This window comes from Castanea sativa, chromosome 8 (genome assembly GCF_040712315.1).
Source record: "Castanea sativa cultivar Marrone di Chiusa Pesio chromosome 8, ASM4071231v1".
Taxonomy (NCBI): Eukaryota; Viridiplantae; Streptophyta; class Magnoliopsida; order Fagales; family Fagaceae; genus Castanea; species Castanea sativa.
Window position 1 is genome coordinate 31,448,188 of NC_134020.1, and position 144,179 is coordinate 31,592,366.

A 144,179-nucleotide genomic window follows, 5' to 3' on the forward strand; every position below is an offset into this window, starting at 1 on the left:
GCTTAGCTGTCGAGAGGTATCGAGAAGCTGTCAAGATAAGCAAAAACAGTTTTTCAATGAAGAGAAAAACACATAAATGAATGCAATCAAGCATGCTACTCAACCAAAGATCCAATCAACATATTAATCTCTCAAAAACATCTTTCAACAAGAAAGAATGACAAGCATTTAGATCCAAAACACACACACACACACACACACACACTAAACAAGTCTAACCAATTTTATATTTAAAAAACAAGTCAAGACAGTTTAGTAAGCATACATTAACACATGTATTCCTTGTGATGGCCAAATCACATTGTACCTGCACATTTATCAAAGTAGCAAAGAATATTGCGTGTTGTGTCTGAAAAATATTGCAAGATTGCATAAATGTCTACATGTTATGACAATTTCAGATATGAGAGTATCAATTTAACTCACACACAATCATAATTGCTTGATGGGGACTATCACATTCGAGGTACATCCTATAACTTCCACATCTCCTAGAAGACACGCTTGCAATCATATATAAAGAATTTTGATTCTTTTTGCTTTTATTTTTCCTTGCATATTTTCTTTTAAGCATACCATGCATGGGCATATAAGAGAGGGAGAGAGAAGAAATGGCCAATGATGTTAAGCTCTTGACATTGCACTTTTGTTATGTCGAAGCATACAGATGTCATTTCATGATTGGCGGGCAACAGTGTTGAAATGGTTATTTATGCTTTTTTCTTAGAATTTTCTAGTCCTTTCCATTAAAAAGAGTGATATGAATGTTAAAGTACAAGAGATTACTTAATTGTACTCATCACAAACACGAGCCACAAAGCTTACTTGCTTAGTTATGTATAGAGATGTTCATCTAAGTTACAAAAGATACAAAGTTTAGAAATTTTAATGGCCATCTAAGATACACAAGTACAAATGTACACAAAACACCCATTGTTTTTGTATTTTTTTATTTTTCAATTTTTTTTTAATTTTTGTGAAAAAAAAAACTAAATAAAGCAAAAATGAAAAAATAAATGTTAAACAAAGTATAACATAAAACTAGACTGACTCAAAACAAAAAAGCAAAACACACAAGTAATGCATAATCAAAAAGAGAGGGAGAGAGAAAAGTGACTAAATCACTTAGAGCCTTTTTCCTTTTACACCTTGGAAGAACCTTTCCATTTAGTAATCCCTTGATCCGGCGGTGAGGGGGAAGGATTAAAACCGTTCAAGTTCGAAAGGAACATGAGAGTTTTGAGAAGATCTCTAAGAGAAGCAAAAGAGGATGGAAACTGATTCTGGTTTCCCGATGAGATCATATTTTTTCTCTGTTGAGTGGCTAACCACTTATAGCAATTAGGTCGAGTATGTCCAGTTGCTCTACAGTGATGACAGAGATGTTGCTTCTTCTGTCTAGACTTTTGATAATTGCTCTTCTTAACCCTTAGGTTTTTAGTTTCTTTCTTATCAAGCTTAGGGGATGCTCCTAAGATAGATTTACCCTTGTCTATGTTCTCACTAGCTAAAATAGTTTTCACATCTTTATTCTCAGATTCAACATTATTAGTAGGTGATACAAAAATAGTAGTACTAGAATAAGCAATACTAGGAGAAGAGAAATCATACCCTAAATCGGTTCGATCAGAAGCAGATTTCTAGAAGCTAAGCATTTAGTCAAGTTTTGCACTTGGAGTCCTCTCCAACTAAGCTTTGACTTGTAACAGCTCTGCCTCAAGCTTCTTGGTCTTCTCAGCCAAGAAATTGTTCTCAAACCGCAATGCTCCAATAGTCTTATTAGCTTCATCAAACTTTGTGGAAATTTCTTCTTATTCAAGCTCCACATCACTAAGCTTCTTGGTGGCCAACCAATACAATTTATCATGCTTTTCGGAGACCTTGTAAAATTTAGCATAGGTTGTATGGATATCATCTCATTCATCCATCTTATCAAATTTAGACTCCACCAAGTCCTCTTCTTCATCCACTTCTTCAATAATCCCTTCAATAGAATTTACAGTGGCAGTGAAGGCATTCAAGATTCCATCATCCTCATTATCCGAAGCATCCTTAGGCTGTGTCACTCAAGGTAGCAGCAAGGGCCTTGCTTTTCCCAATGGTCTTAAGATACGTTGGGCACTCTTGTTTCATGTGTCCAAAGTCTTGACACCCAAAGCACTTTGGTCTTGAGGGAACAGTGTACTGACTGTCATCCCTAGCATCCTTCTTTCCCTTATCTTGGCTTTTGAATTGTGAGGAATTAGATTGTCTACGGTCCTTGTCGAAGCCCTTGACATTGGCATTCTTCATGAACTTCTTAAACTGTCTTGTGATGTAGGACTTCATGGAATCTTCATCATCGGAAGAACCATTGGTGTCACTGCTTTTGGTCTTCAGTGCTATGCTCTTTCCCTTGCTTGATTTCCCTATCCTAGACAAACCCAATTCATAGGTTTGCAAGTTGCCAACCAGCTTTGTCAAAGGAATTTTGTCAATATCCTTTGATTCCTCAATAGCAGTGATCTTGGCATGGAATCTCTCCAGAACAGATATGTGCACCTTTCTCATAATCTTGGGTTCGAGAATGGTTTTCCCAAGATTAAAGGCTGAGTTTACTATGTCTTTAAGCTTGGCATAGAACTCATCGAACAACTCATCTTGAACTCCTCATTTGTGACAGCATTGAATAACGCATTCAATGCCCTACTGTTGAAGTTAGCCGCTTTGAACTTTGCATCATCCCAATCAGCCGGGACTTCCTTAGGCTTGGTCCAGCCTATCTCCACAACTTGCCACACTTTTTCATCTAATGACTGCAAGAAAGCTCTTATGTGTACTTTCCAGTATGCATAGTTAGTGCCATCAAATAAAGGAGGTATAATTAACGATTGTCCTCTATCCATGACAACAAGGGTCAATAGATCACACAGCAAAGATTAACCCTAATCATAGTGTACCTACTCTGATACCACTTGATAGGCCAAGAATGTATTGACCCCTTGTGATGAATTAACTAATTAATTAGCCAAGTTAATTAATTAATTCAATTTACATGCAATACGTGTGGTAGAATAAAAAAATATCCAACTAGGTTAAATGCAGTAGAAAATAAAGTTGACACGGTGATTTGTTTACGAATGGGAAAAAGCTCCAATGCAAAAACTCCATCGGGTGATTTTAAGGTCACCACTCTTAAGAATCCACTATTATCATAACAAGTGGTTACAAGTAAAGGAATCCCAGTACCTTATACCAACCTAGAGTTGAACCCTTACCCCAATACATAATTGGACTTGTTCTGTAGTGATAATCTCTCATTTTTAATGCACGGCTCCCAGTATGTGACTAACCGATTGATGCACGGATCCAAGTACGTGACTAACACCCCAACTTGAGAAGGATGTTGGTTGCAAAGTTCTTCAGTTCATCAACACGATGAAGATCACGAAGGTCCTTGGTTACAAAACCCTATGATGTACAAACGCAGCAGCTTCTTCAAGAGAAAGATGAACTAGGGAAAATTTTGTCTCCGGTCACAATTTTCTTGAACAAAACCTTTGCATCAAGTTTCATCAACTGAGATTGCCCTTAAAATAATCCTTATATATATTTAGGGTTGTGAGAAAAGAAAGCCTAAACACATACACATGGATATGTGTGAAATTAGATCTGAAAAACTGATTTTTGTAAATCTCGATAAATAGGCTATCTATCGAGCAGCTGTCGAGCATCAAGCTAGAACTACCTATCAAACCTCGATAGATGCCATTTGTCGAGCTAATTGTTGAGCTTTAAAATACAACACTTCTTCACTTGTTTCTTGAACATATTTGCATGGGTTTAACTCTTGACTTGAACAACATGTTTCTTGAAGACTTAAACCATCCTAAACAACAAAGTCAACAAAACAAATAGTTAAAGGGACGGCTCCTCTCCCGTTTGTTATTTTCCAATTCTCTCCCGTTTTAATATGGATGAATGCCACATGGAAACAAAACAATCCAAAGGCCAAAAAATAAGCCATGAAATTCTCTCTCTTCTTTCTCCGCTCTCCTGTTACTTTCACTTGTTTTCTCTCTCTCTCTTTCTGCTCTTTTTCCCCTTTCTCTAAACAGACCAAACCTGAGAATCATAAGCATCAAAATAAAAGGGACAAAGGATGTGATTTCTGTGCAAACCAAAGGAAAATAATAATAATAATAATAAAGCCATGAAACAAATCCAATTTTTTATTTGATAATATTTCATATAGAGCTGAGTCGGCACAAAGATCAAAGCTTGCTGGCTGGAGAAAATCGGTGCTTTAGGAGACCAAAAAGGAGTTAAAGATCTCTATTCTCATAGGGGAAGCCAAGAAAATAATGTTGTGTAAGGTGGGTGTGAGATTACCATCCTTACCCTTATACCCAACCTTCTATTGGGAGGAACCCAATCTGACCACTCTTACCAAGAATGATAAAATCCCAAGCACGACACTCACATCCTTTGTTCTTTTTGTTTTGATGCCTCTGATAGTCTGATGCTCATGTTTGATCTGTTTGAAAAGAGAGAAAAGAGGTGAAGTGATGGAGAGAGGCCCAACAAGAGAGAGAATTCCATGGATTATTTTTTGGCCTTTGGATTGTTTTGTTTCCACTTGGCATTCATCCATATTAAAATGGTAGAGAACTAGAGAATAACAAACGAGAGGAGCCCGTCCCATAGATAATTTACTAAACCTATAAAAGAAAATGTAGAAGGCTAAAACAGTAAAACCAATAAAAGAAAACGTGTAACGCTAAATTGCAAAAATGATAAAACCCAACTGAAAGAGAGAGAGAGAGAGAGAGAGAGAGAGAGAAAAGAATTGAGAAAGAAAGACCAAAAGAGAGAGGGAAGTTGAAACCTGAAGGAGAGAGAAACTTTGTGTGAAGTCACAACCCTTTAAAAAAAAAAAAAAGAAGGAAAAAAGAAGAAGAAGGTGGTTAGATTTTTTAGACCCACGTGACCCCCAACCTACCCCAACTATTCCCCACCACACAATCTCATAATATCTCCCTCCCTCTTGGCCGGTTCATCCCTCCATCTCATTTGGTTCTCTTTTCTTTTCATTTCACATTCCTCCCTCTTTCTCCCTCTCACTCTACCATCGGTACCCCACTCCACATCATCATCTCCACCATCATTTTTCCAGCAAGATCACCGGAAAAGCTTCTTAGGAACCTTTACATCTTCACATCTTTTATTTGAGGTAAAAATTTGTAATTTTTTTGGGTGGGTTTATATGCTTTTGCTAGAGGCTTTCTTTATTTAAGCTTTGATAATGATATCCATGTGATTTATGAACTTTGGAAGTGATATTCATGTGTTTATATGTATGGATTTTGTGTTGGTGGAATTATTTGATGAGTGGGTTTATAGTTTTACAATGGTGGTTATCTAAGTGGTGAAGATTTGGGAGTTTTGGGTTTTTAATGTGAAATAGATGGTGAATATAATTTTTACTGATTATTTGGAGCTAGTTAAAGATTCTAATTGTAATCTTGGAAAATATGATGATTTTTGTGTCATGGGTCCCTTGATGATATTATATAAATCTTGTGGGGACAACTCATAAAGTGTTGAGGTTTTGATGTTAGAGATAATACCTTGAATGATTTATAAGTATAATGATAGTCTATGCCTTAAGGGACCCATGACACAAAAATCATCATATTAACTTACAAAGTTTCTCAACAAATTAATTTACAACAAATTAACTAAGCAATTAATTAGGCAAGCCTATGCCTTGTAAATTAATTTGTTGAGAAACTTTGGAAGTGAAATACATTTTTGTGAGGTTAACTACTAGGCTTGCCTAATTAATTGCTTAGTTAGCAATCTCTAATTCATAGCTAGATGCAATGTCAAGCTTTATGCTTATTGTGATTGGTTTGCTTGGTATTGTTTAGTTTCTAGCTAATCTCATTTGGAGCTTGGAAAATTAGGCTTTTGCGGGTTGCGAGGTAAGTAGCTTTTTAATGGAAATTTTGGAAAATAACCATGTTGCATAAACATTGTTTTTGGGTCAAACACATTTTGAAAAATTAATTGTGGAACTACGTTTTTTCTAAAAAGTGTTGTATTGTGATCCTACTATATATGATTATATATGAAAGTGCATCATATCTCTTATTGCATATGGGGAAATGCATGATTTGTTAGCATGGAAAAGACTAGCATCTTTGATTAAATTCTTGAGAATGGATTTTATGGATTTATTGCATTATTTGCAAAATATAAAGATGCTTCATCTTTACCTATGTTATTTGTGAAGTTAATACAAAATATTTTTGACAAGAAATGAGTTGAAGGCTTAAGAACCTTGTGAATATCTTTTTTTTTTTTTTGTTGATACCAACTAAGGAAGATATAGAGTCCGTTTGGATAGAACTTATTGCTGAAAACTGAAAACTGAAAACACTGTAGCAAAATAATTTTTTAATGTGTAAAAAAACACTGTTCACTCTTTTTTTTACTGTTTATATGCCTTGGTGCACTGTTCATGTCCCATGAACAGTGCACCAAGCGCTGGTCTTTAAAAAAAAAAAAAAACGCAAACGTAGCAGAAAACGGGGATCCAAACGGGCAAATAGAGTTTATCAATATTACAAAAGAATTGGATCAACCCAACTATGGTGTATTGGTATTCGGATTGCCAAATTTGCAGCAACATAAACAAAATGAAGGACACATTTGGGGACAACTAACAGATTACAAACAAGTCCACTTTGATACAAAAATTCCATATCAGCAATCAAGGATCTCTCATACCAAGCTGGATTCTTAGACTTGCTTAAAAGTTGGACTAGATTCTTGTTGTTGGTCAAAAGCAGAATCTTATGAAATTTGTAGTTTTTGGCTGTGATGACTGCATCCATCAAGGCCTCCTGTACAGCCCCATTTTTTGAACTTGCATTGCTGCTACCTACACCATACATTTTGAACTCCATGTAGATCCTTAGCTTCATAAGCCCAAGAACTTCTTTTACACCTTGAGTTTCTAACCCCTGCGACCTTGATTAGCAGCTGCCAGTGTCCTGTTAGCTGTGTTGTGTTCAACTCCTAATCTAATGCATCTGTTGTTTGAGCCATGATTGATGGAGTAAGCTTCCTCGTACCTGTAATATAAGTTCTGAGCTGTTAGGACAACTTCCATGGGATTTGGTTGTTTTGCTCATGAACCACCTTATTCCTATGATTCCAAATGGTCCACAAAGTGATGAATATGTTCTGCATATACTCCATAAAAACCTCATCATCTAAGTTAAGAGACACAATCAACTCCCTTAATCATTGTTGCACAAAGATACCAATAAGATCCGATGTGTGAACAGCTAATGGTAATCCATGCCAACAAGCTCTAGCAAAAGGGCAAAGAAGGAACAGATGGGTAGTGGATTCTTCTTCACAGTTGCAAAAGGGGCAAAGACCAATTTCAATGATTCCCTTGTTTCTTAGAAGCTGCCTGGTGGGGAGACCATCCTACAAGAGCTTCCAAACAAAATGAAAAAAATTTTGTGGAATATTTACCTTCCATATCAGCTTCCAAACTTTGTTTTCAGCATAGGATTGTTTGTTTTGCTCATTGGAAAGTGTCAGATAGTCCTCAAGTAAAATTCTATATGTTGTTTTCACTTCAAACTCTCCACTATTTGAGTGCTTCCATAACAATTTATCATCAATAAAATTGGTCCTAGGCAGGGGAATTTGTAATATCTCATTACAAAGAGGAAAAGGATAAACATCCCTTACTAAATTAGCTCTCCAATTATGAGATTGATGGTTTATGAGGTCTGCAACTGTACCAGATGTCAGACTGGGGTTATTTAGATTATGAGGTTGACCCCTAAGCCAATCTTGATGTCTAAGAGGGATATTGTTTCCTTTGCCAACCCACCCTCTCCCTTCCCTAAGCTTGGGGTTATCAAACTTGATTATATTCCTCCAAACCCATGACTGATGTGGTTTAGGAGAACAATCCTAGATAGACCCCCTAGGAAAATACTTTGCCTTGAAATTCCTTGCAACTAAGGAGTTTGGATTTTGACTTATTCTCCAATACTGTTTGGCCAACATAGCTTGGTTCATTAGATTGAATTTTTTGAGTCCTAACCCTCCCTAAGACTTAGATAGCAGATCTTGTTCCAGTTAAGCAAGTTCAATTTCCTAACCCCATGCTCATGACCTCACCAAAAAGCATTGACTATGGAGTCCATATTTTTACAAATTGTTTCAGGACCTTTGAAACTAGAAAAAGTATATAAAGGGAGAGTTTGTAGAACAGAAGCTATAAGTGTGGTCCTTCTAGCTTCAGAGAGGAGATTTGTTTTCCACCCTTGTAACTTTGATTGAAGTTTATCCATTAGAAACTGAAAATTAGCCACCCTATTGCCCCTTAGTTTAAAGTTCTGTCCTAGGTATTTGCTGGGCCTTTTCACCAAGTTCACATTAATCATTCTAGCCAGGCATTCTTGCTCATTCTTAGACATGTTTGGAGAGCAAAACAGATCATACTTCTCATAGTTAATGCACTAATTAGATAGATTACAATACCAATCCAGAATACCTTTCAGGTTTGCTGAAGATTTATTGTCATTTTTGAAGAAAAACAAGGAATCATTAGCAAACAACAAATGAGTGAAAGCACAACCATTCCTACCAACCTTTACTCCATTGATCAATTTATCATGTTTTGCCTTTTGTAATGACAATGATAAGACATTAGCACACATGATAAAAAGATAAGGAGAAAGGGGGTCACCCTGACCCTTACCTGGTTTGAAGGAACTAGAAATGCTACCATTTACAAGAAGAGTATATTGTACAATAGTAGCACACCCCTTAATCCATTTAATCTGTTTTTGATCAAAATTCATGGTCATCAATACAACTTTCAGAAAACTCCAACTCACCCTATCATAGGCTTTTTTCATGTCAATCTTTAAAGCTCCAAAACTATATTTCCTACCCTTTTTCTTTCTAAGGATATCCATGACCTCATGAGCAATAAGTATATTGTTAGAGATATTCCTACCTTTTATAAAGGCATTTTGAAAGGGGGAAATAAGACTATCCAAATAGGCTTTAGTCTATTAACCGGGATTTTAGAAATAACTTTATAAATCACATTACATAAACTAATAGGCCTAAAATGGGACATTTCCTCAAGAAAAGAGGTTTTGGGGATTAGAGTGATAAAGGTATGATTAAGATGCTTGAATAGGGACATTGAATGAAAGAAGGCTTGGATAGTGTTGAAAACATTAGTTTTAACAATATCCCAATACTATTGATAAAAAAGGCAGGGAGTCCATCAGGACCAGGAGCTTTTTGAGGACCCAATGGAAAAATAGTGTCCTCAATCTCAAGATTTGTTATTGGTCTGTTCAGGTCTAGGCACTGATTATGAGAAAGTTTTGTTATATAAATATTTTGGTGTTCATTTAGGATAGAAACAACATCAATCTGATTTGTATCCTCAAAGGAAGCCTTAAAACGATTTACCAATCTGTTTTCCACTTCCATTGGATCCTCCAAAAGAATTCCTTCTTCATTTCTTATATGTACAATCTTGCTCCTAGCTCTTCTTTGTCTAACCACAATTTGAAAGTATTTAGTGTTTCTATCACCAAACAAGACCCAATTGTTTCTAGGCTTTTATGCCCACACAATTTCTTCCCTATTCAAAAGCCCTTCTAGCTCCTCTCTTAAGGATTTCTCTTTCCTAACATCTTCTACAGATGCAATTGAATCTTGGATCTCTTGGAGTTTAGCCAATTTCTTTTTGATCTCCAAATCTACCCTTCCAAGAATTGATTTGTTCCAACCAATAGCCTCCCTTTTGACATTTGCTAATTTATTGTTTAATTGGGCACCCCTTGAACCTTTTGTATGTAAATTCCATGCCTGAAGGATCATATCCTTACATAAAGGGTGGTTGATCCATATTAATTCAAATCTAAATGGTCTTTTCCTAAAGGGTAGTTACTGCTCAAAATTCAGAAGGATAGGTCCATGATCAGAGTCCACAATAGGTAAATTTTGAAGAGAGTACTGTGGATAAGAGTAACCCAATCTACACTAGCAAAAGCCCTATCTAGTCTCTCCATCACAAAACCCTCCTCCTCTCTGTTATTCATCCACGTAAACTTTTGACCAGTTGCTGCTAAATTACAAAGATGCAATTTAGAAATAACTTGTTGAAATATATCAGCCCCTACAATTGAGCCCAAGTTAAAGAAAACTTTTTACTCTTTAGAGAGGATTTGGTTGAAGTCCCCAATACATAACTAGTTTTGATGGGCAAAGTTTTTTAAGTTTCTAAGTTGTTGTCACACCTCTCCTCTCTTAGACTCAAGGTATCCATAAATGAAAGTAATAGAGAGAGGATTACCCTTAGTTTCTAACAAGTCTACATGTATAACATGATTAGAATGAAAGACTATATGTACATTATGACCTGGCACCTATGCTAATAGCAACCCTCCACCCAAAACATCCCTTGGGACTTCCTAACCATCATCAAACCCACATTTGATCCACACTTATTTACCCTTCTCCTTAGCTAACCATGTTTCCATAAGGAATAGTATATTTGGTTTAAGCTCTAGGGACTTTTTTTTCACACTTAAGAACTGTAGTAGGTTTGCCCAGACCTCTGCAGTTCCAACTTAAAATCTTCATAGCCCTTGGGGAAGCTGCATAGGGCTAGCTTCCCAATGCCCAATTCTATTCCCATTAACACAATTAACATATACAACACCATATTGAGAGAAAGGAAAAATAGATGAGTCTATTGAGTCTACTATGAGTTCAAGTGTACCTTCTTTGGAGCAAAAACCACAGAGAAGCCTTTTGCCTAATGTTTCTTCCCAATCTTCCAAATTCCACTCTAATTCTTTTCCTTAAGACAGCTGATGTAGAGGATTGTTGAAAACCTATCTAGGGTTTTCCTCTCTGAATGGCCTCCTTACATATTTATGGGTAATGAGGGTATACATAGTATGGGTGAAGGGTAAGAAAGTCACACTTAAAAATCCTCCAGTCAGAGAGTTTCGCGGGTATCTCGTGGGAAGGCCTTACTCACGAGACATTCGTGAAATCGACAGCCTGGCACGACTATTCAGCTTCCAGTCATGTGCTTCTCACATGCCCTTTTCGCGGGAACCCTTCTCACAAGCTAGTCGAGAAATGCACTGATCTTCAATTAAGCTTGAGTCTTCACCAACTTAATACTAAACCCAATACAATAAAATCCCACAAGAATACAAGGAAAATATATATATATATATGCAATTACAACACTTTTTGTCATGGAATAAAGCCAATATAAAACATAGTTGTAAATCACAACTTTACAATCTCCCCTTTTGGCTATTCTGTGACAAAACACCCTATAACAGACTCTAGACTTAAACGTGAGTTAGGGAACAATGACAAAACTCACTCACACCAAAATCTAGAAACTGTGATGAACTTGGAACATATATACTTGTAACCTGAAACACTTGCACAAAACGCATTAGACCCTCAAGGTAAAGCAAGTAATAAAAGGACAAGTATAATGTAACAAGTAAAATGTGATCAAGTAAACATGATGTGAAACATATTAGCAACTTGATTATACACCAAAAAAATCATATGGAAATGACTACAATGATCATATAGCAAAGAAAATGATCATCCGAACATGCAATTATTAAAGCACAAAGACATAAGGATATGTGCATGTCCAACACTCAACCAATGCAAAACACCAAAGTATTTGCATTAAGGATACAAGATCCAACAAGGGCATAAGAATACACAACCAATGCAAAACACAAAAGGTATTTGCATTAAGAATACAAGATCAAACAAGGGCACAAGTGTGTTCCAACACAAAAACACGACGCAATGAGAGCAACAAAGCATAGATATAAAAAGTAACTTAAAGCACCATAAAGCAACGAGAAAACAAGCATAAAGTAAAACAAAGACAAAACAAGGTTTTCTCATAAAGGTTGTCTTCTCCCCCTTAGTATATGCATCTCCCCTATGGCTTTCTCCCCCTACGAATGTGCACGAGGTAGAATTTCTCCCTCTAAGAATGCGCACATGAGTCATATAGAAATGACGAAACACACTGGTATACTCTCCGGTATACACTCCCCCTTTTTGTCATGAATAGACAAATGAATCAAGAGGAAGGAATGAAAGAAAAGAAGATATGAACAAGGGTAAAAAATGATTCATGAGGGGTGCAATATGAATGAGAAAATGAAGCTCAAACGAAAGACAAAATATCTTTAAAAAAATGCTACAAAGTATAAAGTAAACATGACATGCTAAGGATGATGGAACATGATATAGACCTAGGCATGACATAGACACAAGAGCATATTATTTGTGCTAAAATATCTAAAAAGACTTAACTAGCATGAGTGAATGTAGAATATGTCAAGTGTTAGAGTGTGTACAACAAATGTGCATCTAGTGTGCATGTGAGATGCATGACCAATGCATGAATAAGCACTCACAGGGCAAAGTGTATAAAACACACCACCAATTATCAAAACATGATAAACATGAATAATTATGGTGATCCCCAAAATTTGGTACTCATCAGAGTCCAAAACAGTAAGAAAATGTTATTTGGGCATTTTATCAAACACATAGAGTGCACACACTACACATGTATGTTAAACAATGCAAGAACATATGAAAATCTTGCCTAAATACATGTTATTTTTGCCACAAGGGACCAACATCCAAAGCAAATCAACATTTAAAACAAAGCCCAATAAAAAAGATTGACAAAAATTAAGTTTTCCAACTCCCATTTGAAAAAATCTCAACTATGAACATAAAACCCCCAAAGACATAATCTAAGGATCAAAATCAATGAAAAGAGTTAAAGATTACCTTAGAGATGTTAATGGAATGAAAATTTAGTTGGGTTTTGATGTAAAAAAACATTAAAATAGGGGTTTGGGAGATGATGGGAGACGTTTAAAACAAATGACCCATGGAAAGCCCTTTAAAAGCTGATCTGGAAATTTTTGTGGGAAGTTTCGTTGGTTACATACCCGCGAAATTTCGCTGGTTACATACCTGCAAAATTTCACTGGTATCTTGCTGGTATTTCGCTAGTAAGCTTTACTCGCGAAACAGTCGTGAAACAATCACAAAACTCTCTGTCCAAAGCTGAAAAACTGGAGAATTGGACCCTTTAACTCATGACTGAACTTACACAAGAAATAAGTCATGAAAACATCCTAAAAAAATGTTTTTCACACAAAAGCAACTTGAAAAATTTTGATAAACATGAGTTATACAAATTACTTCCAAAGCAAACAAAAAGAATAAAAATCTTTTTGGTTTGATCCACATAAGGTTGAGCACACACACATACATTTGATCATGTACAATCACACAAATGAAATAAGCATTCATTGAACAAAGTCTTGTGTGTTGTGTGTGAGTATCAAATGTGGAATAGTCCTTAGTCTAGAGTGAAGCTTCAATGATCAATTCAATCAAGTCATACACAACTAGTATTAAGTCAAGTGGACTATCTCAATTATAGAAATGAACATATATGATCTCCCACACGAAAATGATTACATTTCTTTGAAGCTTTTCATTTGGCTTCTTTACAAATCATAACATTTGATCATTTTGAACAAAGTACATCTCATTTTGAGAGAAATGCTTGAACTTTTTGATATTTCAACTTTGTGAGTGAGCCTTTGGCTTTTCGAGGCACCATACATTTTGATACAAGTCGCTTTCCCTTTTTCCTAGTCAAATACTAGTATGTGCAACAGCTTTTGCAACTCAATATCTCTTTTAGAGATTTGACATTTGATGAGCCATATAACAAAAACATAAAAACGTCAGAAAAGATATAGACACAAGTCTATGTAAGTATCAAGACCAACAATACTATTAACTAATCATTCATGACAAGCTTGAAGATCGATTTACAACAATCACACATAGATTTCAAGATTTTTCCACTAAAATAGATGTGCATAGAAAACAAGCTAAGCTCGTAAATGTATTACGCCATTAGTACGAAAGTACTAGGCCAAACTCACATGTGATATGTGCTCAAACATATACGATCAAACTTTTTGAATTTTCCACTTTTTATGTGTTTTTGGATTTTTACACACAAAAACAAAACAAGAAAAGTAAGATCAATGCAAAAACAACAAAAACAATGCATATAAAGAGATGTATGATGCACAAATGCATGACAATGAAGCATCTAATGCATGACAATAAAGCATCTAATGTATGAAGAGTCCTACAAAGATCGAAAGAATTAGATCAAGGACCAAAAGAGCAAAAGCTCAACCATAGGAACCCTTCCTCATCCAAATGGAATGATTGTTTGGAATGAGTATCCCATGAGAAGTGAGATGAGGGTTGGAAGAATGAGAACCGGAGATACACATAGACAAGAAAGTAAGAACATCAAAAACTTTCTTCAACAACATACCATTTTCCCCCAAAACCAGTTTAGCTTGCAAAGCACAACTTCCAAGAAGCTCAAGTTTCTCTTTTCTTTTGATTCTTTTAAGAGCTTGAAACTTAGAGAAATGAGGTCTTAGATGACCAAAAGCACCGCAATGGTGACAAACAATGGGTTTAGGTCCATTAGGCTTTTTGGGGAGGGATCTAGCAACATGGTTTTGTTCTCTCTTCAACTTGGAACATTAAGGTCTTATATGACCTATCACACCACAATGGTGGCAAGTTGAAACAAACTTAGATCCATCCAAAACTTTAGATTGAGACATAAACGAAGGCTTTTGGCTTAAGAGCCTTTCTCTTCACTTTTTGGTTTCTTTTGTGTGGAGGAATGTACATCGATTTGTCTTTTGAGGTAGAACACACGATAGGCACAAAATCGGGTACCACAACATGATTGCAACAAATATTTTCATCATTTTTAACACTCAATTCAGCAATCAAACACTTGGCATGCATCTTAAGAGATTCATTTGCACATTTTAGCTCATCAACAAGTTTGTTAGACAAAACAAGTTTAGCATCTAAGTCCATATTCAAACATTCAAACTCCTTTAGTTTTTCAAGAGAGTGTTCAGCAAGTTTCTTGTACTTTTCAACCAATTTATTGGATTCATTGAGCTTAGCAATCAAATCGTCCTTTTCATAATGAAACTTGCTCAAATTCTTATGAAACTTCTTAGCTTCTTTCTTCAAGAGTTTGATGTTTGGAATATCAACAACACCCAAAGATTCATTTAACATGGCATCACAAACATGTGGATAAACATTCATAGAGGCATTTTCACAAACACATGGCATGTTACAATCAACAACATTCATAGAAGCATACAAAACACTATCCATGGCAAAACACACAAATGGGTCAAGGATCATACTTAGGTAATGAAACCAAAACAAGTGTACCCGCTCTGATACCAATTGAAAGCTTGGATTTATGTTAAAAACACAAGAGCTGTTTAGACCCCCAATTAACAAATTACGGCTAGATTGCTTTTACTCTTACTTAATCAAAGTGCGAAAACAAGAGTAAATGTGCGCAATGAACCGATACTACTCTAGTGCATAAATATGAACATGAAACAATAAAAGTAAAGCACAAGAATAAGGGAAGAAGGATGCAAACACAAAATAACACGCTGATGTGTTATCGAAGAAGAAACTGAAGAACTCGGCAAAAAACCTCTCCGCTGCCCTCCAAGCGGTAATTGATCCACTAGAGAATAAAGTTAGAGTACACGAATAACAAAAGACCCTCCAAACCTAGTCTACCCAATGTACTTGAGCCCTCCAAACCCCTGCTACCAACGGACTTCACGGAGTCATGTCTTCTCTAGCTTTCTAGATCCCGCAATACATCCGATTGCATCCGTCAAACCTCACTGGCTTTTTTTGGCAAATCCCTAAAGTTTCTCAAGCTCCAAAAGACTCTCTACACTCTGAATAGGTGTGGGTTGTTTTTGGGTACAAATCTCCTCTCAAGGTATGGCAATGGGAGAGAGAATGAGAATGAGTATTCACCAACTTAATACTAAACACAATACAATAAAATCCCACAAGAATACAAAGAAACAAATATATGCAATTACAACACTTTTTGTCATAAAATAAAGCCAACATAAAACATAGTTGTAAATCACAACTTTACAATATATATAATCATATATTCAATATTCAAATACATTTGTGATATTTCTATATTCTTTACTTTAAGTCAATATTCAATGCTCATATATATTTGAAGAAATTCTTTATTCTATAGCTAAAAAAAATTAAATAAAAAATACATCATTTATTCGGTAATCAGATATATTTGTGATAATTCTTTACTTGAAATCAGTAATACAATAGAAATAAAATTGTAACGTAAACAATTTTCAGTAGTTAAAATACACAAAATAAAACCAATTAGGATAAGGTTACTTACCTCAACTAGCTCACCGCAAGAACTTCTCCCTAACACTTTCTCTAAAATCCTTAGATCTCACCTAAAAATTTACAAGCACCATTTACTCAATAATCATCTAAATCAAGAAAGACTTATAACGGTACTTGACTAGAAGAAATACTATTAAAAATATCTCATAATTGTCTGCTTATCTCACACCAAAATTCCACCTAATCATAATATTTTTCTTTATATATATATATATGGTTTTGTTCCTACAACAACCATCTTTGCATGGTGTGGGTTCATCCGGGCCACTAGAGGTACTGGTACTAGAGGAGTCAGAGGATGACCTGTATATCTGCCTAAGCTCACTGTCACTAGCACTGCTGAATTATGGAATGACTGTTGTCGAGGCGGTCAGGAGTTCTAGTAACTTGAAGATCTCATTTTTGCTGGGTTGGTCACTGAGGGTGTTGATAAGGGATTTGGCTTTAGCTCTACACTCACTCTTGAAATGACCTTTCTTTCCACGGTTGTAGCATTTGCCGGTGCTTGTGGAATGAATTCCTTGGATTTTCCTTTCTTATAGAAATCATCGATCTTGTACTTGTTTTCTATAATACTTGGGTGCTTTCTTCCTATAGGGTTTCTCAAAGGATTCCTTTCCTTTGTGCTTGGACTTCCTCTTGGAAGGTTTGTTGAGTAAGCCATGCGTAATGTACGAAATGTCCTATTTCGTACTTGGCTTTGTTCTTGTTGATATGGCTTTGGATTTTGAGATCCCCGCACATCTTCATTCCTTCACTTCGAATGGTGCTAGAGATGTCTCCATAGGTTAGGTTATCATAATCTATGACACCTAAGGGGCACCAAAGGGTTTCTTTAACCTTCGAAGAGAGTTGGTAATCCATTAATAAATTTCTCCTTCCAAAATGGAGAATTACAATCTCTTCGTGCATGACCCTAGTGGTAAAAGACGTCTTCATACCACTTGTAATCTCCTAGGGTTTTACACCTAAGGTTACTCACCGCTGCTCATAAATCCTAGGCTGATATTCTTGGGTTTTCCTATGAAGTGTTTCATGATTGTATAAATCGTGAGGTATTGACACCGTCGAGAATTCCTTGTTCTATTTCATTGATGATGGGGTTTCCTTCCTCATCCTTCTGGATGGCGTACTTGATGTCTTCTTTAGACACTTCAGTAAGGCAATTGTTCCACCATTGCTGGAGTTTGCCTGTAAATCCTAATGCCATCATTTCAATGACTTCTTTATGGGGACGGCCTTCGTCCAGGTAGTTGTTGGCTACCATAGTCATATGCTGGATTTTGTTTAGGATTTCCTGTTTGAATCTGGATTTATCAGACTCATCAAGCTCACAAATCATGGCCAAATCAGCAAGTTACCCCAGATCATCCAAAATGCTGTTAGGCAAACCACCAGCCCTACAGTTACCATCAGGTGTTGGAGTACTTTGCCAGAATGGGACAAAAACAATTGGATGGATGTCCATCCTTCGAAGCATCTTGTCCTCATTAATGGTTTCACTTATCAAGGCCCTTGGTACAGCTGAAAGCCGACTGAGGCTATTTGATTACAATGACTGAGTCACTGGCTAACTGAAAATTAAACTCTTGGCTAGAAGAGGAGGGAATTTTGGAGTTGCTGAAGTTTCTCCTAAAATTGGACCTCTGAGGTTGCTAATCAATTGTTGCTGATACAATTGGACCTGCCTCAGAATGGAGGAATGGCTTCCTTAAATAGGCTGGAGGAGGCCTTGGATGCTGCTGGATGATTGCTGAAAATCCGGAGGGTAAATTGCTTTTACTGAGGTGAAAGTTAATTCCACCGAAAGCAACAGTATCCCTTGATGATTGTGTCTGTGAACAGTAAAACTTTCCTTTGTTCATGCTACGGCTGATTTGTCCCTTGCTTTTCGCATTCGGTCACCGTTGAAATAGTAACTGTCTAGAATCTCTTTGCTGCGGGTCTTGTTCATGATGCGAAGTCTTGTTCATATCAGTGGCTGGTGCTGATTTTGAATAGTAACCGGACTGGGATTTTTATCCTGAGTCGCTTTGTCAGGATGTTTTAGTCAGTATCAGGAGCATCTGATGGATCCCACGGGGAATCGTTATCACAATCGTGCTCATGGCATCTGGCATAATTATTGCAAAGTCCGCAGTAGAGGAGAGGATCTTTTTCCCTGTATAGGAATTCTCTGGGGTTACTAGGACCAAGTCTCTTTAGATTTCTGATGGCTGAGTCGTATGGACGTTTTCCAAAAACATAGATTCTGTCTGTGGAAGCTATAAAAGAATGTTACTAACATTTGGAAATGTTTGAACCAACGATTCAGAGACTTGTTCATTGCTGTGCTATTCAGAATACGGTTTTGTAAATCTGATGGCAAGTCGGCTGTGGCACTTCTTAGGGACATTCTAGTCTTAAGACTGAACTTAGCATAATCAGTACCCATGATAGTCGTTTTAACCATTGAATGGTCATCCTCTTTGCCAAAGAGTTGACTGGGTAAAAATGGCTTTCCTGCTTCCAGGTTTACCAATTCATGGACAGGCTTTTTCCCTGTAAGAAATTCTCTGGGACTATCAGGACCAAGTTTCTTCAAATTTCTAATGGCGGAGTCATATGGTCGTCTCCCAAAAACATAGATCCTGTCTGTGGAGCTTATAAAATGGTAGTCCTTCCAAAGCTCTTGGCTGACATCGATGATTTGGTTGTTGAAGTAATTCCTCCAGCGCTCTGCTAGAGCATTAGGGTATTTGTATGAGATATATGTGTCTCCTTCATACCATGGGCCCGGATAAGAGAAACCATTAATGAGGACAAGGTGCTTTGAGGGATGAACTTCCATCCAACTGTTTTGTCCCATTACGGTAGAGTACTCCAACATCCGATAGAAACAAAGTGGTTGACTTGCCTAACGGCATTTTGGATGATCTCGGGAAGTGGCTAATTTGGTCATGACTTGTGAGTTTGATAAGTCTAATAAAACCGGATTCAAACATCCGGGAGAGCCAATGGATCTCTTTCTTCTTAAATCGACCCGTCTTCATAATTGACCAAAAGTCCACGGGAAGGGATGCTTATTTTCATATACCCCGGATTTGCTTCCAAAGTATTCTTCCCATGCAGCTTGTACTAGAATGTTATCCATATCATCCGAATCATCCTGGATTAGGAATAGTAGTTGTAACTAGTATTTTGAAATGCTATACCGAGATTCTCGTTTTCGTTCATGGCCTTGCTTCTCGAATACGAGTTTGTAAATCGATGGCAAGTTGGCAACGGCACTTCTTAGAGTTGCTCTAGTCTTAAGGCCGAGTTTAGCATAATCGGTGCTCATGATAGTCATTTTGTCCATTGAATGGACATCCTCTTTGCCAGAGTTGACTAGTTAAGATTTCATTTCTTGCTTCAAGGTTTACTAGATGGATTTCTAGTGCTGCGAGGGTTTTTAGGAATAGGTCTTGATTATTCTGGTGTGGGCAAAGTGAAGGTTATCAAGGAGACATTTAATGGAGTAGGGTAGGTCTGTGTATGTTCCATTATTGAACTGTAAAGCCCTGGATAAAACTTCCTGTAAAACAATAGCCATATCACCATTGGAATATGTCACCGTTGGAGGGACAAATTCCTGAAGGGATGTTGCTCCTCTATGGCTGGTAGAGGAAGCGCCTTCATGCTTTACAAAAGACTGTCCCGCTGGTAGTCTTTTGTCTTGAGGATAGTCCCTTGCGGGTTCTTTCCCCTTGCCCTTCTTCTTAGCTGAAGAAGTCATCTCCCACTTACTAGTGGTATTAAATATTGCTTTCTCTTTATCCTGCAAAGAAAGGTTTGGATCATTTGAGATTTTCAAATAATTGCTAAAAACCTTTTTGCTTTTAAAACTGATGGATGCAGGGATGCAAATATTTTTATGATGAATGCATGATGACAATTGATTGGAGTCAAAGGGATGATCAATTGTTTTGGCTGAATCAAGATGCTGGGCTTGATTATGAGCTGGAAGATTTTGGATGGTAATGGTGCTGAGAGTTTTTGATATGGAAGCTTTCTGGAGGGAGCAAACCTCCCAAGGTTCTGGGCTTCTCATAAATTTGAATTTGACAGACTGACCAAAAGGATGGGCTGTGATACCTTCAGTATCTGTGATGAAAGGATATAACAAACACAAGAAAGGGTTTCCTAGGATCACTCTATCTGTCATGTTCTTGACAAGGACAAATTTTGTCATAAAGGATATGCCGCCTTGGCAAACCTCAGCTTGTGGGATATTGAAATCAATTTGCATTCTCCCGCCACTTGCGGATGTTAATCTCTCCTTAGACCTTTTAAAGTATTTGGAGGGAATGATGCCTTCTTGAATGCAATTAAGATCAGCACCTGAATCGATTAAGGCTATGACCTCAAATTCGAAATTATTGCTAATGACAATCCTGACTTTGGAATGCCATTTATGGAAGTTAATCCTACTGATGGTTTCTAAGAACAAACCTTTGCTGGGTTCCTGGATAAGGTCGAGTCGGGTTAACTGTTTGATCAACTTCTTCATCTGAGGGATTTTCCTCATTGCTTTGATGAGAAGTGCTTTCCAACAGTTGGATCCTTCGATTAAGGAGATCATAATCGACCCTAAGAATGGTTAATTCTTGCTTAAGGATTTTGACTTCTGATTTGGTTTCCTTAATTTCTTTCTGAAGGTCGTTGACTGTAACTTCCTTCTTGGACTGTGTAAACCTATTGTAAATTTGCTCTAAGTCTACCTTAGGTTGCTGGATTTTAAGGGCAGGCTTGCTGGTTTCCTTAACTAAGGTCTGATGGTTGGGTGCTCTCCTCCAATAATGGGGACCACCCTAACACGCCTTCTCTCGGCTTCAACGGGCTGACCAAACCAAACCTAGGAAGATTTTCGGCCTCTTTAGAAAACGGAGCACACCACAGACTTTGGTAACAAATCTCACAGGTATATAAATCTGCAACAAACTTTTAGGGCTAAACACAAAAATAGGAAGAATCGGGATAACAGGGAAGCAAAGGTTAATTTGAACAAATAATCACAGAAGAACGAATAGAATGGTTAGAAGGAGGCTCAGCCTACCATTTGCAGATGTAATAGAAAATAATGAAGTAATAGCAGACGAAGAAATAAATAAAAGGGAATGGAAGAGTTATCATGAAATAGATGTAAAACAAAATATGGGGTATGGGAGATATATCCATGAAAATAATTCAAAATAATTATAATGCCAAAAATAATCTGGATAACTATGGCGGCAGTGCCGACCAACTTGATTAAACAATAAACAGTGAGAAACCCTATAGGAAGAAAGCACCCAAGTATTATAGAAAACAGAAGTACAAGACTGATGATTTCTATAAGAAAGGAAAATCCAAGGAATTCATTCCACAAGCATCTGGCAAATGCTACAACTGTGGAAAGAAAGGTCATTTCAAGAGTGAGTGTAGAGCTAAAGCCAAATCCCTTATCAACACCCTCATTAGTGACCAACCCAGCAAAAATGAGATCTTCAAGTTACTAGAACTTGACCGCTCTGACAGCGAGTCATTCAGCAGTGCTAGTGACAGTGAGCTTAGGCAGATATACAGGTCATCCTCTGACTCCTCTAGTACCAGTACCTCTAGTGGCCCGGATGAACCCACACCATGCAAAGATGGTTGTTGTAGGAACAAAACCATCAATATATATATATATATATATATATATATATATATATATATATATTCTGCCACCATTTATGCCTTAAAAGATAAGGCTAGCACCTAGTAGTAGTACTATGTCACTCTAGGAATGACAAGGACGTGTGCTACACTTACTTTTTACAACTTTCTTCTTCTTCATTTCTTTTTTTTTTTTTAAATAAATTGTCAGACCTCAAACCTAAACCCGTGCTTATTAGATTTTTTTTTGTTTTTCCCCAATTCCATCAATTCGGACACAGTTTCTTAAACAACCAAGCTGTGCAGAAAGTTGACCCTTAGACCCATCACGCCTAAAATCTACAACTTCCAACTACCCTTATCGCAACGAAGCGTGTATATATATATATATATATATATATATATAAATTTAAATGCTGAGCACAGAAAAATCTATAGGTAGTAGCGTCCAATTGACCGAAATATAATTCTAAATTTTTTTTCGTTTGCATAATTAAAACTTTTGAATAATTAAATAGTTTCACTACTAGTCAAAATATCCACATAAAAAAAAAAAAAAAACTCTAATTCCAAATAAGCTTAGATTTGACAATAGAGAGATTCTTAGGCACTTACCTCAATTGTGCAATCAAACCTTCTCTACTTGAGTATTTTGGATAGTCTCCTCTTTCAAAACATCTGTCAGTATACGCTGACTTAAATTAGACTATATATAATTAGGGTTTCAACCTTAAATTCTAAAACCCCCTTAGTAATATTAATTATAAAAATTGATCCCATAAACAAATTTACTTAAATACCTCTCCTTTTAATTTTTATTTATTTTTTTTTTTTTTAGCTATTACAATTTTTAAACCATCCTAAGCCCATATGACGTGTAGGGTTAAATGTTTCACTCTAAGTACAAAAGGAAAAACCCTAGCCACATTTTTAGTCTTTTTTGTTAAGTTGTGTGTTGAATCTTTTGTGAGATCTGAGAGGTGTTTACCTTCACTATCAAGATCAAGATTTGCATCAAAAACTTGATGGTGAATTCAGTTGCTGCATAAAGAACTTTCAAGAAGATCCAAAACCTTTGAGAGGTATCTCAAAATCACAAATAGGAGAACTTGTGGTTGCTGTAGATCAAGGAAAGAAGTAGTCCGTGGACTCAAAAGCTGTCACGTGGTCGTGATGGTAAGTTTTCTACACAAGGTAGCAATAGGATGTTAGTGGTCTAAGTCTTATTGTACAAACTTCAATTCTTTCATAGTGGATCTGTTTTTACCTTGAGAATAACTAGCTTAAATCCTCTCCAGATTTTTTACCGGATAGGTTTTTCTAGGTCATCAGATCTTTGTGTTCTTTATTTTCCGCTACTTTACTGTTTCTGTTTATTTGTGTTTAACCTAATCTTGAATAACGATCTTGTTAATCAACTTAGTATAATATTAGGTTAAACATATTTGGTAAAGGGTCTAAACTTAACAGCTCCATTTATTTCAATGGGAAATTTTATGTGAAAATAGTTTCTTGTATTTTACTATGTTTAATAGTATCAGAAAAAATGGGTCAAAAGAAAACTATTTATTAACTTCCATTATTTAGCTAGACATGAGATAGAGTTGTTTTGCACTAAAATTTTCTATATAAAATTTTTTGGAAAAATTTTTTATCTCACATGAAGCTAAATAAGAGAAGTCAAGAAAGTTTTTTCCAACTCATATTAAAGTTGCACTTAAACATAGGAAAATGAGATATTTTTCTAAAAATACTTTTTAGAAAATGTTAAAGTCAAAACAAACCGAACGTAAAAGAAAAATAAAATGTGATATAGTGGAAGTGGGGCATAGGACAATGCGAGAGTGAAGACATTTTTTATTTATTTATTTAATGCTTGTACTATTTACCTCCAGGTACTGAGCAGACAAAATTGGTCTTAATGATGAAAATCAGTGCTTCAATTTGTATTGTTGTGTTGAATTCATAATAGAGTAGTGCAAAAAAGTGAAAAGACAACAAAAGTTTTTCTTAATGAATTATAAAGACCAATAAGTTGTCAAAGTTGAGTAAAATTGTTAAATAAAATAATTGAAAAGAGCAAACACAAAAGACTAATCTATATATATCTAAAAGTTGAAGTGTAACATTTATTATGTTACGTTTCTATTGAGTCACATCAACAGCCATGTCGTTATTTTTTTCATTAATAAAAAATAATAATTAATTTTCACTCTTTTTCTATCAATTTTTTAATGGTTCCACAACTTTCACTTCAGCTCCCATAACACCCTTGACTTTCTTTTTCCATTGTTTTCAACTTCTCATGTATGCTCTTTAATGCCTCAAACTCTCCCTCTCCTCCTTTCTTGCCTCTTCCTCTCCTCATTGAACCCAACTAGTTTATACATGTTCAGTTGCCACCACCACCACCACTATAAAATCAAAGAGACGAAATCAAGGAGATAATATATAAACCGTTAGACGCCCTGTTTGTCTAAACTACAAGATGAATGGTTTTGGATTTAGCTCTTGCAAAAAAAAAAAAAAGAGCTTATTTCAAAGCAATAATCTTGATTGGAGATATCGATATGTTCCTTGAAACCATATGGTATGTCAAGCGTGTTTTATATATTGGAGTATTATGAGTTTTTATTTTTATGTATCTTTTACAAATAATTGTTGCTAGGCAAAATGGTTTGCTCTCTGTTTCAATACTAAAGGTAATCTCAATATTTGCAATTTTATGTTTCCATGTGTTTAACAAAATGACTATAAGAAGAATTAAAAAAAAAAAAAAAATCAAAGATGGTCATGTTCATGTAGAAGAAAAAATAAAAAGAACATACTATTATGTTAGTAAACTTCATTCTTAAATAGGTTTTCAACACTAGGTTTCCATATGTTTGATAAAATGACTATAAGAAGAATTTTTTTTTAAAAAAAAATCAAAGATGGTCATGTTCATGTAGAAGAACAAATAATAAGAATGAATGTTGAAGATACTATTATGTTAGTAAACTTCATTAATAAATAGGTTTTCAACCCTATGAAAAATTCCAAAGGTGTATTTCATTGGATTTATAATAGCAATGAAGTTTATAAAAATAATATCAATAATTTTGATACATTATCCTCTTCTCCATTAACATGTTCTAGTAGTTGTAGGTTTTTTTTTTTTTTTTCCCTTTTATCTCTTGGATTTTAGAAGTTCAAATAAAGAACCATGATTTGAATGTATACTTCATATTGGAATGCATCACACCAAAAAATGACAGGACATATAATATACTTATATTACAAATAATCTTTATTTTCATTATCCAAATCATCTTTGCCAAAATAGAATAAACTATCTAAAAATTTTGTAACTCTAATAATAGTAATAATAACAATCAAAGTCTTATTTGAAATGGTTCGTTGAATATAAAAGTTATCAAACACTATAAGAATGACTTTTTTTTAGGGAATTAAGAATGATCTTTTGTTTGCCTAGGTAATACAAATGTATGACTACATGAGTAGGTTCTATATTGTTTTAATTATTTTAAATTACAATCAATTGTCTCCTCCTCTATTATATTAGGGGAAGAAAGTTTAGGTTTTAATTATTTTTTCTATTACTTAATATCAATAAGTCACAATAATGATAAAATAATAGTTACATTCACACACACACACACACACACACACACACACACACACACACACACACACACACACACACACACACACACACACACACACACACACACACACGAACAGATCAATAGACCATAACATGGAGTCTACAAGAATGAGAGTAATAAAATTTATACAAAGATTTGTCTTCTTTTCATTTTTCTACTTCTTTTTTAATTTTTATTCTTATTATGTTAATTAAAATTCATTGTTTTTGGAAAACCATTATAGGGGTGAAGGGCCAGATAAGGATATTGGGTTGTGGGCTGCAGGGCACACCCGAGGACGTCAAAGAGCTCGAAGACAAGCACATATTAGTGAAGACAAGTAGATTACTGGGTCGAGGAAGAGGTCTAATCATAATGAACAGGTGATGTTGTCCGAGGAGCAATCCCTCCTCGGCCAACAGAATAGAAGCCTAAAGTCCGATCACCCATCAAGCACTGGGCAGTGGGCAATCGTGCTTGGGAGGGTAAGCTTTAAAGGGAGTTGAGTGAACAGAGTATTGAGAAATATCTGGGAAGAAAGCTACTACCACCGTATTGAATACTTTGTATCTAACCCCCTAGCCTCATTAATGTGGAAGTGATACCTGAACAGTGACTTTCAGCCTTACAGCTACCCACAAAGACTTTAGGAAGGTGCTGATGAGACAAGTATCAAGGCGATTAGCAATCTGATCTACACGTGGAAGGTTGAGATGAAAGAAGGGAAGGAAATATAAAAGGAAAGGATTCCATTACAAGGAGGATCATCAAAAATCTAGGAAAGAAATCACTGTGTAACAAAGAACTTAAATATTTGTATTAGTTTAGGAGAAATATATAAGAACATACCATCCTCGAACCTGACCGAGGAGTACCTTTTCTTTTCAAACTGTTTGTCTTACTCATTCTAACGCCAACTAGCTTATTGTGATCTACATTCTAACTCATTGAATGTTCAGTAATAGGCTCACTCTCTATCAAATTTATTGTTTTGGGCTCATTGGGCCATTGTCCAAATCTGTTGGGCTGTGGATCAAATCGTGTCCTTACAACCATGTTTACTCTTCACTATTTAAGTATGAAGTTTCTTGGGTATGTCATATATTTGATGGCTGATTTAAATGATTTTTTTACTTTTTTTTTTTTTGAATAATTTAGTAAGTTATGTTATATATATTTGGTTAGTTTATTAACTTATATGGTAAGAATTTTTTTTTTTTTGGTGATTCAAAAAATGATTCTTAATGAATTATTATTATAAAATTTTACTTTAAAAAATACCATAAAATGATCATTAATAATATTACCACACATCATGTGGGTCTACAGTTAGTAAATAATAAATTAAATTATTATAAGAAATAATAATTAAAGTTCAATTAACAATAATAATTAAGACTTCTACTATTTCCAATTGAGACATCTATGGTTTAAATTATTTCACCCCAACAATAGAATTATTCAAAAAAAGAAAAAGATTAAAATAAAAATTCAACAACAATAACAACAACAAACACTCAGGGTCTATTTGATAAGGGATACCAAACAACAGTTTTTAGTGTTTAAGCACTGAAAACTGTGGATTAAAAATAAAATTAACGCATTTGGTAGGGGATTTCATTTAGGAGTGTTTGAGTAACATTCTAGGGTGTTTGAACACTGAATTTAGAAATCTCTTCTTACTAGTTTTCAGTTTTCAAATAATATTATTTAATGAAAAATTTGTAAATATTTTAAAAATGTTAGGTCCCACTTATTAGACTACATGTCATTACTAAAAAAAAAAAATAATAAAAAAAACACACACACATATACAAAATATATAATTATAGTATTTTTTTTCACATTTTAAATTATGTTGTTTGAAACATGGTACTAAACACATTTTTTGCATTACGAGTTTTTACAACACTTTTTAAACTATAATTTTCACATTATTTTAAACAACAATACTTGAAAACTGTTAAACCGTTACCAAACAGGCCTAATTGACCCAATAGAAAATAACAGAAAGGTAAAAACTTGTAATTGACCCAATAGAAAATAACAGAAAGGTAAAAACATGTTCAATACCGTTGCCCAGGATTTCGATTGCATGGTTGTCACTACAAAGAAGTTTCAACTTCCTAAACAACTTTTGAATTCGTTAGTCGTTACAACACAACCTCTTTGCACTATACGAAAGTGAAACCCATTATTAGATGGTGAATATTAATCATCATCATCGTCATATTATAACCATAAGTTGACGGATTATGGATCTTGATCATTTCAAGAACATGAACTGCTTAAACTGACAATGCTAGGAGGTTAGTGTCATTATGGAAACTTGTCCCAAAACAGGCAATAAAGTCTGGTGTATTCTGAGTACAGGCATAAATAGACAGAATTCTACTGAACAAAACAAAAGACACAACTTTGCTTGAATTACAGAGGAGTTTTTAAGTTTAAACTTCCTAAACACCCTTTTTAGCTTTTTCTCTTTGGGTGAAAAAACCGAGAGAAGCAGACACCACCATGGAAAGAGGGGACAACAATGTAACATTATTTTCTCAAAATCACAGCATCACCATTAAAGATTGTACTGAGTTCCCCTCCATGGTACATTCAACAGGCCTGTGGAACTACTTTCGTTATGGGACTGTGTCGTATTCATTGCCACTGCTTCAGCTGCAGATGATTCTGATTTTTACCATGGCCCAACTCGCCCATTACATTCTTAAGCGTTATGGAGTACCGAAGTTCACCTCACAATTTATTGTATGCGTTCTCTTCTACATCCAGATCTATGCCTGTTTCTCTTATTTGTCTCTGCATTTGTAAAATGGGATTGTTGAATCAGAGACTCTTTTAACTTTTGTTTTCTGCTATTTAACTGAAGAATAACCATGATTTATGTGAACCAGGTTGGCTTAATCCTCAGCCCTTCACTCTTGGGGCGCCTCAAAATATTAAAAAATGTTCTGTTTGAGGTGAACAGTCAGGAAACAATTGGTATGTTGGCTTTCTTGGGTTACACACTCTTTTTATTTGTGATTGGGGTGAAAATGGATATGGGAATGATAAATAGAACTGGAAGAAAAGCCTTGGTTACTGGTATTTTATGCATAGTATCGCCTTTGATAGTTGGCATGGCATTCCAAGTGTTCTTTAGAAGAATTTGGATAACCGAAGAAGAAGCGTCTGAACTTCCATTTGTAACAGCAGTACATTGTGTAACTCCATTTCCGGTTGTTGCTAGCCTTCTTGAGGACCTCAAAATCCTAAATTCTGAATTGGGTCGATTAAGCCTATCTGCAGCTTTGGTCAGCGACATGTTTAGCACGTTCCTTACCTCTCTTGCCACATTGACTAAACTTGCCAAGGAGAAATCAATGGTCAGTGGTATCATAGGTTCAATAGCAACCATTGTTTATGTTATTTCAATGGTGTTTGCAATTCGACCGGCAATGTTTTGGGTGATCAGGCAGACACCAGAAGGCAGGCCCGTTAAAGACGCATACATCCATTTCATAATGTTAATGGTGCTTGTGTCCGGTTTGCTTTCTGATTATTATGGTCAGACTTTTTTCTTTGGACCTTTTATATTGGGTTTGGCAGTACCAGATGGACCCCCATTAGGATCTGCTATTGTCAACAAGTTCAACTGCTTCATTTCCGAAGTGTTTCTTCCACTCTTTGTAACTACATGTGCAATGAGGACAGACCTGACTTTACTCTTCAAATTCGACAGCTTAATGACATTTTACACATGTCTCATTATTGTGACTTTTGTGACCAAACTCGCTGCGTGCATGGTTCCTCCTTGTTGTTCCAAAATGCCCTTAAGTGATGCGCTCACAGTCTCTCTTATTTTGACCAGCAAAGGTGTCGTCCAGCTTGCTAGCTACACCGTCTTCAGAGACAACGAGGTGACCACATATCTCCTGTTTTTTCTTAGAAAAAGACATTACTATATACCAGTTTCTTGTTGGGTCAATTTCTGGTGGTTCTTATTTATTACCCTATGACTAATTTTTAAAAAATTTTATAGAGTGAATCAGTGAACAAAAAGCAATGGCTGTTGGATTTTATTTTCTTTTTCTTTTTTCCTTCCTCACTTTGCAGCATATGAAGAAAATGAACAGAACATTACAGTAAATCTTCTATTTTCCCAATTGGATGAGTTTATCTTTGTCTTGGTTAGGAAAATTTCGAATGTAAGCCACAAAATTAACTGTTACTAAAGAAATATTGCTCCTTCGGGAACATCATAATATATCGTGTACATTACATTTTCTAGCATAAAATCTTCATTAGGAAACAAACATAATTTGTTTTCTCTGACAAGGACACTGATGGATATCCCAAAATCAATTATTTATGTGCAGACCATGTCAGACCAGACGTTCGCTTTGGCAAGTGTTAGCATCCTATTGATAGCAGTAATTGTGCCCATCCTTGTCAAGTCCCTCTATGATCCTTCAAGGAAATATGCAGGTTACCAGGTAAGGGATATTCTGCATTGCAAACGCAATTCAGAGCTCCGAATCCTAGTGTGTATTCAAAGGCCAGATAATGTTGCTGCGGTAATCAAGCTACTTGAAGCGTCATGTCCAACTAGACAAAGCCCTCTTGGTGTTTATGCACTTCACCTTATCGAATTAATTGGCCGAGCCTCTCCTATTTTTATTTCCCACCAAATGCAGAAAAAGACTGTGTCCAACATTTCCTATTCGGAGAATGTCACTGTTGCCTTCAATCACTTTCAACGAGACAATGAGAATGCCGTATCAGTAAGTGTCTTCACAGCAATCTCTCCACCCAAGTTCATGCATGAAGACATATGCACCCTTGCATTGGACAAACTCACATCACTCATAGTACTCCCATTCCACCGAAAATGGTCCATTGATGGGTCCATTGAATCGGAGGACAGTACAGTAAGGACTCTAAATTGCAGTGTTCTTGAACTAGCCCCCTGCTCAGTTGGGATCTTAGTTGATCGTGGCAGTTTAAGCCACTCAACCGTTTCATCAGAGGCATCCTACTCTATTGCTATGATCTTCATAGGAGGAAATGATGATAGAGAGGCATTGATGTTTGCCAAGCGCATGGCCAATGACCCGAACATCAGCCTGACTGTAATTCGCTTTGTTGACTCTGGCGGCAATGAAGATGTTAGTAGCTGGGACAAAGTGATAGACTCTGAGATATTGAAGGATGTGAAGCTTAACAATGTGGGTGATGAATATGTGATATACATTGAGGAGTTGGTGAAAGATGGGCCTCAGACAGCATTGATAGTTCGGTCTATGGTGGATGAGTATGATCTTATTATAGTTGGTAGAAGGCATAACATAGTGTCACCTCAGACATCAGGGCTTGCAGAATGGAATGAATTCCCAGAGTTGGGGATCATTGGAGACTTGCTAGCCTCATCAGACATCAATAGCAGAACTTCTGTTTTTGTGTTACAACAACAAAAACAAAGGATTGCCACTGGACGAAGAAATTAACTAGGGGTTCTTTATTCTCATCCTTTATTTCCTTCACAAATATAAAATATAGATCCACTCATCTTCCCTTCTTCTCATGGCGCAAGTGTACGATTATAGGCGAGGGTGATAGGTAGTTGTTGTTAGGATTTTATGGTAGTTGTTTCTGGGATCTGAGATAAATTAATGATGTTAGGACTTGTAATTGTATTGGGGTATATATGAATAGGGCTCCTCTGTTGTGAAGCCTATTATTATTGTTTAAATAACAAATTATTGGGCATAATGCTTTGTGAATTATTCGAAGTTTTTTTATATTATTTTTTCTAGAACTTATTTAAATTTCAATCATTTATAATCCCTCACACAGTTAGAATTTTCAAAATTCTTTTTAGCAAATAGTAAAAAGAAAAAATGTGAACATAAACACCAGATTCGCAAAGTCAAACTGCCTAGTCCTTAGGATAGCGAAATTTGTGGAGCACCAAATAAATGATAGATTGGTAGCTGTAGTTTGAATCTTTGATAAATTGGTAGCAATAATTTGTGGAACAGCAAATAAATGATCAATTGGTAGCTGGAATTTGAAGAATATAAAGTGAAACACTGAAGTTAAATTAGGGGGAGAGGGTTTGACTATCCCACACCGTTCACGTGTCGATAAATTTTCTCATCCAATTGTTTATGCTTATGTCAACCGTGGATGACATATTGATTTCTCCCTCCCTCCCTCTCTCTCTCTCTCTCTCTCTCACAATTTTGTTCTTCCAGTGAGGCCTTAGCTTCTACATGTTTTGAACATGGTGCAGTACGATTTGCGAAATGCGACCTGGGTCTGTGAGCCACGACTAAATGCATCAAGTAGAGGGATCTTTTTTGGTGATAATCCGTTTGATTTCGCATTTCCAGTCCTTTTCGCACAACTATCCATATCCGCCTTGATAAATGCCTTCTTACAATTTCTTCTTTCCCCAATAGGTGAAAGTGCTTTTATTTCACAGATGTGGGTAAGCTTTACATTCTTACTTATGTAATTCAACACACTACATGATTTCCCTTCTCCCTCATTTAAAAAAAAAAAAATATATATATATATATATATATATGTGTGTGTGTGTGTGTGTATCAAGAAATTGATGTCCATGGAAAAGTGTTGGGGATTCACCGTTAAGTATCATTATTTATATGTTTTTATATATATATATATATATATATATATATATATATATATATATATATATATATATATATTAGAGTAATGCTAATTATGCAACGCAATGATCATATTGTCCTTTCCATGTTATTCAATCATAACGAGATATATGGCCTTTGAGAGAGATGAAACTATAAACAGGAAAAATAAACTAATTAATTTCTGCTTTTTATTTTATCTCATTCTTTATGGTTTTGAATGTGATCAGACAGGTATTGCAATGGGACCTTCAATTCTTGGAAAATTCAGTGCATTAGCTGCGACGATCTACCCCAGACAAAGTCTGTATTTAAGTAAAACATTAGGGAACTTCGCATGCCTTCTCTTCATGTTCCTCGTTGGAGTTAAAATGGATTTGAGTATGGTAACAAAATCAGGAAAAAAGGCACTCGTCATTGGGTTATGTGCTTTCTTATTGCCACTAACGCTAAGCACAACCTTTGCTTCCATTTTAAAGCATAACGTTACCATGGAACAGAATTTATACAAGTCCCTAATTCCAATTGCTGTATTTCAATCTACAAGTTCCTTCCATGTCATTACATGCCTTTTAGCCGATTTAAATCTTCTCAATTCAGAGCTTGGCCGATTGGCTACTTCCTCTTCTATGGTCAGTGGGATATGCTCTTGGATTTGGTTAATGATATCATTAATGGTGAGGCAAAGCTCAATAAGCAAGAAAAATACTATATCACTTCAGTTATTAAGTGTAGCCAGCATGCTGCTTATCATAATATGCATCATGAGGCCCATCTTATTATGGATGACTGAACAAACAGCTAAAAGGAAAGTACTCAAAGAGAGTTATATCAATTTCATCTTTCTCATGATATTGATATGTGCCCTCCTTAGTGAGGTCAATGGGATACATTTCATGTTGGGGCCTATGATTTTAGGCTTGGCTGTACCAGATGGTTGGCCATTAGGATCAGCAATAGTTGGTAAGCTTGATTCCTATGTTTCGTCAATTCTCTTGCCAAGCTATTTTGTATACAGCTGCGCGGCCATAGATCTTGGTTTGATAAATTTGAAGACTACTGGAATTGTAGCGATTTTGGCTTTATGTAGCTTGCTGGGGAAGTTCATGGGAACCATATTGCCTTCGTTCTACTACAAAATGCCCATCATTGACTCGTTCTGCTTAGGCCTCATCATGAGCTCCCAAGGCATCACTGATATGTTAATTTTACAAAACGGGATTCTCCTCTTTGTAAGAACAACAACTCATTTATTCATGCTTCTCATGGTGCTACATATATATTAAATGCATTCTGCAAAAAGAACTGGGAATTGGTTTCAATTCCAAAAAACCATCTATTTTGCATTCCAGAAAGGAGAGAGCTGAAAAAAATTACAATGAAATACTTGAGCGAGGTATTGATGAGTGTACGTTTGAATGCACGATTTTGCTGACAGCTTATTTGCTTATTTATAGAAAATTGTTTGAAGTATAGTTGAGTCTAGAAAAGCGAGGTTTAAAAACAAAAGTTTGTATTCAAATGCACTCTGATATCAACTAACTGAAACGTTTTTCTTTTCTTTCCAAAATCTCAAATGCATCTTTCATATTAATTTGCTCACCTACTCGTGTTGACATGAAGGCATTCCTGCTTTTTCCTTGCAGATTATTGACATCGAATCATTTAATTCACTGATTATAACCATCGTTTTGATGACGCAAACCCTCACTCCCATAGTGAAATTACTCTACAAACCATCCAAGAGATACATGGGCGTCAACAGGAGGAGTATCCAGCACACAATGGCTAATGAAGAGCTCCGTTTGTTGGCCTGCATTTTCCATCAAAACAGCACTCCTTCCATCATCAATCTTCTCGAAGTCTCCCATCCAATGCTTAGAAGCCCTATCTGCTTCTATGTTGTCCATCTCATGGAACTACTAGGCAGATCATCTCCAATTCTCGTGGCGCATCAAAAAGGCAAAAGGAGTTCTATTCATTCCCACCATTCTGACCACATAATAAACGCTTTCCGGCTATATGAGCAACATAGGCGTGGTAAGGTAATGGTGCATCCATTTACGGCCATTGCACCGTATGCCACAATGCATGATGAGATATGCAACCTTGCTTTTGAAAAGAGAGTATCTATGGTGATTATCCCTTTTCATAAGCGTTGGACATTGGATGGTTCAGAGGAGTGTGACAACCCCATAAAAGCTGTCAACTTCAAAATTCTTAAGAATGCCCCATGCTCAGTCGGAATCTTGGTGGATAAAGGGACATTAAGTGGGAAGAATTCAGGGAGTAGCAAACCTTTGTACAGAATTGGAATGATCTTTGTGGGAGGGCCGGATGATCGTGAAGCATTAACATATGCCATGCACATGGCGGAACACCCCAAAGTTAGCCTTACAGTTATTCGGTTGGTTCAGCCTCATAAAAAGAGTAAGGAGCTTGATTTTGATATGATCAAACGGTTTAAGATGCCTAACATCCATCAAAAGCACTATTTATATAGAGAGGAAGTTGTAAAAAACAGTGTGGAAATAATAAATGTGATTAAATCAATAGAAAATCTTTATGAACTAATTTTGGTAGGAAGACAGCATGAAAGTAATTCGCCATTGTTCATGGGACTTACTTTATGTAATGAGTATCCTGAGCTAGGGTACTTGGGGGACATGCTAGTGTCATCAGAGTCTGATTGGAAGGTATCAGTGTTGGTGGTGCAACAATAAACATTTGAAGGTGCCTGAAGGATTCAAGCTCCTTATGGAAGACTCATTCTTAATAAACGAAGTATATCAAGCGATACGGGGAAATTGTGGCCCGGTTCCCCACAAGACCATCTGAAAACTGATGCAGTCAAACATAAAATGGACAATTTTAGCAAAAGATGGTTCATGCATTGATGATTTTATTTCTTAGAAGAAGATTTTCGCCAAGATGTAATCGTTGCTTTTTAGTCTATAGTCTGGATAAAATTCACAGCATTCCATAAAGTAAATAATGTGTATGTTCTTTTAGACCCCATAAACAGATTGTTTAACATAATTTATTAACCAAGTGATTACTTAGATTAATTATTTAGATCTAAGTTAGACAATAAGAAATCATATCATGCAAAGATGCGGAAAATAAATAACACTACGATATAATGACCCAGGAAAACCGATGAAATGAATCGTTTCAAGGTAAAAAACTTGGAGAGAATTTGACCTAACTATTCTCAGGGTAGCTATCCTCAAGGTAAATCAAATCCATTATAATAGAATTGAAGTTCTTACAAAAGAATTAATCCTAAATTAAATGCTACCTCCAATAGTAACTTACTAACACGACCAAGTGTAAACTCCGAATCCACAAACTTCTTCTCTTCTTGGATTTACAGCAACACAAGCCACCATACTTGTGACTTTGAGATCCCACTCAAAGGTTTCAGATCACCTTCACTTGTTGATCTTAATGCAGCAACTGTGTTCTATTAATGCTTGATTGTAGTCTTGGCTCTGATAGATTCTTGTGTAGTTAAAAGGTGCAAAACCTCTCAAATCTCACAAAGAGTAACACACAAGTCTTCTTCAGCAGTCTCAAAACGTGGATAGGGTTTTTCTTTTATATTTAAAGAAGTTTAAATGAAACTAAAAGTTCACTTGGTGTGTAAAACACTAGTAAATGTTTAGATCCCATTTTTCAAATTAACCAACACAAGCCTATACTCAAATAATAGATATGCCGAATGATAAGTACAAGCAATACCCAAATAAATAAACAACTCTAAACCATAATTAATCACAATACAACAGCAATTAAAAGGCAAGAGTAAGGGTTAGAGAGATGCAAACACAAAGATTATACCGGCATGTGTTATCGAAAAGGAAATTGAAGAATTCAGCGAAAAACCTCTCTGCCGCCCTCCAAGTGGTGAAATGATCCACTAAAGAATAAAGTTGAGATACACAAATAGCAATAGACCCTCCAAGCTTAATCTACCCAATGCACATAAGCTCTCCAAGTTTCTTGCTCCAACAAGGTTAAGCCTAACCGTGTCTTCTTTAGCTTTTCAGATCTCACAATAAGCCCATTGCATCAACCAAATAAATTGGTCATCTCTGAACTGCTTCCCAAGCACCAAATAACCTCCTCACAGATATGGGTATGGTAACATAAGGATTTGGCTAATGAACCTCTCAAAGGTATGTCAATGGAAAGGTTAAGAGTAGAGAAATTTGAGAATCAAAGGTGTAAGATTGTGGATGAGTCAATCTTGTTTTTCTCTAGGGTTTCTCTCTCAAAATTCTCTCTGGAAGCTTTCTACATTTCATGGGTATAAGGGTATTTATAGTAGGGTATGAGAAGGAATGTGAAAAGTCATTTTTCTACATAACAGAAGGTTCTGGCGACTGACTCGCGACTGGGACAAGTGGCGAGTTTTAGTCACGAAATAACTGTCTGGCCAGACTGTACTTTTTATCCTATAGTGCTTCAGCTGTCATGACCCTTCAACTTCTTACATGCTTCACACGTGTGGCATCTTGGCGAGTCACCATTCACAAGCCACTCGTGAGATCTAGTCGTGATAATGCTTCTGAATGCACACATACTTGAATTCTTCACACTCTCTCACACACAACCCTTATATGATTCCCACCTATATACAGGGTATCTAATTATTGAAATACAAGAAAATTTGGCACAGAATAAAGCTAACAAATGGTTGAATAAATTTAACCTTACAATCTCCCTTTTTGGCTATTCCGTGACAAAACCCTAAAACAGACTCTAGACTTAATATGTGAATTGGGAATAGTTGCCAAAACTCACTCACGCCTAACTCTATATTCTGAGAAGCTCTTGAACCATAAAAACAAGTTTTCCTGAAAACAATTTGACAAAAGTTCATTGTAAGCAGAAATTTTGGAATGCATATGAAGCAAGCACAATGCAATCAAGCAAATATGAATATAACAATAAAGCATAGCTTGATCATACAAGAACAATCACTATAAATAATGACCACAATGAACATTCTGTTAAGACATATGTGAATCATGTTAGGAACATATGTCATTTAGAATTGGCTAATTCTTTGACAAAACGCATTTTACTTGTAATTTGGTAGATCTAGGATATGTTTAATACTTCAAGGAACAAGAGTTCAAGTTTAAGTATTGAAGCCATGCAAATCTGTCCAAGAAACAAGTGAAAAAGTGCTGAATTTTAAAACTCGACAACTAGCTCAACAGATACCTTATCTATCGAGATTTATGAAAATCAGTTCTTCAGATCTGATTTCACTCCAATCCGTATGTAGATGTTTAGGCTTTCTTTTCTCACAACCCTAAACATATATAAGGATTATTTTAAGGGCCGTCAAAGATAGCGCAAATATAGAGCAAAGTTTTGTTCATGCAAATTGTGACCGGAGACAGAATTTGCCCTAGTTCATCTTTCTCTTGAAGAAGCTACTGCGTTTGTACGCCATTGGGTTTTGTGACCAAGGAGTTTCGTGATCTTCATCGTGTTGATGAACTAAAGAACTTTGCAGCCAACATCTTTCTTAAGTTGGTGATTAAGTCGCGTATTGGGATCCGCGCATTGATTGGTTAGTCATGTATTAGGAGTTGTGCATTGAAAATGAGAGATTGTCACTACAGAACAAGTCCAATTGTGTATTAGGGTAAGGGTTCAACTATAAGTTGGTATAAGATACTGGGATTCCTTTACTTGTAACCGCTTGTTGTGATAATAGTGGATTCTCGAGAGTGATGACCTTAAATTCACCCAGTGGAGTTTTGCCTCACTAGTTTTTTCCATTCGTAAACAAATCACCCGTGTCAACTTTATTTTTCGCTACATATTAACTTAGTTGGTGATTTTTTTGTGCTACCACGCTCTTTGCATGTTAATTGGATTAATTAATTCACTTGGCTAATTAATGGATTAATTTATCACAAATGGTCAATACGTTCTTAGCCTATCAGCAACTCTTCACATAGTCCATAAAATTAGTCTCTATTATATTCTAGTAGTACCTTACCCTTAGGATTTTCTTGGCCAACATTCTTCCATTCATATGAGGGCCACAATTTCCTTGATGAACTTCTTCCATTACCCTCTTGGCTTCTTCCCTCTATAAACAACGAAGGTGTACACCATCATAGGACCTTTTATAAAGTTGTCCTTCACATAGGATGTATTGGATTTCCATCATCCTAATGGAACGACGTTCCCTTTTATCTGTACCATCCAGATATGCCCCTAGTTCCAAGAGCTTCACAATGTCATAGTACCATGGATCTTCCTCTTCCTCTATGGCCATTACTGAAGCTTCGGTCTTCCTTTTGTGCACTTCCTTATAATTTTGTTCGATTTCTAAGGGTCATGTCCATACTCCCTCGGATATTTCAATTATGGAGGCTAAAATAGCAAAGGCATCCACAAACTGATTCTAAGCTCTAGGGATGATTGTGTACTCAATCTTGTCATAGGTCTTGGTTAAATCCTCTAGGTATTGTTGATAGAGCTTCAAGTGTTCTTCCTTCACTTTCCACAACCTTTGTACTTGGGCTATAACCAAAGTTGAATCCCCAAAGAATTCGGCTTCTTTTACCCCCAATTATTGAAAAGCTTCCATTCCGGTGATACAAGCTTCATATTCAGTCATGTTGTTAGTTGCTTCAAAGTTCAATTTGATTGCCAAAGATATGTGAGATCCCTCAAGAGTGATCAAGAGTATCCCTATGCCATTTTCATATTGGTTTGTGGCTCCATCAAAGTACATTGTCCATGTCCCTAACTCAACATCCAAAAATTCCTCATCTGGAAAGTCATCTTTGCCATCTTCCCCCTCTATAGGATTCTCGACACAAAAATCAAACATGACGCCTCCTTTGATAGCTTTCCTAGCCACATACTTCAAGTTGAATTCTGCCAGCAAAATCAACCATCTTAACAATCTTCCACTCATAGCAAGCTTCTCAAAGAGGTACTTCAATGGGTCCATTCTTGCCACCACCCATATTTAGAAGGGTAAAACAATGTGTCTCAATTTCTGTACAGCCCAAACAAGTGTGAAGCATGACTTTTCTATGGGAGTGTACCTAATCTCGTAATCATGGTACCTCTTACTTAAGTAATATATGGCTCTTTTGTTATATTTATCATCTTTTTGTGCAAGCATACTTCCAACTGCCTCCCCTATGATGGAGAGGTATAGGAGTAATGGTTTTCCATGTTGCAGAGGCACTAGGATAGGTGGGTGGAGGAGATATTCCTTGATAAGTTCAAAGGCTTTTTGGCACTCTTCGTTCCATGTGTATGGTTCATTCTTCCTTAAGAGTTTAAATATAGGCTCACAAGTGGAAGTGAGCTTGGCAATAAATCGACTAATGTATTGTAGTCAACCTAAGAAACCCCTAATCTCTTTCTCACTTTTGGGTGGAGACATCTCCAATATGGCTTTGATCTTGGATGGGTCAACCTCTATCCCTCTATCTCTTACTAGGAATCCTAACAACTTTCCAATGGTTACTCCAAAGGTGCACCTTTGTGGGTTCAATCTCAATCTATATTCTTTAATCCTCTCGAAGAACTTCCTCAAGTTTGTGGTGTGGCTTCCTCTATCCTTGGATTTTACTATCATATCATCAACATACACATCTGCCTTATTATGCATCATATCATGTAACAAGGTTGTAACCATTCTTTGGTAAGTTGCCACAGCATTCTTGAGGCTAAACGGCATTACTGTGTAACAATAGATTCCCCATTTGGTAGTGAAAGTGGTTTTGGCATTGTCTTTAGGAACCATCTTGATTTGGTTGTATACTAAAAAACCTTCCCTGAAGCACATCAAGGCACTTCCTGCCGTATTATCCACTAAGACATTGATGTGAGGGAGAGGAAAGTCATCCTTAGGGCATGCCTGATTCAAGTCTCTAAAATCCACACACATCCTTACCTTTCCATCCTTCTTAGGTACAGGCACGACATTGGCTATCCATTCAGCTTGGTTTAAGGATTTGATGAACCCTACCTTTAGTTGCTTAGTGACTTCCTCTTTGATCTTTAAAAGCCATTCGGTTCTCATTCTTCTTAATTTTTGCTTGACGGGCACCATATAGTCATGGGTCTCAACATGATGTTGAGCTATCTCGGGGTCAATTCCAGGCATATCTTCATTGAACCATGCAAACACCTCTTGAAATTCCATGAGGAGCTCTTGAATATCATTCTTTTTTTTCTATTTAAAGTTGAGCCAATTTTAATTAAGCGTGGATTTTCATCATTACCCAAATTAATAATTTCAAAAGTTGGTTCCATAGGTTCAGTTTTCTTTTCCAATTTTTTATTAATTTTCATTTTCAAATTCATCTGAATCATTTAAGTGCAGAATTTCAATGTTATGGGACACATCAAAGTAAGCCAAATCATAATTTATCTTATTGAAAATATTGAAAAGTACATTGGAACTTGCATTACAAAACTTTTTCCCCATGTTCTTAGAAAACTTAACCCAAGTCCAATTATTAATGGGCCCTATAATAGATATGATGAGCTTGGAAGGATCACTTGGCTCTTCATTGGTGATGGCGAAACACATCCCCACTCATCTTCATCATGGGCTTCATTGCTTCAACATCCATGTAGTTCACTCAATCGACCTCTTCTTGCACTTCTTTGATCACCACGGTGGGCTTCTCCTTAAAAGTGAGTTTTATATTAAAGAAAATTTCTCAACCTGGATACACCCTTCCATCTTTACCTACCCAAGGTTCAGGGAAGCCACAATAAGGGAAGTCCCCTCCTTCTTTCACGAAATTCTCATTGAGAGTGCCATAGTTTTTCTTGATTCTGTTGCAGCCTTCAAGGAATCCTAGACCCTACTTGGTCACTTGAGTCTTGATATTGGGGAACTCAACTACCCCATTTCCTTCCTTTCCAAGGCCCATACCAAGCATGTATCCCATGTTCTTCATCATTGCAATCACCTCATGGCTACAATATGGAAACAAATCGGTAGCATACTTTTCATCCCTCGATCCATAGTCGGCCATGTTCACAAACTCAAAACCACTCATTTGAAGCTCACTCCCTCCTTCCTCGAGTCCACAAACCAGTGCTAGGATCTCACCATCTCCAAGCACTATGGCAATCCCTCCTTTCCATAGGATCTTCATCTTCAAGTGTAGTGAGGAAGGGATTTCCCCATTAGGGTGAAACTAAGCCCTTCCCAAGAGAAGATTGTAATTTGGGGTGATGTCCATGACATGAAATTCCACAATGATTTCCATTGGCCCAATCTTACAAAGAGCCTTGAAAGTACCCATGACCTTTCTTGAAGTGTTGTCATGTGCCCTTACAGTCAAGGAAGAAGGAATGATGGTCTCCATGTCTAGGCCAATAGTGAGTGCAGTCCTAAAAGGACAAACATTCAAGGCGGATCCATTGTCAATAAGAACCATTGGGCCTTTGGCACCTATGCATTCAATGGTGATTTACAAGGACCTAGTGTGAGTAGCTCCTTCGGGTGGGAGATCTTCATCAGAAAAAGCAAGAAGATGGCTTGAGGACCTTCAACCCCCATGAGAGACAAAACTTCTTGTGGAGTAGTTTCTATAGGTACTTCTTTTCCATTCAAGGCATCCAAGAGAGCCTTACGGTGCTTTTGAGAGGCCATGAGCAAGCTCCATACAGACACATAAGCTTAGGTCTTCTTTAGTTGCATCAAGACCCTATCATTTTCTTCTTTATCTTCTTTTCCCTTAGGTTCTATTAGCTTGGACCCTTCCCCTAGATCCCTACCAGGATTATCCCTTTCTAAAAAGGATGGCTTGTAGTGCTTCTCGCTCCTAGTGATATTTGCTACATTGTCCTCAAAAACCTTCTTCTTCAATTTCGACACTTCTTTGGGAAATATTCCCCATATTGCTACCGCCTCCTTTAAGGCCTCATCTTCTTCATCTCATATCCCTTGAACTCCTACGGCATTGACATTTGAGGTCTCTATCAATTTTGAGCAATCCCATTCAACTTCACATATTTGCACCCAATTTTGATATGGAAGGGGAGCCTTATGGTAATCGGGTAAAGGGTTTTTTCTAATGTTAGGTTTGGTGATGATGTTGGGATTTGGGAGGGTTCCATTGTCTATAAGGTCTATTATCTTGTATTTGAGGTGAAAGCAATTGTCGGTTTTGTGGCCGGATTTTTGGTGATAGTGGAAATATTCATTAAGGTTTCAAGAGGGAGGTATAGGATTAGGCATGGATGTGAGGTCTTAAGGCTTGATGAATCCTTTGGAGGATAGGTTTTCATATGCTTGGATGAGGATCATTCCTAGGTCGTAGAATTCTTGGTGAGCTTTCTTTAGGTAGGCCAGTGTTGGTTGAGGTGTGATGGTGCTTACATTTATGGGATTGGGTGCTTTAGTGGTGGTCCCCTCCTCCATATGTCTTCTTGGTTGGATGCTTGCTTTCCAATTTCTCCAATTGCCCATTATTGAGAGCATCTTCAATTCTTATCCCACAATCACATAATTCTCCAAATAAACTAATAGATGATGACAAAGGCCTGCTATTATAAACTGGAAGCAAGTTCTTGATGATCATGTTGATTTGGCCTTTCTCATTTGGCCTGTTGACCATTCTAGATGCCTTGTTCTTCCATCTAGTCATGCATTCGGAAAACTTCTCCCCTATGCCTTGTTTGGTAGTCTTTAAATCCCTTAAAGTCACATCAATCATAGTGTTGAAGATGAATTAGTCCACAAACAACTGCACTAGCTCATTCCACACCTTGATTTTGCTTGGATCAAGGCTATAGTACCACCTCGATGCACCTCCCATGAGTGAGAGGGGAAACACATGCAAAGTTTGCTTCTCATCTAGCCCTTTTATTTCCGCAGTGCTTAGGTATCTTCTTATGTGTTGCTTTGGATCCCCAATGCCATCAAATTTTTTCGTAATCTTGAACTTAAGTGGCAATGCAATAGGAGCCTTTGAGCTTACTCCCCCTATATTATAAATGTAGTCATCCATTCTTTGTGCCTTATGAAAGGCAAGTTGCATTTTCTCCATCTTTTCTCTCATAGCTATGGTTTCCGCAGTGGGCCTCTCAAATTGCTTGTTTCTTTCACACTCCACTTTGTCTTTTTCATCACATTCTTCATCTTCCTCCTCATCATCATGGATTTCCACATGTGTGGATTTCTTGAGCCAAGATTCTTCCAACCTAATGAGGCGTCCTCCCATTTTCTTAAGAGCTTCTCCATGTTCGTCCAAAGCCTTAAGGAACCTTTGTGCCATTGGGTCTTCCATGGAGGTAGCCATTGTCTCTTGGGTGTTTTCTTCTTCTTGGTATGTATCATCCATCTTGATCAAATGCCTTCCTTTCTCTCAAATCCAAATGGGAGTGAGGACGTGTTTTCTTGACTTGGGCAGTGCAATGATGCTTGAAAAGAAGCCCCATTTTCATTAAGTTCATGTCCCAATTAAAAGGTTCCTTTTACTCTTTAGATGTTCTTGCAAAATTCTTAAGTTCATTTTAATGGAGGCCCAATTACAATATCACTCCATTTCCTCTTATGGATCCTTGCACCTTGTTTCATTGGACTTTGGTCCATTTACAAGAAAGCTCTCATCTTACTCTCGTGGGCTTTCATTAGAATGTACTTAGAAATTTTCAACATTTTGTCTCAAACTTGGGCCTACAATGTACTTATCACATTGGGCTTTTCATTTTTATTCATTATTTCATCACTTTTTTTTCTATGAAATAGCCCTCTAACTAGAATATTTTGTGGCCTTCCTTTCAAAGTCTATAAAATTCTCATTATTTTGGGCCTAAGCATATAACAAATAGACCCAAGATTAGGGAGTTTCAATTTGGCTTTGAAGGAAATTGGATGCTAAGTCCATAGCATACTTATTACCTTAGTCCCAAAGTCCTCTTTTCCAAAAGGTCTTTTGATTCGGGCCCATGATAGCAATTAGGTTGTGGTCTTATGAACCTTTCAAGTTAAGATATACCTTTGGATTTAGGGACAAGCCTCTTATATGTGAGAACTTCTTTTCTTTTGTCCCACGACATCTTAAGTTATACCATAACTTTAGGACCATCCCCTCCATTTTTATACCTTTTATTTGGCCTTTAAAATTAGGTGAACACATGAAATATGGTTGAACAAACAAGACATATATAAAAGGTACCTTTCATGGTAGGATCTAGGATCTCTCTAGTGTGGGTAGGCTCCCTAAGGATAAAAGGATAGATAAGTAGGTCACTCACAACTAGGTGGGAAAACGAGGGCCTAAGTGGACCATATAGTAGATTGGTATAAAACCATTAATGTACTCTACGCCTATTATAGGCTATGGCACCGGTTGTGAGTTGATGGGATGAACTTCAGAAAATTTGGGCCCGAATGGAGCCTTACATCTTCCCACTCATCACTAAACAAGGGTAAGGGACAAAAAGAACAAGTGAAATGTGGTCTACTGTCGCAGGCAACCAAAAATAAAAACCTATACTCCTAAAAATATATGTAGTAGTATGAGTATGGATCGTTTCCACGGAGAGTATCTAGCATAGTTTTATGCTACGTGAACAAGGAGGGGGGGATTTGAGTATAATGAAAACAATTTTAAGAAAAACAACTAAGGAACAATTCAAAATAAAGTATCAAATTCAATCAAAAGAACAAACCTTGGTCTAAGTGAACATCCACCATCGAAATTTTACAACTAATCATCAATGTGAGTATATATCAATTCACACTTTGAATATTCATCATTGGAACTATTTTCCTATCTCTCCTTAGTTGTAGCTAATTAGAAAACAAGCAATCTAATTAACCATAACTACTAAACAACCCAAGACAAGCGCTAAAGGTTTAATTTAGTAGCAGCCTTAAGAACTAGAGAGATTGATGAAGCTAAACATAAGCACAAGCGGTTGCATTGAATTTAGTTGAGTGTTCTTCCTAAGATCTAATAATTTTTTATTCATCAAATCATTAAATCTTGGTTGCTTCACAAATTATAGAGATCAAACAATTACAGATTTGATATCTAACCTAGCAGTAGATTGCAACAAATAATAAACTAGCAAGCCTCCTAGTAATTAAATGAGACAATCATGAAGATAGGCATAGAAGAACATCTAATACTCAAAGCATAAATTGAACAATAAAAAACAAATTAGATCTCACAGTTTTATTGATTCCAAAGCTTTTGTTTCCTTTCGACCAAGTATAAAAGTTTTAGCCACGCAGGGCAATGACAAAAACTCAAAGGAGAAAATTAGAGAAGAGGGGAGAGAGAAGCGTGTGTGTCCAATCTGACTTCTCCTCCCCTCTTTTACACGTTAATTCCCCCTTTCCCAAGCCTACAAAATCTCCTAAAAATATTCCAAATAATAATATCCAAATCTGACTAATCAATGAAAATATTAAAAATAAAATAAAGTCCTAATATAACTAGGAAAGTGGTGTTTTTCAACTGGAATTTTTGTGCACCAGATCTGGAAGCTTCTAAAAATAAACTGCATCAGGTATTAGAATTTCAGGCAAAGGAACATTCCAGAACATCAGCAGTGCAGGTGCAGCAACTTCAAGCCCGATTTCAACCTTGATGTGTCCCGTATCTCTCAAAAATCAAAACATGAAAGTTGTAGACCTTTTTCTTGGAATTTCATATCATCTTGAATCATCTCAATCGGAGCTTGGATGAGATAGTTATGCCCAGATTACGAAGCGATGTTGAAACTGTCCAAAATCTCCCAATTAGCTATGTTTTGCACTTAATGCCTCCATTTGCATCCTAAATCAAAATATAAGAATAATGAGTACATTTAGGCACCAAATAAGTATAAAAGACTAAACATTAAGGGAGAAAATATGACAATTTGCATTCTCATCAAAATGTGTGTGCAAATAAGTATTGAAACTGTTTTTATTAATGTTAAGAAATAAGACACATAAGAATTAAACTCACTATCCCCAACAGCGTCGCCACTATGGGCACAACGAAAGTGGAGTCGCCACTATAGGCACAACAAAAGTGGAGTCGCCATTGTGGACTCAATGGAAGTGGAGTCACCACCTAGTTATATGATCTAGGCACCATGAATATAGCATCCTTTCGAGGAAGGACTTTTGATCTTACTTCCAGAGTTTAGGTTCAGAGTTTAGGTACACTCTTAGGAAGGTGTTAGGCACCAAAGATCACCAACTCTAATGTTGGCCTCCCATCATTGTGCCTTATACCTTAACCTCACTAAAAGCACTCTCAACACTTGCATCTATACTCACACTAACATACATCTATGCATACAATCATGGTATCTTTCATCCCAAAACACATACTTATCAATCTAAAACAAAAGAGAGCCAAGGCACAAAAAAAACCCCTAGCATTCATCTAACATGTGAAAACCTTTATCATACATCTACGACAAGGCAACAAGCAAACATATTACAAAACCTTAATCATATATGTAAGCATGTCCAATCATATCATCAAGGCGAAACCCTAATACAAAGCATGGACATTGTTAATGCATGGCTTGTTCTTTACTTACCTATCAGCAGCATAGCACCTATGGCATCAATGCATGAACATGTGAATAAATGGCATTAATACTAAAAAAAAACCTAATCTAAACCCTAATCTACACATGTGATAACAAACAAACAATTTAATAGGTAAGCAAACAATTATGGAGCTTGAAACCTATGGAAAGGAGGCTATACAGAATACACATGTGAATGCAGAAACAAAACAAACAAAAATTAGATTTTTTGGGTAACGGCATCACGCACGCTAGAACAAGTCTGTGTATACATGATTTCAGCCTGTGTCCGCAAGCAAGATCATGCGTACACAAATCCTTACCCAGAAGACCTAATTTACACAAAAACTGAATAGAAGCCAAACAAAACATAAAACGTGAACACTAGTAACCTCACATACTTAAAGACATTAAAAAAAAAATCTAAAACTAACCTAAACAAACATGTGTAAACATAAATTAAACAAAAGAAATAGATTAAAACAAAGATTAAAGGCAAAAAAAAAAGAAAAAAGAAAAGTTTAAAAAAATACCTTAAAGCAAAAGATCCTAGGCTTAATTTTTGACCGTTCCCCTCAGTCAAATCTATCACAATTCAATAAAATAGTGATTAGCAATCTTAAACTTGAAGGAAAAGGTCACAATCAAATAAAAAATTACTTGAGGGTGTTTTATGAAAAACTCTCTTTTGATTCACTATTTTCTAGTGAATTTTAGGTTTTTCCTGTGGGATTTATGTGTGTTTTGAAAATGTATCATGTAAGGCTTCATATAGTGGAAAAAATGGGGCTTGGAATGGCTCCCAGACGATGTGGGATTCAATTCCAAACCTCAGCCATTATTGCAGAAAACTTGTCTTCCTTGTGTTTCTAAAACCCTAGCTACATACGCAGGAATGTGCCTACGTACACATGCTTTGGCTTGTGTACGCAGGCCACGACCCACGTGCGCAGGCAAAGGGCTACTTTAATCATTTTATTTCTAAAACTAGATTTTTTGCTCATTTAAAATGTTATATTTTCCATTTTAATACTTCTCAAGTCAATTTAATATCTAATTGAGCACTAAACTAGCCTTGGGCCTAAAGTTCAAGCATCATTGGGAAACAGGGGCCTGAGTTGTAAGGGGTACAAAATGCAGTGTCTACAGGTACCTTTCACATATTGGGTGCATAGAGATTCTAAGAGCGGTGTTCGAAATTTGAACTACTTGGTCAACAACAAATTAAGAAGAAATACCATGAGTGGCAACTTGCTAATTATCAACTAATAAAACAAAAGAATGGAAGCAACTCTGTCACTACCATTTCTTCTCACACATTAATTTTTCTTCTTGATTGCTAGAAGATTTTTGGGTGTATGCTTTCATCTATAAAACTAAAAAATAATCTGTAATCAAATACAGAAGTCTATGAGGGTCCTAAACCAACACCAGACTCTAGCAAATTAGACAGATTGACAGAAGTCCATGAGCGGTGAGTTTTTACTTTTTAAGCCTCTACAAATTTTAGATAAATTTTCAGTCTTTTAGAGTAAAGGAATTAGATCCAAAAATATATGACACATGCAACATGTGATGTCATCATAAATATATAAATTGTAAGTGATTTAACACAACAAAACACAATCAAACCAAAGAGAAATAAGAGTAAAACAGAAGAGAGAAAAGGAGGAGAGCCACTGCATCTACTAGTAGCCTCTTCCCTGTGGATGTCGTGAACCCAAAAAAGATAGGATTTTGGAATCTGGGTTGCTATCAAAATCAATCAATTTGTCAGTCCACGAAAGAATACCAAGAATCTCTTTGATGTTCAGCCACCTTTTTCCTCTTGCCACAAAGGAAACGTGAGAACTATAAACAAAACCCAAAAACTGAAAACCTAATAACAACTCAGTGGTAGTATTGGAACTTTATTATTGATAACCAATCCGTATGACAAATTATGCAGAAGACAATCATTAAGGAATTATTGCCATCACTTTCTTTAACATAGAATGAACAAACTTCTCCTGGCTCTTCTCTAATAAGCCACAACACATTAAAAGAATGAGACATGAGTTACATTGATTAGTTGGCTACCTTCTAGAAACATAACAGCATACACGTTGTGAGCAATTTAGCATCGAGTCTTAACGCTAAACAAAAAATACTAACCATTCAAAAAGTCATCAGAAGTTGCGATACAAATATAGTGATAATTCAGCATTGTGAAACACACCTAAACAAAAATCAAGAGTGATATGTAAAAGAAATTGACTACTGAAATTTCAATAAAGAATCAAAAAATTCCCCCAGGATTGTAAGCAATAATCAACGATGGAATTGAACTCTTGATAGTTTGCACACCTTTGTCTTGCATATTCGCTGGGCATTGGCTAAGTATGAAAATTTGATGGGGAAATTTGATGGAAATTGGATAGAAGACTCTAACTTTGCATTTACATTACAAAGAAATTGTTTTGCTTCCAAATTCAACTTTGGATGGAAGGATGCGAATAGTCATAACTGAAGATAATAACTAATGTTGTATGGATAACAATTGAGAAGATTTAGTACTTAGTAGTAGATGAATAGTCATCTTTTTTTCTTTTTTCTTTTTTTTTTTGAGAAGGAGATGAATAGTCATCTTAATAGAGTGCATCAACATGTTTGTCCATGATCTATATTTAATTTTTTGATGAACATGATTGGTATTTAATTATTTTATAAAAAATAGAGAGAAATTATAAAGGAAAAAAGTATTTAAGAAAAAGTATGAGATGGCTCAACATGGAGCGTAGCAGCATTAAATGTTACACTTCAACTTTTAGTATTATATATAGATAGATTAATTATATTAGAACAATAAATAAATAAAAAATTAGAAGCCATGTGTTAATCATATAGAGGTATACAGTATAACACCACCTACTTAATTAAGGTTAATGTTAAATTACCAATTGACTCAAAAACTTAAATTATTGGAATATGGTAAATTTAATTATTTAATCACGTACTTCTAACACTCCTCCTTACATGTGGGCCAAAACTACTTTTAATAAATGAGACCCGTACATGAGAATTTTTAATAGAAGGTAGAGTGGAAGAGACAAAGATTGAACTCAGAACCTCCTGCTTTGATATCATGTTAAGTTACCAATTATCTCAAAAGTTTAAACTATTAGAATATGGTAAATTTAATCATTTAACTACATATTTCTAATAGCATAATAGCTAGAATCAGACATTTATAGAGAGAGATTCTACAACTGTAGATACAAATAGGCAATTAGACAGTATAAAGCGTTTTACCAAGAAAGGAGAGGGTAGGCTTTGAATCAGGGGCGCATCATTATTAAAGGAGCCAGCTGATTTGAGTGTTTTAGTAGCAGTAGTAATACTAGAAGGCTATCTGAAATCAACTTCTCATTGCTCCTACTGTTCTAAATACACATTTATCTCTTACCCACAAGGAAATGGAAGAGAGAAAAAGATCAAGAAAATGATTGGATACACAACTTGGAATGATGGTGGCTGTGAATTAGATCCTGCACTAGGTCTATATGATTATATCTACAACTGAACATGTTCAAAATCCTAAAACCTCCTATATATTTACTCTTCTCAATCGCGTGGAATCCTCTGGGTCATTCAAACCCCACAATTTGGTCTGTTGCTGCACAACCAAAACTGAAGCTGCACCCCTAAAATCTTTGGCAGCAAGTGTATCTCCTATTGCACCCAACTCACCATGCTCAATGCATTTCCCAAGGTCTGACATCAATTGCGAATCCTGATGACGTCTCCCAACCATAACAAGGTCATAAGCATTCTCCATTGACCTGAGTACAGCAAGCACACCATTTCCATCCATCACCATCTCCTCTTGGTAAGAAACTCGCTGATTACGAAAGGCATTGAGCCTAAATTGACTCAAGATTTCGGTATCAAGTATCTTGCTCCTAGCTGTACCACCAACAATCTCACTTGAAGAATAGAAACGTAGAAGTGTAATTAGAACATTATGATCATCATACATGCGTCCAGCATATGCTAGTACTTCTCGGTCATCTGCACCCCCAAAGAAGAGCACAGCCACCCGATACATTGAGGGTTGTCCAAGAATGGACCAAGGTTTCCTCTGATTCCCACGGTCAATGAGGACTCCAACGGAGCAAGGAGCCTTATCAAGCACATTATTGTTGAGGTGCCTAAGAGTATTAGAGGATTCTACTCTTCCCCCTATAACCCACTGCTTGTGGAAAGGGATGACTATGAAGGTTGTTCTCTTTTCAAGAGCTAGGGAGCATACATCATTGTGCATTGTAGCATAAGGGGAAATGCCTTTATAACAATGCACTATAACATGGCCAGAGTAATGTTGTTCAAATTTTCTGAATGCGTTGAAAATTTGTTCTGATTGAGTTGAATATTGAGATTTATTTTCCCTTGACACACAAGCAATGAGTAGGGGGGAGGCACGGCCAACAAGCTTGATTAGGTGCAGAACAGCTAAATTGATGGGGCTCTCTTTGCTGGGGTTGGAAGCAGAAAGAAGGTTCAAAACTGCTCGGACATTATCGGTTGTATGGATGCAAGCAAGTATGCGCAGCTCTTCATCGTTCCTGTGGTGTAAAATAGTCCTCCTTTTGTAGGCAAGGAACCTCTTCGAAGTATCATATAGGGCATTGGTGAGGGGAGTGATAGCTCCAGTTACAATCAGCAAAGAGATTACCAAAATGGTGAAGCATTCTTCGTTAATGACCTGCCCATTATTGTAATTACCTTTATTTGTTAAGAACATCAAAGAAATAGTCTTCTAGGTTAATGTACTACTCTAGATTCTTTGTCATAAATTCTTTTTCATGAATATATCACTAATATATGGCTTTATGTACTTAATTCTATGAAAGTAGAAGGGAAAAATATCATACTTTTAAGAGTAACAAAACACAGAAGGATAAACAGAAGAATGCCATTAGACAATGCATCTGAGATACATCAAGGGGTAGGAAAATCGATGGCTTACATTGTGTTCCTTCCAGCGAACCAATATAGCAAGTTCAGTAATGCCTTTGGAGTTCATAATAATACCAAGAGAGAAGGCATCTCGGAGTGGCATCCTACACAAGATAGGAGGCAACATTGTACCTATGATCTTCCCAAAAAATGCAACAACAACAATCAACTGAATCATACCCACATTCTTTAAATTTTTTATGGCAAAAATATCCACCTTTAATCCACATGAGGTGAAAAATATAGGCATGAGCAATACTGAAACAAAGCAATCAAACCTCTCTACTAATGCAGCACCTAAAGGAGGGCCATCTGGTATGAACAAGCCCAATACGAAAGAAGTGATAAAAGCATTTATGCCAATAACTTCACCCATAAATCCACAAAACAATAGTGCTATAAGGACTACAGAAATATAGATCTCTTTTACAGGTTTTCCTTCAGGGGTATTTCGAATTGCCCACAGAGCTGCTGGACGGATTCCAACCACAAAGAATATAACAAGAAGGACAGTTGAGAAAGTAGCCCCAATTGCTGTTCTCAATGACCTTGCAATAGTTAATCTTGTAGCAATCCTCACTGCCACAATAAACCAGTGGCACATATCAGACACAATTGAAGAACATGATGCCAGCCGTCCAAGCTCTGAATTGAGCAGCTTGAGTTCAGCCAGAAAGGAAGCAATAACTGGAAAGGAAGTCAGAGACTGTAATACTGCCACAAGGTGAAGCACATTGGAAATATCATGATCCAATGACAGAAAATGATTGAGGACAAAGGCAACTAGTCCAGCCAGTGCATAAGGAACAAAGAAGCCTAAAATTCCTATAGCCAATGGCCTCTTGCCTGATTTAAAAAAGATAGTTGGGTCTGTCTTCACCCCAAGTAGGAACACAAATAGCATGAGACCAAAAACTGCCAAGGTGTCCAGTAAAATTTTCCCTTTAGGTGGGAAAACTTTGACTGCATATGCTGCACTGCGCCCTAGAACTGAAGGACCTAAAATTACACCAGCCTAGTGAACATCAAAGATGGGATCAGTATATGCAAGTAAAATCATATAAAGTCACATACATGCAACCAATTAAGAACTTCATAGTCATGGATTCCCAGCTACTGGATTTGACAACAAATTAGTGGAATGCTTAAGCAACTTGGAGTACATGATGAATGTCAAGAAGGAACTTAAGGGAGTACTGCATAATTTTTTATTGAACCATTTGTATATATTTTCAGGAGCAACTCCTTTAGGTTGGTTCATTCCTCTCAACAAATAACAATATTTTTCTGAAAAATTCTTTACCTGATTAAATGGAAATTAAATTTCATTACATGTAATTCTTTTTACACTTGGAAATTGTTATTGAAAATTCCTCCCCTTTTCCTTATGCCCATTTTTTTTTTCTTTGGGGGAATTTAAAATTTCAATTATAGAACTTATCAAGTTTAAATTGTCAGCTTGTGATTTAAAAAGTTACATGTTACCTTTAAGAGATTTAATTGTATTTACTTTTTATTCATAAGATTTATGTATTAAAATTATAATGAGCTTGCTATTATGTTTTCAAAACTTTCTTTTCAATTTACCTGATTTAAAAATGTGAATTTTAATAATTTGAAGCTAAGAAAATATTAAAAGATGTAACCTCATGCCAATAAAGTGTAACTTCTTAACCAATACACCAAAAACAATATTATCTTTTTCAGGAATAATTAAATTCAATCATGTGATTTATTGGTCCCTATAACCACAATTCAACCTAATATATAACATCTAACTTAACTATACCTAAATTTTACCCGCGGGCAACCCGCTTATATATAATACATAAATGTGGTATATCAACACAATAAATGATAAATGCCATAATTCATATATTGATCTTAGCAAGAAGAGGGAGAGAAGGCTTACAACAATCTGAGAAACAACGGAGGGTTGGTCAATATTCTTGAAAAGGGCGTGAAGGGAACGAGAGAAGATGCAAATGAGGGAGAGCTGCAACAGCAAGAGAGGGAGAGAGAAGTCGAGAGGGTCATCTCCAAACCATATACCCCTTGAGTTTAAGCGACCAAAAATGCTGCATGTGGAGGAGCCAACTTTCATTACTTCTTGAGTCAGCTTACTGTCTGTGCTCATTTTTATGTGACTGAACCTGCATGAGGGTAAGAGAGATGATCGAAAGTTTTTTTTTTTTTTGTTGAGAGAGGCTTTGGGTTACGGGGGGAAAGGGAGAAACAAAGAGGAACACAAAGGAATAGGAGGGAAATCCATGTGGGAAGAGAGTTTAGAGATGGATGGACGGGACAGAGAGAGAGAGAGAGAGGGAGAGAACAGCAACAACAATGTCAACAATAACAAATTAACAATAGCAAATGGGGAAAAGTGTCAATGGTTCCACTTTGTTCGTTCAGACCTTTGACCAAAGGTAAAGGGGCATTCATCTCTCCACGGTCCAAGGCTTCATGCATGCGATGTCTACATAAGAATAAGATATAAGAGGACTGCCCTAAAACAAAAACAAAAAAATTATATATATATAAAAGAGAATTCGATGGTTTTGATTGTGCCACATTAATTATTATAAGTCCATTTTTTTTTTAATTACATGGTTACAACATTGGAGAATTATAGAATTAAACCTAAACATCTTCATTAAAATTATTAAGGTGTGTCAATTTGCAAGTCCAAATTTTATTATAAAAGGTCTATAAACTATTATATCAATTAATACAATTAATATCACATCAATAACAAGATAATTTTGACATCTCATAGGTATTTTTACAATTTTCATAATGTTAGTTTTTTTTTTTTTTAATGTCAATATATATAGTTATTTCCTTTCCAACAAACGCTACGTCTATAATATTTTCTAAAATTTAATCAAAGAAAGCAAAATGGTTCATTTCTGCTCTAAAACAAAGCCCAATTCAAGGTGTGAAAGTCAAAATACTCAGGAAGGCGTTAGTTTCAGCACAAAAGTGGGCAACATGCCAGAAATTAAATTTGTTACTACATCATTGGTTGGTGCTGGAGACTTTTTGTTAAATTCGCACACAAATAACATGTAATTGGCAAAATAGCTGCATTCATCAATTAATTTGCAGCTGTTCAAATAAGAGAATTTGGTGGAAAGGCTACGAGGTTTTCCAGGAAATGTTTTAAGTGTTTGGAAAATACAATGATGTTAATGAGAGTTACATGTCTAATCTAACCTGTATATCCAATAAGATTATACTGTAATTTGTATTCTGTAATGACACTCAAGAAACATCTCATCAATCAAAGAAATCACCCCGTCTCAATCAACCTCGGAATCAAATGAAACTTAGTCCCTTCCACATCCAGCTAGCAAAATCAAACCCTTGAATCTTATCCACATCACCCATATAACTCAACGAGGTCTGCACTAGTCGAATCCACCCCATTCCTTTACCTTTCTCCACTTTCTTACTTGGATCCCTAGTGATCTCAAAGAAAATTGTCTCGTTCCTCACCGATCCCACATAAGGCAATAAATTGACCCAATTCTTCAATCTATGCTCTTCATGAAACAGGCAAAATTTGCCAAATAGTATAATACTGGGAAAATTTTAAACCAATAGCATGTGTTGAAAGTTTATTTGTTAGTTGGACTCTTTTTTAAAAATCAAGTATAGCAAAATCGACTTCCAGCCAAAATCGAGTTTACTATACTCGACTTCCTTTTTTATCCACCTCAAAGCTAATTTTCAGTAGGAAGTCGAGTATATTAAAGTCAACTTTGGCAATCTTGGCTGGAAGTCCAAAGGCGATTTTGCTGTACTCGATTTTCAAAAGAGAGTCCAACTAACTAATAAAGTTTGAATGCATGCCATCCGCCTAAAAATTTTCTAGAATTATACTGTTTAGCAAATTTTGCCTCATGAAACGCCTTATCAGCCTCAATGGCAAAAATCTCAAAAGTCTTATTCTGTTTAGGATACTTTTCTTAAACCAACTAACTATACTAGAGCCATAACTCCGAGCTCCAACATTGACGTAAACATACCTATTCTTAAAGTTAATATCTGCCAAAGATGTCACGTCCCTGTCAGCCCATAAAAAAAAAAAAAATAAAAATAAAAAGGGGAAAGGTCAGATTTTTGGGGTTCCCACGTGCCCCACCTAACCCCACTACCCACCATTCTCCACCACTCCTTTTTCTCACTTATCTCTTCACTCTTTTGGCCGGCTCTCTCTTTTCTGTCTTTCACTTTCTTTCTTATCTCTTCACTTAAACACACACTCACCCGCCGGCCTCCTCTCCAAACCACACCATTTCACCATCATTTTTCCGGCAAGATCACTGGAAAAATACTTAGGAACCCCTAAGCATCTTCATCATTTTTTTTAAGTAAAAAATTCCTAATCTTTTTTGTGGGTTTTACACTTTTGCTTGAGGTTATTTGTATTTAAGCTTTAATAATGATACTCATGTGATTTATGAGTATTGGAAGTGATATATATGTGTTTTTATGTATGAGTTTTGTATTGGTGGAATTATTTGATGAATGGGTATATAATTTGTGCTATAAATGGCTATTTAAGGTATATGTGTGGTGGAAAATTTAGGGGTTTTAAATTATAACATGTGATGGTTGGCAAATTTAATTTTTCTATTGCCATTGGGTTTATTTGGAGTTAGTTGAAGTTCTAAATTTCTTGTCTTGGACGATATTTTGATTTTTGCTTTCATGGGTCTCTTAATGATGTAGTGTAAATTTATGGAAGCTAGTCATAATGTTGGAGATGATCTTGAATGGGTTAACTCTATAAATTGGAGTATATGCCTTGTGAATTAATTTTTTGAGAAACTTTGGAAGTGAAATATGTTAATATTGATGAGGTTAAATACTAGGCTTGCCTAATTAAGTCTCTATTTGGTAATTCCTAAATTGTGGCTAGATACAATTTCAAGCTCTATGCTTATTGTGATGGGTTTACTTGATATTGTTTAGATTCTAGCTAATCTCCTTGGAGCTTGGAGAATTAGGCTTTTGTGGTTGCGAGGTAAGTAGCTTCTTAATGGGATATTTTTGGAAAAATAACCATATTTCATAAATGATGTTTTTGAGTCAAACACATTTTGGAAAATTATATATGGATATATGTTTTCTTAAAATTGTTGTGTTGTGGTGTGCCTTTGTGTTAGAACCCATTTCCCTCTCCCTTGTGTGTGTGTGTGTGTGTGTGTGTGTGTTTGTTTCTCAAAAAAAAAAAAAATTAGGTAATTGTCCCACATTGCTTAAAAGAGTGTGCTGTGTATAGTATAACTTGCCCCACCTTCCCTTAAAAGTTACTATGGCTTTTGAGTGGAGTTGTGGTGTGCCTTTGTGTTAGAACTCATTTCCCTCTCCCTTGTGTGCGTGTGTGTGTGTTTGTTTCTCAAAAAAAAAAAATTGTTGTGTTGTGATCCTATTGCATATTATTATATATAAAAATGCATCATATTTAGTATTGCATTTGGGGAAAGGCATGAATTGTTGATATGGAAAAATAAGCATCTTTTATTTAATCTTTGGTAAGGAAATCATGGATTTTATGGTATATTAGAAAATTTAAAGATGTTTATCTTGTCTTGTTATGTGGGAAATTGATAGAAAATCTTTTGACAAGAATGAAGTTGAAAACCTTACAAACTTTGTAGAAGTTAGATTATTTAAGGTTTTTCTAAAACTACCTGGTTATAAACTATGTATTTGAAAGGAAATATATACCTGTGAGCTTTATGTGGTTTTAACACCATGCCATGTAGGTCAGTGTGATTTCCCAGTGATCACCCGATTTGGTTTTTGTAGTCTTTGTGACAACGGAATCAAATCTAGGTCAGTGCCCTTTCACTTTGGATGACGCGTTCTTCCCTGCTGTCCATGGGGGGAAGAGGTTCCTTGATTGTGTGTGGGTGAGGCTGCTGTCCATGGGGCCAAAAGACCACATGCAAAAGAGGTCCTATTTGACGCGCTCTCTCTGCTGCCCATGGAGGGAAAGAAAAACCTTGAGAGTATGGGTGAGGCTACTGTCCATGGAGCTAAGAGTCTGCATACCAGAGAGGGCAATATCATGCCAGTTGTGAATAGGTGGATCCCCTGACCGGTCTATGTGATATTATAGTATATTTGTGATAAACTACCGTATGTTAGATTTTATTGTTTTGGAAATTATATTGTTAGTACTCACAGATTATAGTATATAGTTTCAAGGTATTTACTTTGAGAAAATTTATATTTTATTATTTAATCATTCTTGTCATATTATTATTATTGAAGATGAAACTTGCATTTCCCCCACCCCCATTAATTATACTACTTACTGGGCTTCGTCTCATCCCGTTATATTTTTTATAAACTTTTCAGAGTAGGCAACAATACTTTGAGACAGCTTTTTCGTGGCTAATAGTAGTTAAACTAACTACTGATGGAGGCTGAACTTTTGTAATGGAGTTATTTGATGTTGTACATCTTAGAATAGGCTTGTCTCATTTTTGTTGTATATTATAGTGGTTGTGATTGTATTCCCACTAATGGGACAAGCTGTTGATATGTAATTGTTATTCAGACCTCTATTCTTTTGTGGCCAATGGTCCTTCTAATTAATACTTAGAGCTCTGACTTACTTTGAAAATATATTCAATGGAATTATTATAATAATTCTTGATGTTGATACTTGATAGGATTTATGTGGATTGAATTGTCAAAATGTAAAAATTTACAGGTACTTGAGATGTCTTTCTCACGCTTTGGACCCTTTGGGGTTTGGGGCATGACAGAAGAAGTTAGGTATTTTATGTTGTTTATGTTTCTCTTCATATTAACTAAGGTTTCAATGGCTTTTCTTGAATCACCGGCTCAGCATTGCAAATTATTTTGCATTTGAACACCGGAACCGAGCATTTATCACCAGAATTTGAATTCCTCTCTCCATGGAAAACAATTTCTATTTATTTCTGCATCATAACCTCTCAAATCTTCAAAGAATCTACGCTATCAATTTTGCAAGAACTGATCAATCTAAAGGAGGAATTGAACAATTCAAGGAAAGAGTGCAAGTTGTACAAATCTTTGGTATTGGTGAGGACAACAAGGAAGCCTCCCGGACCAAGCGTCCGAGTGATCTCCTAAGCGAAACCGACCAACCGATTCGACCGGTATAGGCGACCGATGCCAGAAAACTCGAAATCGAAAGTGTTATCATCAAACGGCTAGAAATGTGCCTCACCGGAGACAGTCATCGATGGAGACAATCTCTTAGAGATTCCGAAGGAGTCCATTACACCGATCTCTCTCAACACATGTATATCCTCACCGACTAGGGTTTCAAGGCAGAAAGCCTTGGAATTGGGAGAGAAAGGCTTTGGATACCAAATCTTGGAAGACGAAAGAGTAAAAGTCAACAAATTTACACAAGTTCTTGGTAGACCGGGGTCCTATACAGACACGGGGACACGGGCATTAAGTCTTAAGGATTCAAAGAAGAAGGTGTTGTTTGGATTGCGTCCACGTTTGGATGTTTTGCGTTTCAGGCCTTTTCTTTTCTTTTTTTGGGACTAGGGTCTGGTGCACTATTCATGGGATATAAATAGTGCATCAAGGCATATGAACAATGTTTTTAGTGTGAACAGTAACCGAAATTTATTTTTTTTATTATTTTCAGTTTTCAGCAAAATAAGCGGTATCCTAAAGTTAGAACTTCCAAGAAGAAGATTCAGATGTAAACATTCTTCAACAGACTGGGCCTTAATCTTGGTGGGTCCATGAATCGTTCACTAAGTTTGATGCCAAGTATTAAGTCTCAAAGAGAGTGAAGATGGGGGAGGAGGGTGGGATTTGTCAATAAATGGGAGTTTTGAGGGTAAATTGGGGAAATGGAATTTATTTCAACTGTCTAGGAAGGAAAGATGTGGTGGGGTTAAGGATGGCAATTTTGCCCCGCCCCTCCCCGCTTCGCCCTGCGCGGGATTTTTCCGCCCCGCAAAGGTGGTGGGGTGGGGATGGGAGGAGATTTTAGCCCCGCACCACAGGGTGAGGTGGGAATGGGTTTAGACTTTTTAGACCTACCCCACCTTGCCCTGCCCCGCCCCACCCCACCCTACCCCACCCCACGTTGATAAGGGTTAAATTGTAACTTTTTCATACTCTAAAACCCTACAATTTAAACAAACATATTATCAACTTATTTTATTATACCTTACGTGGTTCTCTACCTCTTTTTTCTCTCTAGCAATATTGGAAATAAGGTACCAATTTTAATGAATTATTTTGTCTTTATTAGAAACAAATTTATATACCATTGAATCATTGATTTTGTACTATGAGATTTTTATGTTTATTGCGATAGTGTCTTGTTAAACAATTGAATACTATTATTCAGTATTTGCTAAAAATTAGTTTGATTTGATGGGATAAATTTATTTGTAATTTCAAGTATATTTTTATTAATGAGATAGGTTTTATTAAAAAAAAATTAATATCTGTGGGCAAATCAACAAATAGTAGAGTTTTGCTGAGTGGGGCGAGGCTTCACGAGGCCCTAAGGAGTGGGATGAGGTAAGAAAATTTTCCCCGTCATGCGGGCCAGGGTAGGGATGGAAGAAGACAAAACCATGCGAAGCAGAGGCGAAGATACCATCCTTCAGCCCCGCCCCCCCCCGCCCCATTGCCATCCCTAGGTAGGGTCCATAATATGGTTACCTAGTTTTTGCTAGATTTGAGAAATCAGAGTTGGAAAGTGATTAGTCGCCATTAAGAGAATTGTTGTCTATGGAGATTTTCCTTTCAAGTGGGAGCCCTGGTGGAGCATGAATTACTTCTTTTTTTATCCTAATTACAAATTTCACCCATAAACTTGGTTATTTTTCAATGTTTTCATTTTTCAACTTTATAATTTTAATTTTGTTTCCTAATTTAATGTGATCCTTTTATCTACTTTCAAGTTTATCCGCATAACAAAATTCCCAGATGTGGTTATCTAACAAGGGTTGTTTGGAGACTCTTTGTGTCCACTTGAGAACAACTTATTTAACTTCTTGTTAAAAACTTTTTACTGAAAGTGTGTTACAGTATACTAATACTTTGAAAAAGTGAAGTTTTAAAATTTTGTACACAAAAGCTAAAATAAACTAAAAGCTGAGCTTATAAGCTCTAGCCAAACAGACGCAATTTTGTGCAAATATGGTCCAAGACTAACCCATCTTCTTTTTGCAGACAGTAGTCTTCTTTTTTGCAGATCATCCTCAAGTGAATGTCAAAATGTCTTGGAGATCCTGGAAGCTTATGAAAATTGTTCTAGCCAATAGATCAATAAATCCATGACAACTACTTTCCTTAGAAAGTCTACTTTTGAAGAAAAGAGTCGGTCAATAAAAGAAGCTCTGGGTGTTCTTAAAATCAGAAAAAATGAGAGGTATTTGGGTTTGCCCTTACTAGTGGGTAAAAAGAAAAAGGTTAGTTTTTATTACATTAGGAGAGAGTATGGAGGAAATTACAAAGTTGGGAAGAAGAGCTATTGTCTAAGTTTATAGAGAAAACTTGATCAAGGCTATGGTTCAAGTTATCCCAACGTTTTAAATTACATGTGGATAAATATCATGAGATCAAAAGCTTTATCATAAAGTTTTGTTGTGTTGTGTGGATATTCTTTGTGTAAATATGACATCAAATATCTGTTCATTTTAGATCTCTCAAAACACAACAAAATCACCCTTATGTTTTCTCAAATCCTAAAAATTAAAAAAAATTGAGAATCAAAGAAAAATATTAAATTAAATGACCAAAAACGCTCAACACACTAGATTTTTTTAACCAATAATTTTCTGATTACCCCTATCATTATTCTTCACCACTAATGTACCAATTTCTTACTCAAATTAATGCACAAATTCTTGATATATAAAGAACGAGAGTGAAAGGGAGCCCTAAGAAATAATAATAATAATAATAAAATTAAGAAATTTTTTTTTCTATAAATAATTTCTTATTTGTCAATATTAGTTGAAAACATATATATTTTTTAATATTTAGAAATGAAAAAAAAAATTCAAAACTAAGTTGTTTTAGGTGATTTAACAGCAACTATGGTTCAAGTGAACCAAACTATTAATAAATAGCTTAGGCTCAGCTCAAGAAATACTTATTTATTTAACAAATGATCTAAACTCAAAACTAAGATTAGACTTCAATATTAAACAAGCAAAGCTTAAGCATAATAATGTGCTGGTAAATAAGATAATCTATATATATAAAAATGGGTTCAAGTTACACTTTTTCTAAACCATTGGATTTAAGTAGATCCAACTGTTAAAAAAAACACTCATTAATGATAATATTCTGATTAGAATCTCATTTACTATCCCTAATTTATTACCTTCCATACCTATCTCTAAACCAAAAAATATGTCTACATTTTTCTCTCTCTCTCTCTCCTCCATATAATAGGTGAAACTAAGAGAAACTCAAATTAGAATTCCAAATTAGAGTTCCAATTTTGCACCATGTGTCCTAAATTATTTATTCTTAAAGAGTTTTGTGGGGAGTAAAAAGATCCTGATGGGAACGTGGGTCTTTTGGGCCGTGTTAAGAAAGGCCGACCTGACCCTGGGTTTAGAAGTTGTTAGTACTATGGGTCGGCCCATACGCCGAGGATCCGAGGATCCAGCCGAGGGTGAACTTACCCTCGGATGAGCACCGAAGAACTCGGGATTTCATAGTAAAGGTTAGGGGATGACATAGTTAAGGCCAATGGTTAAAAGGGGTGAACCTTAGAACGCCCCAGAAGCACCGGTGTTGAAGAAATGTCAAAGATAAAGGCTGCTACCTCCACATTAAAAACCCTGCACCTACCACCCTGGCCGCATTTATGGGGAAGTGACACTCCGAACAAAGGAAGAGAAACTTCTGGTTACTATTCAAAGGCACTGAGAAAAGAAATATCTAGTCTAAGGGGGAGGTGAGGCAACACGTGTACAAAGCATTCAAAAGAGTAATATATAAAGAGCAATTTAAGACAGAAAGGGGGGACGGACTTTTTGTAACCTAAAAAGAAAAGAAACAAAGAGAGAGAGATAATATAAGAACAACTCGTGGCTTATGTCCGAGGAGGCTGATTGACTATACTCCTTGTTGTTTCCAAGCATTTGCAATCTTTAGTTTGTCATTTAATCCTCATACGCTTCTAACCTGGGTTTCAAGCCCACACTCTACAAATTCATATTGTTTAAGGCTCATTGGGCCTGAGCCCATAACTGTTCTTGGGATCAGGTACAGTGTGCGCTTACAAGTTTTATTTCTTAATTTTAGAATCAAATGTGAGACGACATCATAAATATTTATCCAAGTGAGTTATTAAGTACAAAAACCAAAGAGTCTAGAATAAATTAATTGTAAAAAAAAGTTTTTTACAATAATTTTTTAAAAATGGGCAATTTACATTTTATACCTAATTATATTCTTACAAATTTTTTTAAAGAGTTAACAAAATATGAAAATGATTATTAATATTATTTAAATTATATATAAAAATTATATTATGCACCCATGCATATGCATGGGTTTACAAGCTAGGGAGTATAATGCTAAATTAATGTAATATAATATTATATGTATATATGTATAAACGTTCAAAATATACTTTTATAGACTTAAACTTGGATTATGTAAGTTTGTAAATAAGTTCATAAGATATCAATTTGTAATTTGTAGTTTATTATAGATAAAACATTCAACAAGTTCACAAAATTTCCAAATTAACCTATCACCTCACACATGGACCATTGAAAAAATTAAATTAAAAATTATGATTGGCCCATATATGAAGTGGTAGGATTATTTAGAAATGTTGTAAAATTGTTATTAACTTTTATCGTGTCCCTAGCTTTATTGAATAAGTTAATCCAATAGTTCATAAACAAGCTCAAGCTTATTTAATAAGAAAATGAACTAAGCTTAAACTTATAATCTGGTTTGATAATGAACTCAAGCTTAACTCATTTTAAAAAAATATTTAAATGAACAAACTTAAACTTTTAATATTCGATTAAGTTATTGCGAAGAATCACATATAATACAATATGATATAAAAGAAAGTTGGGATAAATTTTGAAATAATTGATACTATAAAGACAAAAATGAAAACACATAAACTTAGGTATTGCAATTTGCAATTTCACTTCTTCTTTCCCCCCGCCCCACCCCTATTCAAGCCTGGCGGCAAACTAACAATTGCATAGATTGGCCCACACCAAATATAACAGTACTTGGCGGGCACATAGCCGTTGGAGTAACAAATTCGGAAGTACTGCCTCATTAGAACAAAGCCCTTGGGCCCAATAAAAGGCAGATTTGAGATATATGGGCTACGTGTAAAAGTAGACTAGCCTAGCCCAACCATTGATTCCCGAATTTGCAATCTCTCTCTCTCTGTCTCTTAATAGGACTACCAGGTTACAACTAATAAATAGCGAAGTAAATAATGGGCCAGTCCTTTTCTGGTTTGAATTCAGAGACAGGGTTGGACTTTTCTTTTGTTTTTAGGGGCATTATAAATGAGAAGGAAAAAATAATCCCAGCTTAGGTTGATTTGGAAGGGTTGACTGGTCGTTATGCAAAATATCATTAGGTTTTTTTATTGTGGTTTGGGCGTTGGAGCTTCTATACTAACTTTTTTTTAATGTAATTATCGAAATACCTATCACAGCACATATATTCTTTGGAATACTTATTCAATTATCGAACTATCAAACCATAATAGCATTAATCTTCTTTGGACCTACTTAATCAAGTGGGTTTAAACAAACAAATCAAATTAATACACATTTATTTCTCAAAAATAGAAAATGAATACAGCTATTTTTGAAGCATTTTAAAATAGAGTAATGATTGAGTCCAGTGTTTCTGTGTACTGGACCTATAACACGTGTTAGCATCTTAATAAGTCCACTTCCCTCTCTTAAAATACCGTGCATGCTGAATGGAGTTTGTGAATGATTAGTATCATTGTGCATAAGAACTGCCGACTTTGACTTAAAATGTTTTGATGTTAATAGGCTATAGCCAACTTCACTACAGCTTTCATAAATTTTTTTTTAAAAGAAAAAAACTCAAAGACAGCTTTGCGTTTAGCTGAACTTCTACAAATTAAAGTCAAGGACAATCTAGATAGTAAATTTGTGTTTCCCTAAAAGGAAGTAAAAAGGTACCAATGGGAGTAAAGAACCAAAAAAAAATAAAAAAAAAAAGGCAAAAAACCCTTCCACAACAGACAAATTGACTGAGGAACAAAACAAAAACAAGTTGGCAACCCTTCCACAATAACCAAAAAAATAGGTAACCATTTACACAAACAGACAAAATGGGGGTTAAGGTACAAAACAAAAACAAGCATTAAAACATAAATAACAAAGCATGTAGAAATTTGATCTATAGAAAGAGGAAGAAGGAGAAGACACATAAAAGCTATTAGGTCGGTGGGTATTGGGTAGGCAGGCCGTGTGGGACCATTGGAGTCCAGTTTTGTTTTTAAATGCACCGTGCGCAACACGTAACTGTCTCATTCTTATCATCATCATATAGTTATAGTACTATTGAAACATAAATAAAAATTGTCGTTGAAATGTACCAAAATAGTCCTAACACCTTGGTCTAAACTCTAAAGGACTCTCTGTACAATGAATATGGACAATGGGTTATGCAGTAATTTTCTTATGTAGTAGTACTAGAAGATTAAGATTAAGATGAACCATCACCAAGGGAGCAACCTGGAAGGTCCATCTGTTGCTATTTAAGTTGACCTTGACCAACTTGTGCACCAAGTCACCGAAATAATCCCCAGCTGGGCCAGCTTGACATTTTTGACTCATTCAAATCAAACCCTCCCTCCATTAGGATTTAAGCAAATGATCAAATGCAAACTCTCTAATCAGCAACTATGGCCTGCGATTCAAGTGGGTCCTACTAGTTTTGATGGACCCCAATCTGGTTGTTAGGAGAAAGGGTTTCAAAAAAAAAAAATTCAATCAATCTTTTCCTTTCACTGCTCAAAACAACAACTACATGCTTTTGATTAAATTCCCAACTTTTCTTGGTTTTACAACCAGGCACATAAAAAAAATCACTATCATGTGTGATACAAAAAAGTGATTTGAGGCCCTTCAATTGTAGGGTAGGGAGGCCTCAAAACAATAAACAAATAAGTTGAGAAGCTTATCTAAGGATAAATTTTTTAATATACAAAAACCAATCCGTGTATAATATACAACAAAAACAAACAAATTTGCAATAAATTGAATGGACCTGCGCTTTTTATTTTGTTTTGCACTTTCGCTCCTACTCCCTCCAAGAATTTTCTTTTTCTTTTTTGAGTCAGAACCTTGCAATTCCAAAGTCTATGCAAGCAAAGATTCGAAAAACATGTCATCCCTTGGTTCTTCTTTGGTTCTAGAATACACATTGTCTGTGACTTGTTGTTGTTGGTTCATGTAGGAACCAATGGCATTCCCGAAACCCGAGAAGCCGAAGCTCTCGGGGCTCTGCAACATCTCCAAGGTGAAGGGTGCTTGCCCTTCAGATGTTGGTAGTCTTAGATTGTGAAGATGGTGGTTGTTCACAGAATTGTTAGTGTGATGGGTAATGGCTGAAGGCCTAATTGCTGTGGCAGCACTAATGTTGTTATTATTGTTGCTTGGCAAAGGCCTATTGACAGAATGGCTGCCACTGCCACGGGCTGCGGGAACATCATGGTTGTGCTTCCCCTCATAGGTTGTGATCACTGCCCTTAGATCATGAGATGCTCGCTCAACATGCTTTCTCACTGGACACCCTGGATATGTGCACTTGTAGTAGCTCCTACAATTTGTGTGCAAGTAAACTCAAGATTAGAAAATTACAACTTAAGGGCTAAAGGCAGGCTAGGCAAAACATATCCCAGTAAGCAAAAGCGAGTGTTCAAAAGTTGAGTGAGAAAGCTCAGCCTAAAACTTGGGTTTTTTAATTCAATAAATCCATCAAGTGCTAAGAATAAAGCACACACCATCAAAGAAACTTTTAAGCCAAAATGGATCACTTTTGAAATATGCAAATTGCCCAAACCGACCAAAAAGATAGACTAGTCTTTTTTAAAAAGGTGTTCAAGTAACAAGGCATTGAGAGCATAGGGTACGAATATAAGAGTCAAGAGTGCAAGTGTTATAGAATAATGATTCTAGAACTTTGAATGTAAAAAAAACTTTCAAAATTTTGACAAAGAAAAAATGAAAAGTAAGCGCTACCTTGGGTTTGGATTGCCCTTGACCACTTTCTGCCCATATTTCCTCCAACGATATCCATCATCTAAAATATCTATATCACTAGTTGTCTGAACTACAACTCTAGGTTCCCTCACTGTTCTGCTCCCGGCTGCTGATATACCTTCATTTTCACCCTCTTTTTTCCTGAACAATTAAAGGAAAACATATAATTATCAGACCAAACCCACCCAACCATACTATAAAAGAAAAAATTTACACAAACTAATAAAACAAAGTGTTTTTTTCAAACCAATTTTGGAAAAATCTCTTCCAACCCATTATTAGATTCATAAAATCACCCACATATATTAAATGACATGACTCGTTAGCTAGTCATGTAACTAAAAGTGGGTGGTCATTTGAATCGCCATGGATTAGAGGAATTTTCCTTTGGTTTAGAGGTAAACTCTAATCTACCAAACTTACCATCTTTTGGCATCGGGCTCATCCTCATCATAGTCATCTCCTGCGGACTTGCTCTTTTGAGAACTCTGATCAAAATCCTCATCCCCCATCGATATGGAAGAGTTTTCTGGGGTTGCAACCGAATCCATATGTCCATTACCAAGGGCGGCATATGACTGATCATGAAGTTCATGGGAGGAAGAATTAGAAACTTGAATGGCATGAGAAGAAGCTGAGGATGATCTCCTAGTAGACTGAGGCTTGGGATGGTTATGACTACCCTTGTAAACTATCTCAGTAATTTGCCCATCTAAGGACCTCTCAACTTTCTTCTTTGTTGGGCAATTGGGGTATGTGCACTTGTAATAACTTCTAGGATTTTCACTTCCTTTAACTTGTTTTTGCCCATATTTCCTCCAATTGTACCCATCATCAGACCTCCTACTCAGTGTTTGAGGCTGTTGAGGCTGTTGGTGATAATTACCATATTCTGATTGGAGCCCACCGTTGTTGCTGTTGTTGTTGTTGTTATTGTTGCTTTGAATGTTACTTGTTATGGTGGTGATATCAGAGGAATAGCCCTGCATTGAACCGAATTCAGCCTTTACCATACTCTTTCCTGTGGAAAAATCATCCTGCTTGGTGGGTTCTTGGAAACTCCAGGCTTGTGGCTGTACCTGAAAATTTGTAACAAATAAAAAGATTGTTAATGAAAATCAAAGAGAAGGAAAACAAAGAAACCTGGACTGGCATGTGCATAAAAAATTTGTTACATACAGTTTGAATCGCAGTATTTGAAGGCTGATAGTTTGTTGTTGATGATAAAGGAGGCCTTTGTTGAGTTTGGAAAGAGAAATCTGAGTAGTTTTTGTTTTCTTGTTTAACATTCTGCTGCTGGTTGCTAAAATTACTCCTCCAATTGAAGGCCTGAGCAGGGAATGTTCCTGTTGTTGGAGATGGCAGAATCTGTATACATATAAACAGAAAAAGAGCAAAAGCCCATCAACCAATTATGGCAAAGGAGATAATAATTAGGCAAACTAGATTAGATTCAACAAGACAAAAGAGGAACAAAGAATCCCATTAATTAATTTAGCACCACATACAGCTAACCGAAAACAGAATTTTGAAAGACATGACCTTGACTTAAGCCTATGCTTCCTTAATTTGATTGTTAATAACCATGAATTTATTTTGGTCCGAAAGAAAACAACGAAAAAACCTCCAAGTCAACTGAGTCATGCACAATAATTTGACTTGACTCGTATTAAGTTCCTTCATTTCCTCTAAAACAGAACAGCCTTCAAACATATCTCTTCTTTTTTCTTCTTTTTTTAATCTTTCATTTCTCTCAATTTTTTCAAACAACCTAAATGGGTTTGTTGCATAAAAAGCAAAGCAGAAACTTTGACCAAAAAAAAAAAACTTACGTTAGAAGCGTTGAGAAGAACAGGGGAGTCCAAGAGCTCAGCTGGGCTCAACCCAGCTGGGATAGCAAAGTAAGAGCTTGGAGACACAGCAGGTGGAGAAATGGGCAAAGAAGGAGGTGGGATTGACTTGAATTTAGGCACACCCGACCCAGTTCTCTCAGCTATACGATCTGACAAGCTACGATTTCTATTCTCTAATGTGGTGTTTTGGTCATCAATATCGTTGGGTGAGGCAAGGAGGTCAGAGAAAGAGGTTGTCATGAAAGGGTGAGTAGAGAAAGTGAAGCTAGCCGGGTGTGAGTTAGCTGAGGTATCCAAGCTCCCAGAAGAGGAAGCCATAGAAATAGGAAAATCAAAAAGAGAAAGAGAGTCTTTCTTTGGTTGTTTTGGATGAGCAAAAGCTTTACGGTACAGAAGAAAGCTAAGATATAAAAACAAATGGGACAGAGATAGATAGATATTAGAGAGGAGGTGAAGAAAATGGTCACGTATTGTACAAGTTTTTGCCTTGTTTTTCTTTAATGGGATCTTTCTGGGAAACTAAGGGTGAAGTTTGACCGTGGAAAAAAAAAATTTTAATGAAATATAAAATTGTATGTGTTTATATTACACCATTTTTATTTAATTTTTTTGGGTCAAAACTCGTGGGTTTGACTGGATGGCGGCTGACACTGAGATATCTTTCTAGTAATTGGTAGGAGCTGTTGTTTTCTATGGTTGGCAACTGGCAAGGATGCTGTGGTTTCATGCTTGAGTCCATATTATTAAGCTAATTTCACTCGTAAATGTGGATTTATTTATCTGATAATGCGTAGTTTTAGCGTATTTGCCTTAAGATCATTTTAAGAAAATTTTAATACTAATTTTGTAAAAATATAAAAAATAAAAAATTAATATGTATTTTTAGAACATAGATAAATGATATTTCTTCCTCTTGCATTTATTGTTGATCTTACTATGAATTTAATAAGTGAACCTCGTTATGAAAGTGTGAATAAAAAGTACAATTCTCCATGCTAGAGGAATAACTAAGTATTACTCATTAAAAAATATTTAAAAAAATAATTATTTTTTTTCTTTAAAAATTTTTAAAAATAGTTTTTAAACCAATATCATTTGCACATCCTTAACTTTTAACTGCTACTAATATTAAGGGGTTTTTTTTTTTTTTCAGTTTTTAGTTTTTTAACCGTATTAAGAAAGAATGATGCTTGATATACGGAATGATTGATGCTTTAATTTGCTTATTTATTAGTGAATAATTTTGTAGAGTTTCTTTTAGATTTTTTCATATGTAGTTTTCATGTGGATCGTGCAAAAATGTTTTGTGCATTTCTAGTGAGAACATGCACCATGTCATGATTAACAATGAAGAAAAAACTGCAACCCTAGAATTATATTATAATTAAATACTTTATAAGAAATTATATGTTCACAATATTTTCACAATATTTTTACAACAAATTTTAAGTGGCACGTTGTTATTAGTTGTTATTATTAGGGCGAAAAAGTAATCTTAGTATTAGGTTCAAATTTGAACTAATAATAACAAATCACCTATGATTTGTTGTAAAAATATTATGAACGTATCACCTATCATAATTTATTGTTGATTTTTATAATCAAACTTTATTGAAAACAAAAAACAAAAATAAAACTTCCTATATGGATTTTTCTTTTCCTAAAACATGGAATTCTACTGTAGTTTTTAGCGTAACACTTAGGACATATTTGGTATACTGTAATATACACTATAATGTAATAATTATTCATATAGTTTAGTTATTATTTAGTTTAGTTGTATTTTTATTATAGGGGGGAGTCATTCCTTATGAATAAAGGTTCTTCAATATGAGGAATAATTATTCCTCTTTAAAACTGTTGTAATATGTATTTCTTAGTAGTTGTAATAATTTCTAAAATTAATACATTTCCAAATAAACAAACTTTTCATATACACATAACAAGTATAAAAATAAAAATCCATTAAAATTAACTCATCTCTCTATCAAATTTAAAAATATATATTATTTTTAAGAAAATATAATTTTATGAATATGATATTTCCTAAAATAAATCTTAAGTTTTAATCTAATGTTATAACTTACAACCAAACTTATGAATATCTTTAGTTATTCTATTACAATACATTTTATTCCTAGTAATGAAAATTATTATTTCTATTGTAATTCTCATTCCATGTATCAAACGTGCTCTAATTCCCTTGTGGTATTGTTATAAGGACAAAATTTGGTTACACACTTAGTTGTCGCTTAAGGCTACAGCTTCCATTAAAAAAATTAACAAGACTATATGTTTTGAAAATCTAACCGTCGGATTATATGTTTATATTCTTAATACACATTTCAAATTTCATGCTAATTGGATGTTATTCACCATTCGATCCCTAAACTTATTTTTTATGTATAATTTTTTATGATACGAAGAAAATCAATAGGCTAGATACTTCGAACTTGAAAGGACTACTAGCTCTCTTGATGGCCTGAAAAAGAAAGAAGAGCGATCAAAGGTGACCGGGGTCGCCGGCCAGGAACCCTCCGATGGCAAAGTTAGTTTTCTCTCTATATTTTTAGAGTTCCAACTTTTTGGGAGAAGAAAAACGTACCTTTGTTTTGTCTGAATGAACGTTTATATAGTGTCCTAAGAACAATTATCAAACTTGTAACCTCCCCTGGATTTGAGGAGGTGTGAAGGTTCAGAGATAACTTCCACAACTACTTAGGAGTTACATATTTCTCACCTAACTGTTATTGGAAGTTATGCGTGTTATAAGGAGTTGTACTACACGCTCAGGAATTTTCCTAAGCGTCCAGGGTTCGTCCTGAGGACTTCCAGCTGAGTGTGCCTCGCATCTTAGGGAGGTCCTTCCTTTATGGACGACCCTTTCCATGAACGAGGTTCATGACGACCCTAGACAACATGGCAGCGTTCTTATGAAACTTGACCACGCAAAACCTCATCCAAACATCTTCCTGCATGGACGAGCTTCGTTAGACGAGGTTCTTACAGCCTTCAATTGCTTGGTCTTGCCTTGGACGACCTCTATGGACGATTATTGGAGTTTATCCCCTATCAAAGGGAAGGAGATAATGGACAAGGCTGTGGGGCCGGAGGTTCAACCTCAACCTCGTCCTGCCCTCGGGGAGTCTCAGCCTCATCTTGTCCTTGAGGAGTCTCAGCAGCCTCGTCCTTGTACTGGGGACAAAAGAAAGAGTTTGTCCCTTAGAGTTGATTTGGGGAATCTCCCAAGCAGATGTATGGAAAAGAGGGTCAAGCATAGGTCGTCCAAGACTAAAAAGGCTCAAACCCAAGACAATCAATCCAACCCTTTCCTTGTCCCCAAGAGTCCCATCCAAATTTTAGATGTTGACTCTGAACCAAAGGATTCCCCGTCTGTGCAGATCTCATCCAAAGCTGACCCTCCTTCCTCGTCTCAGCCTTCTCAACAAGCCCCTCAAAACCTTCTTTCCAACGAGGGCTTGGCTTGGGAAAGGTTTGAGAAGGTTGTAACGGACGAAGACGTGATGGCGTACTATGACATGTCTCTAAAGGATTTTGAATGTTCTGGCGTTCATGACCTTTTTAAGGTATGCCCCCCTCCCTTTTTTTTTTTTTTTTTTTTTTTACATATATATGCCTCGTCTTGCCAATTTTGTATATATGCCCATTATAATGAAATTTTTAATTTGTGCAGGCTATATTTAAGTTTATCGCCGCATCCAAGCAGGCAACTGAATTGGATAAGATGAGGATTCTGCTGGAGAGGGCGATCAAAAAGGGAAAGGACAAGTCTACAAGGTGGGCTGAAGTAGCTGTCAAGGCTAAAGAGGATGCAAAGAAGCTGAGGAGCAAGTCCCTAAGTAGCGAGGCGTTGGAAGGTGACCAAGGAGTGGAAGTCCTTTTCAAGGTGTAGACGAGCTTTTTGAACTCGTCCAAAGTGAAACTTGCTCAAAAGAGGTCGTCTGGCACCTACAAAAAAGAGGAGGGTGATTAAACGACTACAATACGAAGTGTAACTAGAGGTGAAGGGACAACCAGACATACCTTCAGGACGAAGGTTCCCTAATTTTCCTATATAGGGAGGGAATGAATCCCTATCAACCTCAATAAGGCATCCAGCCCAAAAGCTAGAGACGAAGAAGAACTCCGTCTTCCATTTCCTATCTGAGGTGACTAAGGATTTTATCAGCCTATAATCTCTCCCTCTGGCTGTAAACTGGTAAAAGACAAGGGATTGGTTAATCTCAGAGGGTTTATAACAAAAGAGGAACCCGTCCACAGTAAGAGGACGATCCCCCTCAAACACCTCCCTCCATAAAACTTGCATAGCAACTATTAGCCTCCATGCATTAAGGTTGAACTGACAAAGACCTAAGTCTAACCTAGAAAGCAACTCCCTGGCAAAGGCATTGAGGGGAAACCTCAAACCCCCCAAGAGGTAAGCCTCATAAATGCCAACACCAAAACGAGGCTGACAACACCACTCATCACGCACAGGTACTCTAGGATTTAAACTTTCAGGGATTTGGTACCAAGACTTAAGGAGGCCTAACTTTCTCTCGTCTGTCTTGGAGGCAACCCCAACAACACAACTATAGACCACTTCTTCCTCGACTTGAGCAGAAGATGAGGGGGCACTTATGCCAGCCCTAGACCTAGACTCAGTCCTTGTCCTAAGGCTTTTCTGAAATTCCTCTAAGGGAATCCTAGGAACACCTGACGTATACTCGTCCGTGGTGTTTCCCTCACTACTGCTATTGCTATCACCACTACTGCTATCACCACTACTACTATCACTAGACCCACCAAAACTACGAGGGTCATGATACTCATCTATAGCTTTGTTAACACTATTGCTAGACGAGGAAAGCTCTACAGACCGAGGACGAGCATGTAGAAAATACCTGAGTCTAGACGAAGGGGAACTACGGACGTAGGAAACTTCTAGACGAGGCGCTAAGACGAGGATGTCAAAAAAGAAAATTTGAAAAAGTGCAGAGGGTATGAGAGGAAATCCACTATTTATAGGCATTGAAAAATGGTGTCTCAAATTACGTGACCAATCAAGACACGCCACCTGGCATTTCCCTCAAGAAATTAAATCGACATGACAAATTGCCAATGAAGCTACGACACGTGGCACACATACAGCTAACATGAAGACACGCGTCCAAAAAATGACATCGTTTTATATGCTTCCTAGACGACCCATAGACAAGGAGCAACTGATGGGGGATAAACTCCAATAATCGTCCATGTAAGTCGTCCAAGGCAAGACCAAGCAATCGAAGGGTGTAAGAACCTCGTCCAACGAAGCTCGTCCATGTAGGAAGATGTTTGAATGAGGTTTTGCGTGGTCAAGTTTCACAAGAACGCCGACATGTCGTCTAGGGTCGTCATGAACCTCGTCCATGGAAAGGGTCGTCCATAAAGGAAGGACCTCCCTAAGATGCGAGGTACGCTCAGCTAGAAGTCCTCAGGACGAGGACCCCTAGATGAACCCTGGACACTTAGGAAAATTCCTGAGCGTGTAGTACAACTCCTTATTACACGCATAACTTCCAAAAACAGTTAGGTGAGAAATATGTAACTCCCAAGCAGTTATGGAAGTTATCTCTGAACCTTCACACCTCCTCAAATCCAAGAGAGGTTACAAGTTTGATAACTGTTCTTAGGACACTATATAAACGTTCATTCAGACAAAACAAAAGTAGGTTTTTCTTCTCCCAAAAAGTTGGAACTCCAAAAATATAGAGAGAAAACTAACTTTGCCATCGGAGGGTTCCTGGCCGGCGACCTCGGTCACCTTTGATCGCTCTTCTTTCTTTTTCAGGCCATCGAGAGAGCAAGTAGTCCTTTCAAGTCCGAAGCATCCAGCCTATTGATTTTTTTCGTATCATCAATTTTAAATTACAAAAACTTGAAATTTAAGCATATGATGATAACATACCTATTGATTTTTAATCTCCTTGAAATTTTGCAAGCAAAGAGAATATACTAAGAAATTTTATCCAATAATGGATTTATAAAAATTCATATCCAATAAAAAAATATTAAGTGAAATTGTAGCCTTAAATTATAACTAAGTTTGTTGTCAAACTTTATCCTTATTTCAAATTTATGGTGGGCTCCACCACATCACTATATTTGAATATTTAATAAGTAATAAATTTCCTAACTTAGAGCATTCATATTGATTTAACCACAATTTATAGTTAGTTTAACTGATAAAATCTCTTGTCGTATCTAGAATTCGATCCTTATATACACAGAAAACTAAATAAGTATCTTGATCTAATGATAAAAAGTAATAATCAAGAGTGGACATCATAAGTTGAAACTCCTTATGAAAAAAATAAAATAAAAAACCTTGATTTAGTGTCTGTTTGAAATCCGTTTATTTTGCTGAAACTGAAATTTTTTTTGTTAAAAATACTTTAGATAAAGGTAAAAGTTAGCTAAAATAGTACAGCTAGATCCATGAATAATACCAAAAAGTACAGTGGGACCTATAAATAGTAGCAAAAATAAATTAAATAGAAAATAAGTTGGCAAAAATAATCTATACCAAACACACACTTAGCCAAAACATACTTCTAGCCAAAATATATCTAATAGACATAAGACCCACATTGGATTATAAATCAATTAGCCAAAATGATAATTAGCTATGGTATTTCTCTCAAAATAAAAGACTATTGTAGCTTTAGCAAATGATTTTATTTTTCTCTCTTTCTCTATACCCAAAAATCCACCTCTCTCTCTCTCTCTCTCTCTCTCTCTCTCCTCTCTCTCTATATATATATATATATATATATGAATCTCCTTCGTTGATATTCGTGTGTGATTTCATGGGTTGGAAGTAGGCCCAAGTGACCTACCTCACAAGATGGTTAGGGTTAAAATCCAAAATGCAGCAGTGCCAAAATCCATGATGTTTACGTTTGAGAAGGAATTAAATAAGTCTTGAAGGAAGGTGGTGGTGGTGGTGGAACAATGTCATTTTGGTGGAGGAAGCTATTGGAGCTTTGAAGTGGTGTTGTTGTTTCGGCAGTGGTGTGGTGAAGGAGAGCTAATGATGATTTTGACAATGAGAACGACTTTGGTTTAGTTTTAAGGAGGTGAAGACATCCACGTTATAATAAATTAAAGAGACTTTTTAATTTTTATCCACACGTGTGTACACATGCACACACACAAACATAGTAATAGCTTTGTAGATCTAGGTGGTTTTGATTTTATGGGTTTGATTTGGAGACATGAAAAGGTAGAAGGGAGAAGACTCGATCACAAGAGATATAGAAAAGGGGGAAAAAGGAAAGATTAAAATAAAATAATATTTAAATGAAAATGAGTTTAAAACAAAGAAATAAATGTAAAGTGTTTTGAAAAGAGATTAGCTAAAATACAAAATAGGTTAGCTAAATCAGGGTGAATGTTCATGTGATGGAAGAGTCACGATTGTTCATGGATTTTTAAAATAACATTATATTTATAGTTATAGATATAGATATGGATATACTAGTCAATAACCTATGCAACAGAAAATTTTAGCAAAATATAGTATTTTTCTCTTTTAGATTTTTGGTTAGTATAAATATGAAATTTAATAATTAATTATTATAGAAAATATGAGGTTGTAAGATTTTAATGGAGAATTTCAATATAAAATGGAATTATATATATATATATATATATATATATATATATATATATATATAATTTGCATATCTATAGGTCAATACAACGTGAACTAGACCGAGTATTAAGTCTTAAAATTATTCAAGAGCTTAAGCATGTTTTATCAACTATATGGTCCAAAAAACAGATGTTGCTTTGGAAGAATGATGGAGCATTCACACCAGGCCCACGCTTCTCTTTTCCTTTTTTTTTTTTAGATAATATTTTACAACTAAAATATAGCTAATGAATATTAAAGTACACTTTTGGCATATAGTTTGGAGTTACCTTCATTTTATTCATTTACATTTTATAATTAATGCCGTCTTACCATTCACTGTTATGTGTGATTTAAGTTTAACTACTTCATAAAATGCTAATTCTAAAATATTGTGAAATGTAAAAATTTCTATGTTGCGGGTAGAAAAATATATTATACTAATAGTTAGATTAATTACTTTGGACAGTACTATCGCATATTTTTGGCATGATGGTCACTCTACAAGTATAAATGTTTGTAAAATATAAGGACAATGGTCGGAGTTTAAGTATCCAGAAAAGCGTTTCACACACGTAACAAAATCAAACATGAAAGAACAAAGTAAAAAGTTTAAAATATAAAAGTATAGTAAAAAGTTTAAAATGTAAAGGACCAACGTGAAAACAACCAGAAACTTTAATTGCCAAAAATGTAATTTAATCTTATATGAAATAGAGATAATATAGGACACTCGTGAAGACATATGTGAATTAGTCAAAATAGAAAAAAGTGGGATTTTTGGCTTTAGATTTAGTTAATATTTAATTTGAGTCTGAATGCGCTGGCCTTTTTCATAATATTTTGATATTTTTAAGTTTATGTCTATCTTTTTCAGCTTTTAATATTTTGATATGAACCTGGCATCAGCATGAGTATTAGGCAAGTATAGTTGTGTTTCTAGAAGATCTATCAGACTCATAGTTTGAAAAGTGCCATTCTTTGTGTCAGCCAGAACTGGCGTATGCATCCTCATTGTGAAAAAGCTATTCGTATATATCCCATTAATAAATAAAAAGAACAAAAAAAAAAAACAGAGTCTCCATCCCCGGCAAAAAGTCCAAAGTGATTTCTTCAGGCTTTCCTCTAATAATTTGCAGCAATAAATTAAAATAAAAAGTTGGTTACCTTTTGAGCATTCAAATTCTGGAAAATCCAGAAGATAAGCATTATACCTAAGCATTTTTTTTATTTAAGTTTGGCTTTTATTTGTTTCGCATTTTCGGACTCTCAAAACTTTCTTTCTTTGCGTTTGGTGAGGGTTGATTTGCTTTTATCAGCATTACAACTCATCTTCGTCTCTTTGATATCATATTGTAATCATATGCAGTAGCACCTCCAAGAATTTTATTTTTTTTAGGGTGAGTATTAATAAGAAATTTAAATTATACAAAATCTAATAAAAATAGAATTTCATATATTGACAAAAAAAAAAAAAACACGCAAATACATTAAAATTTTCAATTTCTTTATATAAGTTTTCATATTGTGAAATCATTGCATAAACTACATCTTTTCTAAATTTTAATTCAATAAAATTTTTGTAAGCTACATCTTTGCATATTGTTGTAAGCAACATCTTTTCTAAATTTTAATTCAATAAAATTTTTCTTGAGCCTTTTCTTTTGGTTTGAAAGCACCTAATATATTGTTAAGGAGACCAAAGTTTTATTTTGTTGGACCTAAACAAATTCAGGATGGTCACAATTCTTTTTAAGGCAAGACAAATCATAAATTTTTTTAAATTTATATTTTTTTTCTAGGTATGTGGAGCCACCCCTTGTATATTTGTTTCTACTCAATCATAATGTTTTTATCTTTTAACAAAAGGAAAGAAATAAATAAAACTGTAGCAAGAAGTTTCAATTACTCATTTATTTTATATGTTTCCGATTGTTTGTTGGTGAAGACCCTTTTTCCAAAGGAAGCCTTAGCAGCTTGGTTGGCCATTTCAAAAGCCCCATGAGTGTAACTTGACTAAAATCATCATAGTTGTGTGAATCATTTTTTATGCAAGCCTTATGAGTTTAATCTCCTTGGATTCTTGGAAGTACTATTCACTCACGTTTAGAATGAAGGTGCTTGCTTTTCTACAATAAAAGGGGAAAATACAAAGAACATCAAGTGGCGTTTGGTTGCACGAAATTGGATAATGTAATAAGATATCGAATCTTTGTGGAATTTTGATTTTAGATATAAAAATGATTACACACAAAAAAAATGGGTCAAGATTCATGCATGAATGCCACATTAATAACTTTTGCAATAGCCCAAAGAGTCCTAAAAGGTCTGGAGTGAATATTTCTTTACACCGAGCTGTGATGCCCATGAGTCATGTTGACCCAAAAAAAAAAAAATTGCTGGCAATCAAAGTCAAAAATCTCTCGAATGGGATATGCAGCCAATGATATGGATGTTGAATAAAATTTCACAGTTTTTTCTTTGCATTTGTTCCAGTTTCGGGTTTCCTTACAGTGCCTGGGATTTCAAACTTAATTAATTTAATCTTATCTGCTTTTGGGAGATGAGGAGTGAGCATTTGACTAAGCTCATATCAAGCCATTTCAGTTTTTCACACCTAAACTGAGCTGAGTTAATGGCCCAAGCCTGAACTTTCCCGTTTGGTAGAGAAGTTTGAATAATGTTGTTTGTAATTTTTTGAAATACATATGAATAAAAAAGTGTGTAAAAATACGTGTAATGTTATTTCAGCCAAAAATGTGTGTTTAAGATGCTCTACTAAAGGGGCCTCAGTTTTTCACACCTAAACTGAGCTGAGCCAGTGGCCCAAGCCTGAACCTTTCTTCATAGATGTGATCTTGAAAGCCCAAAAGGAGCTAATTGCATAACTTTTCCTTTTTCGGTCAGAGCTCTTGCCCAACTTGACTCGGCTTGGCTTGTCTTAGGTTTACCCAAAAAGCTAAAAATATGGGCTGGACTCTTGTAGTCATGGCAATAAAACCCAATTGTGACTGACCCATTCTTTCTTTGGGATGGGGAAAACTCATGTAGGGCAGAATGCAGATTAGGTCAAGTCAAGATGGGGGTGGAGACATTTTATCATTTTTAATGGAGATCGATGAGTAAGAGATTAGAACTGACTTTTTTTAAGAGGCTGATTTCCAGACTCAAATTTGTGACCTGTTGTATTTGATGGAAGACATTTGTCATCAATCCTCAACCTCTCAATAATAAGATAGATAGATAGATACATATATATAAAGAAATAAATTATGTATATGAAGTCACGCAGAGTGAGATAAGCAAAAGCCGTTATTATTCCGTCCTCTCTTTGAGACAGAAAACCCACACAAGGTGGAACACTGCTGATCAGATTAGGACATGGTGGGGGCATTTTGCCTTTCACTAGACCATTGGGAACTAGGGCCAGTTGCAACTGTTTAATTTGGTTGATTCAAATCTACCGACACCTTTCCAATGACAACATAAAAAAAGACAACAGAAAGGTCAAATTTGGTTGATTCAAACTTGACTGGAAAATTTCAGCAGTGCAACTGTGCAACATCCATTATATTACATTAAACATTCTAGAGTTCACACTGCAAGCACTTCGCGCAGGTGCACACACCAATAAAGAAGTCTATCTTTCTTCCCAAATTATGCAGCTTCATGACTTCTTCCATAACGCAATCTCCCATCCTTTTGGATCTATTTCCACCTGTCAACAATACAAGTCGAACAATGAGTTTTATCTGACAGCTATTTCAATTACTAAGTTTATAACCCAAGTCTACATTAATCTTTCTATTTCTACATGACAGTCAAACAATGAGTTTTATCTGATTCAGCATACAACAGTTTGCTTTCTCCAGGATGGCATGCATTTCACCAATGGTTTTTTAATATATGGGAATACGTTTGAAAATAGACATGGATTCCAAGCATCAGGGGATCTTATTTCTTGACAACTGAAATTCACTAGGCAATATGTAGTTGTTGTGCCCTAAAAGGCAAAGAAAATAAAGTACCTGGAATGCTTTGTCCCTCCAGTGAAGCACACAGCCTCGGGCCTCCATATATTCAAAAAGAGATTGAGGAAGTAATGGTTTAAAGGATGTGTGGAGCTTCACTTTTGTTAGTCCTCGACAGGCTAACAGGGCAGCAGCCAGACCATTAGGAGTCAACCCCGACAAGTGCAAGATAGTCATGCACTGCAGTCGCTTTATGCTGGCCAGAGCTAAGAGCCCAACATCTGTAACTGAACAATATGACAAGTTTATCTGCAGTAAAAAACGATATGAGCCCCTAATATTAGTTTGCAAACGCAGTTCAATGTCCCTGACAACTAGAGAAAGGAAACGGATTGTACCTGTTTAAGGTTTTTGGAAAATTGCGCAACTGGAATCATTCCATTATCATTAATGTTGGTGCACTTCTTTATGTCCAGCACCATAAGTTGCCTACATTCCATAACAATAGCTGATAGACCCACTGATGACACAGAATGACATCCTCGAATCTCAAGTCCTTTTAACAGCATGCATTTTGACAAGGATATTAATGAAGTATCTGTAATTTTATCGTTGTAAGCAATGTTAATCATCTCCAGTGCAGGACAGCCATGAGCAATTGCTGTTATGCCGTCATCAGTTATTCCAGAGGATCTAGAAGAGGAAGAAACAAAGCTTACCTTGTTAAGAATAATGTAACTTTAGACATGGCTTGATCTAGCATTATGATGAAAACAAATCTATGAAATGGACTTTCAAATACTTGAATGAAATAACACCTTGTCCTGAAGCATCAATGAAGGGGACCAAGAAAGCTTAGGGTACCCCATTTATGGTTTATTCTAAGCTCTAATTTGAAAGGAATCTGTAAAGACTAAAGAGTTAAAAGTTGCAAACCTGTACAAATCTAGCTCTTTGAGCTTGGAACAACCATTTGCAACATGGGTAAGCCCATCATCGGTTATGTTCAAGCAAATTCCAAGCTTTAAGGTGAGAAGTTTGGAACATCTTGAGATGGACTTCAAACCTGCAAAAAAGAAGCTTTAATCATCTGCAGATAGTATAATTTATAAAAAGGACAGCTAAGGCCCATGGTGAAACCTTCATTGTCAATTTCATTATCTGTGACATCCAATTCCTTCAAGAATCGGCAACGCTGTCCAATCAGCACAAAAGCATCCTTTGAAACCAAACTACAGGACTCCATCCTTAGAGAAGTGAGGGAGGTGCATGAATTTGTTATGCTATCTATAGAGGCATATGTTGTCTTGCGACAGCATGTGATGTCTAACTTCCTCAGTTCTTTGTGTGATTGCACAAGGAAGGATAGGCATTCATCAGTCACTCCCTTGCATTTACTTAAGCTCAGATCCTTAAGTGACGCAAGCCAATTTCCAATGGCTTTTATCCCAGAAGTTGTAACTGAACAACCATCTAATTTAATTGACTGCAACCCGGAACTATTATGCAGACATCTTGCTAGATCAGCAGTCATCTGATGAATCAATTAAAGATTTGAAGAATTATTAGAAGGAATATATATCAAACTTATAGTAAGGAAATTACCACAAATATTTTACGGACTTACAGAAAGACTGTATGCTAGAATAAGATGTTGCAGGTACTCAGCACCATATGTCAGAGAAGACAAACCCACATGACTAACATTCTGACAATTTGACATATTAAGTGTCTGTGAACAATGAAAAATTGGATAAAGGTCAATGCCAATAACATTGAATTGAAGCAAAGCTAAACCAATAAGTTTGACACAGCAGTTAAGAGATGTTATGTAGCTCCTATTATGGACTGGATCCTGACAGTTCAACCTATTAAATGTGTATATTATGGGCATTTGCCATAAAAGTTGTACAAAAAAAGACAGGCATGCCAAAAAATCTATAAATCTTCAAAGAGCTAAAATTAATTAATAAGATTATGAAAAAATAAAAATAAAATGTACCTTTAGCGACTTGGAACTGTGTTTAAGGGTTGCAAGGCCATCATCATCAATACCTGGGCATCCCTCAAGAACCAAATCTTCTAGATGCTCCAGTTCCAGGATTGGTGGAAGACATTTCTCAGTTATCTGCAGTGCAAAAGGGTATAAATTTCGTTTTTGTTTTTTCTTTTTAAATAACTGCCTGACATGTATTTAAAGAATATCAATTGTATACTGCTTAATGAGTGCATGCATTTGAATTTAAAAGAGACTTTGAATTTATGAAACAAGAAAAATTATGCATTGAGCAATAAATCTTGTCTCATGACCGTATCACTCATTATGTTCGTGATCTGCAGCAAGAGCTTCTACTTCCATATGGCACAGAAAAATTCAATCTAGATCAACAAAAACATAGCTCGACAAGTAAGATAGCCTAATCGACCATAAAATAAACTAATAAATACAAAAAATTTAAGCACTTGAGATTGGCTTAATATGCTAAGATGCTGGCATTTTGTAACCCACAACTTTTTGACTAATGATTGGTCAACTATCATTGATGCCACCAATGCAAAAGAATCACCCACTATCTAAGGTTCACCAGAGAAAGAAATAAATAACTTTTTTTTTTTTTTGGAGAAAGAAATAAATAACTCTAGGTAAACCTATCATTGCATTTAGAATAATCATCCACAGAAACTAATTAATCTTATTGTAATCCAAGCTTCCGTACACTAGATTACATTAATCTTCTAAGACCACTTTTAAAGAAACCCATACTTCCAATCTGATTATGAAGGACCAATCTCACAGAGGAAAGTAAACATCGTAAAATCCCACTGAGATATGAAAATTCAATCGATCAAATAGCAACATCACCAGCACGCCCGAAAATCAACAGACTAATATCCTCTCTGTTTGAAATGGATTCATTTCATGGTTCAAATTAAATATTACAGTCTTACAAATCCAAAGGTGAACATGGTTTCAATCTTAATCAGGATTTAAATCTCAATCTCATATACCATTCTGAATACACATCATCCACCTTTCAAACTAGCGAATATCCATTTTTGTTAGTCCACAACAAGACAATCTTTTTTTCTTTTCAAATATAATGACATCATATTTGCTAAACTGACCAACAAACACAGACATATAATTCCTCAAACGCAGACCAAATCAAAAAACAAAAAACAAAAACATGTCCAAACCAACTCAATAAAGCAAAACAGTAAACACTCTAAGACGAATTGAATCAAACAAACCAATCAACAATAACAACATCAACCAAAAAATAATATAAAAAAAACTTAGCTTTCTCAGCCACCAAACAAAACCCAAAAAAAGAAAAAGAAAAGGAAACAATAGGATTCACCGGCACGTAAGAAAGATCCATAGCCCGAATCTGCTTGCATTTCATAGCGATCAATCCGACACCCAAATCACTGACACTAAGACACCATTTCAAACAAATGAACCTCAACTTTTTACACCCAACCGCCACACAACCAATCCCCATGTCGGTGATCATCTTACACCTCGCCAAACTCAGCCTCTCGAGATTCTTCGCCTTCCCAATCGCCGCCATCGCCGTGTCCGTCAGCGCCGCCCGGTTCGACAAATCGATCTCCACCAACCCAGCACAGTTCGCCACCAAACTCGACAGCCCGTTGTGCGTGAAGAGCCTCGACCTCGACAGGTTGATCGAGCGGAGAGAGCTTCTCGACGAGGCTATCTGAGTCAACGCGGCGTCGTCTACTCGAGTACAGAGAGAGAGGTCGAGCTCAGTCGCGAAACGGTACCGTTTCAGTGTTCTTAGTACGAGGTCGGAGCTCAAAGGCCTGAGAGTCTTGCGGTGGCGAGACTCGATGAAGTAGAACGACTTGCAGACTAAGGAAAACGACTTCTTGGCAAATGCGTCGTCGTTTAGAGAGTCGAGAATAGCGAAGCTTATCTCTTCAGTTAAAAGGTCAAAGGGGTTTGAGATTGGTAATGGTTCGTCCATTTTAAGAATAATGCTCTTCTGCTTTTTCATCACTCTTTGGATTTCGCAGTTCGTACAGTAACAGTTACAGTTAGAATTTTAGGATATGGGTTTGGTCTGGTCTGGTCTGGTCTGGTCGGAACTATAGATTTAGCTTAGGAAGACATATATACCATAAGAGGATAGAACAGTTGGAAGTTTTCAACGATTCTATGTTTTCTGAGGAAACTTTTAACTGACGACAACGGTGTGGTTGAGCTGGGGGAGTACGGTTTAAAGGAAGGAAGGAAGGAACGAGGAAGATGGGGAGTGTGAAATTACGGGATTGGCCTTGGTGTGTCTAAACTAAACAAGAGTTTTGTTGTTACTTTACTTGTCACTTGTGATTGAGTTGACCTTTCCTTTTGATTTTGTTTTCCTTTGTTAGTATTCCCTTACGTTTTATGTTATTTTGAGTAATGGGAAGTGTTTTCCCAATATAGAATTTTTGAAATCCGTTATTAATGAGAATAATATGACCATGTTTTGTTTGTTGTTATTCATCTATCAAGAATTTATGTCGAAGGCCAATTAAAAAAAATTATTAAGTATTCTCGGAATATTATAAATGTGTATTATCTTCTTTCATATAAATGGTGGTGGGTTTCATCATGAATTTAATTAGTGGGACCCATCATTCATGTGAGAGAAAGGAATATATATTTATGGTGCTCTAACAATATACAATAATTTTACGGCAATTAAGGAGTTTTTTTTTTCTAAAGTTGGAAATTAATAGAAATTGCTATTACAGAACCTTTGAAACTATGTTATAACTTCTTCTTTTTTTCTTTTTATTTTTTGAGAGAAACTATGTTCTAAATAGTTTAAAAATATTCTTCTAAAAAAAACTAGTTTAAAAATATGCATAATAAATTTTGTATTTTTTATAGAAAAAGGGAAGTAATTTTATTTAACTATATCAAATTGGAATACATCATCAAAATTACCAAGGGTTCTTTTACTCATACATTAGTGTCTTTAGATAAAACCACTCGTTTAGCAAGAGCATAGGCCAATTTTTTACCCTCCCTTTTAACATGTTGGAAGCTGCAACTCTATAGAATAGATCGAATGCAATGAATTTCTTTTATAATGTGACCAAACATTGTTTGACAAGCTTCTTGATTATTAATGACTTGAATAACTCGAAGACAACCCCCCTCAAAGGCAACCTGAAAAATACTCAACTCTTTATCTAAAAATACTACACGACTTGTTGCCAATGCCTCCGCTAGCTCCACTGTATTAGGCATCTTGATCTTTTGGCTTAAAACTGCAATGAAGTCCTCTATTCTATTTTGAGATGTCCCAAAATGAAATTCTATTTTGAAAATTAATAATTAAAATTCTTATCTTACCCTTTACATTATTTAAAAAGTCAATGTCATTTTTTTATTTAGGGTAATTCTTAGGAACTCTTAGAATACGGAGAATGGTACTCCTTCCTCTAATATTTGTGGTGTGATATATTTATTAAATTTATGGTAGGGTTCACCATGAATGTGAGATAACAAATCACCATTTTGTTATACTCCAAGAATATCTAAGAATTTTTCCTTTATATGAATTAAATTAATGATGATAGTTTTGAAAAATTGTATATTTTTACTTGACTCACAAAACATTAAATGATGTTCGTGGTGGGGTCTACTTATTAAATTCATGATAGGGTTCACCATGAATGTCAAATAACAGATCACCATTTTGCTATATTCCGAAAATATCTAAGAATTTTTCCTTTATATGAATTAAATTAATGATGATAGTTTTGAAAAATTGTATATTTTTACTTGACTCACAAAATATTAAATGATGTTCTTTTAAAAAATTACCCAACAAACAATTTGGAACGAGAAGAAATTTATGGGAAAAAAAGGGTTTTCCTTTTTCCAACCTTGGATGAAATTATAGAGAGTGAATAGAAATTCCCCTTATACGCATCCCTTGATAAGGTACTTTTTTTTTTTTTTAATAACCCCTTGATAAGGTACTTCGACCACATCTAAGACATACTTAGCCTTTGGGGGTATTTTCGCCATTGAAGGCACTATGCTCCGTCCCTGGCTATCGATAAGAAAAGTAGAGTGGGGACCACGAAACAACCGAGCAATGTGATTTCATTCAGGGCAGGAATATTTGAGGAAGGACAGATTGAAGTGCACATGGTACGGTTTTTTTAAAGAGCTAAAAGCATAATTAGAGTATTTGACGTACCAGAAACTCACGGAAATTTTTCTTCACGCGACAGTGGAGAGCGTGCATGTTGGTAGCCAATGATCATTGGACAAGTGCTTTGCTTCTCTGAAATTTCAAGGAGAGTGTTCGATGCTTGCTCTCGAGCTTGTTGGTCCCAGTGTCGTTCACTTTGCGAGTGGTTGCAATGTGCAACCTAATCGTGAATTGACGGGTCACCCAATTGACAGAGCAACACGTAATTCGGCGCAGGGTTATTTGATTTCATCGCCACTCGCATATGTGAGCATCGTGCCCACTTATCCCACTTGCTATTTTTCTAGACCAATTTGTGTTGCTTGGTACTTGTGGTGCGTGGGAGAGTATAAAGAAAATGTCATTGAAATGTGGATTGATGGATAAAATTACTTACTTTGAATGCGTTTGGATAGGAGGGCTGCGTCCACGTCTGGCCAGTTTTTTTTTTTTTTTTTTTTTTTTCACGCGCATGTGTCACTGTTCATTGGCCATGAACAGTGATTTTGCGCTAAATGAACAAGTTTTTGGGATTTAACAAGTAATTTTTACACATTAAAAAATTATTTTTGTACAGTATTTTTAGTTTTCAGTTTTCAGCAATAAGTTCTATCCAAACGGACTCAAAAGTTTGAGATTCTAGGGGAAGTATGTATTTGATTAATGACTTAAATATAACTGAAAATGTTGACGTGCTTAGAATTCTGAATTTATTAATAAATCTATCAGTATCTTGTATCATCTTCACCCACCAATTTACGCTAAGTTATGTAAAGCAATGAGCTTGTTTTTAGTGTTGAATTTTGAGAGACTGTTCCTCATAATAGTTTTTCAGTTTTTTTAAAGTAAATTTTTTTTTTAATTTTTTTTTTAGGAGGTGTTTGTTTGTATGTAAAATATAGTCAAACTTGTAAAATATCTTTTATAAAAAGTTGTAAAATATTTTATCTTTGAAAATTTGATAAAACATTTTTCAAAAATACATAGTGGCTTCTCCTCTCCTATCTAGTTTCTAGTTCACTAGTACAGTGGCCGAAGACACCACTTCAACAACTAGTGTCTGCGGTCTAGTGGCCAGAGATGATGTAGTGCAACAAATACCAAAGGTCCGGTAACTAAAAACGTCTTTTTATCAACTTGTGTTGGCAATTTGGTCACCGAAGATACCACTTCAATGATAATTGTTGACAATCCAATCACGGAAGCCGCAACTTTGACAGCCAGTTCTAGCGGTCTGGTCACTAGAGCTACTGTTTTGGCTGCTAACTACAACAGTCTAGTGACCGGACCTCTAGCACTAGCGGCTTCTATGCTATGCCATCAGTTTTGGTGGTTTATTTAAAAAATTTTACTTGTCATATCAAACATTTTAAAATATTTTATTGAAAATGTTTTACAAGTAAGATATTTTACATTTGAAAAATATTTTACTTAAAAATAAATGGAATCTTATGTGTTTTTGCATTTTTATCCCCTAAATATATATTTGAGGTTTGTTTTTTATTTCAACTAGTCGCATACCCGCGCGTTGTGCATGATAATTTTTTTAGGATGGTCTCATTAAATATTTTATTAATACTATAATTTTCGTTATTAACCATTAGTTTTTCATTAGTTTTTAAGTTAATAAAAACCTTAAATATGCCTTTTTTTACCTTTACACACACACACAGTGAATCTTTACACATACCTTTAAGAAAACTCTATATATTCCACTTTTTTGGATGCATAAAATTATAGACTACTACTCCATAATGATAGTGGCTAATTAATTTTAGATTTTTTTTGTGATCTCATTTGTAATGCTTCTTACCATTATCATATATTTATTAACTGATGATTTGCATAACAAAGAAGATAAATGAGAGTTAGCATTGTTCGTTAGATTTTCGAAAGTAATAGTGTATAAAAATTTTATATATATATATATATATATATATATATATTATAAATAAGGTTAAATGAAATGTCAAAAAATGGATTTTTAAATTTTCTAACTTTAATTCTTATGTAATTTCTACTACTATCAGAGAACATCTATTTTTTAGCTATGATTAATATGGTTTCTATAGTTAGAGTTTGATTAGTTTTAACTTTTAATTTAGTACTATGATTGTATTTAATTGTTGATTGTTGATTTAATTTTTTAAGTGAATTTAACGGTTTATGTTACTACACTGTAAAGTTTTTAATGTTCTCCACACGGTAATCTCTATTTTATTTTTTACTTCTCCTTACAACCTCTTTGTTTTCCAATCAACGATTACTAATTGACATTTGTTTTTTTTTTTCTTTATCTACTCTTTATTACTTTGTATTGGTTTTTTCTATACCATCTCTCTCTCTCTCTCTCTCTCTCTCTCTCCCCATGGGTAACCTATCGTTTTCCAAAATTTGATGATGATTCTATGACATTCAATATGCATTATTAGTTTTTTTTTTTAATTTAGTATTTCTAACTTGATTTGTTTTGTATTTCATTCTTCCTTTGATGCATTGGGTGTGAGAATGAGTGTTTCCCTAGCATTACTCCACTTAATGTGGACAATTTTATTTATTTAATTTGAGCAAAATATTATATTTTAAATTTTTTAAAATAAAAAAGGAGTGAAAATATAAATAATTTAATGATATATATGGGGAATGTGGTTGAATTTTAATGTTAAATAAAATGATATGAGAAAAAAATAAAAATAAAATGTAACTGTAGGGACCAAAAATCATATATCAAACCTTACAACTACAACAACGGTTTGTGACTCAAGATCCAAATACAATGAATTTATAGAGAGGGTCGCAACAACAAAAGTCCTCATTTTCTGTGTCTTTCCTCTCTTATTTATACCATTTGCCCTTATTATCCCTGCCCTACACCTCACTATCTACTCTACCCCTTTCTATTGACACATGTCTGTTCCTTTGTAGTCGGTAGTGGAGAGAAGCTTTAGCTCAGTGTTTTGTACTGTTCAGGTCATTTCTACATTAATGCAGCGGACAAAGCTGGTACTCCCTATTCAATGTGGCCAGAACGGTTGGTACAGAACATTTAATGCGATGCTCATAGTTATCCAGCCACTCCCAGATATTTGCAATATGTCTCCTACATCATCAGTCTCTTTTTCTTCCTTTACCCACCCGTTCCACTTCATCCTCGGGCCTCTTTCTTTATCCTTCTCGGCACATTAAACCTTGCCATATGTCTTCGGGTCTTCGGCTCTTTGGATCCTCAGGTCTTCGGGTCTTCGACACCTCACAAAAGCCCCCTTAACACTTGAGTTATTAACCATAAATTAATAACCAAGTTTTAACTTCTCAGGCACGCTTCTTACGTGCATTCTGCTTTCACACGTACAGACGTCTTTTCGCTGCCCACGACCCGCTTTTGACGCCTCGTAGTCCACGATGGAGCATTTATGGTGCTAGGCGGCTCGTTTCCTGCACATGTTCTACGGCTGGATGAATATCGTACTGCTCAGATGGTGATCTCAATTATGAGCGTGAAAGTTACCACCCTTCCATCTTTATTTTGGTTTTCCCACCCCTATAAAAGCACACCTTCAGTCTGGCTGAAGTTCATTTTGGCGTTTTGAAGGATTAAAGGAAGAGAGAGCTCCCGAGGAACTTTTTTAAGCAGAGGTGTGTCCGCTCTCTTTTTGCCTCTTTCTATTTGTTTATTTTTCTTCTCCTGTTGTAAGGGTTAATGGGTAGATACGCTAAGTTAGTAAAAACGGATGAGGCAAAGGCCGCCTTTAAAACACAATATAGGATCCCTGACGATGTAGACATTCAGTATTGTGAGGAAGAAAAATGTCTACTCGTATCACGGCCACTCGAGTCAGTTTTAATTCCCATGATAGCTTTTATCGAGAGCGGGATGGAAATTCCCATGGGTAGGGTGACTCAGGATTTTCTTATAAACTATAGGCTTACCCCAGCACAATGTTCCCCCAATGTCCTTAGGATTTTAGGATGCGTAGATGCCCTTAATCGAAAAATGGGAACCAATTTAACTTGGCATGATGTAAACTGGGTGTACAACTGCCAAAAAGAGGACAGAACCAAATACTATATGAAGTGTAGGGTCCTCGCCGTTAGGCTGATCTCATGCTTGCCTGACTCAAGCAAAGGAATGGACGAGGATTACCTCATCATATCGAGAAATTGGCATGACGGCTTACACTACCCTACCCAAGATGGGGTGCCAGGTAGGGTTCCCGAGGACCGACCAAATATTTAGGAATAACCGTCTTCTGTTTATGTTTTCACCATTGATTAACTCTTGCTAACGATTTTACTCCTTACTCCAGACAACTACCACACTGCTCCAAATCTAGCCGCTGTGAACCGTCAGGATTTAAATAGGATTCTTCGATCAAAAATATTTTTACACAGAGACGGGAAACTCCGAGTAGCCCACGTCATTCTCGGCTACATTCCTTCTACCAAATGCTTCCAAAGTCCGAAGAACGTAATCCGAGCCAGGGATCTTCGGCTAGCTCGGATTGATGTTGCGGTTCCTGGATTTGTACTACCTACACCTCCTCCCGCAGGAACTCAGGACGCGCAACTTCCCGCCCCTCTTGCCGCCAGATTACTTGACCCCCCAGGGCAATCTGCTAATCTTTTAGTAGACGAAGAAAGAGCCTCAACTCCCGAGCCAAATCATCCCGAGGTAACTGAAAAAGACTTTGAAGTTTTCTACCGCGCAGGCGCTCCTTGCAGCTCTAATCCTTCAACCAGCGCAATGGGCTTCCAAGAGAAAGAGCCCGACCTACTGGCCCTGCTACAAGCACATGCAGGCGATTCTTCCCCCGCGGTGCCTGTTCCTCCTCGTCCCATTACCCCAGCCGTGACACGTACACCTTCCTCGGAGGTTGCGGATAAAAAAAGGAAAAGGGGCCAAAGTAGCAAAAATATCATAGAAATCGAAGAAGGGGAGAACCCCGACCCTTCTTCTAAAGATATCAGGGCTGGAAAAGCCCTTTCCAAGAAAACTGCTCACACTGGACCTTCCAAGGACACTAGTAGTGAGTCAATAAGGAAGGCATCCATTTGGCGACCCAACTTCACCCTTAGTTTGGGCAGTCCCGTTTTGGATGACGCCAACCTTAGGGACCCGAAGAAGGGATCCTCAAGTTTGGTGGCCGAGTGTTTGGAGAAGGCTCTATGTCTTCCAGAAGACATGGCTGAATTGCGGTCTTTCCGTAAAAAGGAAGACTTCCTATCCTTGAAACAGGATTTAGCTAAGGTATTTTCCACAGTCTTTAACATTCCATCTTTATTTCGATGAAAACTTAATTTATCTATCTTTCTTAAGTCTAACTTTCTTAATTCACACACTTTGTAGGCGGTCCAGGCTTCCTTCATGGCTGAGGAATGGGTGGACCATTCATTGGACTTGGCCAGGAAAGTTGAGCATAATGCCGAGGTGGCTGTGAAGGCCCAAAACGAAGCGGAGCAGAACCTGAAAGAGACCCTCACTCGCTTATCCGAGGTGGAAAAGGCTCAGAAAAATGCTGAATCTGCTTTGCAGAGCTACGAATCGCAGGCGAATCTTGCTCTCGAGGCTCAGAAGCAAGCGCAAAATAGGCTTGCTCTTACTGTTGTTGAGCTTAAACAAGCAAAGAAGAGCTAGCTTCCAAGGAACAGGAGAAGGCTGATGCTGAGCAAGCAGCATATGACGCCGGGATGAAGAAAGTAGCTGACAGCTTGACCGCCCAACTTAAAGGGGTTGCCAGAGCATTTTGCTTGGAAGTGTGGGGTCGGGCTTTGGATGCTGCCGAGGTAGCCACTGACTCTGAGCTCCGAGCTCCTGACAGTGTTTACTACCCTCCTGCCTTGCACTTAGCTCCTGCTCCCCCCAAGCCTACAAGTGACTCAGCTACGCCCCTTCCAGCTTCTGATTCATCTGGTGCGCCAACAACTGAAAACCCCTCTCCTTCAGCCAAGCCCGTGGATGAAGTAATTGAAGCCGACCCCAATGAAGGAGAGTAGGCGAAGAAGAAAAGGAAAGAGAAAGAACCAGAGAAGAAGAAAGACAAGCAACCCATTGCTTAGTCTCGTTACTTTTTCTTCTTTGTTGTTCTGCCGTTTACCTTTTTTTTTTTTTTTTAAATGAATGGGTGTAAGGGACAGCATGGCTGCAATCTTTTTTGTTATGAATATATTACAAGAAGCAACTATCTGTTCTTCTATTATGCGTTTGTCAATTCCTTGCCTTGCCATTCAAATGTTAAATTTTCATGCATCCATGCATTGAATCATACCAACCAAAATCGCAATATAAGCCAACAGTTGTTTGTTTTTACACTTATAATTTGAGAAACAAAGTAGGAAGCAAACTTAACTAAACAAACCTAAATATTGTTTAGATTAACGCCTGATCTTCATGCAATTTTGAGAAACAAAACAGGAAGTAAAGTTAACTTAACCCACCTAAAGATTGCTTAAATTAACGCTTAACTTCATGAAACAAGAAGCAAAGTTAACTTAACTTAACACACACAAAGATTGCTTAAATTAACACTTATCTGTTTGAGATTTAGACTATATGAAGCCGGCACTTATCCTTTCTTTTGGGAGGTTGTTAACCTTTAGGCTTATGACTTTAGGAGTCGTACATGACTCGTTTATAAGTTGTTAATTTCCCTTAGACTTGTGGCCCGAGGAGCCGAACAGGGACTAAGGTCAGTTTAACACTTGTATTTTTACGAGTTGTTAATTTCTCTTAGGCTTGTGGCCCGAGGAGCCGAACAAGGACTAAGGTCAGTTTAACACTTGTATTTGTATAAGTTGTTAATTTCTCTTAGACTTGTGGCCCGAGGAGCCGAACAAGGACTAAGGTCAGTTTAACACTTGTATTTGTATAAGTAAAAGGAAATACATATGCTAATGAAGCAGGATGAGCATACTACTGATACAAAAGAAATCTCTTTTCTTAATAATAATAACGTCGTAAGTTATTTACATTCCAAGGGCGATGAACCACCCTTCCATCCAGATCCTCCAAACGATAAGCCCCTATACCCGCTACTGACGTAATTCTATACGGCCCTTCCCAGTTTAGACCTAACTTACCCCACGCAGGATTTCTCGCTGTTCCTACCACTTTCTTAACACCAAATCGCCTGGTACCAAGGGTCTTGATTTAACTCCCTTATCATATGTTTGCTTGAGTTTTTGTTGGTAGTTTCCCATCTTCACACTGACTACTTCTCTTCTTTCTTCGATAGTATTCAAACTATCATGCATCATGTCACGATTACTTTCATCATCATATTAGTCGGATTTCAAGGTGGGAAAACCCGACTCCAATGGGATTACAGCTTCCATTCCATACATCATTGAAAAGGGTGTCTCGCTAGTCGATCTTCGGGGCGTAGTACGATAGGCCCATAACATATGAGGCAATTCTTCTACCCAGCGCCCTTTAGCATCGTCTAAACGCCTCTTTAATCCAGCCAAAATAACTTTATTTGTAGCTTCGGCTTGACCATTTCCTTGTGGATAGGCCGGTGTTGAATATCCATTCCTTATTCCCATATCTGCGCAATACCGACGGAAAGCCTTGCTATCAAATTGGAGTCCATTATCAGAAATCAAGGTGAGTGGGACTCCAAAGCGAGTTATAACATTTTTCCAAATGAACCTCTTTGCATCCACATCCCTGATATTGGCTAACGGTTCGGCTTCCACCCACTTTGTAAAATAATCTGTGCCGACTAGGAGCCATCTCTTATTACCAACTGCCCGAGGAAAAGGTCCGACGATGTCCAAACCCCACTTAGCAAAGGGCCATGGATTGGACAACGGATTTAAGACACCCCCTGGTTGATGAATGTTTAGCGCAAACCTTTGGCACTGATCACACTTTTTAGCATACTCCTGGGAGGCCCTTTGCATGTTTGGCCACCAATACCCTTGAGTCATAGCTCTATGGGCTAATGATCTTCCTCCAGTATGACTCCCACATATTCCTTCATGTAACTCTTCTAACAAGGGCTCTACAGCTTCTGGATGTACGCAGAGCAAATATGGCCCCGAGTAAGATCGTCTGTACAGCTTTTGTTCTTCCGACAGCCAGTACCGAGGAGCACTTCTCCGCACCTTCTCGGCTACCATCTTATCTTCAGGTAATTCTCTGTGCTGTAGGAAGGTAACAATCGGATCCATCCAGCTTGGGCCCACACGAATGCTATGAACCCCGCACCGCCGAGATGCCTGTAAGGCTAGAAGTCAACAAATCCTCTACCATTACCATCCGAGAGGCAACTTTGAGCCCAGTGATGTGGCTAACATGGCCAACGAGTCGGCATGAGCGTTCTGTCCTCTTGAAATTTGTCGTACTTGAAACCTTTTAAACAAACTTAGCACCCCTTTGACTCGTTCAAGATACTTCTTCATTCTCTCATCTCTAGCCTCAAATTCTCCATTAACTTGTTCGACAACAAGTCGGGAATCACAATACAATTCCACTATTTCTCCACCTAGATGCCTAAATATTTGGGAGCCCGCCAAGAGAGCTTCATACTTGGCCTCATTGTTAGTGGCTGGAAACCCAAGCCTTAATGATTTTTCCAGGACTAGCTTCTCGGGAGTAATTAACACAACTCTAATCCTGGCTCCCTTTCGATTTGATGCCCCATCTGAATAGACTTCCCAAAGAGGGAGGTTCCCCAGCCCAACATTCATTACCGTTCTCATTGCATCTTCTTGATTAGTTTCACTTTCTGTGAATTCAGCCATGAAATCGGCAAGAATCTGTCCTTTAATGGCTGTCCGGGGCATATATTTAACATTATAGGCCCCCAGCTTGGTTCCCCATTTGGCTACGCGACCAGTGTAATCAGATTTCCTCATGATAGCTTGTAGAGGTAACTGGGTAAGCACCACTACTGTATGAGCTTGAAAATAATGAGGCAACTTCCTTGTAGCATGTACTACGGCTAGAAGAGGTTTTTCCAAGGGTAGATATCGCTGCTCGACCTCTTGTAAAGATTTGCTAATATAATATATGGGTTTTTGAACCCCATCATCATTCCGTACTAGGACAAGACTTACAGCATGGTTCGTGACAGCTAGATAGGCATACAACACCTCTTCTTTTTCCGGCCTTGATAATATCGAGGGGTTCATCAAGTATTGTTTCAAATATTCAAAAGCCAAGTTACACTCATCTGTCCACTGAAAATCTTTCCATTTGTGCAACAGACGATAAAAAGGTCGACACCTATCCGCAGACCGAGATATGAACCTATTTAAGGCTGCAAACATGCCAGCTAGCTTTTGCACCTCCTTAGGATTCCGAGGAGGGTGCAACCCTAATATGGCTTTAATTTGGTCAGGATTAACTTCAATTCCCCGATGAGTTATCATATATCCGAGGAAATTTTCCGAGCCTACCCCAAAAGAGCACTTAGATGCATTCAAATGCAATTTATACTTCCTTAGTACTGAGAATGTTTCGTGTAAATCCTTCAAATGGTCTCCCGTCTTTTTACTTTTGATCACCATATCATCGATATATGCCTCCATATTACGCCCCAATTGTGAATCAAACATTCTTGTCACCATTCGTTGATAAGTGGAACCTGCGTTCTTAAGACCAAAGGGCATTACTCGATAATGGTAATTGCCGTTAGGAGCCCGGAAAGCAGTCTTTTCCTGATCATTTAATGACATGGGGATTTGATGATAACCTTGAAAAGCATCCAAGAAACTCATTCAAGGATGCCCAACAGTTGCATCCACCAATTGATCAATTCTGGGTATGGGGAAGGGCTCCTTTGGACATGCCTTGTTCAGATCCGTGAAGTCAACACAAACTCTCCATTTGCCGTTCTTTTTTACTACAACAGTGTTGGCCAGCCACTTGGGATAAAAACTCTCCTTAATTGCCCCTGCTTACTTTAGCTTACTAACTTCCTCCTTAACTGCCTCTGCGTGCTCTTGGGATGCGCGCTGAGGAGGCTGCTTCCGTGGCGTTGCCTTGGGGTTAACATTCAAATGGTGGCAAATGAACTCCGGATCAATTCCCGGAACATCATAGGTTGTCCACGCAAAAACATCAAGATTATCCTATAAGAATTGCACCAACTCCTCCTTCTCCAGCATTGGTAACTTTAATCCCACTTGAAAATATTTCTCCTTATCTTCTCCTATAAATATTTTGTCCAACTCCTCGGCAGAACCTTCCTCCTTATCACTTCCCACTTCCCGAGCAGATTTCTTTAATTGCTATGATGGTTCCAGGATCTCCCCCGTTGATGAACTTTGACTTGTTCTGATATTTGCAGACATTAAACACTATCTTGCTACCAACTGGCTGCCATGTAATACTCCCACAGTTCCACGGATAGGATATTTCACCATTACATGTAAAGTGGACGAAACTGCCCCCATTGCATGGAGCCAAGGCCTGGCCAAAATAGCCGTGTACGGTGAATATGCCCTGACGAATATAAAGTTAACTTGAACTTCGGTACCTTCCACCTGTACAGGTAACCTAATCATCCCCTGTGGAATTACTTGTTTTCCGTCAAAGCCTACCAACAGGGAGTCATATTTCTCCAAATCCTCTTCTCTCAATTTTAAACCATTAAATAGATCAGGATACATAATTTCTGCACCATTTCCATCATCCACCAGGACCCGCCTCACGTCGTATCCCCCGATGCGGATAGTTACTACCAATGCATCATCGTGGGGTTGATACGTGCCCTCCATATCTTTATCAGAAAAACCCAATACCGACGTTGTCGAGGACCTCATTCTTTTAACCAGTTGATTGTTTTCCTCCATGGCTCCGTTACCAAAACCGTTTTGCACAGACATGATCCGTGAAGGATCCCCAACCTCTTTTCCCCGCTGCGTCAAAATGACGTTAATGGTGCCTAAAGCTGGATGGGGAGTATTGCCCCAATACCTTCGAGTACCTTGTTGTCCCCCTTGCCCGTCCGGTTTGGCCAGGAAGTGATTAATCTTCCCAGCTTTAGCTAATTGATTCAGATGATCACGCAATGTCCGACAATCTTCTGTAGTATGTCCATTGTCTTGATGATAATGGCAATAAAGATTTTGATTCCTTGCGGATGCATCTCCACTCATTTTGTTGGGTGGTCTAAAATACGATTCATGCCGAATCTTCTCCAATACTTGATGTATAGGTTCCTTGAATATCGAATTAACCAAAGGAGTTTCGGCGGACATTGGGTGATTTGAAAAGTCTCTCTTAGGCCGACTACCTTGAAACCTCATTCCCCGAAGATCTTTCTTCTCCCGAAGATCTTTCTTCTCAGGATATACTCTCACCTTTCCCTTGCTTTGCGTCTGATCTTCTTCCACCTGTTTATATTTATCTATCCGATCCATAAGCTGGCGCATATCTACAGCGGCCTTCATTGTCAAGGATTTTCTTAGTCCATGCTCCGTGGGAAGCCCCACCTTAAAGGTTCTCACAGCCACATCTTCCACATCTCCATCAATTTCATTGTACATTTCCCAATATCGATCGGAGTAGGTTTTGAGTGTTTCTCCTTCCCTTATGGCCATAGATAATAGAGCATCCAAAGGTTTTGGGATCCTACTACATGTTATAAAACGTGCCCCAAATGCCCTAGTCAACTCTTCAAAGGACGCTAAGGAACCTTCCACCAAAGCATCAAACCACCGCATGGCTACTGGCCCCAAACTGGAGGGAAATACTCTGCACATCAGCGCCTCATTATTTGAGTAGACGACCATTTTTTTATTGAAGTGACTGACGTGTTCCACAGGGTCAGTCCTTCCATTATAAATAGTAAATATAGGTTGGGAAAACCTGCGGGGGAGCTTTGCCCTATTTATCCTGGCCACAAAGGGGGATTTTGAAATTTGCCTCAGAGCTTTACCCATTGCATCGTTTCCATCATCGTAGTATGCTCCACCTTCACCTTGCATCTCTTTCCGCTTCTTTGTCCTACCACCCGAAGAAGCGCTAACACGGGCCTCATTGTTAAGAGACTTAAGCGCTGGAAGCCCCTTTCCTCCAAATTTTGCTTCAGAACTGTCGCTGGAAGAACAAGAAGGGCTCTTCCTTCCTTGTTTCTTACTATCTAAACACCTGCGTAAATAATTTATCTCTGACTGCATTTGTTGCAACACATCGTCCCGAGACATTTGCCCTTCAGTTGGTGATCGTTGCTCAGCCCCCTGACCGCTACGTTGTGATTCCACCACCACCCCTAAAGTATGTCCCTTCCCTACTCCCTGTTGGAGACTTACGGTTAGGTCCCTTCTTCGTGAACTTACTGATTCTTCCCTTTCTGTACTCGCCTCTACCATATGCCTTCAAACAGAACGTCTCACTTTGTTGTTCCCACAGACGGCGCCAATTGTAAGGACAAAAAATCATATATCAAACCTTACAACTACAATAACGGTTTGTGACTCAAGATCCAAATACAATGAATTTATAGAGAGGGTCGCAACAACAAAAGTCCCCATTTTCTGTGTCTTTCCTCTCTTATTTATACCCTTTGTCCTTATCATCCCAGCCCTACACCTCACCATCTACTCTACCCCTTTCTATTGACACCTGTCTGTTCTTTTGTAGTCGGTAGTGGAGAGAAGCTTTAGCTCTGTGTTTTGTATTGTTCAGGTCATTTCTACATTAATGCAGCGGACAAAGCTGGTACTCCCTATTCAATGCGGCCAGGACGGTTGGTACAGAACATTTAATGCGATGCTCATAGTTATCCAGCCACTCCCAGATATTTGCAATATGTCTCTTACATCATCAGTCTCTTTTTCTTCCTTGACCCACCCGTTCCACTTCATCCTCGGGCCTCTTTCTTTATCCTTCTCGGCACATTAAACCTTGCCATATGTCTTCGGGTCTTCAACTCTTTGGATCCTCGGGTCTTCGGCACCTCACAGTAACAATAAACACTAACTTATCCAAATAATTCTATGTAATATAATAATAGTACATTCTTATATACTATTTTTAATTATTTATAATGCAATATGATAATATTTAACAATCAAAGTCATAAAAAAAATTTTAAAAAAAAACTTAAAACAAAAAACTAAATCCCATCAACCAAAATAGAGTTCTAAAGAATACAAAACTTTATCAAGCTCAAATAGAGATGCAAGAAAAATAAAAATAAAAACCCACCAAAAAATTGATGGAGAAAGAGGGGGAAATAACCACTTTTTTGTGAGAGAAAATTATGTAAAGAATGGAATAGTGAATGACAAATTTATACTAAGATGATGATAATAAAAGGAAACAAAATAAATGAAGATAAAAGGAAAGAGCAAGAGTGATATCAAGGTAGAATGTTTGGGGAGATGAAAAGGTAAAGAGAATGAGGATGTGGTTGAATTTCTATATTGAGTAAAATAGAAGAGAAGAAAAAATAAGAAAAATTAAAAGATATAACAATAAACACTAAATTATCCAAATTATGCAATGTAATGGAATGCTATTTTATTTTTATCTACTATCTTTAATTTTTTTATAATGTAATTGGATAAAATTTAACAATCAAAGAGCAAAATAATAATAATAATAACTTAAAACACAAAACTAAATTGTATCAACCTAAATTAGAGTTCTTAAAAACACAAAAATTTATCAACCTAAATCGAAGATGCAATAAAAAATAAAAATCCACCAAAACATTGAGAGAGAGAGATAACCTTTTTGTGAGATAAAACTATGCAAAGAATGGAAAAAATTGACAAATTTATAGTAAGAGGAAAAGGATAAGAAGAGACAAATAAAGGAAGATGAAAGCAAAAGATGAATAGCAATATTAAAGTAGAGGGTAGTGGGGAGATGAAAAGGTAAGGGAAGAAGAAAGGTTGAAGAAAGTGTAAATATTTAAAAAAATAAGTGAATGTAAAAAAAATTATAGGAAAATTGGAAATAAAAAAGAAATATATATAGATGTTAAAACCGACAAAGATGAATATTTAAAGTCAATTATATATATATATATATTAAAAAAAAAGAATAAATAATAATTATGTGGCAAATGACGTGGCGATGAGGTGGCGTAACAGAAGTTCAACAGCAATAAATGCTACGTTTCGGCTTTTAGTAATAATATATGGATATATATTTCTTCTATCTAACGTATTCATAGTGGTGCACAATCTAAATCAATCCAACCTAAATCACCATCAAACAAAATCAATGCTACAATCCAAATCTGAACAAAAAAAACCCATCACATTGAGTGGCGTTATGGGTCTCTCCTGGGTAGAAAGAGAGTGGATTGAGGGTAGCTATTAGGCTTCTAGATTGCGGTGGTTCTCGTGCTTGTACCGATTCATCGAGAAGAAGTGTGTGGCAAAGGCCAATATTTGTTATAAGCCACAGGTACACACTGTAGGGGAAGGAGATTTCTTTTTTCACAAAAGACTAATGGCCTGTTTGGATGGAGGGGAGAGTGGAGGGGAGTAGATTAGAGTTGACTAAAAATAAGCTAATTTTGTGTTAAATTTACTCTACTCTACTCTACTCTACTCCCCCTCCCTCCCCCTCAATCCAAAAGGACCATAAGTGACTTCACATGATCTTTTCTCCAATGGCAAGATTTTTAGCATTATCAGCATGTATAACAAAACCCAAACCATTCTATTATTGTTATATTTATGAATGCACAATGTATAAATCGATTAATACTTTTAAAAAAACCTATCTTAGATAATCAAAATTGACTTTAGCAAAATAATTGAGAAGATTCTCTTAAGCTCGATAATTATCTCATAAGTTTTCCTCATCATCCTTTGCTCCTATATAACAATTTGATATTTCATCTTTTTCAATTGATAAACGACTTTAAAATTGAAGACCACTATATCTCCATAATAAGTTTTTGTTTTTGTTTGTTTTTTTTCTTTTCTTTTTTATTTTAATAATAAGTTTTAGACCAACTTTATAGTTTATACCACTACTTTAAGGTGCATACATTTGTTAACTCTTAGCAATATAATATTTAGCGATGTTTTTGTATTTCTTGCTGATTCAATAATCCTTCTATTCTACTATAGGAGAGACGAGAAATTATAGAAGCCCTAAACATCTTTGCAAAATGTGATCACGAGTATGTTGATTAATTTGTACCCAGCTATCTTGAACTTGTTTACAATCATCATTTTTGCTCGTAAGGCACTTAGTGTTATGTTGCCTTTAATGCACTACTCTTAACACATATTAGTTGGTGAAGGGGGAATGGTCCTCTGGTTGTATTCCATGGGCCGCGGAGCACGAGGCCACTAAAGGAATAAGTGATCCGAGGTACCAGGCCTAGCCCATATCTCATGGGAGAAAGGGCCTAGACCTAGTAAAGGGACCAAGGGCCCACCCCAGGAAGTAACCCCATGTCCTCTGATGTACGCTATTGAAGAACATCCCCTTGAACAAGACCAAGGATGTCTAGCCGATGACAAACCCTATGATAGACCACACCCCGACCCATTTTGAACTGATTGGTTTGGGCCAAACCCATGTGAATGGGTGGGTTTACGTTGGAGCCTCTCAAAATTGGTAATTTGACTTACTATATTTTCCCTTTAGATCAAGAGTTTTACAATAGAGTTGCTACTTATTTAATTATTGAAAAAAAAACCATAATTGAAAAATTCATTATTTTATAGATTTAAGAATGAATGTACATTGATCATAGGAAATTACACAGCTTTGGTCATAGATATAATCTAAGATAAAGTACATGGCTTTGTTTTTTAGTTATAATCTAGAAATTAAAAATTACATGGATAAGTATTTGATCTACCAACCATTGATCTAAACTCGGAGGCTATATTATAAGATGAGAAGGTGTTAGACAACCACTTTACCCGGTGAAACTGGTCTTCTAGACTAACTATAGTGGCCAATGTTCATGTCACATCATCCAATCAATTGACATATCAATTGCATGTTTATTGCTTTAATTTAAATTGGCATGCTACTTGCTTGAATTTAAATGTGTGTGCATACAATAAACCCTAATTCCATTTTTCATCATCACATTTGAATTGAGAAATAAATTCTAGTGAATTTGTGTGAATGGTGATATCCTAAATTTAAGGATTTGATAGAATTTTGAAATTAACATGTTTTTCATATTTTGGATATTAATATCCAAAATTAACATGAATGTAAATTAATATCCAAAATATGAAAAACATGTTAATTTAAGATCAAATCTAGTGCTTTACATGAACATGTGATGAATATAGTGGCCCCCCTAAAATTTTTCAAAAAAATTAATTATTATCTATTAATATGATAATTATCCCTACCAATTTAAATTTTTTCTAAGAAAATACTGGAATTCCCCCCCCCCTAATTGTTAGATATGATTATTATATAAAAAAAAAATGATAAAAGCACAATATTTTTTACAACAATTTCACAACAAAACCTAGATATCAAGTAGGTAAAAAAAAAATGTTAATAATAGACCAAAATAAAAACCAATAATAATTTTTTTTTTTTTGGTGGTGAAAAAGGAAGGATACTTAGATTAGATGTTAATTAATCTGTTACAACAATTTCCAGCTGCATCAGAGGCTAGCAAAATGACAACCACAGGCGGCGGTACAACAAAAACAGCAAAAGAAGAAACTACACTTGAACCCAATCTAGCTAAAGCGTCAGCACACTGATTAGCTTCCGGGTATACGTGTTGTATTCGTCTATTAGGAATATTTCTCTATAAAGGCTCCTGCAATCAGACAGTAGAGGCTCCATTAACAGATTTGGAGTATCGCTATTAATCATTTGTACTACACTTAATGCATCCAGTTCAACAATCAGTTATTAAGTCACAGTTCCTTAGCGATGATTAAACCATCTCTAAGCGCTCATAACTCAGCAATAAAACTGTTAGTAGTTCCCAAAGCACGACTGTAGCCTTTAATCCAGTGGCGTGAGTGGTCCCGCATCACACCTCCCCCACCTGCTCTGCCCGTATTTCCTAAGGCAAACCCATCTGAGTTTAATTTAGCCCAACCAACAAAGGTTTCTGCCAAAAAACAGGAATATAGGTCTTGGAAACCAATAATAATTTACCGCTAAACTTTGTTGTGAAAATATTATACCTACTTAAAAAATAAAAAATAAGATTCTAATTCTTGTTCTTTTTTTTATTGAATAATCTTTGGGCTTTGCACTTTTGGATTTGATGGCGGGAATGTCTCTTTTTCGTTTTAGTAAAATCATTAACCACACAATCGAACACCTCCAGTAAATCTGCATTTGAACTGATACCAAATAGGTAAACCCAGCGTCACCCACCATAGGTGAGTCTTTGACACTTCTCTCTCTCTCTCTCTCTCTCTCTCTCTCTCTCTCTCTCTCTCTCTCTCTCTCTCTCTCTCTCTCTCTCTCTCTCTCTCTGTTTGTGTGATTTCTTGATCTAGTTTGTTGTTTTGTATTTTATTTTATATTCTTTAGGGTCCGTTTGGATAGAACTTATTACTGAAAATTGAAAACACTGTAGCAAAGTAATTTTTTAATGTGTAAATAGTATTGTGGATCCCATTTTTAATATTTTTTTTTCTGAATAAAGTGTTTGTGGGTCCCATAAACAGTACATGAACAGTAATATACAGTGTCATTTGTCGGTTAAAAGCTGAAAATCCTAAAAAAAAAAGTGAAAAGGAGCTGAAAAGGGTTGAAAAGTCAACATATGCGGCTACTGTTCATGCTACAGTAGCATGAACAGTAGCATCTATCCCTGACGCATGCAGCAGCAGAGAAGAAAAAAAAAAAAGGGAAAGAAAACGTGAAAACGCTAGGCGTAGCAAATTTAATCCATATCCAAATGGATACTTAGGGTCCGTTTGGATATAACTGAAAATTGAAAACTAAAAACACTGTAGAAAAATAATTTTTAAATGTGTAAATAGTACCGTGAGACCCACTTTTAATTAAAAAATTCTTAAAAAGTACGTAAACAGTGACTGCACAGTATATACACAGTAATTTATCCTTGAGATGAGACGTGCAGCAAGAGGGAAAAAAAAAAAGAAAAAAAAAGGAAAACGCTGAACGCATTCAGCGCAATCCAAACCGCACCTTAGTACTTTGTCCCACGGTCTCAGCTCCTAGCTATTATGCCAGATGTTTAAACTTAAAGACTTAAAGTCTAGACAAGATTCTTTTGACAAATTTGAGATTGCAATTTGGTCTATGTCCTACACGTGTACTGTTTGTCTTCAAAAGCCAAAGCATTACTATTTGCAATAGTGCAATACTTTCTAGAATCTCAATACTTTCATGTACGACTTTTCTATAGCTTGTCATTTGTTATTAAATTAATAATATATAAATATAATAAACGATTATACGTGTAAGTGAGTGTTTTTTTTTGGACGAATAGATCATGGTTATCATTATATGTTTTTGCACTTATTCGATAAATGTTTGTTATTTTTTGACAAATTGGATAATTATAACACAAAATTGGAAGATTTGAGCTTTTAGATGTTAAGTTACAAGGCTCTTGACAATTTTTTTTCTTATAAGTTTTTTAGTAATTTTTAATCATCCCATTCAACTATTGTACATAGTATAGATATATACATATAGTATGGTTAGGAAAAAATTATTAATCTTATTTTATGTTTGTGCGCCCCCCTCCCCTAACCCAAAATACAAATTCTTGGCTCTAACACTGGATAAAGAACCAAGAATATGCGAAGAACACATATGAACAACATTCAAGAATATCAAGAACATTCAAACATATTCAGCAAATTTAAATAATCTACTAGCATGATTAAATCTTAAATTAATATTATAGGAAAATGAAACAAGCTTGGGAAAGAGATTATACTTGCATGCAAGATCCATATGGTGGAAGAAGAGGTTTTTGGTGGAGGTCCTAAAGGTGGACTAGAAAAGAAAAACTAGAAGAGAGAGAGTGAAGCTCACTCAATATCTTGAGTCTCAGGAAAATCAAGGTATGACAAGACTAATTCTATTTTATTAGAACTCGAGAGGGAGAGAAGAGATGATGTATCTGTCTCTTTTGAAATGGAGGAGAGGAAGGTTTATAAGTAATGGTGAAGAAGATATGAATGAAATGTCATTTAATGGAGATTTTTAGGGTCTTAATCTAGACCAATTTCATGCTAAGGAGGTCTGACTGGTGTGGGGAGCAAGCAGACGACTAAAATGGAAAGAAAATTCAATGTTTACCTTATTCGGCAGATGAGGTGTCAATCTATTGACCCCCACAATTGAAATCTTCAAATTCACTCATTTTTTTGCTTGGGTTTAAAGTTTCAGTGCACTGGACTCAACACAAGTTAAACATGTGTCAAAAATTGGTCACATGTTTATCTTGTGTCCCATCCAATGCATTGAATTATTGAACCAAAGTCTTGCCTATTTGCTTAATCCCAAATATTTTGTCAAAAATAAAAATTTGAATCACAACATTAAACGTGTTAATTAAATTTTGCTTTGCTAAAGATTCAAAATAGTAACATGCCGATATATAAAAATGATGTTGGCATATGAACATTAGAGCTTCCATTAGCCATACACATTTATGAATTTTATATAAAGCAAGAATATTGCTCTCTCTCGTTTTTGTGTTGTTGCCTTCTCAACTCTCAAGAGCCCAAATTTTCCACTTCATAAGTTTTGACCCCAATGAAAGGGAACGGTAAAAAAATTCAAACATATTACTTCGATTTTTCTGATTGTGCTACTACTTGGAGTTCCCTCAAGTCAACAGCCTATTTTCAGACGGTTGGGGACTTGGAGATCAATTTAGATTTTAGACAAAAAGGAGAGAGAAGAATATAAATAAATAATATTTACATGGAATAATAAAAGAATAAGAATTTAATGTAGTGTATTTGCGTGGGATGATGGAGATGCTCTAGAGCTCGCCAATATTTTACCACATTCAACGCTGATTCTTAGGGTCTGTGGTTGAAAGGGTAAAAAAGTAAGAGGATGAAAAATTGTGAAAAGATGAAAAAGTAAGAATATAGAAAATATTTTAATTTCCTTTCTTTTTGTTTGGTTGGGAGTGGAAAAATAGAGGAAGGGAAAAAGTGAATTTCTATAAATTTACTCGTATACCCTTGTTAAAAAATGATGCCCAATTAAAACAAAAAAGTGATAAACAACCAAAAAAAATCAATCACCTAAATTTATTAAAAAATAAAAATCATGTCCATAAAAAAAATCACATCTAAAAAAAAAAAAAAAAAAATACTGGACAAGCCTGCCCAGTAAATGAAAAGAAAAAAAAGGAAAAAAGAAAGAAGAATAAGAATAAGAAGAGGCAGGCAACACCTGCCCAATAGATTAAAAGAAAAAAAAAAAAAGAAGCAGAAAAGTGAACGTCTAGTGGAAAAAAAAGAAAAGGAAAAAAAAGAGGCAGCAACCTGGATGAATTTATTACACATGGGCATTTTTGTCCAAAAATGATGCACAATTTCTCTCTTCAGTTTTTTCTTCATTTTGAAAAGAAAACTTTTTGGTGGGCCAAGAGAGAAAACACCTGAACCCCACTATTTATTTTCCTTTCTCCCCACCCAACCAAACACACTTAAAAAAGTTTTTCTTCCAATTTTCTTTCCAAAGTTTGTCATCCATTCTATTTCACCTCCAAACAAAAACACCCTTAAACACCCTTAAGCGTGTATTGTCAATTGTGTCTGGGTATCCAAGCATAGAACGAAAGTGATTTTCAAAAAATAAACCAGAAGTTAAGCAGGAAACAATAAACATTCCAATCAAATGGTTGAATCGCTCACCTCGTGACATCCAAACTAGATTTGAAACAAATTAATATTGAAATGTATGACAACACAAGGAGAATGTGGAAGTTAGCTAACACAAACCTGGAAATATAGAGTTATAGACCTGTAATGGTTCTAGGGAATAAAACCAGTGTTTGAAGCACAGGGTACGAAGTCTACCAAGCGTCCAAGCCTAGCCTGACCTGATATAATAAGTGGCATGAGGTAAAAAATTGCACTGGACCAATTAAGCTCATCAAAGCAAAAATAGATAACACAAAGGTTACGCCATCAGTATCATACATATTCTACATTTTAGTTTCATTTTCTCATTGCATCTGACATTTTCTTACTTTCATCTAAATCAGAACTAACAAAATTCAGTATCTGCATTTGGTTTCTTGAAGACCTAACATGACTGAAGTATGCATAAGACTCTTCAACAACTACATATCACCCACACGAAGGCAATATTAATAAACAACACTTGCTGTGAGAGAAATATTGCTCTACTTCTTGGCAAAAGTGATGGTCATGGGGTTCTGAGGAGTGATTTTGAAGCCCTGAAGGGTCTGCATTGCCATGGAGGACTGCTGGTCGTCTTCAAATTCTACAAAGGCGATACCTGGCTTCGCTTCAATCATTCGGACTTCCCTAAATCCTGGATACTGTTGGAAAAGCATCTCCAACATCATGCTAGTGGCTTCATGAGGCAAATTCTCTATGAAGAGTATATTGTTTGGAGCCACTGCTTCTTGTGCACTTGAGTTTCCGTGGCGGAATGAAGCCTGCATACAACACAAAGGCACTGTTTAATCCAAATTGATACAATCATATTGGACGCTATTTTCAAACTCTTTTCTGGAAAGAAGAAAGGGAAAATGGTGCCTGAATAGTAGGTGAGAGATATGTAAAAGTTTTGTTATGGGATCTCTGATCCACCATTCCACTCCTAAAATCTTTAGGTTAACGATCCAACCTTAAAAGATGATCGCAGAACCATTGTAACAAATAAAACTGTCCCACATCCATGTAAGAAAACTATGATATTTGATTGCCTGTCAATCCACAGAGAGAGGGAGAACACATGTATGTAATACAAGACAATGCAAACAATAGAAAACTTACCGATGAGCCCCCATTTTGAGCACTTGCATTGGGCATGGTAGATTGCTGCGTTTCTTCAGCACGCCGCTTTCTTTCAGCTGGACATGCAAGTTTAGGTAAGAAAATTGTACACACAACACAGATGAACATATAGATAACATAGAATTGGGACTGGATTCAATCAGGAAAATAAAATGTATGTGTGGTATTACAATCCGACTTTTTAATTTTTAATTTTTTAAAAATAACAATAACGTACAGATAATAGTCAAGTATTATTATTATTATTATTATTATTATACATTTTTGGAGGCAAATACCGCACATGCACCCATATAGGACTGAACAGTAACCTCCCTCTGCACTCCTAATTTAGGGATTTAGGGGAGGTGAGGCTTCCATTTAGTTTAAGCTTTATACTTCAAAAATAATTGGTATTATATATGTGTGGTATTATGATCTGACTTTTTTTTTTTCCTTTTAATAATAATAACATACAAATAATATTCAAGTATTATTATTATTATTATATATTTTTGGAGGCAAATACCGCTCGTGCACCTATATAGGATTGAACAGTAACCTCCCTCTGCACTCCTAATTTAGGGATTTAGGGGAGGAGAGGCTCTCATTTAGTTTAAACTTTATACTTCGAAAACAATTGGTATTGTAGTTTTTGTTGTGGTGACATTATCAAATTTCTGCTTTCTTATACCCCCTCATCTCCCACTACAAAAATCATTCTCGACATTCTTAAAAAGTAATCCCATCATTCATTTGTTTTAACCAGCCTGGTTATATATATTTAAACTTGTAATGATTCAGGCATCTCAAATGAATATAAATATTTACAACATAGCATATGCTATCAAAAACCTCAAAGTTATACAGGACATAGATACTAACTGTAAAGAAGATTTGCACTATGAAAATGCCAAATGAATTTAGTTCACCTTTTTCTTCTTGCTTCTTTTTCTTGTCATAGCTTCCATCTTCTTTAGCAATACAATCTGACTTCGTTTTTGCGTATTGAATTCGCTGCACCAAATTAATTATGCACAAATTCAAATTTACATTACATAGTAAAAATCTAAATAAATGAGAAAAGCAGTTCTATTTTAAAGAAAGGATAAAATACAACAGATCAACTCATTGTAGAACTTAAATCAAAGCTATCATTTGGAGCTGCTATGAATATGTCTACAAGAAACCATTCAATTTTCTTCATTGAATAGGAAGAAAAAAGATACTCCATTGTATTGGACAAAATATTCGACCAATTTCAAGGTACAAAGTTACCACCAGTTAGCTTGTTAATATTAAAGAAAAAAATAAATCAAATCCAACAAGTCACAGTATTGTAGTTCAAAATACATACGTGGTCACATGGGGTCTCTATAAGTTTCAATTGGCAGATTAAACACATTTCAACAGAGTTAAGACAGTTTACAGCTGGCTCAAAGGTAGAAATAAGATGTTAATCTCATAGTTACAACAGTTCCATTGGGTAAAAGCGTTCTATACTTCTGCATATGAGGTAGGTGCCTAAATATGTATTATGATAGTTATTATTATTTTTTTGGAAAAGTAACAAATTTTATGAAGATATAGAGGCATGTAGCATGGGTACACCACAACTAAACTCTAAAATTACAATGATTAAATATGCATTATGAAGGTTCAAATGCCTTTTAGCATTCAGATGTATATTTTCCAGAAAATATTTCAAAAGCATAAAAAGCTAGACAAATTCATTTTATATGATAGCATGTCAAAACTTGACACAAACCAAAGCAATTTGGGAAAAGGGTGAACAGGAACACTTTATCTTGAATCCTTGATGCATTATTTTATTCCACCAGCAGTAAAATGATTACATGAGAACTTCACATATGGGCAAACTTACTTCTCTTAAGCTTATAAGAGATGCAATCAGTACAGAACCAAAGATCTGTAAAACCAGAGAAGAGGGAGTGCAAAAACATATGGGACCACAAACAACCCTGTGTGCAAACAGAATCCAAGATCTAATGTAACAATATGATATAGAGAAGAAAGTTGGACCTGGTTCTAAAAATTGAAATTTTAAACCAAATAAACAGAGCATACACAAGCATGTGCACGCTATATGCAACAAAGTACCAATTAGCTTCTTGAGACCCACCATAGGCTTATCATAAAATGGAAAGTTCTGCATTTGCCGCACTGCATTACTGGCAGCTGTTATTTCAGTAAACACAACCCATGCTTGACCCCGAAGCTTGGGCGTCTTCAAGGCAACAACATCCAAAATCCTTCCATATTGTGAGAATAAGGCATAAAGGGATCTCTTCAATTCTGTAAAAGGAGTAAAAGTTGAATTAATACAATATGAAGATTGTATAATGAAAATGTAATCACTAAGTCTCCATTTGTTTTTATGTAAACTGTTTTCCAATTTTTCTTACGTTCTGTATAATCAAAAATTACTAGTTAACAATAAAAGTTTTCATCGTCGACAGAAATTACACCAAAAAGGTGGAAAATGATTTACATTTTGGGAAAAGTAACCATTTTTCAAAACTAAGCCAGTGCCCCCTTTCTACCTCTCCTGACCAACACCCTCCCCCTCCCCCACTTTGCTCTGCCACCATCAACACTCCCCCCTCCCTCAGCTACCACCCTCCAGCTCTCTCATTTGCCCCCCCCCCCCCCCCCCTTTTTCCCCAACCATCTCTAAAATAGGACAGATTTAGGAAATTTGTTTATGAGTACTTGTGGTTGTTTTCAGAAATTAAAGTTGACATGTATGCAGTCATTTCCAAGGTGTGTGCATGTTCCAAGGCACATGGACATGCAACCCCTTTTGCCATATCCATGCTTCCTAGCTTAAAATCTCCTATAAATTCTAAACTCTGCAAAATTCCAAACGAGCCATAATTCATAGGGGTCGCAGAAAGTAGAGTTTTGCTCTTGAATATAAAATTACCCATAAATAATAAAATAAAAACCCAAATTAAAATTGTTTGAACCCTAAACTTCTAATTTCTTGTCCTTTTAAAACCAGAGGAATCTTACTTCAATTGGTCATGTGACATGTGTGTGCCCCATAAGATAAATTTTGAAACAGACAAATTTGTGAAGTAACAATGAATTAGTCTTCCATGTCTTCATCAATCTCCCATTGCTCTTATTACCCCCACCACCACTATTGCCTCTCAAATATTTGTTGGCCTTTGTCAAATAGATCCATAAAACTCATAAAATAATAAAATTTAATAGATAATTGGGCCAAAGAAAAAACTTTAATTTAATTAGTTTTCTTTTATCTCTATCAAGATCTTTTCCTACTTGAAAGTTGAAACATATAGTACTCTATTACATCACGGATATGAAAATAATTGGGAAAAATTACATTCAATTGTCAACTACTCCTATTGGAAATAGGATTGACTACAAAAGTTTATCAGAGGCTTGGTCTAAAATTCTAGAAAAAATTGGCTACTTATGATTACATCGGTAATAATCCAGTTGAAGCCAAGCAGCAAATATATATATATATATTCTCTTAAAATGCTTCTATTAAAAAAAAATTTACCAGTGAAGAAGGGACCATAAATGCAAAGTTGAGTTTTTTAGATATCTTAATGCATTTTTTTTTCTTGTATTTTTAGGACATAATAATTAACGAAGTAATAATAGAGAGTGCGATTTTAGATATGATACAAAGATGGATAACAATACATGTGATTGGCCCTAATTAGTCTATTGAGGATCCATATCCAACCCTAAAGTTTTGGGACTATGGGCTTTGTTGTTGTTAATATTGTTTGCTATGTAAAGTAGTTTTGGGACTAAGAATTTTTTGTTGTTAATGTTGTTTGCTATGTAAAGCTACTGAGGAAATTTGAGCTCTAGACATGCCCATCCACTAGGGAGGGAAGTGCTAGTTGGCCTAAAGTCAATATCTTAATCCAAACGTTAAAGAAGTAATGACGGAAAGACCACACGGGACTCTAATCTATTTTATTTTTGTCACAATTAGTTACATTAACACCTCTCTAATAATTGAGCCCTTCCTCATATTTTCCGTTCAAACACCCCCCCCCCTCTCCCAAAAAGGAAAAGAATCAAGCATATTCCAATTTCAAATCATAAAACCTAATATTCACGGTTCACTGGATGGTTTCACTATGGCTTTATTCCATAAATGTTGGTGTTGTGGAAAAGGATGTCATGGCTTTTTTTGAACATTTTCATCATCATTATTCTGTGTTTGAAAGGTCTATGAATGCCTCTGTTCTTTCTTTAATTCCAAAGAAGAGTAATGCTCTTAATATTAAAGATTTTAGGCCCATTAGTTTGGAGAGCAGTGTGTATAAACTTTTATCTAAGGTTTTGGCTAATAGATTGAGGGTGGAATTGGACAATTTCATCTCTGAGTCTCAAAATTTCTTTGTTGGTGGGAGGCAAATTTTGGATTCAGTGCTCATTGCCAATGAATGTCTAGATAGCAAGTTGAAGAGTCGTGTACCAGGTGTGGTTTGCAAGCTTGAGTGCTTGACATTGAAAAAGCCTACAATCATGTTAATTGGGATGCTTTGTTCTATCTTTTGGATAGGATGGGTTTTGGGGTAAAATGGAGTGGGTGGACAAAGGCTTGTGTGACTTTAGTTCGGTTTTCAGTTCTAGTGAATGGTTCCCCTGAAGATTTCTTTGGAAGCTCTTGAGGTTTGGGACAAGGTGATCATTTATCCCCTCTCCTCTTCCTTTCAATTATGGAGGTCTAAAGTAGGATTCTGAGAAAAACTGAGAAATGTGGTCTGATTTATGGTTTTCATGTGGGACCAGTGAACTCTATTGGTGTGTGCATTTCTCATTTGTTGTTTGCGGATGACACTATTTTATTTTATGATGCTTCTAAGGATTAGTTGTAGTCTATAAGGTTGGCCTTATCGTGTTTTCAAGCTTTTATAGGTTTGAAGGTTAATACAGGGAAAAGTGAGATTGTCCCTATTGGGGAGGTGAATAATCTGGATGCTTTGGCTAATATCCTTAGTTGCAAGGTGGGCAGCTTGCCTATGAAATACTTAGGGATGCCACTTGGTACATCGTTCAAGACAACTTCTATTTGGAATCCCATATTTGGAGAAGATGGAGAAGAAATTATCAGGATGGAAACGCCTTTATTTATCCAAGGGTGGTAGGCTCACTTTATTGAAGAGCACTCTTTCTAGCCTTCCTACTTATTTTTTATTGTTATTTACTATTCCTGTAGCTGTGGTTGCTAGGCTGGAAAGAATCCAAAGAAACTTTTTATGGGGATCGTTTGAAGGGAGCTCCAAATACCCTTTGGTGGCGTGGGATAAGGTTTGCTCACCTATTAAAATGGGAGGTTTGGGGATGAGAAATGTGGTGTCCTTTAATCAAGCTTTATTAGGGAAGTGGTTGTGAAGATACGGGCATGAAGTTACTCATCTTTGGCGGAGGGCTATATCCACTAAATATGGGGAGGCTCAAGGGGGTTGGAGTACTAAAATTTGTAGGAGAACTCATGGATGTGGTTTGTGGCAAAGTATTAATGAAGGGTGGGAAAGCTTCTCTAATCATTTTTCCTTTGTTGTGGGTGATGGTACTCGGATTCGTTTCTAGCATGATAGATGGGTTGGGGTTGATTCCCTTAAAATCCTCTAACTTGAGTTATATGTGATTTTAGCGGATAAGGAAGCCTGTATTTCTGATGTTGTGAGTCATCAAGAGGGGGATGATTTTAGATTTTGGAACCTGAGATTTTATAGGGATTTCGAAGACGAGGAGCTTGCTGCTTCTTTTTCTCTTCTTGACTTTATTCAAGCTCATCTTCCACATGGAGTCAGCAGCGATTCTTTGTGTTGGTGTCTTAATGGAAATGGTAAGTTTAATATCCGTTCCTTTTACAATGAGTTAAGGACGACTCCCAACTCTATCTTCCCTTGGAAGAGCATTTGGAAAGCAAGGCTTTTTTTCAATGGACGGCATCTTATGATTGCATTCTTACATTGGATAATCCCATGCTTAGAGCTCACCCTTTGGCAAATTGGTGTTGTGTGTGCCAGTGTAGTGGGGAATCTGTGGATCATCTCCTTATTCACTGTCATGTGGCGAATTCTATAAGGGTTTTTATGCTTCAGGCTTTCGGTATTCAGTGGGTGTTGCCTAGCTCTGTGGCGGAATTATTATTTTGTTGGAATTATTGGCTTGGGAAACATGATTCAGATATTTGGAATTTAATTCCAGGATGTTTGATGTGGACTGTATGGATGGAGTGTAATCTTCGGTCCTTTGAAGATTCTGAGAAGTCTTTGGTTGAGTTAATAGGCCTGTGCCAGAGAAGTCTTTAATTGGTCTCGGTGTTGGAGTTTTACAAAATGTTCTTCTATTGTTCAGTTTTTTTCTTCTCTTAGTTTAGTCTCTTGATTGTTTTTCTGTGGTGTTCTGTTTTTTGCTTTGTTGTGTTCATTCTCATGAACACATTGTATGTTTCTTTTTCCATTTTCATCAAGAATAATTCCTATATTACCTATCAAAAAAAAAAAAAAAAAACTAACGGTTCACCTATTTCAACATTGCCCTTAGTCCAATAGCCAAATCAAACCATCAAATTCTACGTGGTTCTAAGCATGAAGTATATCTGCCCATAAATCCACTAGCACCAGCTACTTCACACAATTTTTTATTCTAACTAATCACATACACCATTAATGAAATGGACAGTAGTCACTGATTTTCCACTACATGTCAAATGCAATATTATTTGGGGGGTTCATTTTAACTTATCTTAATCTTCAATGATTATTATTTTTCTTGTTTTCTCATACATTTGCATTAATGCAAACCAAATTTCTTCTTCCCTTAAATTCTTCTTACTAACCATACAAATTTTCACAAGTCATGAATATTCAAATAAGGGCTTATTAAAAAGAAAAAAGAAAAAAGAACAGCGACCTTGAATTAGATATGCCAATGAGCTCTAACTCAAATGGAAACTCCTCCCCTGGCAAGAGCATGGTGGATGGTGAGGTCATGGTCTCAGGACCCATAGGGTGAGCGCATAACTCAACAATAAAGAAAATAGTAATCTTGAAATAGATATGGTACAGAACTTAGTTACAGTACCTCAAATGCAGTACATTAGGTTTCCAATTAAATTCAAACACATGGCTGCATCAAATTTAATTGTCCTCAAAAACGATAAAAGCTAATGTACCGTGCCTAGGATATTGTGCCTACGTTTGCCCTTAGATATGAATATTGCCATAGTATTCCTCACCAAAAGATTCACAGTAATTCAACGACTCAAGTACTCCCTAGTCCCCCATGATCACTCTCACATAGATATTTACGTCTCCACCATCAAAATATTCTATAAGTTTAACTTCATTTATAAATCAAATCATAATTAATTTCTACTAATGAAGCAACTAATCCTCTGTTTGCTTCCCTAGAAAGTGCAGGAAAATTAAATACACTAAACTGAAGTTGCACAGCTCCACTCAAAAAACCTATTAGAAACTAAAATTCGGTTTAGTTAAGTTAAATGTTACATTTTTACATTACGTTATTGTAACAATTACCTCTTATATAGGTTTCTCGGGAACCAAACAAAGGGTTTAGCAGAAGAAGCGAAAGAGAGTTTAAAGGGTTACCTTCTTTCTTGACCTTTTCGTTCAGATTCTTAATGTATATAGTCTGACTAGGAGGTATGTCCCCAGAAAGCATGGTCGCTCAGAGAGAGAGAGAGAGAGAGAGGGAGAATATCTGTATGCAATGTGTGTGTGTGAGAGAGAGAGAGAGAGAGAGAGAGGGAGAATATCTGTATGCAATGTGTGTGTGTGTGTGTGTGTGTGTGAGAGAGAGAGAGAGAGAGAGAGAGAAAGAGACAGTGATTCGAACTGGACTGAGCCCTAGGAAATAATCCGAGTCTGATTTTGGGCTCCTACCTGTACGACCAACTGGCCCTGGAACCTTCAGCTATATTAATGAAATAATGGGCCTGGGCCGCTGGCCCCATTTTATTTTTCTCCCAAGAATCGCCTCCACCTTCCATTTGCAATTTTCCTTTACGTGAACAATTAGTTAAATAATGGATAAAATTTAGTTACAAAATTGATTGTAGTCTAAAATTATAATTTTTTTTTATAAAAAATTTAACATTACTACTATAATGACTCAATTTGGTACTCAAACCCAAACAATAAAGGATCTAGACTTAAAGAGCTAAATACAATGAATTTGTAGAGAGTGACCTAGAAAATTAGGCTTTAATAAATTAGATAGTAATACTTTCGCAAGTTATTTACATTCCAGGAATGTGGTACAACTTTTTCATCTAAATCTTCCGGGAAATATGCTCTTATACCAGCTATCGAGGTGATATGGTATGACCCTTCCAATTGGGCCCTAACTTTCCCCATGTTGGATTCTTTGCAATACTCAAAACCTTCCGCAATACCAAGTCTTTGGGAGCTAATGTTCTTAACTTCACATTTGAGTCGTACTCCTGCTTAAGCTTCTGCTGATAATACGCCAACTGAACCATGACATTTTCTATTCGCTCTTCAACCAAATCCAAACTCTTTTCTAATAACCCGTCATTATTGTTTGGAGTAAACAAGCTTGCTCTTAGTGTTGGGAATCCAGTTTCTAGAGGAATTACAACTTCAGCCCCATAAGTCAAAGAGAAAGGAGTTTCCCCTGTGGACCTACTAGGGGTAGTGCGATATGTCCAAAGAACATGTGGTAGCTCTTCCACCCACCTGCTTTTAGCATCATCTAACCTCTTTTTAAGCCCATTAACTATGACTTTGTTCACAGCCTCGGCTTGTCCATTTCCCTAGGGATAAGCCAGAGTTGAATATTTGTTTCTAATACCCATTTCACAACAATACCTCCTAAAAGCCTTGTTATCAAACTGAAGCCCATTGTTCGAGATGAGGGTGTGAGGAATCTCAAACTAAGTGAAAATATTTTTCCAAACAAATCTCTTAGCATCCACATCTCTAATGTTTTCTAGGGGCTCAACTTTAACCCATTTGGTTAAGTAATCAGTGCCAACCAAAAGCTATTTCTTGTTTCCTACTGCTTTAGGGAAAGGTCCTACAATGTCCAAACCCCATTGAGTAAAAGGCCAGGGACTAGAGAGAGGATTAAGGACGCCCTTATGCTGATGGATGTTTGGGGCAAATATTTGGCCTTGGTCACACTTCTTCACAAATTCTTGTGCTCCCTTTTGCATACTCAACCACCAATATCCTTGAGTGAGAGTCATGTGGGACAGTGATTTGCCCCCGTATGACTTTCACAAATCCCTTCTTATAATTCTTCTAGAAGGGGTTCTGTTGCCTCGGGATGGACATATAACAAATACAGCCTTGAAAAAGAGCGCTTGTACAATTTTTGATCCTTCGACAATAAAAAACGAGGAGCTTTTTTCGCACTTTATCAGCCTTTCCTTTCTTCTTGGGTAGAATGTCGTCCTTATGGGACATAATGATAGGATCCATCTAACTAGGTCCCACTCTGATGAACCCGCACCTCCTCTTTCTTAACCTCGGCAGGTTTATACAAATCTTCAACTAGGATGACTCGAGGTAAACCTTGGGTTGAGGAGGTTACGAGCGTGGCTAGAGAGTCAGCATGAGTATTTCTGCTTCTAGGGATTTGCTGTAAGTTGAAAGATTTGAACCCTGATTGTAAGTGTTTGACTTGACTCAAATATTCTTGCATTCTCAGATCCCTAGCTTCCAATTCTCCCCCTACCTGTCCAACAACCAACTTGGAATCTGAAAATAGCTCTACCACCCTTCCTCCCATTTTCTGAACCATAGTCATCCGTACTAACAAAGTTTCATATTCCGCCTTGTTGTTTGTGGCCGAGAAGCCCAACCTTAAGGATTTCTCAATAACAATCCCTTCAAGAGACACCATGACTAACCCCACCCCGGAATCTCTTTGATTAGCAACACCATCAACATACACCCTCCAAGATAGAGGCTCTTATGAGGAGACCATTACAACTGATTTTCCATCCATGTTCTGCTTTTCTTTATCTTCTTCACAGGGAGGTTCGGCAAACTTGACCACTAGATTCGCAATGACTTAACCCTTAATAGAGGTGCGAGGCATATACTTGATATTGAAAGCCCCTAGAATTGTACCCCAGTTGGTAATCCTTCCTGTGTAATCAGCTCTCCGAAGTAGAGTTTGAAGAGAAAGTTGAGTCAATACCACCATTGTATGGGCCTAGAAGTAATAGGGAGTTTACACGTAGTATGCACCACCGCCAATATGGCCTTTTCCAATGGTAGGTATCAAACCTCCACTTCATGTAAGGATTTGCTCACATAATAGACTGGCCTCTGCACCCCGCCATCAACCCGTATCAGTACCAAGCTAACTACATGGGGAGCCACTGCAATGTAAGCAAACAAAACCTCATCCTCCTTAGGCCTAAACATGATGGGTGGTCGAGAAAAGTATTCCTTTAACTGCTGGAAGGCCAGGACACATTCCTCGGTCTATTCGAACCCTTTCCACTTATTTAGCAATTGGAAGAAAGGTCTATATCTGTCTATTGACCGAGAGATAAATCGGTTCAACGCGACAGTCATCCCTGTTAATCTCTGGACTTCTTTAGGGTTCTGAGGAGGTTACAAACTGTTGATTGCTTTAATCTGGTCAAGATTGACTTCAATTCCACGATGAGCGACCATGTATCCCAAAAACTTTCCTGAACCAACCCCAAAAGAGCACTCAGAAGCATTAAGGCAGATGTTGTGTTTCCTCAATATTCCAAGGATATCTCCGAGGTCATTAACGTGCTCGGATTCTAGCTTACTCTTCACCACCATATCATCTATACAAATTTCAATATTTTTTCCTAGTGGTCATCATCCCTTGATAGGTGGATCTTGCATTTTTTAAACCAAAGGGCATCACCTTGTAGTGGTAATTTCCAGTAGGAGTGACAAAATCTATTTTCTCTTGATCATCCAAAGCTAAGGGCATCTGATGATATCCTTGGAAGTTATCTAAAAAACTCATCCGAGGATGGCCTACAGTAGCATCCACCAACTGATCTATCCGAGGCATGGGAAAAGGGTCCTTAGGGCAACCTTTGTTCAAATCCGTGAAATCTATACATACTCACAATTTCCTATTTTTCTTCTTCACCATTTCCGTGTTAGCCAACCATTTAAGGTAGAACACTTCCTTAATAGCCCCAGCTTGCTTGAGCTTGATCACCTCTTCCTTAACAGCCTCAGAATGCTCTATAGATGAGCGCCAAGGTAGTTGCTTTTTGGGGATGATGGTTGGATTGACATTTAAATGATGGAAAATGAAATTTGGATCCACCCCAGGAGCATCGTAAGTGCTCCATGCAAATACTTCAATATTCTTCCTAAGAAAAACTATCAACTCCTCTTTCTCTCAGGGAGGCAGCTGAGCTTCGACCATAAAAAACCTTTCAGTATTATTATCTATAACAATTTTTTCTAACTTCTCACACTTTGCCATTTCCGTTGGCTCATCCACAGATAAAACCGTAATTTTTGATTACTATAAGCCCTCTCTAGCAGAGGCCGAGGACTCCATCCCAGTCTGATGCCTAATTGCAGCCACCAAGCACCGCCTAGCCATAGACTGGCTTCTAATCACTTCCTCCTCCCTGTCCCTTGATGGGTACTTCACCTTGAGATGCAGAGTGGTAGAAATGGCCCTCATGGCATGAAGCCAAGGTCTCGCCACAATGGCGATGTAAGGGGAGTAAGCATCCACAACAATGAAGTCCATCTCGACCATCTTTGAACCTATTTGGACCGGTAGTCTAATCTGTCCCATTGGGACAACAATTTTTCCATCGAAGCCTACCAAAGGTGAATCATAATATGCCAAATCCTCGAGTTTCAACTTTAGCCCCTTGTACAAATCAGGATACATGATTTCTACTCCACTACCCTAATCTACCAACACCCTCTTCACATCATAGTCCCCTATTCTAAGAGTGATCACTAGGGTATCATCGTGTGGCTGCACGGTTCCAACCTTATCTTCATCAGAGAAACTCAATGCTAGTTGGACCTTTATCTTACTCCTCTTTGGCGCAAGGGAGGAGTCCTCTATGAGTGGCTAAGCTATGGACAGTACCCTAGAGGGGTGGGAGTAGGTCCTTCTAGGAGCGGCAAGAATAACACTGATTGTACCTAGAGGTGGCTTTGGAGAAGCATTTCTTTGAGACCTTAACCCTGCCTGGCCTACTTGCCCATTGGGGTGATATAAAAATTGCTTTAACTTACTACTTCGTACCAATTGCTCTAGGTGATTCCACAAAGTTCTGCAATCCTCTGTAGTATGCCCTCGTTCTTGGTGGTATTGGCAATGAAGGCTTTGCTCGTGCCTCGTGGGGTCCCTTCCCATCTTATTTGGCCATTGAAAATATGGTTTGTTCTTAATTTTTTCTAAGATTTGATGCACTGGTTCTCGAAATACTGTGTTAACCACTTGAGCAGTAGCAGCCCCAGATTGCCTAAAAAAAATCCCGTCAAGGACGATTGTTATTGTACTTGTTCGACCTAAAGTCCCTCCTATCTTGAAGGACCACCTTAGCCTTGCCTTTACCCAGCTATTGGTTCTCCTTGACCTGTTTATACTTGTCAACACGGTCCATGAGTTGATGCACATTTTTGATAGGCTTTCTAGTTAAAGACTTCCTCAAACCGTGCCCTCCTTCTAGCGCCATTGGATGATGCCAAGGGCAGGTGGGTGGAAGAGCTAACGCATGCTTTTTGGACATATTGTACTACCCCTCATAGGTCCACTGGAAAAACTCCTTTCTCTTTGACTTATGGGGCTGAGGTTGTAATTCCTCTAGAAATTGGATTCCTAACGCTGAGAACAAGCTTGTTTACTCCGGACATCAATGATGGGTTATTAGAAAAGAGCTTGGATTTGGTTGAAGAGCGAAGAGAAAATGCCATGGTTCAGTTGGCGTATTATTTGCAAAATCATAAGTAGGGGTACGACTCAAATGTGAAGTTAATACCATTAGCTCCTGAAAACTTTGTATTGCGGAAGGTTTTGGGTACTATAAAGAACCCAGCATGAGGGAAGTTAGGGTTCAATTGGGAAGGGCGATACCGTATCACCTTAATAGCTGGTATAGAAGCATATTTCCTAGAAGATCTAGATGAAAAAGTTGTACCACGTTCTTGGAATGTAAATAACATACGAAGATATTACTATCTAATTTATTAAAGCCTAGTTTTCTAGCCCACTCTCTACAAATTCATTATATTGGGATCTTTGGGCCTAGATCCTTTTCCGTTTGGGTTTAAGTACCAAATTGAGTCCTTACAATTGGCGCTGTCTGTGGGAAAGACTTAAGCTTTGGTGAGATTAGCATACAGTTATGGCGGGTACATGGCTAAATCGGGAGGAGTCCATTGGGTCTCAACGTCAGGCTCACTTCATCAATCTTGAGTGGAGAAGGGATTGAGAGGTTAGTGTGCACACCACACACACTAGTAGGAGCCAGTCTCGTAGTGGAAGTCATATCTCCCATGAAAAAAATACTAGAAGCATGCAACTGGAGATTAACCTATTGCGTAGGAGGTTACGCCGCGAGTGATGTAGGGGGACTCCCTCTAGTTTTGACCATTCTTCTGGCGGTAATAGTGTCAACAGCTACAGGCCTAGGTTAAGGACTCCCTCCAGTGAGTCTTTTTCGTGTGACGAGGCACGCCACTATAGGCGAAGAAGGAAAAGTCCGTCTCACAGGGGCTTGGGCAACGATGCTATGAGCAGGGCCCTGAATCAAATTTTTAAGTCACCTTTTACTCGAAGGATTGAGAGGGAGAAGTTTCGTCGGCGGTTTACTCAGCCAATGTTTACTATCTACAATGGCCGGACAGACCCTGTGAAGCATGTGAGCCACTTCAACTAGATGATGACTGTTCACTCCAAAAATGAAGCCTTGATGTGCAAAGTGTTCCCATCTAGTTTGGGTCCCGTGGCGATGAGATGGTTTAATGGTTTGGAGGAAGGATCTATTGCCTCCTTTAAGGAGCTTACAAGAGCCTTTGGTTCTCATTTCGTCACTTGCAGCGGAGTTCCTCGACCTCTAGACTCCTTATTGTCTATGACTATGTGAGAGGGGGAAACCCTGAAGACATACTCTGACCGATGCTGGGAAATGTTCAATGAAATAGATGGGAGATTTAAGAGAAAAAACACTATAGCAATAAGAACTGGACTTATAGCCAAATTCATAAGATATATATATATATATATATATATATATATATAAAAGAACTGGTCTCCTTGGACTATGCCGATGATGATTTTTTTGGGCAAAACCAGTTTATTCTTGTTTTCTTATCATCTAGGCTCGCTGTAATTACTATCTAATTTATTAAAGCCTAGTTTTCTAGCCTATTCTCTATAAATTCATTGTATTGGGCTCTTTGGGCCTAGATTCTTTTCCGTTTGGGGTTGAGTACCAAATTGAGTCCTTACAACTACATATTTTGAAAACCTAACTGTTGGATTGCATGTTCTTAACATTTTTAATACAAATATCAAATTTTGTGCCAATAAGATATTATTTACTATGAGACTATAAGCTTATATTTTATGCATAATTTTAAACTATAAAAACTTGCAATTAAAACAATTTATTAATAACAAAGCTACTGATCTTTAATTTTCTAGAAATTTTGCAAGCATGGAAGATATAAGAAGAAAATGTAATCCAATGGTGGATTTGTCAAAATTCACCTTCAATAAAAAAATATTAAGTAAGGTTGTAATCTTAGGTTATAACCAATTTTGTAGCTAAAATATGTCCTTAAATAATTATATAATTATTATATATATTTTTGCTATTATTGTTATAAGTTTAAGAATTTAGAGTGCTAAACAAAAGAATAAATAAAAGTATTAAAATATAAGGACAAGAAGAGATAGTAAATTATGAAAAAATCATTTTCCAAGATGATGAATGTGATGATAAAATTGATTTAGATGAAGTTGATTGGTCAAGATGAAAAACATGATTGAGAAATAAATTATTTATATGTAATGAAATAACACTTTTGAATTTTAAATTTTTTGAATGTGTATATTATGAACATATTTTAATTTGGTCTATTTAGTAAGCCTTGTTAAATAGTATTACATAAGTGATGATTAAATTAGTGTTAGTTAAATATGTTTGGGAAAAATGCCAAGAGACCCTTTAATCTTTGAGGCAGTGACCATTATACCCCCTAAACTTTTATTCTGGCTAATTTGCTCCTTGAACTACACACACCTGCCAAAAAGAACCATCTGTTAGAATGTCAATTAAGTGACTAATGGAACTCACATGCATTTCATTTAAACAAATCAAATTATCCAACCCGACTAAGAGGGAGAGAGAGAAAAAAAAAACAATACTGGCAGCAGACCCATGATTGGCGATACGGTTGGCAAACCAACGAATGATGATATTGGCAAGGAACCCATGGACGACGATACCAACATGGTTTCAAAGCTTAAACCAAAGCTTCTCTTTGCAACTTCGCTCTCCAAACCCACAAATCAGACCCCATGGTCAACTCAAGACCGCTACCACCATTGTCAGCAGTAGCTTCTAAGACCAAACCATCTCACTTCTCTAGTGATTTCTTTCTCTCGCCGTTTTCTCTCTCTAGCCAAATTGTGCCTCCATATCCAAAACTCTTAATCTCTAGCCTTATAACTAATCCCAAATCTAATCTCCACATCTCAAATTCTCTCTCTCTTAAAAATTAATCCATACATTTCTCCAATTTGGGTTTCTCTTTCAATCTCACGTATTCTCTTTCCTCTTACCCATGGATGGAAATTATGGCTATAAATTTATAGACAACGATAGGTGGCAGAAAATATGAACGGTGACAGAATCATAAAGTCAGGCAATGCAGCAACCTATCTCTATATCAGAACATGGTGGATGTTTTGTTTTTAGGTTTAAATAAAATGCACGTCCGTTAAGTTTCGTTAGTCACTTAACTGGCAAACTAATAGATGGCTCTATTTGGTAGAGGCTTGTGTAATTTAATGAGTAAATTGACCAAAATAAAAGTTTAGGGGGTGTAGTACCCACTACCTCAAAGTTCAAAGGGTCTCTAGGCATTTTTCCTAATATGTTTTGAATTTATAATGAATGTACCTTTTATATATGTATATTTATATTTTTTATATAAATTTTATTAAGTATTTTTGTATTTTATGATATACGCTATGATGTGATACATGATACCAAAAAATAATAATAATAGTAAAATCGATTCTTAATATATAGGATTCATGTTTTAACAAATATGTGTGTATTATCATTTTGTGAAATCTCAAAATAAGTTGGTGTAAATTACCTGAAAATATGAAACTATATATGGTTTTGTATTTAAGAGATTAAGTTTAAATATTAAAAAAATTCTTTTACCTTTATAGCTATAGCTTTCATCGTTTTGTAGGAGTTATCTCTCTCATTTACTAATGAGCTCTCTCCCTTAGTGCTTCCTACTGGGTTGCTTTCTTTTTTCCTTTTATTTTGCGGATTCCTCAATCATGGCAGACGATGTCTCAAAGATTTTAGAGAAGATGACATTAACTTTGGAGGAAGAAGAGACTATTATTATTTCTGATGAAGGTCAAAGAGAGGAATTAGAGAGCTATGCTTTGAGTCTTATTAGAAAAATTTTAACCTGCAAATCTTCTAATAAAAGAGTAGCTTTGGTTTCACTCAAAAAGGCGTGGGGTTTGGAAGATGGAGTGCAAGTCATTGAAGTGGGGCCCAACTTGTTTCAGTTTAAGTTTCAATCCGAATTTGAGTTGGATAGAGTATATACAGGAGGTCTCTGGTGTTTTGATAATCAAGCATTGTTGCTAACTAGATGGAAAGCGGGGATGACGGCGACGAATGTCAAGTTTGACTCAGTTTCTCTATAGGTACAAATCTAGGGGGCTCCTTTTGATATGAGATCTTCTCAGGTAGCAGAGGAGGTGGGGAACAGATTGGGCAAGGTTTTGGAAGTGGAGAAGCGGCACAACAATGATAGCCAAAATTTCTTTATGAGGGTCAAGTTAGCTTTTCCTTTAGAAAAAGAAATATGTCGAGGGGCTTTCTTGGCAGGGTCGGATGGAAAGAAACACTGGGTAAATTTTAAGTATGAATGGTTGCTTGTCTTTTGCCATTATTGTGGACTCCTAGGGCGTGATCTATGTTACTGTGCTAAGTATTTTAGAAAAACGAAAACTGGGATTGTCGTGGAATGTGGCTATGGGGATTGGCTGAAGGCAACGGGTGGAAGGACACGATCACCATAGAAACAGGGGTTTGTGAAGGAAGATAGCGGTGATGGAGATAAAGGAATAATGAAAGGACCAAGTGAATCACAGAGTACAGCGGAGGTAGATGAAAATGGCAGCGACAAAGAGAGTAAACCTAACAAAACGGTTATGGAAGTTGGGGAAGGTGTAACCGGATTGGCGGGAGCTGATTTAGCAGGTCACGGAGATGGGGCCGAGAATCATGGGCTTGGGGGAGTGGATAAGGAAGGCAGAGTATCATGTTTTGTTGATTTAGGTGTTCAGAATTCAAGTCTAGATGAGGGACTGATTTGGCGCCAGCTATTCACCAACAGCACGTGCACTGTAATGAAGAAGGGGTTGGGCTAAGCAATAATAAAAAGAAAAAAAATACATGGACCAGGCTTGTCCGTATGGATGTTGGGCCTATGGGAATAATAAAAGAAGGAGCTAAGTCCATCTTGGGTAAAAGAAACATGTTGGATGTGTTTACTGTTGGGGAGGTAGAGGATGAAAATAGTAAAGGAAAAAGAGGGAAGGTATGTGACGATTCAATTATGAATGAAGATTCAAGAGTAATGAGGCTTTCAAGTTGGAATTGCCAAAGGCTTGGGAACCTTTGGACAGTTCAAAGCCTTCACAAATTAGTGAGGGAACAAGCTCTCGATGTATGCTTCGTGATGGAAACAAGGTTGGATAGAAGTGGGTTTGAGAAGCATTGTGGTGATTTACCTTTTAAAAATAAATTGATAGTAAAAAAGCCAAATCCGAGTGGTGGGTTGGCATTACTTTGGAAGGAGGAGATGATATTAGTTGTTATTAACTTTACTCATAACCATATTTTAGCAAAGGTAGTGCAAGATGATGGTTTTGTGTGATACCTCACAGGATTCTATGGGTGGCTAGAGGCAAAAGAAAAGCGGAAGTCATGGGCTCTTTTATCTCATTTACGGTCTTTCATTGAGGGTCCTTGGTGTTGTATGGGTGATTTCAATGCCATACTTCATGCATCTAAGAAGCAAAGCATCCATGCACCTTATTATACCCAAATGGAGGATTTTCGGGTTGCCTTGGAGGAATGTGAGCTGGCTGATTTGGGGTTCATTGGGCATAAATTTACATGGAAAAATAGGAGGCCAAGTTCAGCTCATACAAAACAAAGGCCGGATAGAGCTACAACCAATAGGGTGTGGATTGAAAAATTTCTTGCAAGTTTGGTCTCCCATTTGTTCAGCCATGCTTTTGATCACCTTCCTATCCTTTTGAAAACTATAAATGATAAGCGGGTTAGAGGAAGGGGGGCTAGTGGTTTCAAGTTTGAAGAGAACTGGTTTCTATGGGCAAATTATGAGGAAGTCGTGACTGAAGCATGGATAAAAGGTGGTTGTGGCAGTCCGGGTTTGAGGGGTGTAGGGGACCAAATCCAAGCTTGTGGGGTTGAATTGCATGCATGAGGTTTTTCTAAGACCAAACCCGAAATAGAGGAGATTAAAAGGCTTCAAAAAAAAAAAAATGGAGGTGATGATTGAAAGTAAGCTGATGATCTATTGCTGAAGCAAGAGATATTTTGAGGCCAGAGATCCCAAGTGTCATGGCTAAAACATGGAGATAAGAAGACCACATTTTTTCATTCCAAAGCCTTCCAAAGAAGGCGATGAATTGTATGAGGCTTTGGAATTATATTGAGGGAATCAAGAATGCTAATGGGGTTTGGGTGGAGGAAGTTGAGGAAGTGGTAGAGGTGGCGTCTCATGAATATCTTTACAGCAGACACTTGTGACAGAATGGAAGAATGTCTCAACACAATTAATCATAGAATCATAGTTGATATGCTAGAGGTGCTTTCTAGGCCGTATAGCAGTGGAGAAGTTAAAGCAGCGTTGTTTCAAATGGGACTAACAAAGGCTCCTGGACCCAATGGTATGAATGCACTTTTTTATCAAAAATTTTGGCATATTATGGGTAATGAGGTGACTAATGCTGTGTTAGATTTTTTACATTCTGGTAATAAGGAGCCTGATATTAATTATACTCATATAGTGTTGATTCCTAAAGTAAAGAAACCTGAAAAAATGGCAGATTTCAGACCGATTAGCCTCTGTAATGTGATATTTAAAATTATTTCAAAAGTTTTGGTGAACAGGTTAAAGCTGATCTTGCCACAGATTATTTCTCCTTCTCAAAGTGCATTTGTACTAGGCCGCCTTATTACTGATAATGTGCTTGTAGCCTATGAGACTTTGCATGCCATGCATATTAGAAAAAATGGTAAAAAGGGGGCATTAGCTCTTAAATTGGATGTGAGTATGGCCTATGACAGGGTGGAATAAGGCCTATGAAGTGTGTTTCTACACCTTCCTTTTTAGTTTGGATTAATGGAAAAGCTTATGGAATGTCATGCCTTCTAGAGGCCATCGTCAAGGAGATCCATTGTCCCCTTATTTGTTTATGATTTGTGCAAAAGGTTTTACCTCGCTTCTTGCTAAGGCAAAATTAGATGGGAGATTGCATGGAGTGGTAGTCTATTGGAATGCTCCTTTTATAACTAATCTGCTTTTTGCTGATGACTCTTTGATTTTTTGTCAGGCTAATAAAGATGAAGTGTAGGTTGTCTCAGATACTCTATAGCTATCTGCTGATGCTTCTGGCCAATGCATTAATCTTGAGAAGTCTTTTGCCTATTTTAGTAGAATGTGACTGTGGAGCAGAAAGCATGGATTGTTGACAAAATGAAGGTGAAGGAGGTAGAAAAGTTTGATTCTTATTTGGGGCTACCTACTTTGATTGGAAGAAGGAAATATGATACTTTTGCTTTCATTAAGGAAAGGGTTTGGAAAAAGTTGCAAGGTTGGAAGGGGAAGTTGCTTTCTAGGGCCAGAAAAGAGGTTTTTAATAAAAGTAGTGGCTCAATCTATTCCCACTTATACAATGGGGGTGTTTCAATTGCCTCGAAAATTATGTGATGAATTGGATGCTATGTGTGCCAGATTTTGGTGGGGCCAAATAGGTGAGGAGAGGAAAATACACTGGAAGAGTTGGAGTTTTTTGACGCAATCAAAGAAAGAGGGTGGGATGGGCTTCAGAGATATTAGATCTTTTAATCTAGCTATGCTAACTAAGCAAGGATGGCGACTGTTGTAGGACAAAAACTCTCTTTTGTATAGCTGCTTTAAGGCAAAATATTTTCCACAGTGTGAGTTTCTTGAGGCGAAGGATTGTTAAAACAGCTCCTATGTTTGGAAGAGTTTGTTAGCTGCTCAACCGGTATTGAGGAAAGGGTGTTATTGGAGAGTGGGTAATGGTGCTTCCATCCATGTTTTGAAGGATTGTTGGTTACCTAATCAGCCAACAAAAAGAATTCTTTTCCAACTTGAGGAGGAAATTTGGGAGTGGAGGGTTTTAGATTTGATTGATTAGCAGAACCACCAATGGTATAGAGATCGAATTTATGCCTTGTTCCATCAGTTTGATGCTGACGCTATCCTTCAAGTTCCCTTGAGCAGGCAAGTTGTGCAAGATGTCTTGGCTTGGTCCTTTACAAAGAATGGTAGATATAATGTGAAGTCCGGGTACCATGTGGCTAAGCAATTGAAGATGGCAGAGAGTAATCGTGGGGAGGCTTTGGTGCAAAGAACAAATAATTCCTTGTGGTCACGGATTTGGAAGGCAAAGGTTCCAAACAAGGTTAGAATTTTTTCCTGGAGAGCATGTCATAATATTTTGCCTACATAGGATAACTTGGTTTGCAAGAGGGTGATGGAGGATTCACGTTGCTATTTTTGTCATAGAGCCACTGAAACGGTACTGCATGTGCTTTGGGAGTGTGGGGTAGCACAGGGCGTTTGGGCTGGTAGTGCAATTGGGTTTCAAAAATTTGGTACCAAGCAAGAGGATTTTGGGCAACTGGTAGTTGGTCTCATGCTGAGGTTGTAATTGGAGGATTTGGATTTATTTTGGGTTATCTGTTTGCAAATTTGGCTTCAGCAGAACATAGTTTTGCATGGGGGTGCATTCCAACATCCATCACGGTCTTACTAGCGTGCTTTGGATTATTTGAAAGAGTTTAATAAAGTGTAGGACCATTTGAGTGTGCCCGTGTCAGCTTCAGTCCCAGCAAGTCAGGCATGGTAGCCTCCGCAAGGAAATTTCTTTAAGCAGAACTTTGATGGAGCGTACTTTGACAATGGAGCTGCTTCGAGTTATGGGGCTGTGGTTTGTAATGGGAATGGTGAAGTGATGGTTGCTGTTTTTGCCAAGGGTGGCGCTGTGAGGGATAGTGAAGAGGTGGAGGTGCTGGCTTGCCACAAAGCTCTTGAATTTGCTATAGGTGCTGGTTTTAGGGAGGTGAATTTGGAAGGTGATAATGCAAAGGTGATGAAGACAATATCACAAGCTCAACCAAACTTCTCCCGGCTTGGGTTTATTTATGAAGATATTTGGTGCTTGGCTGTAGGTTTTAGATCCATTTAAGTTAATGATGTTAGGCGTAGTGCCAATAGTGTTGCTCATGCATTGGCAAGATTTGCTAGATTATCTGATAATGAATTTGTATGGATGGAAGAGGATCCTCCACCAGTAGTAGATGCTTTGTATTTGGATTCTAGTATTCTACATTAATGAAATTTATTTGGTTTCGGTTTTCAAAAAAAAAAAAAAAATTTCTCATTTTTTTATTAAAAAAGAATTACGAATATTTAGTAAATTGGAATTATATGAAACCCATAGAAAATTCCAATTTTTTGAATACAAACAAATTTAGAATTATGTAGAAGACATAAAAAGCCGGAAAAAGTTTGAAATATTTAGGAAAATTTGCAACAGTTCAAAATAGAATGATCTTAAGGGAAATTTGTAATAGTTCAGAATATGTGCATTAAATTATTATTATTATTATTATTATTATTATTTTAAATTCAGTGTGATAGGGTAAAAATGTATTGACTCCTTGCAAATTAATTAATTACCCGAGTTAATTAATTACCCGAGTTAATTACATGCAATGACGTGGTAGCACAAACAATTCACCAACTAAACTAAATGTAGCGAAGATTAAATTTAACTCGGTGATTTGTTTATGAATGGGGAAAATCACCAAGGCAAAAATCCCACCGGATGATTTTAAGGTCACCACTCCTAAGAATCCACTAATCAATACTCAAGCGATTACAAGTAAAAGGAATCTTACCAACTACCCTTAGCTTATTCCAAATTATCAACCTATAGTTGAATCTTCACTCCAATACCTAATTGGACTTGATCTTGTAGTGACTAACCAATGATGCACGGATCCTAGTACGTGACTAATTCCAGCAACTTGAAGAAAGCTGTTAGTTGCAAAGTTCTTCACTTCATGCACAATGAAGATCAGGAAGCTCCTTGGTTACAAAACCCATTGGCGTAAAAACGCAGTTGCTTCTTTTAGAGAATAAGACACTAGGTCACTTAATGCATGTGCGACAGCCTTTAAAGTAATCTTTATATATGTCCAAGGTTGTGAGAAAAGAAACCCTACATAAATATACAAGAATCTATATGCAATCAGATCTGAAATGTCTGATTTCGTAATTCTCGACAGAAACAGCTTCTGTCGAGTTTCAACATTAATTCTCGATAGAAAGGATTCTGTTGAGACTTCTATCGAATTTTAGTAAACAACTCTTGTTTCACTTGTTTCTTGGTCAGATTTTTATGGCTTTAGCACTTGACTTGAATTCTTGTTTCTTGAAGTACTAAACCCACCATAGATCTACCCAATTACAAGTAAAGTGCTTTTTGTCAAAGAATTAACTAATTACACAAAATATGTCATTAACATAGTGCAAGGCAAGCCAACGGGCATGCATGTGTGTGAGAGAGAGGCCCGCCTTCAAATGTCCTCCCTCTTCCACGAAAGTAAGGTTCTTCATGGGCCTAACTCAATAACCAACACAACCGTTTATTTTTGATGAACAACACAGCAATTTATAAACCCAAGAAAGAATTTTTTTTTTTACCTTTCTAATGTGGGATCATGCCTTTTCATTGCTTTCACCTTGTTCAATGTCATTATATTTTCCAAAGGGGGAGAGAATGACCCCACTTGGAGAAAATATAAGATCAACTGAGAGCATTGTTGAAATGGTTCTGCATCCCAACCAATAAGACTATGCTGCTACCTATTCAAATGAGTGAGTGAACTTCCTAATCAGCACAAGAATAAAAAATAAAATATAACCCGGTGATGTTACATTTGCATAAATAATAACATTTTATTGATTAGGAAGTCAAAGAAGACCACTTCAACAGTCATCTGGTAGACCTAATAATTTCTCCCAACTTGAACTGTAGCCTCAAAAGGTATGTGTGGGTTTGGTTTTCTATTTTGGCTCAAATTTGGGCAACCACCTACTTTTCAAAACCCATATTTCTCACATCTTTGGACCAAGAGTTTAAGGTGACTTTACGTAACTATAATCTATATAATTCGGTATTTTAAGTGTTTTCATCATACTAACCGGCATAAAGATAATATAAACCATGAACAACGACTCAGTTAATTGTTAATTACTTTGTACCATGTGATGAGATGTTTTAAGAAGAATTTGGTGTGATATATAAGCAATGAGCAAAGTGAAAACTTTAATTAATTTGGACCAAATAAATTAGGTTTAGCCACTAAATTAAAACACATTATGCAGCCAAAAAGTTGATTAGCATTATCTTGTAAAAAGGTCGCCATATACAGACAGGCATGCAGTTAGTCTCGTTGAAGACTTTGAGCTTATATAAAACTCATAGAATACCACCGATAATAGGAACCCTAAATCTAAATTATCTAAATTATTGTTCTTTGTTAGGTGGGAATTAAATATAACAACAAGTGATGATCTAGTGTTTCTTATCCCTAGCCCTAATGGCTGCTTAAATTTTATATAATGAACACACCCACTACAATAAATTGTTGATATTATATAATAACAAATGGTATTGTATACTATAATTCATCTGAAAAGTGAGAACAAAACCAACAATATTACTTATTAAAAAATGGTATGTTGATTCGTACGCTTTTCCTTTAACCACTAGTCATGCAGCTTCATGCAATGTTCCAAGGAAGATCAGATTCAAGAAGTGTGAACAAAAATCTCAAGTTTGTTCCTGGTACTATAGAGAAGAAAAAGCATCCCAAACCATGTTCAAAGAGAAAGAAATGCATCAAACCAGTTGCAGAAAACCAGAGTCTTGTGTTAACGCCTGACTGTTTGGAATCATGAACAACTAATGGTGAATGTGTAGAGGCTGCTATTGATAATAATTCTACATCAAACAAGAAGACATCCAAGCATTATTCTAGGAGGATCAAATGCACAACAGATTTGGGGGGAAACCAGAATGCTATGTTGTCTTCTGCAAAGTCAATGTTGTCAGGAATTACTAATGATGATCAACATCCACTTGATCATGTATCTTGTCTGGATTCAACATTGTTACCTATAACCAATGGTGAAGTGGTTGATTCAATGAATGAGCACATGCGGACAGGGAAGAAGAGACCGACTAAACTGCGGTCAAAAAGGAAAAAGTGTATGGAATTGGCTGAGGATATATAGCAGCAGTTTCTCGTCACATCCCGAAAGTGGGGAGTTTGGGAAAACTGATGGTGAAGGTGTGGAAAACAGCATTTTGGATATGGGAAAAGGGGCTATAAAGCAACAAAAAAGAAGGAAAATAAGAAATGAGCCATCAAGGAAATGCTAGGATGTATCTGTTTTGTTCCAACAAGATACGTTGGAAGTCTTAAAACACACAAACATTTCTTCTAAGCAGATTTTAGGGGCAACCGATGGAGATGACATTACTCTTGATTGCTTTCTTCATAATAAACGAAAGAAGAGAAGGCTTGGAGTGGCCAAAAATACTAGCCAGGCCTGCTCTTCATCTAGTCCGAAAAAGGGTGTCGAGTCACTTTCCAATGTAGCAGAAAAACTTAAGTATGGAAATCAAAATTTATCTACCACACAAGATAAGGAATCTCAGGCATTCTGTCTTGGTGGAAATCCTGATGATTTGTTACCTTGCAAGCTGTAGCCTAGTCATTTGGTGGATATGCCAATCATAATAGATAGTGACAATGGACCTGATAGAAAAGATCTTGTCCAAGGCCAGCATGCTGCTCATGACCCAGTGAGCTTCAACCCAGAAGGTGATTGTGAAGAGGATGGTGATATTACTCTATCTTGCCTTCTGTAAAATAAAGTGAAAAAGAAGAAAGGATCCAAATTGATTTCTAGAGTAAATAGACCAAATGATGGAAATCCATCCAACATGCAAGGTTAGGAATCTCAGACGTGTTGTAATGATGAATCTCTTGTACATTTGTCACCTTGCTGCCTGCTGTTTGGTCATTCTGAGGATATGCTAACCCTCATGACTAAAGATGAGCCTGATTAGCTGGATACAGTCAAATCACTGACTGTTACTCTACATACCTGTTTGGAGTGTAAGGTTGAATTTATTCAATCAAGTGTTGGCTTTATTTCGTGCCAAATTTGGTTGTAATTTAGCAATTAGTTACCTTGTATTTATGTGGGAATTATGTAAGGGTAGTGTGTGAGAGAGTGTAAAGAAACCTCAAATGTGTGCACTTAAGAAGAGCCTCGCGACTGGATCTCGCAACTGGCTCGCGACTGGCAAGTCACCAAAGGTGACACACGTGTGGAGCATGCAGGGGAGCTGAAGGTTCATGATAGCTAGAGCACTACAGGATAAAACTTCCAGTCTGACCAGGCATTTAGCTTGCGACTCATACTCATGACTTGTTCTAGTCACGAGGTTGAGTCGCCAGAATGCCTTGTTTGGATGAAAATTGACGTTTCACATTCCTCATACACCCTACTATAAATACCATTATACCCACGAAATGTAGAGAGCTTCTAGAGAGAATTTTGAAAGAGAAACCCTAGAGAAAAACAAGATTGACTCATCCACAATCTTCATCCTTTGATTCTCCAAATTCCTCTACTCTCACCCTTTCCATTGTCATATCCTTGAGAGGTACATTTAGCCAAATCCTTATCTCACCATACCCATATCAGCGAGGAGGTGTTTTGGTGTTTGCAAAGCAGTTCAGAAGGGACCAATTTATTTTGGTTGATGCAATGGGCGATTGCGGGATCCGGTAAGATAGAAAAGACAAGATTCGATGTAGCCCTATTGGAGCAAGAAGCTTGGAGGGCTTAGGTGCATTAGGTAGATTAGGCTTGGAGGGTCTTGTGCTATTCATGTATTTCAACTTCATTCTCTAGTGAATTATAGAACGCTTGGAGGGCGGTGGAGAGGTTTTTCACCGAGTTCTGAGGTTTCCTTTTCGATAACTCATCGTCGTGTTATCTTTGTGTTTGCATCTCTCTTCCCTTACTCTTACATATTAATTGCTGCTGTGTTGTGATTAATTATGGTTTAGAGTGTTTATTGTTTTGGGTATTGCTTGTACTTATCATTCTGCACATCTATTGTTTGAGTATAAGCCTGTGTTGGTATTTTTGTAATTGGGGGTCTAAACGTTTATTGGTGTTTTACACACTATTTGAACTTTCAGTTGGTATCAGAGCGGGTACACTTGTTGTGGTTTAAATACCTAAGTGTGATCCTTGACCCCTTGTGTTTATTTGCCATGGATAGTGCTTTGTATGCCTCTATGCATGTTTTGGATGTTGATGAATGTAACATGCCACGTGTTTGTGAAAATGCCTCTATGAGTGATAATCCTTATGATTGTGATGCTATGTTACATGAATCTTTGGGTGTTGTTGATATTCCTAACATTAAACTCTTGAAGAAAAAGGCTAAGAAGTTTTATAAGGATTTGAGCAAGTTATTTTGTGCAAATGATGATTTGATTGCTAAGCTCAATGAATCCAACAAATTGGTTGAAAAATATAAAAAACTTGCTGAAAATTCTCTTGAAAAGCTGAAAGAGTTTGAATGTTTGAAAATGGACTTGGATACTAAACTTGTTTTGTCTAACAAACTTGTTGATGAGCTAAAATGTGAAAATGAATCTCTTAAGATGCATGCCAAATGTTTGATTGCTGAACCTATTGCTAAAAAGGATGAAAATATTTGTTGCAATCATGTTGTGGTACCCGATTTTGTGCCTATTGTGTGTTCTACCTCAAAGGAAAAATCGGTGTACATTCCTCTACATAAAAGAAATCAAAAGGTGGAAAGAAAAGCTCTTAAGTCAAAGCCTCTGTTTAGGTCTCAACCTAAGGTTTTGGATGGATCTAAGTTTGTTCCAACTTGTCACCATTGTGGTGTGATTGGTTATATAAGACATTAATGTCATAAGTTGAAGAGAGAACAAAACCATGTGGCTAGATCCCTTCTCAAAAAGCCTAGTGGACCTAAACATATTGTTTGTCACCATTATGGTGCTTTTGGTCATCTAAGACCTCATTTCTCTAAGTTTCATGCCCTCAAAAGAATCAAAAGAAAAGAGAAACTTGAGCTTCTTGGAAGTTATGCTAAAAATGGTAAACCGGATTTGGGTGAAAATAGCATGTTGTTAAAGAAAGTGTTTAATGCTCTTAACTCTTTGTCTATGTGCATCTCCGGTTCTCATTCTTCTAACCCTCGTCTCACTTCTCATGAGACACTCATTCCAAACAATCAATCCGTTTGGATGAGGAAGGGTTCCTATGGTTGGGTTTTTGCTCTTTTGGTCATTGATCTAATTCTTTCGATCTTTGTAGGACCCTTCATGCATTGAATGTCATATCTTCATGCATTGAATGTCATATCTTCATGCATTTTGGGTATCTTGCATTTCTTTGTATGCATTGCTTTTGTTTTGAAATTACTTTTTTGTTTTTGTTTTGTATGAGTATAAAATCCAAAACCACATAAAAAGTGAAAAATTCAAAAAGTTTGATCGTATATGTTTGAACACATATCACATGTGTGTTTGGCCTAGTACCTTCGTACAAATGGCTTAGTGCATTTATAAGCTTAGCTTGTTATGTATACACATCTATCTTTGTGGGAAAAATCTTGACATCTACGTGTGATTATTGTAAATCGATCTTCAAGCTTGTCATGAATGATTAGTCAATTGGCATGTTGGTTTTGATACATGCGTAGACTTGTGTGATGGAAATATGCATGTGCGTAGCGGAAAAATAACGAATCTACTTCATTCATAAAAGTTAACATGTACTATATAAGTTTCAAAATTTGAGAACAAGAGAGTGGACCTTGGAGCGGTGAATTTCAAAATCGAAGATCAAAATCGCTTGGGAACACTTTCAATCTTCACTCCAATTCCACTATCGCCCAAGATGTGTGGTCTCTCAATCAGTTCCAAAAGGAGAATGTCAAAAGGTGTATAATACTTCTTCACACCACTTCACAACAGTGTTCTTACAAAATTCTTTACAGAAAATTCTGTATGTTTCTCCTTTTGTGTCTAACCGATTATCTAATTGGGCTGGCCTTTTAGGCCTTTCCAATTGGGCTGGCCTTTTAGGCCTTTCCAATTGGGCTTAAGTGTGTGGTTTGGAGTGGGACCAAAAGGGACCAATAAGACACTAGCTCCAATGGGCCTTGGGCTTTTCTGTCAACTCTTGACAAGTCCAAAGTTACCATTAACTATATTTAATACCACTATATAAATGTAGTTGCACTCTAGGCCTTATCTATAAATTATATCCCAAGACTTTATTGTACATGCAACCCCTTCATAAAATATTCGTAGTAATACAAAGTCATGAAAGAAGACTTTCACTTTGTAGATTACTACATCTTAATTCCTTGAGTACCTGGTTTAATCCTTTAAAATTATTCATTATATATATTTATGAAATCCAATTCCATAAATATATATACTTTAGTGATTTCTTACCAAAGTGGTTAGCCCTAACTCTCTGAATAACTGAACTCATTAAACTTATCTCAAGGGAATATTTTATATCTCCATTAAGAGATTATGAATTCCATCTTGAGAATATATGTTCTATCAACACCAAATGTGGTTACCCAACATACTAAGGTTTTGACCATTCTTCTTGATCTCACTCTTGATATATCAAAGCAACCTACACCTCATGATTAGGTCCATTATTCTCTCAAGATTAAGAGTTCATGCAAATAGAAGTTGTGAAATTTATTATTCATTTGACAGTCGTTAGGAGAATAATAAATCTCACAGCGGTCCAGTTCAAAATGTCTTAACTCTTAAAACATATCAACATACCAACTAGAAATCTCCATTTCCATGATTAAGATAAATCATCTTAATTGATATGTTATTAGTCTTCGCAGATGAAATGCCTAATTTTCATCACCGACTATGAACTATATTTTGAGTTTACAAGGAACTTGTGATTTACATCTTCTGTGACTAAATCACATAAATCACATACAATGCATCTCATGGACTATATGATAATGTCCCAATATTCATGTTACCATTATTTTTTGGATAATAATAAAACAACTTTATTAAACACAACATTAAGTCATACATAATATCATAAATAATAACATACACAGCATCATACAATAGGATTTAAGGGCACTAATCCTAACATTGTGCCTATATCTCTTCCCACTCTTTTATTTTTGCTTAAAGAGGTCAACAAATGTCAAATCTCGAAAAGGGATAATGAGCTACAAAAGCCATCGTACATACTAGTATTCGACTAGGAAAAAGAGAAAGTGACTTATAATGAAAATGTATGGTGCTCAAAAGTGAAAGGCTTGTTCATCAAATTGAAATATAAAAAATTTCAGGCATCGATCTCAAAAAGAGATGTAAAGATAAAAAATGATCAAATGTTGTGAATTGTAAAGAAGCCAAATGAAAAGCTTCAAAGATATGTAATCATTTTCTTGTGGGAGGTCATATATGTTCATTTCTATAATTGAGATAGACCACTTGACTTAGTACTAGTTGTGTATGATTTGATTAAATTGATCATTGAAGCTTTTCAACAATTTTGTGGTGGTGGTAACCATGAATCACCAGTCTTTATTAGATTCGAGTACCTAGTGGCAAACTCACCAACTCATAGCCCAAGGTCACTAGATCATTTCTTGTTGACTGTAAAGGACAAACCATGCTGTTCAGACCAATGCAAAGTTCATTATGTTACAAGTGAGGTATAACGTCTTAGCCATGGGGAACAATGAAACAACAAACCCACCCTACAATGTAATGACTTAGAACCTATCCCTAGATTGGTCCCGGTTAAAATTGCATTGCATGTTGTGTATGTTTGGGGATGGGGTCTTAGCTTTGATTAACTCGGCCAAGCTTGTTATTAGGGGAGATTTGGTCAAGATCTGAAGGAAGGCTACAAAGAGAACCTAAGCCCGACACTCAAGCCAGTAGCTCCAGTTCCAAGCCCGTCACTCCCATCACAATACTGAAGCCATCAAGCATAGAAGAAACTCCACTGCTGCAACATTACAACCCCATCTTCGACTTCTAAGGCAGTTAAGCCACAAGATGTTTGAAGTTCCCCATACTATGGCAGAGGAAGGAGAACACCCAAACCTAGAGGAACCCATGAACACCCAAGAGCTACTCAACACTATGGTAGCTAGTCAAATCCAGTTGAGGGAAGACATGAACCGTATGATGCAACAGTTTTAGAATTTGAAGAGTAATCAAAAGGAGGACAAGACTGATCATGATCTACCAGTCGTAAAGAGTGAGAAGAAGATCAATAAAAGGATGAATAAAATGGAGGAGATGATTAGAAGAGTCCGTAAGATGGAGGACCTTATGGACTATGATTCTCTCTCATTATTCCCTAATGCAAAGTTGCCACCCAAGTTCAAGATGCCAACCTTTGATAAGTTTGATGGGATTGGTTGCCCAAAGTCCCATCTGAAGATTTATATGAGGGCTATGCAGCCCTTAGGCGCGACCTCAGATGTTCCAAAGCACGCTGATTGGAGCTGCTTTTAGGTGGTTCCTTAACTTGGATGATGCAAGAGCAAGAAGTTAGGAGGACATTTGCTGAAAGTTTCACAAGCAATACAAGTACAATATGGAAGTAGATATCACAAGAAGAGATCTCGAGACTACCAAGCAAGAGCCTAAGGAATCCTTCTCCACTTTCATTACCAAGTGGAGAGCTAAGGCCGTATAAATGATGAGTAGGCCAAGTGAGGAAGAACAGTTAGCCATGGTTGTAAAGAATTTATTACCTATATATCATAAATATTTGTTTGCACAATACTTGCCCAATTTTAAAGCTCTAATTGCCGTCGAAACCCAAATTGAGGACGCTATAAACAATGGAACCATAAAGACTAATGACCTACTAAGGTTTAAAAAGAATGTAGGATCTAAGGCTGCAGAAATTTTCAACATCCATAAAAGTGATCCTTATCAATTAATTACACCTATTGCACTTGTACAAATGCCACAAGGGCCTAGAGAATTTCATGAGTTGTACATGCCCATAAGCCAAGTGTATGACAAGCAAAAAGCAAAAGGGTTACTGAAACCCTTAGACCCAAGACCAATTCCAAACCCCTTGCCCTCAAAGTTTAATGTGAATAAAAGATGTGTTTACTACCAAGGCCCTGGACATGACACTGACTGTTGTTTTGCCCTTCGTCGTACAATTCAAGACCTAATAGACAACAAGGTGATTGCGTTGCCTACAAGGCCTAGCATCACTAATAATCCCCTGCCCAATCACAATTATGGGAAAGGACTAATGATTAATTGCTTGATTATCGAAGAGAAAAATAAGGAAGATCCATCCGACCTGATCTATGACCTACCTGAATGTTTCACGATGACATGGGAAGAATTAATGGATAGGACGTCTACCACCACCACAAGGTATGACATATGGAATGAAGTATTAGAACCCGAGGATTACCAAACACCCACAAATGGGGGGAGACACTTCAAATCCCAAATAAACAACCAAACACCCACAAGCGAGGGGAGACACTTCAAACCCTAAATAAATAACCAAACACTCACAAATGGGGGGAGACATTTTAAAACCCAAGGCACCAACCCCAATGGTCCAACAAAAATTGCCCACATCATAAGGGGGGAGACACTTCAAACCCCCACATTTAGAGACTGACAACCTAGTGGAAGCCTTGAATAGATCTACCTAACAAACACAACTACAGAAGACACAAGCCAACATATCCCTATGGGGTTTACTCATGGCCTCATATAAACACCGTTAAAACCTAGTAGACTTGCTCAACCAAATCCAAGTCCCTACAACCACAACCTCCCAGGATCTGAATGCTATGATTGGGTCCATAAATAGGGAACACACTATCTCCTATTCTGACAAGGATCTGGCCAAGAAGGGGGAGCACCACAACGACCCTTTTGCATATCATTGTAGATTCTATGGGGAAGAGGATACCGATGGTTTTGATAGATGATGGAAGCACTTTGAATGTGTGCACTTTAAAGACTGCAAGTTGCTTGGGCCTTAGTATAGAAGACTTTGTGCCTACTGATCAACATGTGAAGGCATATGACAACAGTATAAGAGAGTTCTTAGAGACCATAACATTGGAGCTTACCATAGGATCGATGGTCAAGAAGGTGGATTTTTAGGTCCTTAATATAGCCTCATGCTTCAATATGCTCCTTGAGCAACCATGGATTCATGACATAAAGATCGTACCTTTTTCTCTATATCAAAAGGTTTAATTTCCACATGAAGGAGCTATTGCGACCATCTATGGGGATACTTTGACTGTGCCTAAGCCTATTTTCGGCATTGATTCTGAGAAAGAGCCATTGACCTTGGATGGTTTTGTGATTGAAAGGCCTGGTTTTGAAAAGAGAGAAGAAGAAGTTGAGAAGATCCCAATGGACTTTGCTCCTCATGGTAACAACAATGTGGTAGCAATGATGAGAATAATGAACTACTTTATGGGGATGAATTTGGGGAGAATTGTGAAGAAGCCAACTGTTCAGGACTTGACGATCCCTATTGCCAAACCACCTTTTGGGCAAGGTTATAAGCCCACTGATGATGATTTTCTAGAGATGAAAGTTAAAAAGATGGCCCGAGCCAATGCCAAAGCAAAATGACTCCCTTGTCCTTTAGAACCTCTAAAGCCCTACACTCCTACTTTGAATGGGAAGTTTGTAAAAGCCAAAGAGAGTCAACGTTATTGGAGATTCCCTGAACCAAGATTTGATCCTATGACAAAGAGAATGGTACCTGGATTTGGGATACTACTTGACTGCCACAACAAGGCTCAAGAGTTGAAAAAAGAAGACACAATTTGGGTTCCTACTGATTGGGCTAATTACATGGATCTTGATGCCATGACTATGCTTCTTGGAGATCCCATTTGTAACATCGAAGATGAAGAGTATTGGGAGGCTTGCCAGCATGCATTAAAGAGCTCATATGAACTAAGAGCTAATGATGAAGACGAGGAAGGGGGAGCAGCCCCTAGTGATGATGAGGATGAAAGCAATGACAAGCGTGATAGTTGTAGTGACAACAACAACAATGATAGTGGAATATGATAGTGATGTGGACTATTATGATGATTAGGGTGAACCCTTAGTGATAGAGAAGATGAAGATGCAGACCTATTCTATGAGGAATATGATAGTGATGTGGACTATTATGATGAAGACATTGAAGACGACACCGAAGCTAACGGGTGGAGTGATACTGATAGTGATCAATACAGACTGATAAACACGTTAAAGAATGCAAGAGAGGAGAATGCACAAGCTAATCAAATGTACAATGATGAATGTCCCTATGGGCACCTTCCAAATTGGAGTGATATCACTAATGTTAGCTTAAGGACTAGCCCTAGGTATGACAAGCATGGAAGAGAAGTTTCCGAATTGGGGTCGTATTATGATTCATAACCAAGTTCATGAACCCCATATACTGAAGAAGAAGATGACATAGATGCCAGAGTGGCCGCTCTAGACCAAAAGCTAATGGTCCATAGTCTCAGAATCATGACACATGAGAATGTTGAACATAGTGATGAGAGGGAAGAAGGGGGCGAGTCAGAACATCTCCCTCAACCCACCGACTTGGGCAACAGAGGCAAGCACGACCTGTTTGATGAATGGATGGGTAGCATAGAGCGCTTGGATGCTTTTGTGACCGACAAGCCTATAGACATGGAGCTTGAAGAAGAAGCTACAGATTATATGGATATAGATCTCGTAGTACTGATGCTAAGGGAAGAGGGAGCTTACTGGGAGCCATTTGCAATTATGGAAGCCACGTCCGAGTTAAAGAATTGGGTATAGGAGGGAGCCGCCCACCCCATGGAGGACTCCGTGGGAAAGATCAAGACTGTCAAGTCAGTTACCTTTGTTAAGAAGATCAAGACCGCTGAGCTAGTCACCTCGGCCAAGAACATGAAGTCTATTTTTGCAAGTATTTCTATTCCTGTTAAGTCTGTTTGTGATAGTTTTCCAGTTGAGTCTGCTTTAGTTGAATCTATTGAGAACTCTTTTCATTTTAATATGATTTCTAATTCTGCTTATTTGTAGGCTTTGAATGTTTTTATTTTTGAAATTGGTAAAGAAACTCTTAATAATACGGAATTAAAATATGGATACCTAGAACCTGTAAAAGAAGAAACCCAACCCATTAATCTGGGAATTGAGGATGAGCCCAAAATAATCCAAGTGGGCAATACCCTAACCACTTCAGAGAAAGATGCATTAGTGGTACTATAGATAGAGTTCAAGGAGGTATTTGCCTGGTCATATGAAGACATGCCTGTGATTGATATAAACATTGTACAACACTGCATTCTAATAGATTCAATCATGAAGCCAATCAAGCAGAAGTTAAGAAGAATGAAGCTAGAGTGGACTCTCAAGGAAGAAGTGGAAAAATAGTACAATGTTGGATTCCTAAGAGTGGTCAACTATCCAAAGTGGTTAGCTAATGTGGTTTTGGTACCAAAG

At 36.7% G+C, this 144,179-nt stretch overlaps 8 protein-coding genes, 1 long non-coding RNA gene and 2 pseudogenes across 14 annotated transcripts in view; 4 read left to right on the forward strand and 7 right to left on the reverse strand.

Annotated features, from left to right (window-relative positions):
- Nucleotides 1-28,283: 28,283 nt before the first annotated feature.
- Nucleotides 28,284-31,264, forward strand: LOC142606197 (cation/H(+) antiporter 4-like). The gene is made up of 3 exons (XM_075777584.1): nucleotides 28,284-28,526; nucleotides 28,673-29,677; nucleotides 30,137-31,264. The coding sequence occupies exons 1-3, from the start codon at nucleotides 28,284-28,286 to the stop codon at nucleotides 31,262-31,264; spliced, it is 2,376 nt and encodes a 791-aa protein (XP_075633699.1).
- Nucleotides 31,265-32,003: 739 nt separating this feature from the next.
- On the forward strand, nucleotides 32,004-35,374 carry LOC142608353 (cation/H(+) antiporter 15-like). Its single transcript, XM_075780113.1, has 3 exons — nucleotides 32,004-32,250; nucleotides 32,665-33,666; nucleotides 34,081-35,374. Exons 1-3 carry the CDS (start codon nucleotides 32,044-32,046, stop codon nucleotides 35,155-35,157), a joined length of 2,286 nt encoding a protein of 761 aa, XP_075636228.1. The 5' UTR covers nucleotides 32,004-32,043; the 3' UTR covers nucleotides 35,158-35,374.
- A 14,889-nt stretch (nucleotides 35,375-50,263) lies between these two features.
- LOC142607973 (cation/H(+) antiporter 15-like) lies at nucleotides 50,264-54,413 on the reverse strand. 3 transcript variants are annotated; one of them, XM_075779665.1, is made up of 4 exons: nucleotides 53,904-54,413; nucleotides 52,270-53,006; nucleotides 52,002-52,095; nucleotides 50,264-51,737 (listed from the first exon to the last, which is right to left on the reverse strand). In XM_075779665.1, the coding sequence occupies exons 1-4, from the start codon at nucleotides 54,126-54,128 to the stop codon at nucleotides 50,580-50,582; spliced, it is 2,214 nt and encodes a 737-aa protein (XP_075635780.1). In that variant the 5' UTR covers nucleotides 54,129-54,413; the 3' UTR covers nucleotides 50,264-50,579. The 3 variants fall into 3 exon arrangements, with proteins under 3 accessions (XP_075635780.1, XP_075635779.1, XP_075635781.1); XM_075779664.1 differs by having other exon boundaries at nucleotides 52,002-53,006; XM_075779666.1 differs by having other exon boundaries at nucleotides 52,002-52,990; nucleotides 53,904-54,024.
- An 811-nt stretch (nucleotides 54,414-55,224) lies between these two features.
- LOC142606198 (uncharacterized) lies at nucleotides 55,225-59,280 on the reverse strand (annotated as a pseudogene).
- On the forward strand, nucleotides 56,206-58,650 carry LOC142607147 (uncharacterized). 3 transcript variants are annotated; one of them, XR_012839246.1, is made up of 4 exons: nucleotides 56,206-56,367; nucleotides 56,972-57,023; nucleotides 57,774-58,090; nucleotides 58,367-58,650. It is a non-coding gene; the product is annotated as an uncharacterized LOC142607147 (long non-coding RNA). The 3 variants fall into 3 exon arrangements; XR_012839245.1 differs by having other exon boundaries at nucleotides 57,769-58,090; nucleotides 58,367-58,649; XR_012839244.1 differs by having other exon boundaries at nucleotides 56,208-56,367; nucleotides 57,812-58,090; nucleotides 58,367-58,646.
- Nucleotides 59,281-66,013: 6,733 nt separating the features above from the next.
- On the reverse strand, nucleotides 66,014-69,604 carry LOC142607417 (WRKY transcription factor WRKY24-like). The gene is made up of 5 exons (XM_075778908.1): nucleotides 69,123-69,604; nucleotides 68,470-68,658; nucleotides 67,714-68,369; nucleotides 67,270-67,431; nucleotides 66,014-66,847 (listed from the first exon to the last, which is right to left on the reverse strand). Exons 1-5 carry the CDS (start codon nucleotides 69,459-69,461, stop codon nucleotides 66,388-66,390), a joined length of 1,806 nt encoding a protein of 601 aa, XP_075635023.1. The 5' UTR covers nucleotides 69,462-69,604; the 3' UTR covers nucleotides 66,014-66,387.
- A 10,722-nt stretch (nucleotides 69,605-80,326) lies between these two features.
- LOC142605723 (F-box/LRR-repeat protein 3-like) lies at nucleotides 80,327-85,009 on the reverse strand (annotated as a pseudogene).
- Nucleotides 85,010-97,318: 12,309 nt separating this feature from the next.
- LOC142606199 (uncharacterized) lies at nucleotides 97,319-99,334 on the reverse strand. Its single transcript, XM_075777586.1, has one exon. The coding sequence runs from the start codon at nucleotides 99,332-99,334 to the stop codon at nucleotides 97,319-97,321; it is 2,016 nt and encodes a 671-aa protein (XP_075633701.1).
- An 8,692-nt stretch (nucleotides 99,335-108,026) lies between these two features.
- Nucleotides 108,027-116,846, reverse strand: LOC142608066 (U2 small nuclear ribonucleoprotein B'' 2-like). 2 transcript variants are annotated; one of them, XM_075779774.1, is made up of 6 exons: nucleotides 116,695-116,737; nucleotides 116,551-116,631; nucleotides 111,051-111,223; nucleotides 109,840-109,924; nucleotides 108,908-108,984; nucleotides 108,027-108,567 (listed from the first exon to the last, which is right to left on the reverse strand). In XM_075779774.1, the coding sequence occupies exons 2-6, from the start codon at nucleotides 116,621-116,623 to the stop codon at nucleotides 108,289-108,291; spliced, it is 687 nt and encodes a 228-aa protein (XP_075635889.1). In that variant the 5' UTR covers nucleotides 116,624-116,631; nucleotides 116,695-116,737; the 3' UTR covers nucleotides 108,027-108,288. The 2 variants fall into 2 exon arrangements, with proteins under 2 accessions (XP_075635889.1, XP_075635888.1); XM_075779773.1 differs by having other exon boundaries at nucleotides 116,551-116,846.
- Nucleotides 116,847-119,593: 2,747 nt separating this feature from the next.
- On the reverse strand, nucleotides 119,594-120,844 carry LOC142606200 (uncharacterized). Its single transcript, XM_075777587.1, has 3 exons — nucleotides 120,465-120,844; nucleotides 120,054-120,278; nucleotides 119,594-119,633 (listed from the first exon to the last, which is right to left on the reverse strand). Exons 1-3 carry the CDS (start codon nucleotides 120,842-120,844, stop codon nucleotides 119,594-119,596), a joined length of 645 nt encoding a protein of 214 aa, XP_075633702.1.
- A 22,366-nt stretch (nucleotides 120,845-143,210) lies between these two features.
- The window catches only part of LOC142606201 (uncharacterized), a 2,507-nt gene continuing 1,538 nt past the window's right edge, over nucleotides 143,211-144,179 (forward strand). The window contains exon 1 of the mRNA XM_075777588.1: nucleotides 143,211-143,504. Within this exon, the coding sequence (XP_075633703.1) occupies nucleotides 143,211-143,504 (294 nt within the window). The remainder of the gene's footprint in view (nucleotides 143,505-144,179) is intronic.

Excerpts from the sequence above, each read along its gene's own strand:
- LOC142606199 (XM_075777586.1), bottom strand. The coding sequence starts at position 99,334 with ATGGTAGAGGCGAGTACAGAAAGGGAAGAATCAGTAAGTTCACGAAGA.
- LOC142606197 (XM_075777584.1), top strand. The coding sequence starts at position 28,284 with ATGGAAAGAGGGGACAACAATGTAACATTATTTTCTCAAAATCACAGC. Across the intron at positions 28,527-28,672 it reads AGTTCACCTCACAATTTATT|GTTGGCTTAATCCTCAGCCC; the intron begins GTATGCGTTCTC and ends TATGTGAACCAG. Across the intron at positions 29,678-30,136 it reads CCGTCTTCAGAGACAACGAG|ACCATGTCAGACCAGACGTT; the intron begins GTGACCACATAT and ends ATTTATGTGCAG.
- LOC142606200 (XM_075777587.1), bottom strand. The coding sequence starts at position 120,844 with ATGTATCCTGATTTGTACAAGGGGCTAAAGTTGAAACTCGAGGATTTG. Across the intron at positions 120,279-120,464 it reads TCTGCTAGAGAGGGCTTATA|CACTTACGATGCTCCTGGGG; the intron begins GTAATCAAAAAT and ends ATTTGCATGGAG. Across the intron at positions 119,634-120,053 it reads AAGAAGAAAAATAGGAAATT|GAAAGTTTTTGGGATACATG; the intron begins GTGAGTATGTAT and ends GGGTTGGTTCAG.
- LOC142608353 (XM_075780113.1), top strand. The coding sequence starts at position 32,044 with ATGGTGCAGTACGATTTGCGAAATGCGACCTGGGTCTGTGAGCCACGA. Across the intron at positions 32,251-32,664 it reads CTTTTATTTCACAGATGTGG|ACAGGTATTGCAATGGGACC; the intron begins GTAAGCTTTACA and ends GAATGTGATCAG. Across the intron at positions 33,667-34,080 it reads AAAACGGGATTCTCCTCTTT|ATTATTGACATCGAATCATT; the intron begins GTAAGAACAACA and ends TTTTCCTTGCAG.
- LOC142608066 (XM_075779773.1), bottom strand. The coding sequence starts at position 116,623 with ATGCTTTCTGGGGACATACCTCCTAGTCAGACTATATACATTAAGAAT. Across the intron at positions 111,224-116,550 it reads CGAAAAGGTCAAGAAAGAAG|AATTGAAGAGATCCCTTTAT; the intron begins GTAACCCTTTAA and ends CTCCTTTTACAG. Across the intron at positions 108,985-109,839 it reads AAAGAAGCAAGAAGAAAAAG|CTGAAAGAAAGCGGCGTGCT; the intron begins GTGAACTAAATT and ends TTGCATGTCCAG.
- LOC142607973 (XM_075779664.1), bottom strand. The coding sequence starts at position 54,128 with ATGAGCACAGACAGTAAGCTGACTCAAGAAGTAATGAAAGTTGGCTCC. Across the intron at positions 53,007-53,903 it reads CCGTTGTTTCTCAGATTGTT|GCTGGTGTAATTTTAGGTCC; the intron begins GTAAGCCTTCTC and ends GATGTTCACTAG. Across the intron at positions 51,738-52,001 it reads TTCGCTGGAAGGAACACAAT|GTCATTAACGAAGAATGCTT; the intron begins GTAAGCCATCGA and ends AATAATGGGCAG.
- LOC142607417 (XM_075778908.1), bottom strand. The coding sequence starts at position 69,461 with ATGGCTTCCTCTTCTGGGAGCTTGGATACCTCAGCTAACTCACACCCG. Across the intron at positions 68,659-69,122 it reads TTCTTCTCAACGCTTCTAAC|ATTCTGCCATCTCCAACAAC; the intron begins GTAAGTTTTTTT and ends ATATGTATACAG. Across the intron at positions 66,848-67,269 it reads AAGGGCAATCCAAACCCAAG|GAGCTACTACAAGTGCACAT; the intron begins GTAGCGCTTACT and ends CACAAATTGTAG.